This window comes from Pempheris klunzingeri, chromosome 9, assembly GCF_042242105.1.
Source record: "Pempheris klunzingeri isolate RE-2024b chromosome 9, fPemKlu1.hap1, whole genome shotgun sequence".
Taxonomy (NCBI): domain Eukaryota; kingdom Metazoa; phylum Chordata; class Actinopteri; order Acropomatiformes; family Pempheridae; genus Pempheris; species Pempheris klunzingeri.
In genome coordinates, this window is record NC_092020.1 from 3,883,298 (window position 1) to 4,005,193 (window position 121,896).

Here is a 121,896-nt window from a genome sequence, read left to right on the forward strand (position 1 = left end):
TGATCTATGATGGATGGGTAATGATGATCTTAGATAAATCAATGGGATTTATGTTGTACAATAACACAGACGGATGTGTTTGTGCCAACGTGTATATATGTATACTGTATATCAATGCACATACATGTGCTTTTGTTTCTGGTCTCTTTGGCAGCATATAGCTGAGGTCCTTATCAAGTCTGAAAGCAGCTTAGAACTCACTTCAAAGTACTTGACAGATGATATCAATCTTTTGGCCATTCAATACTAATTTTTGTTGGGCAATCAGCCAACTTGATCAATGAAACTAGAGATGCACGTTGCCCAGAAACATGCTGGGAAGGCCATTTGTTTTTGCAGGTATTTGGTCATAACCCAAAGTATTGGAAAAAGTAAAAGTTTTGACCAAATGACAGTTATTGCGGTTCATCCGGGGGGTAGGGACATAAATGTGTTCCGTTTAATACTTGTGGAGACGTTTTGCTAGAAACCAGAAATGCCAACCTCAAGGTGGCTTGAAGAAAAGTCGAGTCACCAAATCAGTAGACTTCATCCTCTGAGGGCCATGAGTGTCTACACAAAATTCAGTGGCAGCCCATCCAGTAGTTGATGAGATCTTTCAGTGTGGACCAAAGCAGTGGACCGACTGACCAGCTGTGGCTAAAAATGCGTTCCCTCTGTGTTGCATCTATTCCACCAGACAGCTCATACGACCCACTGAATTCTCAACACTTGCGAGAGATCATTCCAAAAATGCAGTACAAAATCTTTCCATGCTACCTCGCTAAAAACTAGGACCAAGAATGACGAGTGATGCCAGACAGCGACGATTTTTAACCATATTTCCGTCTTGAAATGTCGAGTGTGGCTTGAAGACTTTGTACGTGTGAACAGTGTTTTCAGATTTACCACCATTAACGTGGGCATAGCCTTAGCTTCCTCCCTGGAGGATACACAAATTGCATAAAGTGAGAGAAAGAGAGAGAGAGAGGAGAGAGTGTCATGTCCTACTTGAGTAGGTGGATTAAGGAGGAGAGTAAAGAGAACCCCACGGATGATTCCTCATGTTTATTTCATGACACGATTCTTCAGTAAATAATCTCTCTGCCAGTATTTACCACCACAGCATCCTTTCCATGCTGCCTTGTGTTTTTGTTCTAAAGATCTCATATTATTTTATTGCATCCCTGACCTCTTAAACAAGGCTAAAGGCTCTCTCTAGGATTAGATATCAATCGGTCTCTGGCTTGTTCTTACTTCTGTACGTTTCCGATATCAGTCTTCATCTCCTGTCTTTTTCCTAACTCCTGTCTAGAATTCTTCCCATCGATTTATTTCTCCTTGTTCCTCCAGCCCTCTCACTCTTGTGCCTTTTCTCTCTGTAGCTCATCGAGCCGCCTCGCGTCTTGCCCTTGGTTTGTTATGTAAGCAGCACTCTCCTCCTTTTATCTCCCTATGCACTCATTGTTTTCTATTGCCATGGCAATCTGCTACAGACATCATGGCGATGAGTTTCAGATCTCCTAACAATGTAGTTAATCTCGGGGATTGATCCGATGCTCGCAAATTGTGCAATTTGCCCCGATTGCTGACATATCACAGGGTGTTTTATCTTCATTCCTTTACTATCCAAGATACTGCTGTCTGCATCATTTTTACATTTCATACTGCCACAAGCGTTGGGTCTAAGCAGATGCTCTTGCTCAAGTGCTTTGATGTCAACTATTTGGTTAGATCTTTGCCTAAAAAACTTGTGCCTCCCCACTGCTCTTACTCTCCACTTCCTCCAACATCAATACCCGTCATGGAGCTGCGTGTAGTGAGAGGTTTAGGGTTTTGCTCTGAGCTAATCTCTCTTGGTGTTCAAAAGCTGAAGGCCCACTGACTCCAGCCTGCTGACTCTCGCTCCACTGTCTCCCAGCAGCCTGTTGCCATGGTTACCTCAGCTCAGTGGCAGGCCGATGCAGCAGCAGCCTAATGTATGATACAACCTCCTTCACTAAACACTAGTGCTTTTGTGTCGCTGTCATAAGGCACCTCCCTGACGCCTTCTGCTCGCCCCTCCAACTGTCACTGGGCTTTGTGGGCCTGCCTCGGACAGCATGGGGAAATGACAGATGTGAATTAGTTTGTGAACACATGCGGGCACATGTGTTTATTTCCAAATTGGTGAAACATTCACAGGTTACAAGAGAGAAATCGCCGTTAGTTTAGTTCCATTTGACTTCATCGAATGCGTACCCTTGGTGAAGTAAGAATGCATTTTGGCCTTTGTGTTTGGGAGCGGTCTGTATAGATATGCTTCAAATTTATGCCGGCAGGAAGAAGATAATGACCTTGTGGATGTGTCCTTGAGGGGATGAATCAAGAAACTGAGGGGAAAGGGAGGAAGGCGCTGGAGATGGGGGAGATTATGCAGGAGATAGAGCGGCAAGGAGAGAAAGAGGTGGCTTCAAAGTAAGAAGTGCTGAATGTATGAGTAGGAGAGGATACAGATGATAAAAAAAAACACAAGAAGGTACTTGGTAATGCAACAGTTGGATGTTGTAGACTCTATGGAATATTAGGCAATCAGCAATTCATCATAAGTATTCAGAGGTGTTTATGCATGGTTTTGAGAGTCTTACAGTGTGGGCTCCCCCCAGACGAAATTGAGACAAATTTCCAAATTGGCAACAGTAGAGGTATGACGAATGCGCTAATAGCAGCTTGTATTTTCAACATACTCATGGATGTGCAGACAGCTGTCGTTAAATTGCTTTGATGCTGAAGAAAAAGATTATTCTGAGGCAAGTTCTGCAGCTATAAGGAGCATCTGTTATTCTATGATTTTTAAGTGAATTTATGGATATTTATTAGTAATGGACATCAGAGATTGTGTGCTCAGATTTGACTTTAGGTAGGACTCTGAGGAGGACTGCGGTTTTTCTACACAAATCCCTGAAATTGGGAACATAGTGTTAAAACGAAAGTAGCTTAATTCCCTCCATGAGCTGTGTGTCACTGCTGCAGCTCCAGCTGCTGACCGTGTTGGTGGGATGGTCAGACTAAATGAATAACTACCTGTTAATTTTCGAGCCCCGGCCATGCAGCTGTCCCTTTCACCTCGCGCAGTATCTTTTCCTGATGTCTGCCTGCTGAGGCACTGCCCTGCAACTCTCTTTCACAGTTTGAAAACCTCTGCTTTAGGCCGACAGTATAGCAGTCTTTCCTTTCCTCTTTGATCTCTAATTTCCTCTCGGGGGAACAAAACAAAGACTCTTTTTAGATCGTGTCATTCTTTTTCACCATTTATAGGAATATGGAGGCTCAGTCTGCAAAATGGCGTCTGTGCGTTTCATGACGCACACATACATTTCATAGAAAGGCACGGGGAACACTGTGTAACGAAAAGTGTACTCTGCAACTGTCTCTCTACAATAATTTGTGTACCGGAACAAAACAGGATATGAAATGAATCGACCAAAATCAAATTAATTATATTCTACTCTGTGCTTTCCCATATTTGGATAATGAGGCCATGAGTTATTTAAAGGCACTGGGATGGATGGAGGGGCAAAAAAAAAAAAAATAGGTGAATCTTGCGGAGGGAAAAAAAAAATCTGAATGCCTCCCTCTCGCCCCAGGCTCATTGTCATCCCTAACAGTTTGATGTAATATTAACATGTCAGAGCAGAGGAGCAGAGCCTATCACGCTGCCTGTAATAATCGCCGACGGTTAGGACTACTTCCTAGCACGGGGAGGAGGAGAGCACACTGAGAATATCCCTCCTTCTCACCCAGTGGCCTACATTCACAGCCAGGTAGACCTCGGGCCTCCCAATCTCTCCCCCAGGGCTATGTCTGATTTAGTTTGTGTCACAACCGCAACAGATACAATATTTCTGTCCTCCTAGCGCACCATGGTGAGTTATCATTGCCATGGTAATACAATAAAAACATCTCATGTTGGAGAGCATTCACAGAAACACTACCATCAATGTAATTTGATCTTATGATGCAGCAAATAGTCAGTATTTTTCTGTAGGTTTGATTTAACAAACTGTGCACTGTGCAGTATGTTTTCTTTTTTTTATGTTGTTGCAACTTGTAGAGGATATTTTTCATTTGATTCTGTGCTCTGTTGGTAGGTGAGAGAAAGACACATCATATCCACCCACTGTCTGTTGCAATACAGCAACACAGCTCTGCTCATTTCCCAGCCCAGCAAGTCACGCAGTCGTCTCTAGTGTGCTTTTAAATGAATTTGTCCATGCATTAGATGAGGCTCTCTCTGTTTCTATGCCACAAGGTACACACAAACACACACACAAATAAAAAAAACATAATGAACTGGAGAAAGCTCATGTTTAATAGAATAGGTATAATGAATAAAAGTCAAAGTGAAGCCTCTCAGCTGTGATTAAAATAAACCTTTGTCCACTGAGCGATCACTGATGAGCCATGAAAAAGTGACAGATAAACTACAGGGAAATTATCAACATTCAGTGAATGCAAAAAGCAACTTCAAGCTTGGACCGAAACCAGAGCGGGGACATCGTTGTCTCTCCCAAAATCACACAGGAAGCATGTTGAACAGGCAGCTGAGATCAAAGCTGAAACAATCCCACCGTTATCTCAGTTATTCAGCTCCACCAGGTGTGAGCTGACCTCCTGGGTAATTTCCTACTTAATTACACTGCATGCCGCCATTTATGAATCATAATGACGTTATTTCCCACGACTCTGTGCTGTTGAGACATGAAGGCAAACTCATATCGATCAAATCAAAGTGTCCAACAGTGAGACGCTTGACAAAAACTTATTAGGATAAGGTCTTCTCAGCCTTTTAAAATGTACCAGAGTAAAACCATAAATGGTGCAGTTTTTGAAATGTCAAACAACTTACAAAGCAAATTGAAACCCTCTTCCATTTCACCCTGTTCAGTGAAGTAAGACTTTCCATTTGATTTCAGGCTTGTTTTTTATCTTGATTAAATTATCGTGTCTTTCACTTTAGAGTAGGGTAGCAGTAGTTTCATCTGTATCTCAACATTATTCTCAAGTAAACTAGTGCCAATGGATGAAAAAGACTTGTCTATAAAGAGCCAAAGTGAAACCCAAACTTCTGGGTTCTCTTCTAGAAAAAACAAAACCTTGTTTAAGATTTCACTGACATTTGTGTTAAGGCAAATGACTGAAAATCCAACTTTATTCAACAATATGCCATTTGATTCACTTTACACATCTAGGAAAAGATCTAATATTAATATTTCTATCATTTCTTTAAATGGTCTTTGATGAACATCATAGATTACAGCAAAAAAAGTTGGAATGCAGTAAAAGACAGTAGAAGTAGAAGAGAGCATTGGTGAATGTCATGTATATAGAAGAACCAAGTTATGAGGATGTAGGTGTGTGTGTGCGGACACAGTACATTTTTATGGAAGCTCTAGTTTTTTTTGTATGCTAACAAATTAATCATTGTGCTCTAATCAATACATCTGTTTTTTAGGAATCAAATGACTATGTAAAGTAGAATCGCTCAGCTCTGTGGTGCGTTTCAGCAGTTTATTGTTTTGGTTTTATGACCTGCAACTTTACTGTTTTGGTTCGCTCTCACCTTGTCATCAACGTCGGCTTCAGCAGGCCGCTGGTTTAGCGTTCTGATGAAGCCAAGCCAGAACTGATGAAGTTCTGATGAAGCCAAGCCAGAACTGATGAAGTTCTGATGAAGCCAATTTGCGCTACATGACCAGCAACAAAAGAACGGAAAAGTTAGCATCTACTACTAAAACTCTCATATTTCCCGCAAGAGTTGGAGACCAAAACCAGAGCTAAAAGTAGTGTATATTAGATTGAACTCGCAATCATCAGAAGAATGCTAATGTTTCTCTGTATTTGCTGAATATGTGAATAAGCAAATCCTTGCTAACAAGTTGGTCATATCAACTCTATATGATGATGATATGTCACAGTTGCGTTTACAGCTTGTTGCTGCCGCCAAATGGCCAAAAATTACTTCATACAGGTCTAACTTTGGTAAACGTTCTGTAAAAAGTTCAGTAGTGGATGCTGATTTACATTAGAATACATACAGTGAACGAAGATGCTTATTTTTTCACAAAGACAGATGAAATTATTTCCAAATGAGAGATTGCATCAATTTACAGAATCCAGTGGAACAGTGGTGAACCAGAAGGTTGCTATTACTAGCTTTTTGTACCATTTTAATCTGAGTCCAACAGACTAGAGTAACTCAGTGGACCTGGGTAAGAGATAAAAGCAGTGAAAACCCGCTGCATGTGTTTCACTGATAATTAGTGCATGCCTTAACAGGAATCCTGACCAAACCCATTACCCTATTTCTTGCACTCAGACACGAATTAGTGCAAACCAAAGTGAAGTATTACTTAATCTTGAAGTGAGGTTATTCTGAACAGCCTTCTTAGACATTGTGTAGAAAAAACTGAAAAAACGTTCCTTTGGTATCCTGGGAAATTGTCATACCCAAAGGCTAAAGCACTCTAAATTAATTACTTGAATAAATATCCATTGAATAGATTGATTAAATTGATAGCTTGACTTGATTTCAACCAGTAAACAGTGACAGTGCTTCAGCTCAGCTTCGATGCGAAGACAACTGTATTTTAGAGCTGCTAGAGGAGGCGATGTGTGCAAAATAATAATCTGATGAGTGCAGTTTGTCTCAGACCTGTGAAAAGATAAATCACAGTGGTTAGATACATGAGTGCCTTTAGAGTCGCTATCTCTACCCATTTTTCTTTCTCTCTCTCTCCCTCTATGTCTTTGGCCTGCATTCAGTAGCATAGAGGGCGCCATGACAACAGCTTTATTAATCACATCAATCATCAGTAACACCATGGCGACCAAAGGGAGCTCTAATCGCTTCTCACCGAGCTGACTATTTCTTTTCTGAGGGGCTCATTGCAGTCGGCATTAACTTGACGTGTTTGTTTGTGTGTGTGTGTGTGTGTGTGTGTGTGTGTGTGTGTGTGTGTGTGTGTGTGGGTGGAAATCTGATTGTCTGTCAGTGTATTCTCTGTTTGTACCGAGGGCACAGGGGAAAAGAAGTTGTTTCCTTGAACTTCTTTATTACGATTGCCCTCAAAACTTTATCCCTCGTTTTCTGAGGAAGAAGTAAAATGTTTCTACCACTTTTACTTGATACCATCTATACAACACAATCTACCTATACGCCTTCGCTGAATTTTCTGCCTCTTGCTGTGTGGAGTTTTCTGTATATTTTCTGACAAAAATATCCCAAATACGCCAGGATGGATTCAAGTTAGATTTAATTGAATTTCGTTAAAACATTGACAGCCCCCAAAGAATTCATCCAACAGACTTTGGCAAATATTAGCATTGAACGTGCTAAATTAAGATGTGTTAGCATTTAGCTGAAAGCATCACTGTGCCTCTAGCATGGCTATAGAAGAAGTTAATCATAGGTCTCTTTTGAGATTTGAGAAAATGTGCCGTATTTCTCTTTGATTTATTTGTTTCATTTTAAGTTTAAAAAAAAAAAAAAGAAATTCCCCCATGCTGTACTTTAGTCTGATGGCACAATTAGTGGCTTTTAGCTCAGGCTGTTGGTTCTTGAAAAAGCAGTAATGGGACAATGAACACAAGCAGTCAGCCGATTAAGCAGGTTGAAAACAAGCGTCCAGGTTAGTCAGACTAATTTAGAAGAGAATAACAGAGGTGAAAGGGTGAAATTACAACCCAAACTATCCATTATGAACATCCACCACATTTTACAGCCCGACTTTCCAGTTTAACTTCGACCCACTGTACTTGCTGCAATCAGAGAATTTTTTTTGCAATATGAAGAATGTGACTGCTTTTGGTTTTACCTTCTTATTGTATGTAGTATCAGCTAATCTGGCAAAACTATCAGGTTGTTTACAACACTTTTTGCCTCAGTGGACTTATTATTGACCAGAATGGAAACTGGCTGGCAACAAACTTTAGTAGTTAGACTGTCATGCAGTTTGTAAACAAGACATCATTTTTACCAGATTAGCTGCCAGATCTGAGATGTTATCACTTACTTTTGTTAGTAAAAAGTTATCACAATATACAGAGCTACAAAAGCTAGCTTCCTTTTAATATTAACAACCAGTTATCTCAATAAAATGTGCTACTTTTGATTGATTAGTTCACTGTGTTTGCCAGCTTCCATTCTGGACAGTTTTTTTCTGGTTTCTTGGAGCAGAGGCAGCAGTTTTCTAGCAGGTTTCTTCTTTGGTGCTGCCTTTCCATGTCATTCACTGTCATCCTTTGGCTGTATCATCAATCAAACTGTTATTTTCGTGAAATATCTCCACATAACACCTTCTCTGCTTTTTGAACACTATCTCCTCTCTGCACCTGAACATTTCATCTCAAATATGAGCCAGTCCATGAAAACCCGCCGTTCACAACAGTCCTGACGTTCCCATTTCACAGAAACGGGGAACATTTGCATAATATTATCTGTTTGAGGTGGTGCGATTCCTTGGCAAGCATACAATGCCTCATTAATTAAGCATAACATGATAGGCATCCCTCACATCATGTACAGTTTTAGCTGAGCAGGCAGATGGTTCATGATTTCTTAATGGAGAGAAATACTTAGCATGGTACGCTGGCTGCTTTGACAGATCAATAGTAGTGAGGGGGTGAAATTCAGTGTATTGCCTCTGCGTGTGCTTTGTTTTCCAAATGGGGCTGTTTGTCAGGACGCCACACCACTTCCACGGTGTGTATTAAAAAGTAAAGGCTTCACATGAGACTTGTTCAAAGTTAAGAGAGTTAGCTTTCTGTGAATAATGAGAAGAGATTGCCTTGTCAGAGTGAATGCCCAAAGGAATCTAGGTTAGTCATATGGGAATGGGAATGAAAGAAAAATTGTTATACCCATAATCAGTGGAAGACATCTCTTTGTTTCTCAGCTCAAAGGCTCTGTTCAGAGTTCTGTCGGCTGGCAGAGAGGCTGAGGGCACGCCAAGGCTGTAGGCAAATGTTCCTTGATGTGGACGCAAAATTGAAATAACATTTTGTGTGTTTTGTGAAAGGAAACCCTGTTCCCCTCGGAAGCTAAGCAAAATGCTAAGTTTGTGTGTGGCTAATCTCCCTCTCTTTGCTGCGACAGATGATCGTGTTGATGGCTGTCACCTTGGAAATTAGAGGTTGACCTTTGCAATTGCATGGTGTGAAGAAACAGTTCTCGCTGCTCTCCTGTTCCTCTCTGCACAAAAATAAAAGCAAATGAACCAAAAATATATATTCCACTACATTTCGATGTATTTGTTGCTTATTGTTATAGTATGTGTGAGTGTGTGTGCACATGTGTGTGTGTATGTACGCACAAATGAATTATTACTGGCAAGTTCATTTCATCTTTGAGTGATTGCTTTGCTGAAGGTAGCAAGGCTCATACTGTGATATTAACGTATTAATTTGTGATATTAATTTCTAGACATCCAAACATAGACTCGGACTCTAAGATCACCCTTCTAAATGGACTAAAAGCAAAAAATCTGCTTCCGGGTTTTGCAAATTAGTAGACTTTATGCAAATTGTTACATAAGGTATGCAAATGACTGTAATGAGGATGGTGCACGGTTTAGTCATGGCAAGAGTTGAATTTCTGCACATCAATACATAGACTTAGACTCTAACCCCCTTTCTAAGTTGTAAAATGTAGCCGCATTGACCAAATTGTTTGATAAATCATGCACATTATGCTAATGAGGAAATGCTGCATGACTCATGACCATAGTAACAGCTGAATTTCTGGACATCAGAAACATGGACTCTCAGACCACATCTCTGGCTTTCTTAGCTCATTGTGCTAATAATTCAAACTGTCCAATATGTGACTCTTCATCCACTGGGCCTGTAGATGATATTTCAATCATAGAGTCCAGTAAAATTCCATATCATGGTTTTCTGTTTGCTGATATACTTAATGTTTGGACACTCTTGATTTTCCAAAAGTAATAAAAGATGTGCATAGTCAAAATCAATCTCAAGGAAAATGAAAAAGAATCAAGGGACTCCTGATCCAAATGTGACAAAATGAGAGGAGGGGGGGACTCAGTGTTGGCACAACTTAGCTGTTGGATGCAACAAATAGGAATAAAACACTGCATAATAAATGGATTATACACCATTTACACCAGGCATTAACATGTGCGTGATTTCTTGTGATTGGATGACATCTAGCTTAGCCACATATAAATCCAGGTGTAAATACCCCTAATGCACAGAAAAGGCATATTAATGCAGTTGTTCCAAGTCCTTCAAAAGAGGAGTTGTTTTTCAAGTGGAAACGCATCTATTTTCTCTTGCTTGCATGTGATCTAATGCCAAGCTGCAGTTCCTCTAACCCAAAGTAATGACAGTAACATCAATAACAGTAAAATATGGACGACATCATAGGTGCTTCTGTTATTCTTATAGATTCACTACTAATATTGTCTATGTTGCGTGTAGTTCATGAATGTAGTGTTGCTGCAGATACAAGACAACAAACCACAAACATTTAAAGAGAACCAGCGCTGAAGCACTTTCGTGACCATGACATGAGATCATTTGCATTTGCTTTGCATAAACAGACATTTAAATGTATATCTGATAGCTGGGGGTGTGTACTTTGTCAGAGGTGAAACACTTTAAGTGGATGGAATTTCCTTTTGGCTCTGAAGCCCATGTTAGCACAGCCTTACAGAGCCTTTAGCATGGCTGTAGCCTCTAAGTGTTGTTAAAACCCTATCATTCAGATATAGAAATAACCGTCCAAAATAATCCCCTCCTGATTCAGATTGGTCATTGTTGTCAGCGCTTTAGTTCTAGTCTGTTCTATTGCATTACATTGCCTGCTTGGCCCGCTGTAGGGCTCACCGCTTGTGGATCTAATGAAGTTTGTGCTCTATCCACACCTCATTGCTTCATGAGAGTCTCTGGGGTCGAAGTAGTCAGACTGAGACACACACACACACACACACACACACACAGTAACACAAGCACCTTTCCTTTTATCACTGCCATGTTTGACAGTACAGAGAATGAAAGCTGTTCTCGCATTTATGTCTTTTGTAGATGTGAAGATGCCATTAAAAATGTATGTGAGACTATTTTTTGTCTCGAGCTTACATGACACACAAAACACCTATTGTTTCACTAATCCATTTCCATCACCTGCTAATGAGGCTAATGGTTGACATGTCACTGTCACATCTTTGGATGAAACGTATGCTTTCCCTGCGTTGGTGCTCCTTTCTCTCTCTCTCGCTCTTTTTCTCTTTTCCAACTTTTGATTCTAACAGCTCTAATGACAGCCTTATCTCCTTTCCTACATGCAATTTATCACCGTCTTCCCCCTGTGTGGGCAAACAGGCACTATCACACAGCACACTGCTTGACATAGCTGAGACACATTAATGAAGGTCATCGGGTCACTCCACGCTCGTGGCTGCTTCCACTGGGCTCTCAACCACCTGACACCCTCTTCACTCCTCCACCCCCAGACAGGCCTCCTTGAGGGCTCCGTGACGACTCCCTGCCTCGCATTATCCTATCAGGTTAATTTGAGCTGCAGCCAAAAAGGAAATCCTCGACTTGATGCTAATAAGCTCAGACACTCTGAAATGAATGAGGACCTTTTATTTTAGCTTTCGCTTTTCATTTCTCTGGGCGGAAATGTTGAGAGTGGACATGCGCAGCAGTGGACTATAAAATAAACATTCTTAAATGGATTTTTTGAAGATTGATTAAAGTTTTAAAATAGAGGGACCCATCTGTACATGACAGACACTGACAGAAAAAGCACGGAATTAGAAAAAGTGCACTGTTAATTTATTCAGAGCTAGAATATTGATATGAAAATGTACTTTAAGTGAAAAGTTACAAATTGCAAAAAGGAAAACCTAAAGACTAAAGCACCTTCTACCTTTTCATGAGTAACTGTTGCAAGATGTGAGGTGATCACTTCAAACAGTTGTTAAGATTAGACTGACTTTACCACAAGTTATTTTTTAAGGTTGTTTTGAGGTTGTTTGTTTCATATTACAGCATCATGAGCTCACATTTAGAAGATGCACATTAAAAAGAAAAAAAGAGATAAAATTCAGACTATAAACATAATGTATGTATGATGTCATAAAAACTTGGAACAATTCTAGCAAAGTATCATATTTCAAATCCTTAACCTGGTGCCCTGTAGAATTTAATTACTGCATCTGTGTTACACCAGAAAAAGTGTGAGACTACTGATTTTACGCTGTTGATTTTAATGCATGAAAATATAAATATGTATTTACCCCGGAAAGGTGACATGAAAACTTTACTAGTGTGGTAGGTTAAAATATTTTGATATTTCAATATTGATTTCAATAAAATACACCTAAAAGCAATAAAATAACCCACTTGTCATTGTTTTGGATGGTTGGTAGCTCCTTTTTCTTAGCGTACTATCATTATTAGCCGGAACAATGCTGAAGCACCGTCTTTCCAACGCTGACTGTCGGATTAGGCTTCCACAGCTGGTGTAGCCTTACTAATACTTGCTATTCATTTCACTGTAACCCTGACAGTATAGATTTCCACACGCTTCAGTGTAATCAGATGATCTTAATTCAGTGGTAGTGGTTTGGATATGGCAGAATCGCTTTGTTCCCTTAATTGGTATAATGCAGATGCAAGTGGAGATATGGGTATTAATGAGTTCTTATTGGATTAATGGTGTGTCACTACTACTAACTTACTTGAGGATTATTGTTACAGCGGCTGATGTCCACTGTATTTTCCCACCTCTGTCCTGATAATATGAAAAGAGCTCACAGAGAAACTCCACACATCCCTGTCGCACCTACTGCTCGACTTTATGCCACTCAAGGTTTCCAGACGGAGATTTGTAAGCTATTAACACAGGCTCGACCTTTTCCTTCCATCCCATCACCTCAGGGAGAGAGGGTTGGATGGGGTGTGTTTGATTTAGCTGCGGTGACAGCTCTGGATTCATGTACTCTTTAAGGATTTTCTAAAAGACAACAGAAAGTCTTCCAAAAGCCTCAAGCTAAGGCATGATGGGTGAGCTTACAGCACCATCTCCTCCTCAACAAAGACTGTAGCTCACTGGAGACTAAGGGAATGTGACATGGAATTTCTTGAGAGCAAACCTGATTAAACAAAACCGGGAAATGTCGATTGTTCTTTTCTTTTTTTTCCTCCTTCCTGTGCTGAAAAAATTCACCAGGAGCAGAATTTCTCATCAGACTTCACCCTAATTTCTAATTTGCACCAGTGTTTCATGTCTTTGTCGGAAGGTGTTTTCATTGCTCCCAGGTGGGGCTCCATGTGGAGATGCGCTGGCACATGGCACCTTCTTGAGATAAGAAAGATGAGAAGAGAGGGAAAAAATATATTAGCTTAACAAATCAATAAAGCACTTTAGCCTCCAGGAGGCATCCTAAAAAAGTAATACTCAGGCAGTAAGCATGCATGCACACAGCAGAAAGTCATCCGTCGCTGGTCCCACAGCAGCTGTGGAGGCTACTGGCACAGTGGATCGGATTCAGTCGGGTGTGTGCATATGTGAAATGAGGGTTATCTGTTATTGCAATGATGTGAGAAATTTTATTACAGCAGCAATAAGAGGAAGAGGAGATGGCTGCTTTGTGCTAGTTCAGTTTCCACATTTCAGTGTGGTGCGGAGAAACAGCAGGACTCAGGAGTGTGGATGAAATAAATACAGTCGGAGTCACTCTAAAGCCTCCCTGATTGCTAATCAGATATGATTTATCATGACTGTTATTTCTCAGAATCATGTCGTTTTACTCAGCTGCGCCGCGTGTCATCTTCTTTTGAGTCCTGCATGAAGTTCTTATCAATTCGATAATTCTCTCTTACAAAATGAGAAATAATCAAGCTCTGATCACATAAGCAGTACAACGTAAAGCAAGGATCCATTTAGACTATTCTATCAAGACTTCACTCTAAGTGTTACTTTAATTGGTGCTTTTGTAGCACATCGAATAACCATTTGTGTGTTGTTAACGGCACGTTTGCCTTAGAATCACTCCATGCATACTGTATGCTGCTGTTGCAATCCACTTTAATGCCTGAGCTTGCTGCCTAAGGCCATCAGAAAATCACAAGCATTACAGCATCCACACAAGATAAAGCCCCCCATATGTGATCCCCATTAGTGAACATTAGATCCCCACCAGTGAACTGTTTGTCCTCACCTGTGTGGGGATAGCTTACTGTTTCTTATGTGGTTGTTTTGTTGTCCACAATAGTCTGCTGTTTTACTTTCAATTAGGTTTTTTTTTTTTTTCATGTCCAATGTCAGTATTTTTAAAATTCTTGTGCCTCTGCATGGCAAAGTTGAGGATTATGGCAAATGAACTTTTGGTGTGGTTACAGTTAGGAAAATAAAACTCTGAATTTAGGGAAAGATGATGTTAGAGTTTAAGGTGAACATTTCCTGCAGGTATGTGACAGACTGCTGATCCAATCTACTTGCTTTTCGCATTGCTAGTCACAGTAAACGGACACTGATGCTACTTCCTGCATTGCCACTGAATCTTGGCATAAGATGTAATCTCTTGGGATTCTGACCTGGAAAGCTCAGTTTTGCAGTGTATCATAACAGCAGTGTATTGTACCTAGTCGACATGTGCAGATACTACAGTCAACTTTTTTGCCACCTTTGACTCCTTGTGTATTCAGTATGTATACAGTAATACTGTACACAGATTCTCCGTAACATACCTTCTGACTACCTCGTGCAAATTCCAAATGATAATTCCTGGTTGTTAACATTTTGTGACCCTCTAAAATGAAGCATATACCCCTTTTTTTTTGTAGTTCCAGGTTATACGATGCCCCGGGAACTAAAGTCAGAAGTTGAAAGTCCCTTTCGTGTTTGTGTTTCCACCACATCTGTAGAAGACTAAGCACGCTAGTCCTATACTTTTTAAACACTGATTAAATACAAAAGCATTTTTTTGAGATGCAAATTTCACACAGAGTCATGTGTTGTTCTTTATTGTGGAGTGTTTGAATTGATCTAAGTAATGGATGCAAAGGAGACATGCAGAGGTGGGAAGGGAAAGTGAAAACTCCAGCGTGCTTGTTTCCAAGTTTTTTGGCACTAGGAACTGAGGCTGGGGTCTAAATTTAGACCCAGCTTCCTCTGCTCAAAACACAGGTAGCAATCTTGGGTCCCTAAAACGGTTCCTGGGTTCCTGGAAAAGTACGTACTGTGGGCTAATTGAGTTGTTTTGGTAGATATCTCTGCAAGGCACCTGGATAAAAATTCAGTTTTTCGCAGTTGTTGTGTGGCTGAGCTGTAAGCATAGTGTTTCACCTCAACCTTGTTATCGAACTGAACTTTGTTATTGTATACCTGTTCATCTATCCAAAGGAAATGTGTTTACACCACCAGTACATACGCCTCGCAGTGGTTTGTTTCTCTAGCTACCGTCCTCACACAGCAGCTCTTGGTACATGTGTCTGTGGAGAGTAAAGGCTCTGAAAGTGTGCCAGTGGTGGCTGGCCTACAGTATGTAGCTGCTTTGTAGAGGTTAACTTGAAGCAAAGGATGTGTCAGACATTTTGTATCTTGTTGTGCAGCTGAGAGGAGTTTGAAGCGTGGCTGTGTCTGAGAGGTAGAGCAGATTTTCTTCTGATGACAGAGTTTGCGGTTCGATTCCCACCTCCTGTCTGCATGTCAAAGCATCACTGAGCCCCATATTGCTCCGTATGATCAGACCGGTACATCAATGTGTGTGTGAATGGGTGATTGAGTAGCAAAAATTTTGCAAAGCACTTTTTGCTACCATATTATGATGATAATAGTTATCCCCTGCAGGAATTTCACCCAACATTGGAATGAAATATACACTCTTAAACCAATATTTGTTTTTCGTCTACATATCGAGCCCCTACATGTTTTTACTGACCAAGTGTTCTGCCCTCAATACCGCCTGCATTTGTAGCGATCACACAATTACAACATTTCAACACCTTCACAACACTTTGGGTCCAACCCTGAGTGGTGTGAGACAGATACTTAATTTTCCGGGGCTGCTGCCACTCCTGATTTGTGCGCTTTGTCATTGCCTCAGCGGTCCTGTATGTCAACACTCTAATTCTCTCCTGCTCCCAGCCTCAGGTCAGCTCTGTCTTCCATTAAAAATCACATAATCCACGACCACTGAGATTCCTACTCCATGGAAGAGTGCTCTACACTTGTGTAATTACCCAAGTTTTTTTTTTGTATAGTCCACTTTCTGTCTCACGGGGTCTTCCTCTGTAGCAAAAGGAACAATTAATTTTGGGTCACTGCTGTGGGGCATTTGGAAATTAAAACAGTCTCTCTTGGATTATTCCTGCTAAAATAAAAGAGCTTGATTACTCCCTCAAGAATTTTTCACAACTAATTTCTTCAACCTCTACTAGCATTGCTAATGGATGACCAACGCGTTGGGGGGTAGTTTGGGGGGGGTGTCTCAGGTTTTTCGTCTCATCAAACATGAAGTACCTCTGTCTTTTCTTTTTTACATTCTGCCGGGGACTATAAAAGTTATCGGGTTGAACCCCACGTGTTACCTCCTCCGTGTCATGAGAAGTTGATTTGGGAAAAACTGCAAATCCTTCCCACCATTATCTTAAAAAAATTGACAGTACTGACTCTGTAAAACCTTTAAAAATGATAAAGTAAAGTGGAAAAGCATGACCAAATATTATAGCTACATGTTTGAAGCAAGGGCTGTTGACTGCTACAGTACCAGTAAATAATTTGGTAGCAAAGTGGCCTTACATGTTAAGTGAGATGTGTAAAGAAACCTTTAAGAGTCTTAGTTAAACAAGTGCTCCACTCCTTTAGCACTGCACTCGCAATCAACATTTACTGTACACGTTCTTCTTGCCTGGTAAATCCTGAGGCCTACATTTCCCAGAATGCAACTCGACTGCAGATATTTGGGTTTGTTATGCCTAGTAGTGGCCAATGTAGCCTCGAGCCACTCATAGTCTTTCTCCGCTATCTGGCAGCCCCCTATGGCAACGAAAGCCTTTAGCGGTACTCATGAAGACCTGTAAACACACTTTGATGTTTAAAAGTGGTGTAGCTCACCTTTATGGTGAAACAACTGATGATAAAGCACGTTTACACGTGGACTACTATTCTAAATTGTCAACAGTCATACAGTGCTACGTTGCTATATGATAAAGTTTGTAAAGGGGTGCTGAATTAAAGTATGAATATGGGGGAAAATACCCTCCCAAGAAGTCAAACTACCCTAAATAACCCAAAAACAAACATTACAATACTCTCTCCCTTCTCTGATGGTCCCTCCCCATGATAAGAATTTTTCATACAGTCAATAAGTTTGCAGGGAAAACAATACACATCTTATTTGTTTGTGTAAAGCTTGTTTACATGTTCTTGGAGACTTGTAGTAGTTTCATGAATTTCTGAAACACAGCCAAAGTAGAATTAACGAGTGTGAGTTTTATCGTACTGCATAAATCACTGTCAAATGCAAATCAATATTGCCTTTAATTGCCTCAGTGACAGTGATGAGTGTCTTTTGGATCATCAGTTGTATCTGGACCTCAGTGCAGTAATCTAATATGTTCAGAAACGCCTACAAAAAAATGGACACCTTTGTCCAAATGACTACTTAAAGCCATTAGTCGAGGTACTCTCATTTAACGATCTGCCCAGGGACAAGACAGCCTTAAATCTATTTTGAGCAGTTTCAGATCCTCTCTCTCATCAATTATCACGACAACCCCTCTATTTTTTTCCTCCAGTATCTATGGAAAATACGACATGAGGTAAACGGGTGCGAGCATCCCTCTCCTGATTTAATTAGACTGATCCTGATGGCAAAGACACGCTCCAAATTCTATTAACCTCGCCGGAGAGAGGGGGGAAACTCTGCACGACCCTGATGAAATATTTACTGGTGGGATGTATATGCTCTGCAGGGCATCAGGAGAAGAGGGTGATATGGGAGAAAAAAAGAGTTGCAGGATTATCCAGGAGGAGGCCCGCTGGTGTTAATCATCTCTTGTGCACTATTGAAAAATGGATAATAAATAAATGTAAAACACATTCACTCAACGAAATGCTGACTGCAGGCACAGTGGTGGGACGAGTAGGAATTGCAGCTGCATATGGAAAGTGGTAAAAACTAACATTGCTGTTACAGGATCTGATTACAGACGCATTTAAACTGGAAGTACACAACTTTATTTAGACATTTCCATTTTCAGTCCTCTTTTATTTGACTGAAATGTTAATGTTTACATAATCTGCAACGTTTTCTCCCTCTTGCTCTGAATTAAGGGTTATTTTAGGAGCTGATGTACAGTACGTAGGCCTTGGACTGCCTTCTGTACACAAAGGACATTTCTCGCCAATGGCTATGACATGTAGCTGGGCTGGTTAACACTGTAGAAAATGTCATACTCAGTGTTTTTTTCTTGTTCAATGATAAAAAACAATGCCTCTGTAGGTGCAGTTTATTTGACTGTTGCTCCAGTTTCGGCATTACAGCGAGATTCTTTGAGCATTTAATTTCCTCACATAAGCAGCAGTCAGCCTTTCTAAAGAAAGTACGGTGCTGTCGCATGAGGGGAAATCTTGATGCGTTGACAGTTCTCGAGACAAAGATAATGGAATTTGAGCTCAAAGGGGAAAATGAAAAATACCAAGATAAGTATTCCAATTTAGCTATCACACATTTAATTGAAAATCTTCCGTTTTGATCGTGCAGATGGGTTCGTGGTTTAAATGAGGGTAAGGTGCTGAACAAGGTCAGTCCCGACGTCTGAGTCCCGTCAGAAAAATCTCATTACAGAGACATTCTTATTTAGGGAGGTTGTCTCTTGCCCAAAAGAGGAACTATATGCTTCGACAGGTGATGATTACATTGTCTGTGGCTTAGTCTGTCCAGATGTGTGTGGGGATGTAATTGTACAAGCGTGAGTGCATCTGTGTGTGTGTGTGTGTGTGTGTGTGGGATACACATACTGTATTTACCGACTGAGAAGGTTATGGAAACTACAATTAAGGCTCATTCTTTTATTTACTTTACAGAATCTCTCAGAAGAGGATTCCCATATGTTTTTAAAGGGCTAGATTTCTTTCATTTGACGGACTTCCTTGTTCATACAACAGCTGCGTTTCTTGCTCAAAGAGGTTGCTCTCCCACCTCGGTTTAGAATGAAGCCTATAATATATCGCAGGTATTATAACGTGAAAATAAAGATTGTCCTTTGAGTCCTTACAGGGGAATTCCATCCGCAGTTTTCAAATTGGAATTGCCTACTCAACCATTCGCAAATAGCAATGATGTTGGTTACAGCGCTGATGCCCTGAGAAATGAGAAACAGTTGGGCTTTGGAAAACGGGGTCTTGATGCTAAAACATACATACTTTTGAATTTTCTGATTTGAATACATCTGAAACACTAATGTGCACCTACAGAATGATATAAAAACAAAAACTCAAAGAGGGAGGAAAGAATAAAGGAAACAACCAGCTTGGTTTGCTCTTTAAAAAGTATTTTTAATTTCAGCCACTTCTTATATGGATGCCCATGTGGTGAAGCTCCACAGTGGAGGAAAAAAATGAATCAAAACCATCCATAGAAACTTCTCAAACTACTTCTGCAGCATAATCCACTTTTCTGCTGTCCATCTGCATGCTCAGTATGTTCCAGAGAGTCACATTTTCACCAAAATACTTGGGAGCCTCGAGAATTGCAAAAGAATGACACAGAAGCAGTGTATTTTTGCCATATTCTGGCAAAGCTATGATTGTAGCATACGGAGCATATGGATGGACAGTGGAAAAGTGGATTATGCTGCAGCAGTTGCTCGAATCATTTCTGTGAACGTTCTATGACTTTTTTCCCCACTGAGAACTCGTCATTTTTTGGAATCTATTATAACTGACTTAATTCAAGCTAACAATGTTGCTGCTGTTCTCTCTCAAAGAGGAAACAAACTCTGACACTTTTTAAGCCTACGGGGGGTAAGACTTACTCAAAAGCTTTTGGGTGGAATATCACAAAAAGAGAGGAAAAATGAAAAGCAGAATTGAAATGTTTCTTCGTCACAATAATTTCTAAATCAATGCACACTTTGTGCCGTGGATATACTATTTCAAAGTGTGAGGAGCTACCTTACCTACCTCACTGGAGAGTCACTCCACATGACGTCACACACACACACACACACGTGGAGGGGCCATATATACTGTAAATATAGGGAAGGGTATAAATAAACAGGTAAACTGTTGGGTGCATTTTCCACTTTGTGCCCTTAGCAATAAACAGCTGTGAGCATTGACAAACACTTTGTTTACACACATTATTTATCTAAACCCAGCATGGTAAGACAGGCTCAGGAAACTGTGGCCTGTTGAAGTGTATAACATTCCAATAATAATGGCCAGTTTTTACCTACTGACTACTTATTTTGGGGGGGACAGGGTTCTCGAGGTAAACATCCAATTCAGTTTCTGGATGGACAATGTTAGGTCACTGGCAGTTGGAGCACTTCCATGGCTTCGATGGACATGAAACTCAATTATTCACAGGAAAAATTAAGAAATGCATTTTTCATCATAAAGATTTTTCATATAAAGTGAAACATGGAAATGTACATAAAAACATACACCTAACAACTCCTGAAGATTACACTTACAATTACACAGTATTTTCTGCCAATGCCATACCATATTGTGATTTTGTATCCCAATAAATCCTATAGCCAGATTTGCCGAAGGGCTGCGTGGACCCAACTACTCGGAATGCTATGACAGTACCTTTTGCCAATGACCACGGCTCATCACACCAGTCGCTAACCTCAGATGCTGCTGCTGTATTTCCTGGCATTCATCGCTCACCCTAATGATTCTTCTCCTCCCAGCAGTCACACTCCCACCTGTTCGAACTGCTACAGTCTAATTGACACGGACTGGATGTTGTCACCCAGCAAGGGAGCGTTAATGAACAAACTGCTGTTAGACCACTAACTATGCTAAGCTAGCGCGGTGCTTGGAGTGGTGGAGGGCAGGCCCCGCGAGCTGTTTCCCTCCTATTCCTCAGCCCTCCTGGGGTGGAAGCCAGGCCTTTCATCCCCACCCAGGCCTCATGCCAACTAAACAGTGAATAATTCACCACCTTCTGGATGGATCAGCTGTAACAAAGTCTCTGCTTATTCAACGCATTGATGTCAACATATAACACAACGTGTCACTATTTTTATTCCTTCACAAAAAAGAGAAGTCTCTTCAGAGAGAACTATACGAATGGATGGCAAGTGTCAACTACATTTAAAAAACAAAACAACACATGCAGCTTCACACAAAAATGAATCATCCCATTTTCTCTGTGCATCACTGCTAACCCTGATGATTTCCCTTTTGTTACATTTTCTTGCCTGGTTAATGGTTACAAGAACACGCTACAATGATGTAAATTGACAATTCAGAATTACCATTTGCGCCGCCTTTTCGCTAATTAACAAAGGGTAAATATTACCCTCATTAAAATCAATGCATGTTAGCCTTGATTAGGTTCAACCATTCCTAAAGCAATGTATGCGAAGAATATGCAAATTGTTAGTTTTAGTTTTTGACACCCACTTGCAACATGAGTATTCCTCATGGTGTATTACATAAAAGTCAACGTGTACAAAAAAAAAGGTGGGAATGAAAATAAAGGATGGGGGTGGAAATATACAATTACTATGTCAGCACATAGCCATATGCTTGTTGGCAGCACAATGAAGACGAGCCAGAGAGGGAAGGGAGAGAGAGAGTAAACACTGTGTGAGCTAGCCGTTGTTGCTGGAGGCAATGGAATAAACTTCTCTCAGTAAAGAACTCTGTGACCTTGGTTTGCTCGAGTCTTACTGACAATGGCTATAGTTTGCATTGTCGACAGCAAAATGTCAGTTAGGAACTCAAGATGTTGAAATCATAAACCAAATATAGCCCTTGTTGAAATCCCTAATGAGGTTTGATCTCAATTTCTGAAAGGAAGATTTTTTTATTGCTCCATTTCAACCATCACGTTTTCTTACAAACATTGATTTCATGACAAAGATTATGTTGTTTTACGCTATTGAATTATATTGAATTCTGTGATATGAATTTCTTTCCAGTGTTCCAATTCTCTAAACAACAAAAGTCAGTGCGACTGAGACTGAACTTACACGTGAAACTGATGTTTCTTTGGTGATCCCTTAATTTTTGAACTTCTGAAAACTATAAATTGTCCATTACTTTGGCTTATGACCAAATACCTGCCGCACTGATGATATTCCCTTAGCACTTGGTGGTTAGTGTTAATTAGCAAATGTTAGCATGCAAACACACTCAAGTAACATCAGCATGTTAGTACTGGCAGTAATGAGCATGTTAGTGTACTGACATGTACAGCCTCAGAACATGGCTGTAGACACTTAGTGTTGTTTCTCTCTCAGAACATTGTGACCTCCAACTAATCCCCTCATTGCGACCAATTTGCCTCCATAATGTAACAAAAACTAGAAAGTGGTTTAGTTTGGCATAGTGGACTATGCTACCATACCTGTGAATCTTAGCCACCATTGCTATGGAGTAGAAGACAATAAGAACCTCAGAGCTGTAAGCAAAATCAAAATGCTTATAGTGGTTGATGCAGTTGCACTCAAATCTGTGCCATAATTGCTGAGTACACCCCAAATTCACCCAGAATACGAAATCAGTTTTTTCTAAAAGTATTCTCTTTAGCTTTCTTCAGTCATTGACAAAGCACATAATATAATTTTGAGTTTGGTGTCTGAATCTCTGTCACCTAGATGCACCCAGGGAATTGTAGTTGAGTTATTCCTGTAATTTTTTCAGGTACACAGGCTTGTACCATTGACTTTCATCAAAGAACCTGATGATTCAACCAGGAGACATTAATGTCCATCTACTCCAACTATTAGTCACCTACTATTGTCTATGCAGAAAATAAATGTGGCTCTTACTTCCAGTGCCAGGGCTCTAAATAACTCCTCTTCGCAACTTTATATCTATGAATGCCATTATCATGACTGTTGGGGTTTTTGTGTTATTATGGTATCAGCCCCTCCCTGACTGGTTCATTGTTGGAGCAAAAAGAGAAACAATTTGTGTCCATTACACAGTGCTTCCTCACAATGCGAGAGGAGGAGGGGATTTGATAACATCAAACCTGCCAGTGAACAGTGGTGAAGACCTCATAAACCAGAGCCAGACTCTCAGATAAATCAGCACCGAAATGTCAATATGGCCTTTGGAACGCTGTATTTATAGCTCGACTACGTCACCAAGCCCACTCTTACTCATTCTATCTGTCCCTGGCTCTCTCACCTTAGTTTTCTCTGTGCTTCATGTCAGCATCAACATGCCAAAGTACAAGGTTTTTGTCTTTGATATGCAAACACTTAATCCAAACAAAGCTGTACCCGCAGCCTCTCGCTCTTGGTCTTTCTATTTTTTTCTTTCAGATTTAGCTGACACCTTATTTTCAAGCTGTGGGTTCTTGAAAATAACCAGATGTACTTCTCTGAATCTCAGAGTCTCTAGATTGGTTGAGTGGAAGGGGCAGAAATATACTGCTTGCTCTTCATTTCTATTTTAATAAAAAATGTAGGCCTTGAGGTGCAATGATCTTTATATCATTTCTCCAGTCTTCAGCTTGGATTAACAATTTCTTGCTTCATTTTCTGGGTCATGGTATTTGTGTATTCAGAGAAGCTTTGACCTTTGCTGCGATTTATAGGCCTTTTCACAAGTTGCTGACACTTATGGTTCTTGATATGAACTAATGCCTACAAGCCACATCCATTGATATATAGTATAGTGTGGTAAATGAGACTTTTCACAGCTGTCATATCTGTATTATTAGTGATGTGGAGCCCATTACACTGAGCTTTACATGTAATTATGAAGCAGTATGGTAGCTCCCGCTGACTTTACTCGATAACTCGTGTTGTCTACAGTACATCCTTGGCTCCTCTCAGGAGGTGAATGTGACTTTGTCAAAATGTGGATGTGCTACTGGTATTAAACAGCTGGCTTTGCACAGATCAGCCTACAGCTTTGATCCCTCACTGCAAATAGATTCAAAGGTCGATAAAGGTCGTGGCCACGAGGAGCCTCTCTGAAAACAAATTATGGCTCATTCTCAAGCCTCGTCCCCTTTTCTAGTAGTTACACTTAATGTTTAAAGAAATAATATGCTGACTCTGGTTTACCAAACTTGATCTGTACTGTTTGATCAGTAAAGGTATGTGCTAAAATTGCTTGCTTTCTGCTTATATCCCAAAATAAACATTTATTTAGATGAAAATATGAACCATGAACCGTTGCTTTTAATTATTCTAAACAATGGATTTCAAGGCATTTGAAACCATGGTTCCAATTTAGTATGTACATGTGGAAGGGAGCATGGGGTGCGGACATGTGATGTGTACACCAACGCTGTGTTTGTATCTGTGAGCTGGAGGAGCCCTGGCCGATCCAAACAGACCCCAGGGCCAACAGAAGTGTCCCCAGATGGGTCGCCCGGGGCTGGGAAAGGAAAGAGAGGCCTCCTTGGCTGAGCTGACCACAAAACCGAGTGAGGAGATTCATCATGCTTATGTGATCATCATTTTAAGTGTAGCATTACACTGCTGCCCAGAATGAAAAAAATAAAAATGAAAAAGATTTCTAAAAGCGTTACAGAGGGGAGAATGTATTATTAGTCACTGTTGGCTTGTATGGGAGTAAATCTTACTCTGATGAATGTTCACATACGTCTTTTTGGTCTAATTCAAATGTAGTAAGTCTTTAGTTTTATTATATTTCAGTAAAATATAACTATGTGGATATAAATCGCTAAAACCACTTGCTTTACACTGGCTAGAGTGTGTTCAAAAACCATCAAGGCAGAGGAAATTGTCAGTAATAGAGAGATAATATGGCCGATGAAGGGGATATTAATGAAAGCCAGAGATACAAATCAGTCCAGATCCAGATATAGTTTACTGTACGTTAGGAACTTAATAACAGATAATCAGATCCATTTCAAAAGGCTTTGGAAGGAGTACAGAGAGAAAGATACAGATTGGAAGAGAGCACAAGTTAGTGATGATGAGGGGGACAACATGAAAGACGATGGCGAGAATATTGACTAACCAACAGGACATCACAATAAAAGCATAATCGGATGGCTGAAATTGCCTGTCAGAGGCAACAGTGTGATAACATTAAAATGGGGGCATCTTTCATTTCGGTCCCTTAGCACCCTAAGTTATAGGAATAATCATTTTAATGCATGTCATCAGTATTCACTCAAGTTAAACAGGGCTCTTGTGAGAGGGCTTATTCCATGGTGGAAATATATTAATATTCATACAAGTGCAGTTCTCTGGATAGGGCCATATGTTTGCATGTGTGGGGAGCATCTGCCGACACTCTGGCTCACCAGATAAGATGCTACACAGGAAATGAGCTTTTGTTAAATAATCTCCAAAGTTTCAAACTGGAAAAAAATGAAACATATGTCAAGTGCATGCATGACTGATATGATTAGATATACTTATACTTATGTAATCTCTTGCTTACTTCACATTGCTCATTCAAAAAGTAATTATATTACATTATTTCTGTTTAAAAACAGAAAAGAGTGCATTATGGTTTAACAAGCAGTCAGCCTACATTTTGCAGTTATTTACTTACAAATAATGCTACAGTTAGTCTTAGTAACTCCACTTATCAGCACTTCTGAGGTCCCATCGTCACAGGGAAGTTGAGGGGTTCATGCACTATCCAACTAAAACAGCTAAACTTTGAATGAAGGTTTATTAGTGACTATCATTAGCAAGCTAGCTAAGATCACATTAACACGTTTCTCCTCTTTTGGTAGGGACCAGCTGCACCAAGGTGATATATACCTCAGTCTCTCAATTGAATGCAGAGAGGCCAAACTGATGTCAACCATCCATCAAAATTAAGAGTACCAGAGTGAACACGCTGACTCCCATTGTCAAAATAATGAAGTTTTACTGGGATCAGTCACTGTGACGTTATCTTTGAATTTCAAACTTTGATCCCCTAAACTTAATTCTTACTTAAGACTGAGGGGTTACACCGTACCCACAGCAACTCAGAGGTTATGCCAAAGGTTATGCCATAGCTGATGCAGATCCCTCGTTAGAAATGCCACGGCTGATGAAGAGATGGAGATACCATGTAGGGACGCAAGGCTGGACCGTAGGGACTGTGGTTGGTTGCTTCTCTTAGTAGTCTTTGATGCTGTTAGAGATTGTTGATAGTGAAGACAACGTTTAAAGAAGAAGGAAGAAAGACTGAGTAGTCTCCTGCTTTTTGCTAACACACATTTAACAAAGCCATATCCACAGCAAACCCTCTGTTCACCTCAATCATGGCTCTCTATCACAGTGAATGTAAGACCATAAACACAGTGATTGCGCTGCAGTATTGTCCTGCTCAGTAAAGAGACAAGGCAAGGTAGAATTTACCTGGATGTAATTCCAGTTTTATAGTTTGTACATAGCCCGCTCTCACGCTGTATGGCAGTATCTAGTATTGTGAGGGAGCGATCAATGGGTGAAATTTGAATTTGAAGTATAACTCAGAACCTACAGTGTGTCAGAACCCCGGTGAACCCCTCCCGTCCAGCATAGACAGGCTTTACAATACTCTGTATCAAAAAAAGGAACGGCAATACCGTACATGTTACTTATGTGAAGTAATGCCTTAGTGCCCAGCTCTGATTACTTTTAACTTTTTCTGATTTGTTCATCTATTTACGTAAAGAATTTGTATTTTGATCTCTATCTCTGTGTCCTTGCCTTTCACTGCCCTTCCCTCCTGGTATTCTTTGTTCTGCCATTTCTATCTCATGGTGTTTGCTATTTTTCTCCTGTAATCAGACACACAGATTCATCTCTGTCGCCCTCAGACACCACCTAAATCAATTTCCCAGCACTCTCCCATCATGGAGGGCTGCTGTCAGGGTTGGCACCTTGCAGCCTGGGACACACCTACTCACACACACGCACACACACATTTTCTCTCTCATTCACTCACACAGTCACTAAAGCACACAGACAGGCACATATATAACACACAAAGGTGTACACACACACACTTTCATACCGGTGATTCACCACATCACTGTTCTCTAATGTCTTACTTGCTTCATCTTTGCAACGTCCATTTGTCACCGCTGACAGGTCCTGGCAGCAGCATCTATCCATCCTACCTTTATCCTGACTGCGTCAGCCCACACTCTGTTTCGTTCAACCCCCGACCTCCTCCCCCCAGCTCTCTTTCTGAACTTCGAAGGAAAAAGTAAAGATAGTCCAAAATTTTTTGCTGTGTTGATGCAGGGCCATGTCTTCAGGTGGCGCCCGGCTTTGATACCAGCCAGCGTTTTCAATCCCAACATGGGGCTTTGGTTTGAGCAGTTTGCCAACCAGCCAGTCAGCCGTGATCAGTGGTGTCGAGGAAAGCGTGTGATGCATTAGCAAGGAGGACTCAGTTCAGGCTGGCATCTGGTGGAGAATCACTTAGACACGGTCTCATGGTTTGAGTATGGTGCGAGTGTGGCTGTTGAGGAAAAACATTTCTATAGAGCCACATTAAGTGTGTTAAATTGAAAGAAAACACATATAAAGCAGTAAAACAATAGAAGTTAGTTTTCCATTTACTCAATGAGCTCTAAATCAAAGCTGCTTTGGTTTAGACTGAAATGTCTCAACAAGTATTGGATTGATTACTGTGACATTTTAAACAGACGTATATGGGCCCCAGATGATGACTCCTACTGACTTTCGTGATCACCTGGCTTTTTCTTTAGCACCACCATCAGATTGGTGTTTGTTGTTTACCTTAAATAGGTTGACAATTACTGAATGGATTGCCATTAAACTAGGTTCACACATTCATTCCCCCCTCCAGCACATTACTTTGTCCAATACTTTGGTTTATGACTAAATACAAAACAATGCAAAGCTAGACATTCTCATCAACCTCAGTTTAGAAGTGAATGTTATGCCGAGAGGGAATCTGTAAAATGGTCATTTAGAAGGAGAGAAATAGAAAAAGAGTGGATAATAAAAGAGTTATCTACAGTCCTGACCTTAAGAGTAGTCCTGCTCTGCCAGCTCATCCATCTCTTCCTGCTTTCTCCATTGTGTGTGTGTGTGTGTGTGTGTGTGTCCACTGCACTGATCCAGCTAGCCTTCTCCTAATCAAATATTGATCTACAGATCAAAGACAGGAGGAGGTGGAGTTACAGCTCCTACTCCATAAGTCAACATCAGGGGCAAAAGATTGTTTACAGGGTTTTTTATTCTTATTGTTTATGCCCACCAACAGCACAATAGATATCCCACAATGCCTTCAAGTCTTATTCCATGTCCAGGTTCACTGTCATTTGTTGGCTTTTGGGTCTTTTCTTATCTAAAGCCTTTTGCAAAACTGTTTTATCCGCAACCATGCCAAGGTCCTGCAAAGATAATGAAAACACGGAGGCAGTGTTGTAGTTATATTTGCTGTGGCTTTGAACTGTTTCGGGTGCATGGCATCAGAAGTCGCTTCACTGAGGCTGTGAGTCATCAGTGTGCTGAATGAAATCTGTCTACTAGGCTTTTCAATTCTGCTCACCGTCATAATACTTGTCATCACTGAGGCATTTAACAAAGGAGCCTTGGCTCTTCCTGACAGCAGGAGCAAAAACAGGTTAGTATCTAGTCTTTCAGAGCACACTGCTGGCTTACGATGCAAATTTTTTGGGGGGGTTCATGCTGCCTCTTTTGAAACATATAACCTGAATTGTTGATGTTGATTTGCATCGGATTCTGTACCACAGGCGTAATTTCCCTTTACGTTATATTTCTCTCCGGGACACCAAACATAGATTTGACCTGAAGGGGGAAAAGCCACTTGCATTGCAAAGCGATGGCCAGTAATTGTGCTGACAGTGATTAATAGTGATGTGTTGTAGCAAAAAGGATCATAAATCACATGTGACAGCAGTCATGGAGCGTGGCTTGAAAACACGCAAGCGTGAAGGCATCTTACAATTTTGTTGTTGGCCAACACTCTGTTGTTTACTCCTTTTTTTTTTGCTAAATTGACCCTGAATTCGCAGAGGCTTCATGGCACCATTCTACTGGATGCTCAAATATTTTCTTCGTTTTATCGGGCAATTCTCCGGCTTAAAGGATAGATCTGTAGTTTTTAAAGTCTCAATACTCACATGGTCATCCTTCCTCCCCAGACTGGCCTTGAGGCCTTAAATCTACCTGACTATTAAAATGAAGCCTCACATTAACTTCAGCTGAACCTTGGAAACCATTTAAGGACCGAACAACAACTTTGCCTTGTGTTTCCTATTTTTTACAGTGTAAGCTGCCTCGCAAAGGCGGTGCTTCACGGTCAGTATGGAACGAGGAATGATTACATCAACCCAAAACCTACAACCTACAACCTACATGCCATGTGGGTCTTGTATTCAGATAAAGTTGAAAATAAACTGGACACGGTATGTCAAGATCAAATTCATATGTGCCTCCATGATACACATGAATCTACATGTCAGCCATGCTCTGTGAAGCAAAGTGATCCCAGTATCTCCACGCTTGGCTTGCCTCTCTGGCAAAGTGGTTGCTATTTCAAGTAAGCATATATTTGTCCATGTTGTTTATGTTTGCAAGCCTCAGATGGTTTCCAGATATATTTCTGTTGGGGGGGGGGGGGACACTTTTATCCATACTCTCAATGTAGCAAGATGAATATCAAGGATCATTGTCGCATACTTACTGTAACGCTCAGGCTAAGACAAAAACCCTAACCAAACTGTAGTCTGGCTCAGCATCCTCTCATCCTTTTGTAAAGCTGTGCTCTTGAACAGTGATCAAGATAAGTCTGGCAATTTTACACAACAACACTCCAGCAGAGCTACAGAGAATACATTGGTATATGTGGTCCAGCCAGGACTCTCCAAGGACTGAGAGCTTTGGAAGTTGTGTGAAAAACTCCTTCATTATCAGGAGTGCTTGTTTAAGCAGTTTCAAGTTTGTTGGACATTTGTTCTTTTACTCCCAAAAGAAGGACACAGCAGAAGAGAGTAGAGGATAATGGATTTATTGGTACTGTAAAGGTGTAAACCTTAAAACCAGCTTCAACTTTTGGAGCTCGTCATAAATTTCTAGAAGTGACCTTGATGTAAGACTCACGTTTCAGTATTGCAAAGGACTATGAAAGTTTTTACTGCTTTAACCTGCAACAGACTCATAAACATCTCCTCAAAACTGGATAATGTGGAAAAGCTGCCTCTTTATTTTCAGCTTCTCTATTCACGGAATGGCCCCAGTGTGCCTTATTGTATTGTGGAGCAATTGACGTTCATGGGTAATTTCACACACTCATAAAAATGTTAATCTGCAATGATAATACAGCAAATAGAGTTCAATAATTTGATCTGGCATGGTGAAACATCTTTGTCTGCTCAGCCTTCCCTTCTCTCTGCTCTGTTGCTTCTCCTGTCCGTCTTTTTCACATGTGGCATCCAGTATAAATTCAGCTGCAGAGACCACCATCGTGCATGAAATTGTATTAGTCATAGGTTTGCCTTCCTGGCTGCAGCCACGCTTCAGAGTCGTTTAATGCAAGCTTTTAGGCAGGGCGACTTTCAGATGGCCAGTTCAGGTCATGGGGTCTGTGGGGCCGACTGCTTGGTGAAGCCCCTCTCTCATCCAACTTCCATTACCATTAAGTTTACTCAGGTTGTACTGCATGCACAGGGTCTAACAAGATGGAGGGCTGGGGAGAGAGTGAATATCAAATAAATGCTAGTAAAAACCCAAGCGTAATCAAAGGTACCTCCTTGCTCACTCATGATGTACATTATTACTTAAGGTTTGTGTTTGTTTCATTGCAACTGACATTGACTCAGTACAAGGATTTTGACTGGGATAAATGAAAAAAGCTGTACTTTGATTTGATGTCCATGATATTAGAGTAATCCATACAGCTCTCAGATTAATTTCCTGCTTGTAATCGCATAGAATAAGAATGAAGATAATAGTTTACCTGGATGGTGACGGTGTGCTGGTAACCCTCTAAAATGTGTGTAATCAGCCTTAGTTGCAACAAAAACTTCTCTTTGCAGCCATTCATTGTTACTTTTACATGAAAATATCATGCTTCATTGGAAAAGTAGACATGCTTTTTTTGGCCATGGGAATGGCAAGGCAACAATGTAGGTAGTCAGTCACTCACTTTGATCTCAGTGAAATATTTCAACTATGGATGGATCACCATTAAATTGGTGCAGACATTCATGTTCCCCTCAGGATATGAACTGTGGTAACTTTGGTCATCTCCTGACTTTTCCTCTGGGGCCATCATCAGGTCAAAGGTTTCAACACTTTGGCTAAACTAATGACATTCCCAGTAATCTAAGTAATACTTTACATTATTTTTTTATAGGCATGTGGTTTTATTGAATCGTGATTTATGCCCATAGTTTACTTTTGTTGAACAGTGAGCCCAGGCTGCCGTGACCTTTGTTCGTGCCAGTGGCTGTAGGCTACTGCTATTTCTGCAGTTTAAAATGTTGCTTGTGTCTCTGGTGATCTAATTACAGCTGTGAATATTGGCATTGTAGCATGCAAGTATTTGCAATAGACCTCAGTTCTCAATCTTAACACGAAAACCATATTTTTGTGTGAGAAGGTGGACATTACTTAACAGAAATGAAAAATACAGACTTCCGACTCATTGGGGAAGTTGCTGCTGTGTAAGCTAAAGTTCACTGTTTTGGACCAAGCTAATAACATCTCTGCAGAAGGCCTTGGAGGTACCAAGTCTTGGTCAAAAGTTGTGGTACACTTACATGATGGGTTCCTGTGGTTAATTAATTGTGACTATTAGGCAAAGGCATCAAGTGCATAAAGTGAACAACTCCTGTATTGATTTAATTCAACTTGACAAAACTGAGTTACTTAAGAAAACCAGTCCTCCTACTGCTAGGTATTAGGGAACACAGTGGTTTATGTAACACAGGAACAGCACAAGGCAGCAACACATTATGCCTCCTAATAGTCATTGAATTGGATCACCAGCCACAGTCATTATCAGCCCCGTGCCTGTGTGTGTGTGTGTGGGTCAAGACATACAAAGTGCTGGAGGGAGGGAGAGTAGAGGAAGATGTCCACACAGAGCACCCAATTAACATCACATTGTTTCTAGTCGCTAAGCAGAGAAGCGGAGGTAAACAGTATTTATTTGGGTTACATGGAGGGTAGTAAACTCAGCCTTCAGCATTTATATATTTAACATATTTCTTACTTGAGCATCATCAGTGAAAAGCAGAGATTAAATCTGATGACATCTCTACCACGGTCGGCTGTTAATGTAAATCAGGGGGAGATTGCTCTGTGGTTCATACATGATTAATGGACATAAAAACATACTGTACATTCGGAACTACCCTCGAGAAAAAAAGGAACAGGGTGCATTGTGGGTAATTTTCACCAGTACATTACATCATTGACTCATATTCAGCTTGAGGAATGGCTACAGGACAATCGCATTATCTCAATGATATTTTACCAGATATATTCAATAATAAAAAGCCTAAAGTGGCTCTAGCAATTTTAGTCAGAGAGAGGAGAAAAGCAGCATGTCACCATTATGGTTTGCTACTGTGGAACATGTCTAATAGGTTGATGGGATGATGATGACACTGATGGGACACACTTGATCTGTAAATATGATTCAAGCCTGTGGTTAAATCTGTCTCACATAAGGCAAAATCCTAAACTGCCAGGCTGCAGAGATTGTGACATTCTTTAAACCCCACTGATTTGCTATTCATAGATCATATGATTCATCCTCCAGAAATGGACATGGATGAAAGTGTTGGTCTGTGATAACCTTTGGGCAAGGCAATTTCGCTCGACAAAAGGTCAGGGGGACACCCAAATAATCGGTCATCCTGTTGGAGCCATTAATGTCAACACCAAATTTCACTGAAGCCTGGCCAGCATCTGTTGAGATATCTCGACCAAGTGTTAGACAGACGAGCACACACACACACACACTCTAAGGTCCTGCCACAAAAAAAACTTTGGAGAAGCGCGGCCACAAAGAGTTGGAGGATTTGTCATGTGTTCAGACTGTCGGCTTTTCAAAGTTCTCTGCTGTACTGTGGGTGAGCCCTCACGTCTCGGAGTGACTGAACTGAAATCCTCTCCACTGGCCAAATATTGTATGACAGACTAAGATTGGATTTGAGTCACCAAGCTGTCGTTCTTCCTGAGAGGTTGCACTGTGGTCGCTTAATGAAAGCTTCTCCAGAGCTCCAGTGGTATGAGCGCCAGCGTGACTTTGAGTCATGGGTATGTGACACAGTGTGCAACAGAGTATACCAGATTAATAACTTTGGGCTTTAAATAAAAATAACTCAGCTTTATTGTCTTAAGGAAAACCAGGAGAAGTACATAGAGGGAAAGTATTAGAAATGTCATGTCCGATATGATTGATGAGGGCTGAGTGAGGACAGACTCTATGAATTTTACCTCCTCTAGCTAAACGCCAGCAGCTTGCAGAAGAGAAGTGGAGCTGCAGGGTTAAAGAGGTGAGAAGTCTCCCATCGTGACAGGAGTGCGGCCATTATCACGCAACAACCATGGGTATTAAATTGAGTTATTTCTGCCACGTCCGGCTGCCAGCTGGAGATAAGCGCTGTTTGGCTGAACCTGTGAACCTACCGGCATCTCTTGGAACCTGTCCTCACCGCGTTAATTGATGTATGCACCTTCAGCACTGTTACCCTAATATTAATGCGACAAAAATACTGTAGCTGGGATAATTGGATCGGCAGAAATAGATTTCACGTCAAACTGATTCATTGTACTGTAGGGGCAACGCTTATGATGAGGCATTGAGCACTCACCTAAAGAATACTGATACAGGAAAAGCACTGAGCTGCCAAGCCACTTGTGCAGACGTCTATTGTTGTTGGAATTCAAGATAATTGAGGGTGTTTTTGTATTCCATTGAGAAAAGGCGTGACAAATGTATATTTACTCAGGCATAAGTATGATGGGTCTCAGTTGGGAGCTCTGTCTACAGATTATGTACCGTCAGAAATAGGCTACCCAAAGAAGATGAAAAAAGAGTCTGTGTTTTTAGGTGTTGTGCATCTGTTGTGGGATTTTACCACCTCTCAAGCGGATACAATGCACTCCTGATAATGTGTGATTTACTTTAAAATTACACTCACATTACATTCAGTTAATACCAGTCAGTGACAGGACTGCTCACCATAAATACTGAGACTACAACCGTGCATTGCAGCATGGTCAGATTGAGAGACACCAAAAGTCACAGTCACGATGTCACACTGTTTAAATGTTACTTTTTTCGGACAAAACAGAGGTATTTTTGTCAAGCAAGCTCTTTCAATTAGATAAAATGTATTGTTGTATTGAATATTGTGTTGTATTGATGCTCTGTGATACTTCCAGTCCTATAAATCATTTCATAGTATAGTTTAAGTTGTTCAGCTTAGGCTGATTAAGTATAGCTTATGCCAGTGAAAAAAGAATTCACCCGCAACCCCATCCCATTTCCATTTTCTCAGCCAGGGGAATAATGACACAACATCAACAAAACGTGGGGAACTTGTAAGAAAAATCTGTCCATCTCTAAATCTTTTCATCCTGAAAGCCTTGCCTTGCCAGCTCAGTAACCCCCAGTCTGGGAACGACAGGCTTAGACTCACGAACGTTTAGCCATTCTGACAACATCAACATAGAGGTGAGTCTAACAAGCAGAGAGCCCGAAAGAACGTCAGAACTTTAAGCCACTTTAGAGAGGATAAACCCTTTTGATTTCAGTATCAACTTAGCCTTTTCTTTAACACCCGAGCGTAACATTACACTATTAGTTAAAGATGAAATATTTGTCACTCCATTTTAAATCCATTCAACAATCTTTGCTGTCTGGTGTGTAACAAGCCTTACAGTCCACACACTGCACCTGGATCTGTTAAATACAGTATGTGTTGTTTTGCAGTGTTTCCTTCCTTTAATTTCTGTCATAGCGTTATGTAACTGCCAGTCATGCTCCCAATCCGCAGGCTCAGTGACCCATAGCAAGCAATTTGGACTGACTCATACCTGACACTTAACAGACATGGATCCTCTGTAGACTCACAACACTTGGGTCACACAAGTACTCTGGGTTGCTGCTAATGCAGGCGACAGCCTCAGGCTACTAATGGGAAGGTAGGATAATATGCTGGATTCATTAATTCATAGTAATTAAGCATGTGAAAACCTGAAAATTATGAACTGCAATGACGACAGCAGTGATGATAATGATGGTGATGAGAACGATGATGAAGATTATTTCATTGATGTCTACAACATACAAATAATTCCAGTTATCTCATGGTAACAGTGAAATCACTCACCACAGACTCTGACCTCCAACTGATCAAATGCCCCATGGGCTTCTATTAATTCAAAGGCTGTGCTGCTTTTTAAAATGTAATGAGGTATTTATCCTTTCTCTCCTGATTGGTATTATATTTCCTTGAGTTATGTTGCACATGCTTTTTAAAGAGCCTCTTGTTAAAAGACTACACTCATTGGGTTTTAACCTTCACTCCCTGTTGTCAGGTTTAGAAGACAGACATCAAAGACACAGTTTTGTTTTTCATTTCCATTACACTAACCATCCTGTTGATCGGCTCTGTAAAACCAGCGATTACAGCCATGGCTGTGAATACTATTAACTGTTTCATGCTCAGCACAACCGTGTGGACCGGGAAGTAGAAATACTGTGGCTAAATAAAATGATACGGGTCTCACATAGGTATTGTGTGTTTATATGCGTTTGAACTGGATTTTTGCTTCAAGATGGTCTGAGGAATAATGATGCTTTTGATGTTTTAAGTCCAGGGCTGTAAAAACAGACAAAGCCAAGTCAAGGTTGAGGATTTTCTTGGGAGCAGGCATAGCTACAAGGTTAGCTAGCGAGGCTAGCCCGTTCTAGAACGGGGGATTAGGAGCTCAAGATTAGACTCTAATGATCCTCAGGTCTGTGTGGAGCTTTAGCACAAGGAACATTAAACTTTCTCATGATCTGTCATCAAAAACAGTACAGGGCTTAATAAGCCTCGCCTGTGAATTCTAGCCCACAGGCCTGCTTCCTCGCCTTCCTCTGCACTCGGATAATATGCCGATAAAACGCTGTAAGTGTTGCAAAGCACTCTCTTGACCTTGATAAGGCAACCAGCCATGATGAGGGGCTGGGGGGAATTTATACATCAGCTTATCTAAACAGCTGACTGCCGACACTTCATACAGAGCAAAAGAGGGAATCAAAGAAAGAAAGAAAGGGACATGAAAAGGCAGAACAAAAGGGACAGCACTTGTGTGTGTGTTGGAAGAGATGCTCAGTAACTAAACCTATATCTTTTAAAGAGGTTTTTTTTAAACAGTTCCTGTTGGTGGATGCGAATACATAACAAGTAACTGCCTCTGAAGAATCAACACGTAATTTTCCCCGGTGGAACAAATTTAAAGGGTAGTATCAGTCTTGTGAAAGCAATCACACACCAGACATTGATCATTACAAGAATAAACAGGGTATGCAGCTTTCCCCAATAGAAACTGCAGGAACAAATGTTGATTTCATATATGCTTACCAATGTACCCAAAGCTAATATTAGAGTTAGCCCTAGTTAATATGGGTTTTATTAGCTTAACCACCATAACTGGTCCATAGCAGAAAATAATTCTACATATTATAATACACATTACATCAAAATATATGTTAATCAAATCTATAGTGGTAGAAAATGACTTAATGTTATGTGAATGATAAATAATCCGCCGTATGTTTGCCTGGTTAATGCTACTCGTAATGGTTGATGAGTTTTTTGCCACAGTGACAGCAACTGGTTATTCATCATTAAATCATTTTGAAAAAATTCGAATCATCATCAAAATCCCTTGACATTGTTAAATTAACCAGTTAAGCTAGTTAGCCCAGGTGAGAGAAGCCATCAAACGGAGGAAGAGACAAATAGGCATAAAGATCCACCTCCAGGTACGAGAACAAATTCCATCCATAATGTCAGGGGTTAGTCTTTAGTTGTAGTTTTAGTAACTCGTGTCTGGACATGACTTTGGAACTTCTCATTCTGAAGGCCCAAAATGTAGAGTGCTATGAGTAAACAGAGATGATAACACTCTGCCTATTACTGTTGGCCACAGTCAACATCAGATTGCAGATATGAATGACAATTAGAGAAGCCACTTAGTTTCACCCAAATTCTCAGTCATTAAATCTATAGAATCAGACGTATTCTTTCAACCTGGCCATAATAAATTGGGCATCCAGGTGGAAGTGGGCTTTGAGTACTTTGACTGGATTGCACTGGGGAGTAGCCAAACAGTAAATTGCTCCACTTCCTCAAAAGGTAAAGAGGAGGAAACTGGCTGTGCCTGGGAACCACTGATACATGATAAAAAAGTTTTTTCAAGTGGATCTTTGTAAACTGGTCAGCCTGTAGTTGAAGCTTTCCAAAATGGAAGCATTCTGTGGGTCAAATTGAAGTATGTTTTCTTGGGAAACTATTGTTCTTGTCCTCTTATTCAGTTTCAATAATCAGCATCTTTTTTTTTTTCTTTAAAGAAATAGCAGCAACTTCCTCTTGAAAGGACACAAGGGATTCCAGAAAGCAAACACCCTGAAAACAGTAGGCAGGCAAGCAGGCAATCTACCATGGAACTGAGGCTAGTAAGCTCCCATGCTTCCTCCTCCATCATTAGCCCCAGTGGCTTCGATAAGCACAAGAGGGACTGTAAATAAATGATGCGCTCTTGTACAACGACCAATGACCCTCTTGGGCAAAATGGCCAACAGGAGGGAGAGATGCAGCAACGATTACCTTCCGCTTCTGTGATGCTGCCCATGAAGGCATGGACATGGGGCCATCGTTGGAAAAACTGCTCTTGATGGGGGAGAGAGAAACCCCCTATAGCTTTTCCTTTTCAAGCCACACTATGCACTGTGCGGAATCTGGCTGCCCTTCTGCACAAGGACTGAACACTCGGCCAATGCCATCCTGCATTTGACTGGCACTTACTGGTGGTTGACGCAGTTGAACTAGAAGTACTGAGGCAGCAAGAAAGAGTTACATGATTCCATTTCAGAAATTCATAAACCAGCGAAGCATCAGCCTCATTCTCTCTGACTAATCAATAAATGATTTTGAAAGCTATGCATTATTCATAGGGTGGAAATCTTAAGCCAGGAGATCTGCAAAGGCAGGATACAGATACTATCACTGTTTACTCAGAACCCACCAAGGATCCTGTTCACCTCTGTTGAGACCAGAACCTAGTGGAAGACCATAAGCCCTTGAAGGAAAACATCTTAGAGTCAGACGACCATTTTGTTACTATTACCACAATTTTATGCTATTGTGTATGAAATGAATGAATTTGGCAATTAGTCTCCAATACTGTATATTATTGCAATTTGTCTACCACTCCGACGTTTTACACCCCACTAGGCATATTCATTAAAAAAAATAGCTTTGGGGCTTTGGGGGAAATATTGTAATTAAACCGGCATTAGTCACTATGAATTTGTCACTTATGCAGCCAACAAGGGTAAGAGTGTTCTGTCTATGGCTTACTCAAATATGGGAAATATTTGACATTCTTGCCGCAAAGCAAGAAATAAAGCACTGTGAAGTATGCCAGTGGAAAATAAATGCTTTCTTCTGTTTTCTTCCCTTGAAAGGAAGCGCATATATATTTTTTTATCAATCATGTCCAAATTACCAATAAACATTCATCCATCACTTTAGGGGGGAGGCGGCTTGTGGTAGGAGAATGAAGGAAACACATAAAAGAATGAGCTTGCAGAGAGACGATAACACAAGAATGTGTAACATCTGCTCTTACAAACCCACTATAATAGCACCTCCTGACTATTATCACATAGCACACAATGAGGCAAACAGTTTTATTGCAGCAGTAGTGTTGTTTTGTGGCTTCAAGATATAGCCACAGAGAGATTCCTAGATCCGTACACAGCTAAAAGTCTGTTATGTGCTGAATACCAGCAGCTGAATAAAGAAGTCACTTTGTTGTCAGCCAAGGGGGCTTTGTCTCATGATTGTGACTTTGTATGTATAAGTGTGTGTTCATATCATATTCACACATGCAGTATGTGTGTATGTATGCAAGCAAGCCAATGCATATTAATTCTTTTTCCACTGTTTGCTATTGTCTCATGTGACAATGTGTTATGCATTCAGTTTTCCCATGTATACGAAATTCAACGTCTTTATCCCACTCTCTGCTATCATATCTTCTTCTGGTTTGTGATGCTTGTCCTCTGAGGCCCAGTGAGCTTATCCCTCTGCAGTGTAGAGTGATCATCCAATCCATGTAGCAGTGGCACCAACCCCCAAGAGAAAAGGTGATGAAACATCCCCCCTCAGCAGCTTAAAAGAGAACTGCAGTTTCCATAGGAACAGATCTAAAAGCAATTAGATATGATATGCAGAATGAAGCTTGATGAGCCATCATTCAGGAATGGCCCTCGAAATTCTATCTGAGACGCGTCGAAACCCTCTCCATGACTCCCTCTCCCTCTTTCATTTCCTTCTCTTCATCGCTTGTGTATCCTCCTCTCCTCCTCTCCTCTCCTCTCCTCTCCTCTCCTCGCCAGATGCTAGTTTAAAGCACACTTTCTTCAATGAATCTCATCTTTACATCATGAGGGCCCTATTCATCTTCTGATCAGCCAGCATGTCTGAGGTGGAGATCGATGATACAGTCTCGCTTTCTGAAAAGGAGAATTGGGTGATGAGGATTGGTCGGAGAGGCAAACACAAGGCTGAGGTTAGGGGCGATTAGAAGGGAAAGGAAGGCATTATGGAGAAAATTAAAAATAAGATGGGGAAGGTAAGGACACAGACACACTGAACAATGAGGAGGACAGAGAAAGAAGGGAGACACTGAGGGGGAAGAGGGAAATGTAGTAATCGGTGACCCTGCGTTGGGGCTGTAGTCCACGCTCCATTAAGGCTCATCTGCATAATGTTCCTCCTGGCTTCATTAAAGATGAGCAGAGGTGCTGGCAACATTCAGCCAGGTGGTAACGCATGTGATAGCATCTCCTCCTCCTTTCCCTCATTTTCCCCCGTCCCCTTCCATCGCCGCCTTCCATCTTCGCTTCTCAGCCTTCCCGCCCTCCTCCTGTCCGACCTTCCTTCACTCTGCGAATCAAAAACGCATAAGAGAGATAAAGGGAACATCTGACAGTCTGCAACCCTCTCCACCTCTCATCCATCATACATAAATGCTTCCCTCCCCTCCATCACTGAGCTGCCGCCCCCCTACTCATTTATTGGTATGCATTCTGCCTCCCTTTCTCTCCTCTCTGGCACATCTCTGCTTGCTCTGGGCCCATAGCGTGACTGAACGTCAGCAGCAGTTTAGCAAAGTACACATCTTTCTTGGAAGAAATGAATGAATTTCATCTCCGTTTTTGCCCTGCTCTCCTCCTTCTTCCCATTAGACTTAACAGAGAGTGGCAACAGCTCTGGTGCCGGCGTTGAAGGCCACTGGTGAATAGATAGCATATGGAATAAGTGAAACCTTTTTCCTCTTAAACTGAATATTAGCTGCCACATGTGAGCACCAACCAGCTCAGACCGATTGCCCCCAGGAGAAATTCAAAATCGCATCCATCACATCCCCCTCCTTTATTTGCTTTAGTCTCTTGACTTAAAGAATTATGCCTGCTGTGGCAATCAATAGATTTCCTCACAACTAATGTCACTCCCTGTTCTGCTCTCTCCCACACACCTCCTCACTTGTTGAGAGGCTGGATAGCTCAGCACAGATTTTTTCTCATTTTCCGCTCACACACTCCATTTGTTTTTACATCTTTGTACTTCTCTCCAGCTCTGGTCCCTTTTTGCTCTCTCCTCTTCTGTCACTCCCCCCCCCCCCCCCCTCTCTCTCTCTCTCTCTCCCCCTCTGTCTCTCTCTTTGCCTCCCTCTCTATCGCTGACAGCTGTTGTTGCTTTGCTGTGTTTGCAGCCTACGCCTTATCTGGGCATGAATTCATTTAGCTGCCATTAGATGCCTCTCCACAGACCCTGCCCAGAGCTCTTCTAAAGGAGGGAACCCATTTAAACAGCATAATTCATAACACAGAGAACAGCAGTACAGATGGAGGAGTAATGTGCTTTAATGCTGTCAACTGTGAGTAGACAAATAGCTGGTCATTAACATCCATATCAATGCATGGCAAAAACGAAGATACTCCAGTGTTGTTATCATTTACATAGAATATGTTACAGTAAGCGCTGCGTTTTTGACATCAAAGTATTCCCCCAGCAAAATGGCACATTCCATGGGATTTATGCTGAAATGTTGGGTCTTACTTTGCTCCCACTGCCTACATATGCAAATTCAATTCAACTTTTAAACCTTTTATCCAACTTCCCTGGATTCTCTGGCTCTCACACTTGCCATCAGCATATTTCAGCAGGCACCTATCTAGTTTTGTGTATCATAGGTTCCGAAATCTGCATTATCTGCCATCCTTTCTTACCCATATCCTTTTCTTCCTTCCCTAAAACATATGACTTGACAAACTGGAAGACTTGATTGGTATTTCTTTGTGTGAATCAGTAATTACAGACCTGAGCATACAAATATGACACAGTTGAGTTCCCCAAGGCTCTATACTTGGGTCTCCTCTATTTAACATCAACAACTGCAACTAGTTTAGATTTTGAAAAACAAAATATCTTACTATACTACTTATACATAAAAATATCACCAAGTGACTATGGTACCATACAAAACACAGAGTAGGTGCACTGAACACCTACAATACATTGTTTTTGGAGTCAAGGAGTGATGACTGAAAGTCAGTGCTTCAATCACTACCATTAAAAATCACAAAAAAGACGTTCGGTGTAGTCATGGACTCAGTCCTACACTTTGACAGCCACATAAAGACATTTACAAAATCAATCTACTGTCACACAACAATATATCAAGAATTAAAGGACGTATGTCTCAGCAAGACTTAGAAAAACCTTCCCATGCACTTAACTTCAGTGGGTTCTGCTACTGTAACGCTGTCTTTACAGGTCTCTCTGAAGAGTGGATCAGACAGCTGCAGCGGATTCAGAACGATGTTGCCAGTCCTCACTAAGACCAGGAAAGTGGATCACATCTGTCCATTTCTCAGATCTTTGCACTGGCTTCCTGTTTGTGTAAGAAGTTACTTAAAAATACCACAGTTGGTTTATAAGGCACTGCATGGTTTAGGGCCAAAATACATTTCTGATTTGCTGCGCCATTACAACCCATCCAGACTTTCCCTTGTCCTTGCTCTGTTAACAGTGTGGTCACTTCCTCTTTAAGCCAAGTCATCAGATAGCTTTGTCACCTCCACTCAGCTCCGATAATGTGTCTTCATATCATCTCTCTCATACAGGTCTACTCATACATATTAATTGGAAATCAAATTGAAGAACTCCACCACCCCCCCATCCCGTTTGCAGAGGTATTAATGGAAAGCCATTAACCTGTTAACGACCAGCACACTATAACGGTCAATTAACTTCTATTATACATGCATTTATTCAATTTGTGTTGTTGAGTTCAAACATCAGAGCAAAACACAAAATGAGAGGCCTCAAACATGCAAAAACTGCTGATAATGCTAATTGTTCATCTAGTCTATTTTTTCAGGCCTTATCTGAGTGTTTGTCTGTACACGAGACTGTGCGATGCATTTGTCTTGTGCTTCCCCAAACCAAACACTTTTCCTTTCTGCAGGGAGGAAGGAAATGAAGCTGTTTTCCACTGAGATTTGTCCCTCGTTGCTGTTGTCATCGCTTCAAACTGCTGGGTCATTACTGCACCACAAGCAGCTTGGCTTAATGTCTTTTGACTTAACACTAATGACTGACTCTGCATCTGTCCCTACAGGGAGGAGGGAGGACAAGAGCACTATGAAAAGTCACGCTAACTCTTATTTGCAACAATTAAGGCGGCGATTCTCATATCATCAGTTTTCTTAAAGTACTTCCACAAGGATGTCTTGGATTTTCATATGGCCGTTAACAAAGAAATGATCTCCCATTAGAGGAGAGGAGATGGAAGGGAAGGACAGGAGAGGGAAGGGAAGGGAAAAAGAGAGAAGCCAGGAGGAGAGGAGAGGGAAGGAGAGGGGAGCAGAAAGAAAAGGGAAGGAAAAGAAAGAAGAGAAAAAAGGGCTTCCCCGTATCCTCTCTCCCTTCCTTTCTTCTCCCCACCTCCCTTCCCACGGTTCCATCTTTCTCTGGCTTCTCCCTTCCTCTTTCACCTCTTTTTTCCCCGCTCTATGCACTGTGTTGGATAACCCATGCATATTTAACATGGCTGCATCTTCAAAGCTATGAACTTATTCATTAGCATTTAAAGTGCTAATGAAAGCATGCGGAGTGCTAGCACCCTCACTGTTTCCCCACACCTCCTCTCGCCTCAACTCACCCAGCCCCACACCACCCGCTGCACGTTACACCATCTACAGCACCTCTACCCCCAACCTGTCTGAGCCCCCTCTGTCTTCCTATCTCTTTCCCTTTTCATCACAGAATTCAATTACAGAAGGGCTGACTTAAAACTTAAAACAGAGAAACGTGTGGGAGAGGTAGCAGAACCCCACAGGGTTTTCTTTCTCTTCATCTGCCACCACCACCGCCTCATCCAACCAAGGTTCCTCTATTCATATTTCACCCTTTTCTTTCTTGCTCGCTTTCTTGCTGTTTTCTTTCTTCTACCGTTCCTTTTTTTTCCCTCGTTCCTTGTTCTAGTCTGACTGAAGGGGGAGGAGGAGATGCGGGGAGTTCCCAGGGGTCATGAAGGTGTGTTGATTCCTTCACATGGCCTCATTCTCCCTCTGTCTCTTTCTCGCTGTAGACGCCCTCCCTCAGCCTCTTGCTACACACTCGCAGAATAGACAGGAAGCGACTGGATGCTCGGCTAATTGGACAGGAAACAATGCTCTCCTCTCCCATTCAGTTCCACTCTGTGAATGGAGTGAAAAGTGAGCTCTTTCTCACACCGCGGCCAAACACAGTGCACGTCTTCGTCTGCTCTTCGCCTGGCCTCAGTTTCGGTCTGCCCCCTCACTGTCTCTCTCATGCTGCCCCTTTCCGAGGAGAGAAGCTTTTGAAGCCAAGGCTGCGCACTCAAAACGGGGGTGGACCGCTACACCGCCTCCACGGCCACAGACTCATCGCTCTCCCACACAAATACACGGGAGCCCATGCAGGTAGCCTGATTGACAGAGAGCAAGAGAGAGACAGAAGGTATACAGAAGCAATAAGGGAGAAACTGGAGGGAGTGATGAGGGAGGAGGAGGGGAAGGGAGAAAAGCAGCCGCCGGAGATAGTGGGTGTTTTGGAGAATAGAGGGGTCTGGAATGAGAGAGTTAATCTGCAGAGGAACAGATTGGCTTCCCATCCCTCCTTCCCTGTCCTTCAAAGCAAGGCACAAATTCAGCACACTGAGTTGCACAAGCTGCCTCACACACACACATGCACACATACGTACACACTCATAGACACCCACGTGCACGGTGAACACTCAAGCATGCAGCTCATATTGTGAATGTGCACATGCAGAATTTGCACTGACACCAATAGCAAAAGGAGCTAATTCGATTCCATCACACACATGAACAGGTATGGATGTATAGGCTACACACTGCTTTACCTCATTCAATGACCCAATCCTGCTCTCCATTTTGGGCAAGAGGACACTTGGGGTGACCAGAGAATGGGGTTGGCAACTTAAAAGATATGGGTCAATAAAACACAAGGGACGTTTTAGCTCAAAAGGAAATTGATTTCTCAGTGGCCAGAATGTGCTGTGACCTTCACAGACCCTTTTCTCGTGACTTTATGAGGATTGAGCTACATTTCGTCCATTGTTTGTTCCAAACAAGTCCCACTGCTGCTGCAGCGGCCCCTCAGCATTTCACAGTACATTAGTCAATATTCTGGACTCATCACCTCATGGAAGAGCTCTGTTGGCTTCACTGTAGTTTAAACCATGGCAATCTATCTTTGTAGCCACAGATAGTCAAGGACTCACTTTATTTTTTCCCTTTTCACAACAATTATTATTACATTACGAAGAAATACATCAGCAAACCCATGATTATATGTTAGAAGATTTTGTGCTATTTTAAAAGAATAATTTTTGGGGTTTATTCACTTCAGTGCCATTCTAATATATTTATTAAAAGTTAAAGTTATAACTCTCAAGAATTTCATTAACTCCAAATTTAATATTTATGGAAGAAGAGGGAGCAGCTATTATTTTTGACTTCTTTATCAAAACATTGTTTGGCTGCACTGGAAACGGACACATGTTGTGCCTCCGGTAGAATAACTGCATAAGGATGGTTTTCCATGGTATTAAACCACACTTGCTGTTACCACCAGTGCACACAAATTTAAATATGAAAGTCAGCACCCAGTTAGCTTAGCGTAGCATACAATTGGTATCGGAGGGAAAAGCTAGTTGGCTGGCTCTGTCCAAAGGTAACAAAATACACCTACCAGCCCCTCACTAGCTCATTACATCAATGTGAAGATGTATTATTATTTTTTTTGAGTTATGTCTGTGTGCATGAATTTCCTTGCAGCTGTCGTATGTTGGGCTCTTGCGCAGATCTACTATAAATGTAGTACTACACTAACAGTACGCTACCGTAATATGAATTCCATAGTTGTGACAAGCAGAAGAAAGTGGACATCCCAGCGTGTTTGGCTTTGTGTTTTCAGTATGTGTATGTGTGTGTGTGACCTGGTTTGCTGACCCAGTAACGGTGGGCATGTTCACCTGTATTACTCACACTTCTCTGCTCTGCTCAGCGCGAGCAGCCCTACAGCAGACCGCTATCTATCAGGCTCACTACTGAATCATAACTCCATCCAAACCACAGGACACCTGGGGGGGAATGCTGTTTGAGAGTGTTGCTGTAAACAGTTCTGCTATGTGATCAAAGCGCAAAGATGTGTGCTGCAGAAGAGAGGCTTGGATGTTTAACAGGCAACCAGCAAGTGTGATTTTTCCTTATGCTTTGACTCGGAGTCATGTTTCGGGGGATGATGAAGCGTTTACTCTGCTTACTACAGATTTTTGTTGCGAATGGGCTAGAGTGTTAAGAGTATGTGAGAGAGCTCGGACTTCCTAATGGCCGAAATCTGAAGTTTTTGTATTGACTCAGCTCACTGTCCTTTTGTCTGTCTTTCATGACTTCTCATTGACCTTTTCCACCTCTGCTTCTCTCTCCCACTTTCTAAGGCTTCTTCTGCAAGTAAGTCAGTCAGACTGCATCAGGCGGAGATTGAGATCATTAGAGCTGCTGATTTAACGAGCTCATAGCACCCCGTGCAGCTGCGGCGGTAAAGGTTTGCGCTGCTGGCACAAACACACACACACACACACACACACACACACACACACACTAACACACACACACACATTCATGTTCAAATTGATTGGACCAGCGCTGATTTCCCTGGGCAGATATGCGATGCGTGGTTGCTTTCATGGGAAGGAGCTGTCAGCTACATTGTCTGCAATGTATACTGCAACACATGAGCCATGATATTGAACCCTGTGTACGTGTGCGGGTGAATGTCTGTGTGTGTGTGTGTGTGTAGAATAAAGAGGTAGAGAGTAGTTATTCAAAACCAGCCTCAAAGGTTTCAGAGGGATTCCATGATTAGAAAATTAATTACTTTGCATCCAAATTTTTCTTTTTCTTTTAATGAAGATTTCTAAGGCCTGAGTGTTCGCTTCTCTGTCTCCACTCTCAGGCCACTGATACCAGCTGTGTGTAATAATTAGAGTCCACTGTCTAAAATAATAATGTTAACAATTTCAACACTATATTTTCAATCTCCCTTTCCATCCCTCTGGCTAAATGGCCAAGACTACCATTATCATGTGCTGCCGCTTCCACTTTTTTGCCCGAAATGGTTCTAATGAAAGCAGTTCACTAGTAAACACAGGCTAGTAAGATTGACAGCTCAAGACCCCGTTAATCATTTATTTTACTTTGACCGTCCCTGTAAGCGTGGCTGATCTCATTTGGCCTGACCCTGTTAACTGCGCAGAGCGATAATTTGTTTGGATTGATCCTAAATGCTCGTTAGCGGAGGCAGAGCATTCATATAGATACGACAGGCTTGATTTTCAAAATTATTAGATAGTGAGACAGTTAGGTAACAAATCAATTTGCGCTCATCAAATTTACGACTGTTATAGCGCACTCACCTGAAATGTATCCCTATCATTATTAGGTAATGTGCAACAGACAAATCTAAAGAGTACTTAAGCAAATGATATAATTAATTCTTCTATGTTTCTTGCAATAGCAAATAATGGAGGGCCTAAAAGGTTTAATGTTCATTACAAGACATGTTTATACTCTTTAGGAAAGCAATTAAGGAAAAAACAAGCAGTGTAATTTGTTTTGTCTAATTAAACCAAGGTGTCATAATTAATTCTGCTGTACAGATAACTTGGTTGCCAAACATAGTCTGATATAGGTGTGAGTTCACCAGGTCACACAACCTCAGACTCAAGCTGCTGTCCAAACTTCAATCCAATTGAAATTTGGAGCACATGGACGATAAATACGGTGAAAAGATTGTCACAAATGTCACAAAGCATTTAATCAGAATATAACTTTTTTGACATGCGCAAAGTGGTTCCACCTGCTCTGGAGTATCTAATCCATGGATGTCTGAGAAGCTGATTATGCTGACCTCCAGTTTAGCTCTCCGCTAACTTAAACAGGGATTAAATGATTTAATCGTGTCGCTCTTGTAGAGTTTCCCAATGTTATCAGTCTGAATATTCTATTTTTCTCATGATTGTGTGCAGGAAAAGTGCTTTTTGGTCCTGTCAGACCTGGAAGTCGTAATTACACGGTTTGGTTTGGCCATTATGTCAAATTGACTTCAAAGCTGGACACGTGTCCCGGGGGCCTGGTCTAATCTGCCGGAAATATAACAGAAGAAAAAAAAGACATCACGGTTGCCTCCACGTGAGGCAAACACGCACAGAAGAAATGAATTTATTCCACTAGGGAAATGATTGGAGTAAGTGTTTACATGATTATTAGGCGCTAATATTTTCCTATTCTACAGATTATGAAAGGTTTACACTGCCCCTCTCACCCTGGTTGACAGTTACTTCCAACTGGGTCGGATCAGGCCAGTCTCCTCCAATTGAAGCGGTTACGTGAGGCATTTTTATTCTGATTAGATTATTGATCTGATTATTATTGGTAGTGGCAGTAGGAAAAGCATGATGGTAAATAATAATAATTGGAATATTAATGATTTCCATTTAAACTCCATTTAGCTGCCTCAGGGTCAGAGTAGGTACAATGCATGCTGGCTCACTGTCACACTGTTGTGACTCACTGCGATACTTGAGTAGAAAGGAGCCATTGTTAATGATATTTACGACACCTGTGCTCCTCCTATGACAAGTCAAAATGTCTGCTGTCTGCTGTGAAAATGGGTTTTCTCAGTTACAGTTTGATGTTCCTTTTTATATATGACATAAGCAAATGGGGTGATCAGTAACAAGAATGACTTGGGTAGATTTCCTAGATATATTTCCATTGACCACAAAAAACCGTAATATTATTATTATAAGACCTTTACTTAAGTGCTAATGAAGTACTGGCTTTTTACTTTTCTAATCAGCAAGTTCTCATTTGAGTAGTAACTCAATTTCTTTGCAGAGAAAATGATTTTACTGTGTGGGTATAAAACATGAAACCAAATAAACTTTTTATTTTTATAGATTAAAATACACAAAAGTTTTAGAAACCCAAAACTAGTTATTAGAGCTGGTACTGCTTATAGCTACAACATTAAAATCACTCGCTTACACACACTAATAAATTCATGATTTATCACTTTGAAGCGGGGCGGATAGTCCTGCAGTAGTACTGGGTCCTAGTTCCTCACAGGCGTTTTAACAAAACATTACTCTTGGCTTTAACTCCAGTTGTTTGACCTAATCGGCCTGATTAGGATAATTTAATTTCATCAAACCACATAATCAATCACTCATGGTTATATTTTCTGACAGTATATATGGTTTCAAAGGGTTTTGAGTTATTAGCATGACACATATAAATGCATGTAACGGCCTGTTAACCTAAAACAGCATTTGAGTCACTCTGTTTCTCATTTAAGCTCCTTCACAAGTAACAAATCAGTAACCATTACATCAAGAAGTCACTCCCTATATGGGTTTCTAAAGCCTGATGTATTACACATTATTGTGTTAGTATTGCACAGTCAGGTCAGTGAGCCATGATGACAGGAAATTGTCAGGCTGTAAGCTGACAGGTTACACATACTTGGGTTTCAACACACCTTCTTTACACTGAATTACTGTCATGACAACCACATGAATATTCCTCCACAGTTAGGGACTATTAATCAAGAAGAGGATGGTGACAATAATTCCTATGAATCTAGTGACGGTGGGATTCCCAATCATGTCACACACAAAAAAATCTACATTTGAAATTTGGCTGATTCACCATTCACTTGCCTTTCACACATCGTTAGACAGACCTGGCTATGAACTTTCTCTTCATCATCCTTCCCTTGTGTTTGCACAGCTAGACAATGGATACAAAAGCCCCCTGAGTCTGGTCCTTTTGTGCGGCTCTGTGTCCTCCATGAGTTTATAGGTATTCACAATATTTCCATTTCCCCAGAGGGTATTAATCAGGCCATTATAATTTGTTCCCTGAAATTTGTCATGTCTGTGTGCGGCGATGCTCGATGTTCTGGAACCACACAAGTATCGACTCCATCAATCAGTATTAGCACAGTAACGTTGGGAGAGCTCCACTTCCCCCGCGGCCAGTGGAGGGGAAAGGCAATTATGCAGGTAGCGTATGAGAGTGAGGGAGCTCGAGACAGAGCCAGAGAGAGAGAGAGAACACCTGAATAGCAATAAAAGGATAGACAGGAAGAGAGTGTGTTTATTCCCCACACTACTTTGTCTTTCTGTTTGTACTGTATGCCTGTTTGATCACTGGCATTATCTGATTGACTGTGCTCTCCGTGCATAAACGTCCTCTCTGGGTATGTGAGGCAGATGGACACAAATATTTTAAGTGTGAGTGTCTTCAAAGCCTTTCTGTCATTTTGATTACTTAAAACTGCACTAAGGTAGAAAGTGACTGAAAACTGTGCTAGTGTATTTCCATGGTGACTACAATGGACTACAGTGCAGCACTGCTGCAGTGCATTTTTGAATGTTTTCCTCCTCCTACAGACAATGATTAAATACCAACATTGAAGTGATATTACTAAGATATTCAAGTAGCTGAAGCCTGTTAGCTTATTCCCTCTCCTGCCTTAGAGCTCCACTGTTGTCCCAAAACTGCATGATGACATGCTCCTTCTTCACAATGAACGTGGGCAATGTCGTTTATTTTAAGTCAGTCCCACGCACCCTGTGGCTGAGAACACACTCCAATGAATGCACTGCTTATTCTATTTTTTTTCTTTTTTTTACTTCAAAGTACGTATTTGTGACCCTTTTTAAAAGATTTATGTCTTCAAGCAATGGGCTCGGGGCAGAGAGCCAAATGGAGGCTGGAGAAGCCAGAAAGGACAGAGAAATGGACCAACGCTAAGTAAGAAAACGTAGAATAACCGCAGCATTATCCTCTAGTAAAACTAATAAAATACTGTATGTCACATTTGAAATATGACTTTTAATAAGTGAAACTGTGACTATAAGTGAATTTATCAAATGCGAAATGATTAACAATGTGCTATCCATGTAAATGAATGTGATGGTAATAATGTAAAACATTATTGCATTTACATTGTTCAGAGTTTAGCTCCTGCCTCTGCAGCCATATTTGCACACATTTACTGTATGTTGAGTGTATCCTTGACAGCGCATTGTCTTTTTCCTAAGCACATGACATGTGGTTCACACAACTGCAAGACTGTCAGTATTTTCCAAAGCGCCAATCCTCTCCTACCTCTAAAAAGGCACGATTCCTCTCAGAGCAGACCTGCTAAATCAATTATGGGGGCGACTAATTAAGCCACATATCAATAACTCATCCCAATTAAGGTACAGCGCAGAAATCAAGCATGCAGAGTCCGGGCCAGTCTGCTTCTTATTGATTCCATGCTAATGCCAGACATTTGTCCGAGGCTGGCAGACTTCCACGGTCTCTGTCAGTCAGTCAGCGAGTGCTGTAATCAAGTGCACAGATCAAAGCGAGTAACAAGCCAAAACCATCAGAATCCATTACTGATTTCGGTGTGTGATACGAAGATGGAGCACTGCTGCACAACTGGGGGAGCATATTAAGAGAGACGGGAGGACAATTGTCACACTATCACTTAATGAATTGTGTTCTCTCTTCTTTTGTTAATGAAGGACAGGAAACAGTAGCACACTCGATTGGTCTGCTCTGCCTTTTCTGTCACAGTTTAATGTTCCCTGAGACAAATGGAGTGGAAAATCTCATAGGATTGGCAAAATTTCAGGGAGCGTCTCATTTTATCTTTCTTTCCTTACACGGTGTTTGTGAAAAAGAACATGCCACACTTTTTACTGCTGAAACATTTACACTGTAAAATGTAACTGATAACGTGACTTAAAAAGAATTAGTGACCTTCAAGCTAAGCTTAAATTTAAACTAAGGTAAGACAACTTCCTGGCGAGTGAAGTAATGAAACTCATCAGCTTCAAAGTATGATTGAGGAGGAGCCATCTGCAAAACCCAGCAGAGCTTCCCCCGAGTGCTCTGAAACAATGTGTTTATGGACAAAAGTTGAAGTTAAATTGTGTTCTAAATCATCACAGATGGGATTTGGTACATGGTCATTAGTGTTACTGTTTCTACAATCTTTCTAGTAGTTTACAGTTTGCTGTTGTGAAAGAATGCATTTTGTATGAGGTTTAAGAGGCTATTTTGCTCAAGCTACTCCTGGCTAAATTATCTCTCTGCTTAGTGTTCTTGTGTCTGCAATTCCCCAGTCATGAGAAATGAGCTTAATAAATGTCGGTCCTGGGCCTCTGATTGAGGTCCAGAGGCCTCAAGAGCCCAGAGAGCGCCCTGGTCTGCCAGGCCTTAGTAAGGATAGCTTCATTTAATGCTTAATATTTAATAGGGCAACATTTTGATAGTGGTACTGCTATACTGCTCACTTAACATAACTTTTCAATTATCCTAAATAAGTATGCTGAGTTAAGTATATTCAAGTTCACTGCCGTGACTTGAGTTGCCCAAACACATTTGTTTTCAGCTTTAGAATTAATTACCTACTCTACTAGGAAGAATACTTGAAGCAAACTCATTACATTTTACAGTGCACAGTATATATTGTAAACTTCTGTCACACGTCAGTTACTATAAGTGACTCAAAATAGGGACAACACTGAGAATCTGTACTTTTAACTTTCTGATTTTGAAGCATTCTAAGTTTAAGACAAAAATTAAAAACAAATGTTTTTGGCTGACTCATTTTCCCGATGAGTAATGTTTCGTGGCCCTTGTGCCTACAGTGTTACGTTCTCGTCAGGTAGCCAAAAGCTCTGATCAGATTTTCATCCTTCCATATCATCCAGCCATATCCAACACCACAATATCACCAATATTTTTGCTCTTTCTGTCAGCAGCTCCTGTGGGTCCTGGAGAGCTCTCTTTGGCAGGCTGACATTATTTTGTTATTCCACATCTACTCCTTGGCCTGTTTGACATATTTTGTGCCTTTGTCACCTCTGCAACAACATACTTTTTTTTTTTTTTTTTTTTTTTACTTTTGCCTCCAGCAGCATGACGTACACAAGTACTTGACAGCACAAGTGTGGTGGCTCAATTATAGGAATAACACGCTGGGGAGTTTGTCTTTTTTACCCCCCTCCTCTCTCAAACTGGAGTGGAACCAGCAGATTTTGACGGATTAGCCTCATTATACTCTTCACATTGACTTCTATTAAAAACCCCTTAGACAGTCTCTCACATTATGATCTATGATGAAGACATCTTTAGTAACAAAAAGACAGCGCATTTCCTTCTTTCTCTTACATAGTGTCTGTGTGATCCTGATGATATTTTTAACCAAGTGTAGAACAACAAGCTCTGTGATTGTTCCTGTGATTATTCCTCTACTTATTATTCCTCTACTTAGCGCCATAGAATATTTAGCCATCGTTACTTATGCTATTCTAAGATCTATTTGCATTAATCAGGATTTTAAAAAAGATTGCATGGCACTCATTACACATGGGGCACTGCAGGCAAACACACACAAAGCACACCCAAACACTGAAACAGGCCAGAAAAATATGCATTAATCAAACGTGGTCTTGCACACATAGGGTAAAATGCCAAAAGATGTGTTAAAAAAATTGAAGCATTGTAATGAAAAGCCTGCCCGACCATTTATGTTTGAGCTGAGCCCTCATCATTTTGAACAAAGGCAGGGGAAATTGGCCATTCCGCCTGTATTTATGTGACATCCATCATTCATAAATTAGATAACCTTTTACTTGCAGCATTTCTATTGCTCAAGTGTGTAAAGTGCTGCGGCAAGAGTGGTAGTTTTTATCAGCAATGTTTCTGCTCAACTGGAAACACAGCAAATCTAATTCAGCACAAGCTTCTAATCTTCCAAATTTCATTTTCTGGAAGAAATGTGTTAATGCCTGCCTTCTTGTTGTGGAAACAATAAGTAGAGGGAGTGATTGTAACTAAAAAAAAAAAAAAAAGTACCCTGCCTTGGTCAGATAAGTGAGCTCATCCCTAATCCTAATTGTGTCAAAGGCAGGATTTACCACTTAATTTTCTAAACAAGCACAGGGGCATCGCACCGTAGTGAGGTTCACAATCAATCTCATGTGAATATCGCCAGTGTTGGTTAATTTCCCAGTGTATACAAAAGCACGGGGCCATGCACCTTTTCTTCAGACAATAATTGGCTGTAGCAGTCTGTAAATACATGGTTTAAATCATAACCCCCCTTATCAGCTGCCTGACAGTCCTGCACTGTACGAGAAGGGGGGGGGGGCACACGAAGCACAAGTCCTCTTTCACAATCAGGATCCTAAAATTTGATATTAAACCAAGCCAGTTTAAAGGATAAACCCTGGCAACATTAAGTCCACCTTTCACAGTGTACTTACACCATTCTAAAAGTTGTAAAACTCAAAAAATTTCACTTTGCATTTCAAATGGTCTCAAGCTTTCAGCTCCCAGTGAAATCAAAACCACTTTTCTCAGGTGGCAAACAAAGTGCGGTAATCCCCGGTGGAGATCTTGCCATCCATTTATTGTTTTTATTTTCTAATCCTGTATTACCCACCAAACAAATGCAAGAATGGCCCATTCTGCTTTAAGACCTCTAATTGTTCTCTCAACCAGCCTAAAACAGGAGGACTTGGAACCAAGTGCAGATTTTAAAAACAAGAAAATTGTATTTGGTCTGTGTACTACCGACTGCATCATCTGCTTTGTCATTTGGATATAAATAATTATTCACAGAGTAAAGCCTCCTTCATGCTAAAAATGCCCAGTTAATGTTGTCCTATAGAAAATGAGGCAGAGAACAATGTTGGCATTTTGTGTTTTTATAGAATAGGAAGCGCAAACAAAACCATTTGTATAATTTCAAGTGTTTTCCAATGCAATAATGCATAACAATGGTGACTCCAGGGATTAGACTTGCAATGGGAGGTAATACTGAGACTCAAAGTTCACTCTTGATTTTAAAAACAGCATCACCGATGGGTCCATTTTACTGTAGTAGCACTTCTGGAGCTTTCGGTCATGTCACACACTCTTCTTCAGCAGAGGGAGTCCATGTTCAAATGTCCATTTTTTTCTCAGAACAGATTTTTCGTCCACATCAGCTTAAAAAAAAACTGATGTTCAATGCTCTTTCTTTTTTGTGAGCATCCAAAAAGTTGGCAAATTGCCTTTAATGGCCTTAGAGCGTCTACTGTAATGTGAAAATGTACAGAGTTGGATGATATCAATTTTACAATTGTTTGAACATCAGCATGTTTCCACTATATGTATATAAAAGCCCATAATCACCCGTGTTTGCTCCCCACATCCTTTAAATCACTTCTGGGTGAATACTGTTTGCTGCAAAGTGAACGGACATCTATGAAACCCCGTGCGTCTCCTCAGGGACCTGTGGGTGCGCTCTGAGACTGCACACTGCAAAAAATACTCACCCCGCAAGCCTTTTAGTCAAGTCAGGAGTGTAAAAATGTCCTTTTTTTCTCTCTTTAGATGTGAACACCTCCTTCAAAAAGGTGGCTCATGCCACTTATTTTCTGCGCAAAACAGCCTTTTTATCGATATTTGCCATTTGTCGATATTTAATTTCCTTTATGGACGATCTGCTCTATTCTACCTGGTTGCAAAGACACTTATTTACACACATTTACTCCCAGATATATATATCTTTTATTCACAGAAGCAGCATTTCCCCGCAAACAAGCCACAAGTGAAATCATCTCGTCGCTTTGTGAGAAAAATAATTTTTTTAAGAGGAGAGAAGAAAAAAAAAAAATAAATAAATAAATAAATTGACACTGAGGCTCAACAGCGTTTTCAAGACTGGCACATTTTTTGCAGTGCGGCTAATGCTGAAGTCATTCTCCGTCTCATACAACAGCAGCCAAGGACACGAGAGCATCAGCAGAGAGAGGGAAAAGAGGAGAGAGGAAGGTGCCTCCTCTCGCCATTGCGATAATTGTCTCGCTGTTGCATCGATGCTGGTGTGAGTGCTGCTCTGACGGGAGCGGAGGAGAAGCGGGGAATTTAACTTCACACACGGACAAACCTATGCTTGGATTTCGGCTCTTTTTCCCTTCGCCAATGCAAAAGGAAATATGCAGCGAAGCTTCACCATCCTCTACACCAGTTTACTGGGGATGTGCTTGGGTTCAAGCTCAAGTTTCCCAAGTAACATCAATATAGGTGAGAATGGCGCACACGCACCAGACCTCCTGTTTCAACTTTGCCTCGTGTGTCTTTTTCTTTCTTTATGTGTGTGAGTGTGTGTTGTTTCCCCCCCCCTGGTTTGCTCCCCCCTGCATCCCGCATTAACTCCCGATTCTTTGCTGCTCAACAGGAGGATTGTTCCCAACCGAATCGCACGAATATGAGGTTTTTCGTTTCGCCCTCTCTCACCACCAGGACATCCCCAAACTGGTGCCGCAGGTGGATATGGTCAAGATGGGGAATAGCTTCTCCATGACATATGCCTGTGAGTATCATCTCGCTGGAAGCAGATTATATTTGCTGGCATTTTCCATATCTGTCTGTGCAGCATGTTGTACTGTGCTCCTCCACTGTGTTGCTCATCCACTTCGTAAAGACCGAAGAACTCCGTGGGTATAAAACCTGCGCAGGCTATAACCGCATTTATTATAGACCGACTGCAAAGAATCGCGCGTTAGTCGGTTATCTTAACTGTTGCGTGGGAAAGCAGAGAACAGAACTCTTTCCTCTGCATGATTGCTGCGTGATTTTGCGCTCCGGGGAAGCTGCGGGGATCTCAAATCAGCCTCTGCAGCAGCAGAACAGATCACACAGTCATATAGCATCAGGTTTTACAGCTACATGAATCCTAAAACACTCATTCCTGCGCGCCTTTTCCTTCTTTAAGCCGAGGTGGGAAACAATGAGCCAGAGCCTAGATCGGGGCTCTCAGGCGGTGTGAACAAAGAGGAGAGACGACTCTAAATGCATTTCTAATTAGCCACGGATGACAATCCGATTATCTTTTTGTGGCAGAACACACACTATTAAACCCTCCCTATCCCCAAACCTTTTCAAAGACATGCGCACACGCATGCATGCACGCACAATACATATTTCAACTTTAAGGACTTTACCTGCCAGATCTTCCTGATCTGATCAGAGCAGACGCAGAGTGTGTTTAATTAATTGATGTAAGGAATAATTGCCACATTTTGAATTAAGATAACAGCATGTTGGCATTGGAATGCAAGATGTATGATCACAAGGAAGTTAAAAAATCATTTTTCCTTCTCCTTGGGCAGAGCGTTGGGGACTCCATTCTGCTATGGGTGATAATGTGTGCCATTGTGCAAGCCAAACAATTATTCCATGTCTGAGCCTTACAATAGAAATGCCACTCTAAATTGTTTCTTCATTGTTAACCCTGCATTTATCCCTCGTTTGTATTCTGATGAGATTTTGTCGCCCGTAAGACTTTTCAGTCGTGTTTTTCTCGTTCCATCATCGTCTCCTCTGAATGTGCCTGTGGCTCACTCACATTCACCATAGTGAAGTCGCACACATCCAAGAGATAGCCTTTGACAACTGTACCTTCCTGTCTCCCTGCCAGGTGTCTGACATTGCCACAGTGACAGACATTTGATTACTTCTTTCAGACGATGAATGTTGCATTTCCACTTTGAAACCTGCCTAGAATTCAAAAACTGGTCTTTATTCGATTTCCACTGGCTTGCAGTCGCAAATATCAATCGTAGCTCGCAGAATAGATAAATCAATTGAAAAAAAATGTGGTGCGGTTTTATTAAGACACAAAATTCAAGAATAATGACATTCTCACTGACAGTAAAAGAAAATCTTAGGAACTGACCTCAGTGTAAATTTTCTGCTTTGATATGTTCGGAAGTCATGGACATCTGGACAGAGACAAGGCATTTATTTTTTCTAGGGTATTTATTGAATTTTGTCACCATACCAGTGAACACACTCCATTTTTCCTATTGTTGATTAGTATATGATTCTTTGCAAAAGAACAGATAAGCAAAGCTATAATCCAGGCATCTTAAACATAAACTAAACCAGCCCTTATAATAAGCAAATCTTCATTTCTACACAATGGATAGATGGAAATCAGTTGCAAATTAATTCACATACAAAGTTTTAGCTTGAGAATATATAACAGGCTCTATCACTTGCTCTTATTTGCAGCAATGGAAAGTATGAAAACTTAAAAAAGAATAAATGCTGCATTTACACTTAAGAGATCACTGATCTTATTTAAAGTACTATACTAAACTGGAAGGAACAGCATACTAACATTGTTAGTCACTGACTAATCTTGCTGTTGCATCCAGGAGTTCACACCATATTTGGTGTCTGCCGACATCTGCAAGGAAGCATACAGACCTTGCTGGTCACTCCTCAGGTGGAGACTAAAGAGAAACTGAGGTCCTAGCTGTCACCTACTTGGAGTTGACAGCTCAGGAGGTGTCTTGTTGCAAGTGAAATCATAGACAGGTTTGTTTCCATACACATAGAGCCGGTCCTTGTGATTCGCAAGCTCGTGGATTTATGCCACCCGGGAGCCAATGAACACCCTTTAGTGGCACGATTCTGACTGAAGTGAAATTACGATGGTCAGGCTGCAGCTTAACCTGGCAGATGAGAAGACTGAGGTCTGTCTTGAGTACCTAAACTAACTGGGTGCTGTTCTATCCGTGGAAGTGACTGATGCTTTTTTGTTGTAACCCAAGTAATACGATTTCATACCATCCATCAGAGCGCTCAATGACCAGGTAAGCAACTGAGCCTCTCACACTCTCTGATGCATCGCAAAAGGCATGACTGTGGGACAGTGTTTGTAAAGTAACATGTCCATTGGACAATGCTAATGCAGAGATAAATGTGGACAAGTAGGAGTTTGGTCAGCCATAATCGATCCAAAAGGCACTTCTGGTAGGCACAAATTTACCGTTGCAGTGTTTATGTCGCACGACATGGACTACAAGTGGTAGTCTGGATCGATGTTACCTCTGGAGATCTGTCCTTAAGAACTGAAAATGTGGCTTAAGCTATGGGAAAGGTCTGACCTGGCGGAACATGGCCTTTTTGTTAATGAAGATGGCCAACTTAAGTTCACAAAGTTGAAGAAGCACTGCAGGCAGGGATGGGTTCAGGTTGTTTCTCTGTTACTGCAGTTAGCAGTTGAACACTACACTGTTCTTGTTCTTATGTTGCACCATGTGGTGCAGGGTATACTAGGCCTCTATAGACTGCTCCATCTCTATAGGCTGCATATTAACGATGCAATCAGAGTGTTCCAGGGCAATGACATCCTTGGTGCTGCAACAGTGAAGTTTGTCAAGCTGCCAAAACTTCTTGACATGGTTATATACCTCTGCTGAGGGAGAGTGAAATGAGGTGAAAGAACGCTGCTGGACATTGCAGGACTTATTTTCACACCCTGGGCAGGGCCTTGCCCAGCCTTGAAGGGCCTTCATGGGGAACTAGGCGGACAGACTTTGTGGGTATGAAAATAAAGAAAGCCAATCAGCAGAACAAGCACCATGTCCAGCTGCTGCAGTGGTCTGTCTCGTAGGTCTTTGTACCATCTTTACAGAGCTTTGATGGGCTGTATATGCTCTGCCAGACACAGAGCTCTAGCAGTGAATGCTTTCTCAATCCAGAATGTTCTTGTGGGCTGAGAAGTAGGAAAAATGGCAAATGGCACCGTAGCCCCTTGAGTGATTGGTGTGTCTTTCCTGATACTGTAGGTCGAAACATTTGGACAACTTTAACATAATTTCTGCTAATATCGGATCAATCCATGCCTGTCCATGTTGTTTGTGCAGAACCTCAGCTAATTACAGTTTGGACTCCATTCTAGCTTTAGATGGTCTTTGAGGACCTATAACTAAAAGTTTTTGGAGACTATGAGCTGGCAGATTTTTCGAGAGCGACTCTGAGCCAACAAAACTCTCTTCTCTGGGTCAGTGATGAGTGCTACAGCGTGTAGGTGCCCTCAACAAGCAATGAGGGATGTGATCTTTCCTGCCTCACTGCGCTGTGATGACCATCCCTCGGCTTGAAGCTGGACGGATAAGTGGCTCTGACTAGCTGGTCATTATCCGCTTTTGTGTCTTCACTACATGTATATGTATTTGCATAGTCTTCCCTCCTGGACCTCACACTTAATGACCACCTAGGTGAGAGAACTAGAGATTGGATGTGACTCAGTGGCACCTCATTAGGTTTCATGTTGAATGCACGTCTATTGATTTCCTCTTCCCATATTCTAGCCCTATGCAGTTTCTGGAGTCACAGCTTTGAGACTAGAGCCTGAGTTGTGTTTCACTCCTGGCCTGTCCATGTTGAAACCCTCAGCAGCCTTTCTCACCATGAATTGCTCCAACTTTTGTTACATTTCTCTGAATGCTATAAGAACTGTGTGCAGCTGCTCTGCTTTATGATGCAGTTCCATAATCTATTTTATCTCATCTTTGGCCCTACAACTGAATAGCCTGCTGTCGGATGGCATGACAATGATGACGTCATAGAGGCTCATTTTCTCTTTGAACGTCCTTGATTGGATCCCACCGATACACCACTGTCCAGTGTGATGTGCTTGAATTCTGGCTGATGGGTACACTGGAAACTCAAGGGTCCTCATCATCTGATCCACTAGCTTCACAATGGGGTGGTGTCACCAAACGAGTCAGCGCACACGTGTCCACTTGTTAGTTAGTGCATGGTTCTAAACAAAAGAACAGATAAGAAAAGTCATATACGGAGCACGCATAGCCTAAAGCAAATAAACAAATATAGACATATAAGCAAATCTCCATATCTACCTCAGAGATTTTATGTAATGTGGTTGTAGATGTCTTTACAAGATGAAGTTATGAGCTAAGGAATGGCTCTGAAATAAACCATTATGTACAACAGCCCTCGTGCAGATTTATAGACATTCACTGCTGGCTGCTGCCGAACGTTGAGCACTATCACTAAAAGAAAATTTACTCCTGTCTGTCAGACCATAGTGCAGATATCCCTGTTCTATCCCTGTATAATTCTCCTACCTTTTCGTAAAAACACAGACTTTATGAAGTTAATCCTGTCCAGAGGTGGTTTTATAGTGTCTTTCAGAGTTTTCAGAGATGTCTTTAAAAACACAGTTAGAGCTGCAGGAAATAGTTGGAAACCTGGACAGTCCCCAGGCGATCCCCCTCCTTCTCCCCACCCCCAAGCCATTTAGGCCAGGGAGCCAAGCAGAGCTGTGTAATGAAATGTAAACACACCCAAGATGCCCTCATTAATGAGATGGTCCTATGCTCTGGAGGGAATGTGATGTGAATATGAGGGTCAGGCTACTGCTGAACAATTCCAGGGATGTTGCTAGTGGTGCCTATAGCAGCAGAGAGGGATGGGGGAATGAAAAGGAGGCACAATAATGTCACAGTTTACACCCTACTATAGGCTGTTAGAGACCATTGTTGTGATTTTGAATTAAATGACTAACATGCAGCATAGTGTACTGTGCCTTCTGTTAACTGGTTTTCCTGGCCGTTTTACCATTTCAGTTCACCATCTCAGTTGCTTCCAAAATCCATTAAAAAAGTAAAAGTGTAAAAATAGAACTTTTGCCAAAGAAATACTTCATAGATATCCACGAAGATCAAATATCCTAGTCTGAAAGATTTCAGGAATATACTTGAAACAGATTATTTGATCAAGGATCACCACCAATATTCAGGTTTTACTAGAGCTTAACTAGATCCAGTCACTGTCAGCACTACAGGATATCCACAGATTTTCCTTCCATCCTGTCACGCCTCCTCAGTGCGGCGCCATCAAATATGACATCTTTTCTCATTGTGTCACGCGTATCATGGCAGTCCATGGATGTGATGGTGGGCTGAGGTGCAAGCATGTCAGAAAGATTCACAGTGGAGGGAGATGGCAAAAATGAAAGTGACACCTCTTCCTGCTTTGTGTCACTTGTTCTAAAAGAGTATTTGGATGTGGAGGCTATAGAGACGTGTTTGTAAGGAAAAAGAAGGGCTCCGGGGCCTGTTGATAATGAGTCAGATGAGAAAAGCAGCCTATTCCTGGGTTTCTATTTAGCACGCCTGTGTGGAGGAGTGTGTATGTGTATGTGTATGTGTATGTGCGTGTCTGCATCTGCATGCCTATTTTGGCATATGTGTAGGACGTCTTGAGTGAGTGGCAGTTCACCTCTGTAAGCGTGTGTGAGTGTGGGAACATGCCCAGGTCTTTTGGGGTCCACAAGTGAGAAAAGCAGTGGGTGAATGGGCCCTTGTGCACAGGGATGAATGGAGCACCGGATAAGGGTGATACTCATCAGCTGGCTCTTATAACTAGCCACTTCCTCCAGAAGCAAGCCCTCTCACCACACACACACACACGCACACGCACACACACACACACACACACACACGCTCGCACACTCTTGCTGGGGCACCTGCCAAAAGAGCAGGAGAAAAGGGGCAGGGGGTTGGGCGGTTGAGTGGACTAGGGCAAAGGTGAAAGACAAAACAAAGAGGAGAGAGTAGAAAAAAACATAAAAGACAGAAACATTGAACGTTGATGGTGAAGTGATTCATTTTATTTCCCGCCTGTGGAGTCATCAGGGTAGTAATGATGATGGCAACGCTGTCAGCATAATGTGAGACCGGATACCTGGAGCCAATTTGCATTTTTCTGTTTTCTCTTTTACTTTTGCAGACTCAAAACAAGTCGTAAAATTGTAGAAGACCTTTATTTTCCCATTCATTATCATGGAGCATGGCTCTCGTGCCTTTGTTTTCACATTTTAAGTCAAAGCACTTACTGGACCGACTCATTTTACACTTTTCCTGTGGTTAAAAATAACTTCCAGGGAAGCTGCGTATACATGAAGAATATTAGTCACTGTACCCCTCAGTTAGATATCACATTACCATAATCTGCTATTGACTTGGTTTATAATAAGGATGTTACTGAATCGCTAGCTTCATGTCAAATCCCCTGCAGGCTCACGCCTATATTATCTACTTTTCTCTTTGATATCGTACATGTGTGTGGTGAAGCTAAGCTTTGGCTATTTTTGGTCGAAAATCTGTCTGCAGAATATTGCACCTAGCAACAAAATGTAGGCTAACATTTCAGACTGTGGAACTTTGAATTAGATGCCCATTTAACTTTACGAGTCCCATTTGATTTTGTGTCCAGTTCAGACATGCTGGTAATAAACCTTTCATTAAGACTAATTAGTGTTCATGGAAAAGACGATTTGTGTTGTCACTGTGATGTAGGCAGCTGCATTTCCCCAGGTCTCTGAAGGTCAGTTAAAGAGGACTGGAAGAGGATCTATACGGCAACCATGATCAATACACTGAGTAGCGCACAGAGGCTTGCCCGGCCAATCAATACGGCCCAGATGAGAGGAAGGGAGGGGGCTGCCTCCCTCCGGGCATACATGGCTGGAGGCCAGATATGAATTACTGTTGGCTGATGGGATGCATGTAGGTCTATGTCACGGAGATGGTGTACAGCTAGAGGTGGTCAAACGTTGGTTGTCAATCAAGTTCTGCATGGTTGGAAATAGACTATAATATCAATGTCAGTGATGAATATAAACATTACAGTCGTAACTATATTTTCAAGTATTTTTCAAGTTGATAAAATATGATAGTGGTAGAATCAGTCACTGATCAAAAACAAACAGAAAGCTGGATGTTTGCAATTGAAATAAGTGTCTGGAGGTTTCGATTTCTTTTTTATGTACCATCCATGCCAAGTCGCAAGTCAAAGTTTATGAAGCACCTTGTTGAACTTATTGCTAGTAGTGGTTTTAGGGGAAGAGTGAATATCCACAGACTTACTGTAGTCGTACAGGAGGTTAATTCTACATTAAAACATATTTCTGGGCTATTACAACTTATCTTTAGAAAACATACTCAAAAATAATTGTGTTAATGCTCACCCGTAGTGTCTCCTGTTATATTCAGTTTTACCTCAAAGTATTTTAAATCAGTGGTTTCCAGTCTTTCGGCTTGTGACTCCTTAATATAAAGCAGTGTCTGCTTGTGACCTGTGTGTGTGTGTGTGCGTGTGCGTGCGTGCGCGTGTCACATGTCCGTTGCAGTGTTCCTCATCAGTGTACCTCCTCGCTCTGACTGCCAAACAGAAAGGCTGCTTTGTGTAGGTCTGTGCTCACACACTTGCACACGCACAATAGCTAACGAGAGACAGAGCTTGAGCAGATGCATTTAATGTATTATTCAATGCAACACATCCAAAACTATCACTCCATGGAGTTACAAGCATAAATATGTAATTATAACCCAGCAGAAAAAAGACAATTCAACTGTATCCGTTAAGCACTGCAATCTGCAATGTTTAAAACTACTCAGCTCTCTATAGGAGGTGCCTTTAAAAAGAAAATCTATATTTCTTATATACACCACTCTTGGTCCACTTTTCGCCCTTCCAGGGGCAAATAACACCCCAGAAAGGAGAGTCTCAGCTGGGACGTATGTGTCAAGAAGAAGAGGGCAGGGGGGTGGAGGTTAAGTCACGTTTTCAGATCCAGTGGCTGGTGTCTGAGAGGCTCGGGGGTGTTGTATTTCATTGTGTAGATACTATATCAGCCATTGAGGTACATCTGTGGCAACTGTCTTCTGTCGTGCACGCATGTTCAGAGGGATTATCGAGTGTTCAATATTTTATTAAAAAAGACGGACGGATTGCAGCTCACTGCTCCCCGCTGACTGTTTGGGACATGACAGTTATTTGTCGAGGAGAAAACAAAGAGAATGGGGGGAGGAAAAAACGAAAAGGAACTGATGGTTGTTCTCTTGGGCTAGAATCTGGCAGGTGCTGGTTTGATGAATGAGAAGGCTTGGGTTTTTTTTTGCTCCGGAGCATCAGGGACAGAGAATGGCCCATAGCAATCAATGTAGATCAGCCAAAACTGCTCCCCAAGCAGCCGAGTGATAGAGTGTGGAGCAGAGGAGAGACAGAGATTGTTTGTGTGTGTTGTGTATGCCTGTGTGTCTTTGCAAAAGAAAGGAAGAGGGCATATACACCTGGGGCAGGGGTGAAGGAAGAGGGAAATGGTTAGGAGGGAAAAAAATAAGCAACCTGTCATTTAGTCATTTAATCTCCTCACCCTGTGTAGGACCATTTTCAGAGAACCACTCGCCACATGGATATTGCTCCAATGGCCACCAAGTATCTTGATGTTTGAGGGTTCTGTCCAGTCTTAATCACACATCCGCTACTAATGGCTTTGTCCACTGGTCCTATTTGTTCCCCTCATTGTATTTCTAAGCCTGATCCGAGTCCTTTTCTGTATTCATACAAGCTCACCAAGTATTTAAAACAAATCTGTCGTCTCTGGAGGTAATGGCAGCTGGGACGTGGAGGTCTGAGCTGAGACGTGTGGGGCTGGCAATTAGAAAACAATGTGTTTGGGGATGACGAGCAGGATTTGTGCTGCGGGGTGGAGGGACGAGTGCCGGATGATGGCAGCTGTCATGGGTTTGCAGCAAAGACAGAAGCGGAGTCCCTCTTTTGTCATACGGCACATCTCAGGAGCTCCTGCGTACTTTAATGAGGAACAAAGCCTACAAGAAGCTGAAACAGTGCGACATAGTGTAACTGCTACTACAGTGACAGAACAAGACTGCTGCTGTCATGTGCACAGGCGCGCAGATGCTCGTAGTACTAAACGACTGCCTTGCCATGACACCAGACCAGCAGTTGCTGAAGGTTAGGGAAGCAAATAAGACAAAAACACACACACACACACACACACACAAATAGATTGAACCCCATATATCTGTGGGTGTAGACTTTTGTGGCTATTGTGATATTGGATTTATAGTGTATGTAATTGACTGTTGGCTCAGCCCTGTCCCCCACAGTTATTGTTGCTGCGTCTGGCAAGCTGTCTGTCGGGAGATATATAGCTTACAGTGATAACATGGCAGGCAAACATTTGACCGCTCAATTCTAGCTGGTGACCATTGTTTTTGCAGGCGAAAATGAAACTAGCATATTTTGTTGTGGATGTCTGAAACTAGCTAATTATGTCCATGAGAGTTGGCCAAAGCTTAAATCATGAAGGGGGCTTTTTCTTTCATAATGACACGCGGCTTGTCTTTGGAAGTGACGCCACATTAGCGTCACTAGGTAACATGTAGGCTGTCGTTTGCAGCTTAAGCTACAGCAGAGGAACATGTTTAGTTATTTCCTCACACTTTTGCTCCTGTGTTCTTGGTTTTGGAAAATCTAAATGGCATCACCCATGTTTTAGTTACTGCTGTACCTTTAAGCCTGAAGCACAATTGTTTCAGCAGTCTCTGTTGGGGGAAGGGTTCAGATAACTGTCAATTTTATGTTTAAATCTATGTGATGACATACCTTTAAACATACCTTTAATTGTGAAATATTTAATTCAATGCATCTGTTAACATTTTCTCAAGTGATTTTCCTAAGACATTATCATATCACTATCAAGTATATGTTGCCCAACCCTTTGAGGCGCAACATACTGTATTGCTGCAGATTTGCGTTCAAACTGCCATCAGTTGTAGTACTGAAACAGTCAAGTCGATTAGTCATCTGGCAGAAAATTAATTCACACCAATAACTGATTATTGCCAAATGTTTGTTTCACAAATAAAAAAATCTGCTGCTTTTAGTTGAATGTATTTTTGTCACCCTGGTGGATTGTCTGGGGAATTATGAAAGTAATTTTCAGTATTCTATTACACTTCATAGATTTTCATATTAATTGATCAATCAGACAAACAGTCAGATATACAGATTATCAGCAATAACCATAATTGATACTCCTAGCTCTCTAATTGGTGGTTGTAAGAAAATGAAAGCACCGTTTCTGGCTGTACTGGCTGAGATTCTGCTCAGGCCTGTTATAAACACTTAATTTCCCAGTGGCTCAGCTGGAATTTGTTGAGGACAATTGTTAATTTATACAGCAGTTCCTAATGAATTAGCATGCAGGTAGTGTGATCGCCTACTCTTGCTCCACATATCCACCCCCATCAGAAATGACAGTGTAAGCGGGGCCGTCCCTTTGCACCTGTCGACACTGATACGCAGATGGGGAGATAATTGCGAAGGGATGATTGTTAAGGAGATAATTGGAGTTTCCATACCCCCTGACAGGAGTTGGTCTGGGCTGGGTTTCTGACCCACTGCCCAGGTAAGCATTTATTCAGCAAGCGGCAGGGCTCCGCAGCAAACCAGATTGGAAACGTGGCGAGAAACAGCAAGGAGGAGAGACAATGGCCTAGTGTGAGAGGGTTAGAGAGTGAGACACAGGAAGAGAGAGATATGTTCGGAGCCGAGGGGAGTGCTCTCACACCCTCGATTACCCATTTAATGAGGCGATGCGGTGCCATTGTTTTATTACTTAGAGGAAATAGGAGAAATCTAGATTTCGCCGTGTGGTCCCTGTGTTTCCCACTGCTAGGCTGGCATCTGTTCTCTTTGTTCGCAGCAGTCTTCCTATCATCTCCTCTCACAGACACTAATGCTTCTGTTTCTTCTCCTCTCCAACAGCCAGCTTTGCCTTCTGTCCGCCCCCCCCCCCCTTACATTTTCAAGACACACTTGCTTTTTAACTCATCCTTATTAACCTTCCATTACCCCCCTTTCAACTAATGTAATCTCTCATGAGTATCCAATGCGCCCCGACATTAATCTAAGATCTGTTTGGCTGGTCAGCTGCTCTGATCACTGCTATTCCCAGCGGTGGAAGCTCAGGAGTTTAGTGTCTTCCTGTCCACACTCTTTCTCAGTTTTATTTATTTTTTTCCCCTCTTTCTATCCTCACCTCAACTCCTCATCTCTCTTTTCCCCCCTTTCCTTTTCCCCCCTTTTTTGCCGCACACACACCAGTAACAGCAGTGGCATAAACACAATTTTATTGCTCTTGCGCAGGTAGTAAATCTCCCTTAAGCTTGAGGAGCTAAAGCTGTTTACCAGGGAACAGTGAGCGCTCCTCTCTGGAGTGCAACACTCCATGGGGCATACGGGTGCTCCAGAGAGGGAGAAAGCCAGTGAGGCAAAGCCCACCCACTCCTGAAAAATCTCTAAAAACCTGTTTTGCATTTCTTGACTTGGTATTACAGAATATGTGTGGATGAAATAATCTCTTTGCAGTACATTGACACATTATCACTGAATGAATCATCTTTTCCAGAATAGATCTCGTTTGCAGGAGATCCCACAGAAAACCACAATAAAATCCTCCTACTCAGTAATTTCTGGAGACATTCATGCAGATCCATGTTGGTGCTGCGTTTCGGTCCCCTGGGTCCCTGTCCTCTGTATAGTAGGAGATTGATTGCACTGTGTGAGTCATGCTGTGTTGGAGGGCGCATGGAGAAGGCCACCCCCACCCATCACCTGAGGGATTCTTCACAAGCGCAGGCTGTGTGTGAGATGCTCTCTTGTCAAAACCAGTGAGACATTTTATTTTTTTTCATTGAGAGTGCTGTTGAGGGGGCTGCAGGGAGCGTGTGCACCCTCACCAGGCCCTGAATGCATGTGTTTGTGCCCATGTGTGAATAGGATATTGACTTCTTCTGCACTGCCTCTCATTAATGTAGCTGATAAGCTCTCCGGAAGATGGATGGGGCCAGAGGGACCACAACATGCTCTCTGTTTTTATTACACACATCATCTGACAGTTATTAGCCATGGGTGGCTGAGTGGAGGATGATTGTGTGCGTCTTCCAGTGTCTGGTGTCAGATGTGTTTATCTCCCCTCAAAAGGGCTCTGTGGTTGATTGAGTGACCCTTCACCCTTGTTGAGGTGGTGTATATTACTGGCTGATCTGACAGCAACCTCCGTGCTCCTGTCATCCCTCTCATCTTTCAAAGGCACACCTTTAACTAAAAATGGAAAAGGTACTACAGCATACCTTGAGTCTGAGCCACCTAAGTGAAGGAACTGCATGCCAGCCAAAATGAATACCTGTTTCCCTGTTTCCCAAGCTGTAGTGTTTTTATATATATATATATATATATATATATGGGGGGGGGTTACCTTTATGAGAAAGCCACACTGTAGAGATCACAGGAAATGAGGGGAGAGACAGAAGGGGAATGACAGCAAAGGTTCCCGACCAGACACCATCTAGTGAGTTTCATGTTGAAATCCTTTTCTGCTGTGAAAAACCATTTTACACCACCGTGCACTTTACTGGAATATTCTTAATGTAGAGCAAACCGAACATGTTGATATTAAACAGGTTCAATGTTTACCATGGTCACCATTTTAGATGAGCATGTTAGCACCCTAAAATCTGCTAATTAGAACAAAACATACAGTACAACTGACTCTAATAGAAATGTCTTTAGACTTGCAGTATTTGGTCAGGATACGTGAAAATGTATACCTAATGGTGGCCCTCCAGAAAAAGTCGGCAATGCATCTGTACAAATTTAAAGGGCAATCCCTCTAATAGCTGTTGAGGTACTTTAGTCTTGACCAAAAGTCTGGACCGACCTACAGACCAGCATTTCCATCCACAGACCATGACACTAGCGTGACTCAACAACAAAATGATGTACATCCTCCAATTACGGCTTCTTAAGTATGAAGATTTATCATTTCCTCTCTTTTACTTCATGATGATTATATATCTGGGTTTTAAACTGGTGGTCGAAAAACAAGAAAGGCATTTTTCAATAAATTCTGACATTTTATTAACTAAATGATTCATTGACTAATCAATAAAAACAAGATAAACTGATAATAATAGCTAGTTGCAGCCCTATAATATAGTGTCTTCAGTTTTCCATTCCTAATTTTGACTGAAAAAGAAAACAGATTTGACCTCCCCAGCCATCAGTCTGAAATCTGTGGTCCTGTGGTGTTAAGGTGACATTGGATGGACAACATAAACCCGGGTGTAGTAGTAGGATTGAGGCTGACTGTATGAAGGTGGTGTGTGACTCTGGGAATCAATCTGGCAGGGTTATGCTGAGGTGGAGGAAAGCTGGGCTGGATTTAGCTGCTCGCTGTTCCATTCCACGGCCTTTGTTCGTCCGTGCCCAAAGGAAAAAGAAAACATGGTATCACACCTTTTAGAAAATTTCTTTTCCCCGAGTTTTACAGAAAACAGTACACAGAATGGTACATAGTTGATCAGCGGATGAGATGAGCAACTTAATGGAATGTCCTGTTTGGTGGAGTCACCTGACATGTCAGTCCTCAGTAGTAGGGCTCTATTAAAAAGGGACCTTTATGGATGGCTGAACAAGAACCCTCCAATCAGTACGCTCCCTCCAGCTGAACCCAGCTTCCTGCTGCTGTGAAATTCCCTCTGTACTGCTGACCTTAATGTTTCACAGGATAATGGCATGCAAGTCCCAGGGGAGGAAAATAGTAGAAACCCCGTGTTTCTTTTCTCTGTCTGTGTGTGTGTGTGTTTGTAGAGATATAATGTATATAATATCCTTAAAGCAATCTGTGGTTTGCATACAGTCACAGTACCAGTCCAGAGTACATGTGCTTACCGAGCCGACTCGCTCAAAATACATTTCTTCTATTGATTCTTGCAAAGCTGGTTGCGGCTCCCCCCAAAATACATCTAAAAAAACGTCTCGTGACTGCACTCGGTGCAATTCAGTTCAAAACAGGGCTGTGATTTCTCTGAGATGCAATGCAGAGCTATTGAAAAAAGAATCACACACCAACATGAAGGAGCTGCTCTGTGTCGCTGGTTAGTGAGCGGCTCCAGTGGAGCAGCTGGTAGTCAGGTACCAATGGGCACAAGGGCACCTTGAAACCTTTGACTGGTGCAGTTGGTCAAAATATCTGGCCAAAAATTACCTGTGTTCACAAATATTGCCCAGTCAGATGGTTTCCAGTTGATATCAGAATACTATTTGACGGAACAAAATAAAATCCTTCATGTTTTGTTATTTTTTACAGCTCCATTAGTGATGTAGTCAGCTAGTCTAATGCAGGCTTCTTTTTTAACAGTGAACCAGAAATGTTCCAGTAGCATTGTGTGATTTTGTACTTGGCTGAAAACATTCATAGGCAGTATACAGAATGCAGCATTGCCTACCACCCTCTAGTAGCCCTCCCATCATCCACAATTTCAGATGCAGGAACAACTGTCACAAACACGCCCTCTTTGTGCAGCCGGCACAGACACGTCTGTCATTTGATATTTGGCTCATGCTAAGCAGAGGAACAGCTGCAGGGCACAGGAAACAGAGAGCAGGGAAGACAGTAGCTGCGTGAGTTGTTTCTGACAGCTCCTCCTGTTGTGCGGGTATCAGTCCCTTTAGGATTTGAGTTTCTCTCTCTTTTCCTGTGGCCCAAAACTCTTTGGCCACACCAAATGCAAATCAAGTTGTTGTTCATTCATAGCAAGAGCTTCGAAAGGGGGAACATTTTAAGTCAGAAGCAGTTCGGCTGAGCTTTCCCGCATCATTTGTATGCACATGCTGGAGAATTTTGTTGACTTTTGTAAATCATCCTGGATTGTTTTGAGGGGTAAAGAAAGGAAGATGTAAAGTGGTGGAAATGTGCTGCAAATCTTCCATTATTTTAGAAGTTATCCAAGCCAAGTCAGTTTGCAAATTTGCTAATTCCTTGAGGGGAAACCTAATTATGACAAAATGTCCAAACACTCACAATTCCCACTTCATCTTCCAAAAGTCCTTTAGCAGCTCTGAGCTACTGTAATCCCTGCCAGAGAAACAGACTGTTGCCCGGGCAACCTCAGTCCTGCCGCCATGGCAGCTGTAACTGTGGTGAGGAGACACGGAGTGCCAGGGTGGACAGGTGTTGCTGGGGTCTTCAGGATCACTTTAGGTCTCTCAGCCCTGCCTCCAACGTCACTGCACATGTGGAGCAGCGCTAACAAGCTGCTCACACACAAACACACTCAATACGCCGCTCCTCTATACTGCTATCTGAACAAGACCCTTGACTGCTGAGCTACACTAATGTCCTGTGTCATGCTCATGTCGAATTAGACGAGCACATGGTTCTCTTGCCAGCTCGAAGCAGGAGGTCCATGCCACATGGCTGCATGTTTGTTTTTTTTTGTCTTTTTTTTTTTTTTTTCATGTTGGACGGACATACTGTAGGTATGAGAAATGACTCATATTCAGTGAAACATGGTAACCTGCCATAGGGCTGAGTAATGGGACACTGCACAAAAAGTCAAACAAGCTCTCATTACCTTTTATCCAGGCAGAACATGGAGGCCACCGCCGAAATTGGTCCTAGAAAATTGTAAGGGGAAATATAATGTGTGCTAGTGGAAAGCAATAGCTGAGAGAGTGTCGATTTAATAGCAAGAGCGTGTGCAGACCATGAAGGAAAGATAGTTCTGTTACTGAGTCAGTGTGGCGAGGCTCAAAATGTCTATTTCAGGGCTCGCTTTAAGTAGGGTGAGTCACCAGGCTTTTGGAGCTGTAGAGACTGCATATGTGTGTGTGCGCATTCATGTGTGTGCACATGTATTTTTATGTGATACCGCTGAATTTCTCTCTCTCTCTCTGTTTTCTCACTCTCCCTCTATCTCTGTCACACACACGCAAACACACACACACACGCTATCCTGCCTAGAGGGTGCAGGTCTGTGACAGGTTAGGCGTTTTGGGTGTGGGCCATCCTCTCTCTGTCTTTCCCACAGCTCATAGCGGCGAGCTGGCCCTCGCGCGGGGACAGGCAGCGACTTCAATCTGTTTGGTAAATACTGAGATAAGTAAGGCCCACCCATCGCTGTGGTGGAAAATAGCCCAGGCCAGACCTGCGAGTGCAAAGATAGCATGCTATTCTGAAAGAGGATATACCTTCCAGAGAGAGGACTGGGAACATAAATGAGGTATTTTAAGATATTAGAAGGTGTGAAGGAAGTCAGAGTGATGGACAGACAATGGGAGGAAGAGAAATTGAGAGACTGGGGGAGAAAAGCAAATGAGAGATGGAAACCGCCTCCCGCTGCCAGTAAAATGTCAATGGAACCCCGGGGATGCATTGATTAACCTCTCTACTCCTAATCTGTCTTCACCTCCTCCACCTCTCACTGAAGGCAAATACACAGACTGGTGGTACACAGATGGACAAACTGGCCTTTGCATAAACATGCCACCGAGTCAGTGAATGGACAATGCTATTAGAGCTATTTCCAGCTGAACATTTACCAGCGCTGTGTCATGACTCAGGCTTAAATCGAATTGGTTAACAAATGCGACAAATGACAGCTGTCTCTCTTTTCAGATTGGTGTGCCTTTTTTTTTTTTTTTAAACACCAGAGATGGTTTCTTGGTATACATTTGCTCGTCTGGGCGATAGACGAGACTGAAAATGAAAGCATGATGAAAACTTCCACACTATCTGGAATTCAATTTAGTTCAGTTTAATTCAATATCGGGCTGCAACCAACAGCCCATCATTGATTCATCTGATGTTTATTTTCTCAATTCATTGATTAGTTGTTTGATCTATAAAGCGTCAAAAATTGTGAAATTGAAGATCATAAAATCCCAGAGCCCAAGGGGATATCTTCAGAAAGCCGTCTTCTTCTAAAGCGCAAACATATTCAATTTACTCTAATGTAAGAGGGATAAAAGCAGAAAAACTTTCACAGTGGAGAAGCCGGAATCAAGCGTCCGATCGATTATTTGACTGATGTTTAAGCTTTAATTCAATACATCTTTGTCTCTCCTACACGAGGAAACATATAGGGCATCATTTCAAGCACAGTCAGTGCAAACCTACGTACACTGTAGGTGTCATGTAACAATAAGAGAGATCAGATTAACCAATTTGTATTTTCACTGCAGTGTGTAAAATTGGTTAATGCTGTGGGAACTCCTACAATAATTATTATACGTTATAGGTTCTTCGAAAAAAAAACTTGGTGTGAATATATTGGATTCATTTAATCCTGGCTCACTATAACTTTACTTTCAATTGTGCAGTTTTTCTTAGTTGAAAACAAATATACTACAATCCTCTAATTAGTCAAGAGATTCATTTTCTCCATCTTCACTCTTCCTGTTTTCTCTTTTTTCTCTGACAGTTTGCTCCCAGTTCTCCAAAGGTGTGTATGCCATCATCGGCCTGTATGACAGGAAGACGGTCAACATGCTCATGTCCTTCTGCGGAGCGCTGCACGTGTGCTTCGTCACGCCATCCTTCCCCATCGAGACGGCCAACCAGTTTGTCATCCAGCTGAGGCCTGAGCTCCAGGACGCTCTGGTGGGAGTGATTGACCACTACGGATGGACCAAGTTTGTCTACATGTACAGTTCTGACTCAGGTAGGAAACTAAGATCTTACTCACCCTTTATTTCATTTCACATTATGTTACATATTTGGCAAAATCGTTTTTACATAAACAAATCCTTTAAACTTTGCTACATCATAATAAAAATATGTGACTGTGAAGTTGGCAAAGACACTTGGAGTATATAGTGCATGTAGATTATTCTGTAAAATATTTTAAATGAACGTTTTCAATTGATTATTCAATATAAACAGATATTTGTCTTAAATGCATTATCACCCTCATTCATCACCATGGGAACGACTTTCCACTACACTACATGTACACGAAGACAGTCAGAGGCAGAACCAGTCGTTAAAACCGACCACCATTAGCCGTCTTCATATTGCCATGGCGACAGCAATGGGGTCAATCGTAGTCATTGTGCAGCAATGAGCAGCCATCAGAACATTTATTTTAGACCATGGTTTTGTACAGACAAAGAAACATTGACCTGCAGTAACTAGCAGATAAATCACACAGTGGAACAAAAGATTCAGCTTTTCATTGAGCAGTCCTCAGCAGTAACCCGTGTCACAACAGTCCCTTTGTCAGTGGCATGACGAAAAAAGAAAAAAGCAACGCAAAAGCTGCTGTAGCGTTCAATTTAAACATCTTAATGACAGAGGCAGACAGAAATAAAGCAGCACACCTGTCAGCCTCTTCCTCTCCTCTCTAGCCAATCAGCTATACCCTTCCCATAATGCCATGCCATCTGTCCCAGGTGTTGTGGTTTTTGGAGCATGACTATGAAGGGTGTGATTTTTTTTTTTTGTGTGCAAAAATGTGCACGCTACATGTGTACGCGTGCACATTTTGCACATGCCAATTTGCATGCAAGCTGTATGAGGGCTCATTGCAACTTTTATCCGCTCATGTTTTTGACTTGTGTGAGAGTCGTGAAGCAGGCTTACGTCAGCTTTAAAAGACAGATGCCATCATGTCACCCTGCAAAGCGCGCCATCGAGCAGTGACAGGAGATTTCACAGTGGCCCTATTGATGCATGATGGCCGTAGCGCCACACATGGCCCACAGATTTTTTTTATCTTCTGTGATCCCTTCATTATCCACTCACAAACTGTTGTGTGTAGTGTGTGTGCGTGTGTGCGTGCGTGTGTGTGTAGGGTAACCCCTGTGTGATTGAGTGGTGGGATGGAGCCAGTGGAATCTTTATCAGTTGTCCTCTGTTGCTTGGATACTACGCTGCAGTCACCCTTCCTACAGGGTTATTTTGAGCCTTTAAGAAAAATCATATTTACTCATGAGGAATTGGTCTGGTATGTTAGTGTGTGTGCGTGTGCATGTGTGTGTGCGTGTGTGCCTGCTTCTTCCAAATATTTTATGAAAGTGTCTTATGCTAATCTTATCTCGTTCTTTTTTAACACACTTCTAGATAACATTGCCTATGAAAATGCCAAATGTTCTCTGATCTCAAGTCTAATATATTCATAATAGATTAGTATTTATATTTCAAATGTTTCCTGTATTTCAATCATCTAAAGTGGTCAAGGACATACAAATACACCATATGCATTGTTACTTTCCCAACGCTTCAGGAGCTTTGATATTTTCCACCCCCTTTCTTTTGTTTTTTTTTTTTATTAAATTCTGTCTTGCTGCCTTACTGCGCAGTATCCGCTAATAAAAGTGCTTCTCATTTTTATTTTCAAAAGCCAAGAACGGGAAAACAAATTTGATAGCCCATTAAACCTATCATAAACAATATTCAGGAAATGGTTTTTCCAAAGTGTTATTTTCTCTACTCTTGATTGCCTGGTGCCCAGGTCTCCATGTATTGCTTCTGGCCAGAGGGATCCTTATGACAGCCAGATTCCATTATGATATTATTCTCTTCCAAGATGCCTTTGGAGGACCAGACCATTTTTACATTGGCCAGTCCTACGAACCTCCCTGTCAGGCTGACTCTGATTTATAGTGGTGCATCAGCCACACAGATACGTTTAAAAAGGCTAGAGGATATTCAGGGAAAACACAGTGGGACAAAAAAGGGAAGAAATCAGAGAAGGAACAAGAAATAGATGAAAGATATGAAAAGATAAGAAATGTAATAGTTCAGCCGACTGATGACATTGAAGGAAAGTTGACTCCAGGTGTCTCTGTGATATATTGCAGTGCAGAACACTCTCAACACTGAGCGTTAATGAGACTGAAGCAGTAGTTTTATCCCAGCTTGACTGCTGATGCTGCTAAGTGTTGTAATAATGTACATAATGCAGAACAAGATTAACAAACATATGAGAAATGAAAGAATAAATGTTTGGAAAGGAGTAAGATCATTTTTTGGAAAAAAAAAAAAAGGAAGGAGGAAAGATGAAAGGAAGTGAAGTCCTTTAGTGGGACAGAGTCTGCTCTTCAAACTGCTGGCTCTGATTGCGTCGTATGGTGCTGTCCATGGTGCTGAAACCTTCACCGTCACCAGGGCTCCTTTCATAGACAGTTGTCCATTCTCTTCAGGATCAACGGGCCCTGTTCACCGCCATGATTAACTGCTCCCTGTGTTCCCCCTGCCTATCACCAGTTTCACAGCTACTATTAAATCTGCCAGCACCAAGGACTACAATTATTCACTCGTGAGCAACCGTCAATGCAAAGCGACACCATGAGAGGTGCCGTGCCTCCCCATGTATCTTTCCAGTAATGCTTTACCAACTTTACAGTTTTTCTGTGTGTCTAATTTATTCAGATATACTACACCGTGGTCATACGTGGAGGTGAAACACCATCCATCTTTTTATTTCTTAATGACCTGGTGTCAAATAGGCAGCATGAACTGCCTGGAGAGCAGCTGGTGTGCATTGTAATAAGGCCAGGCAATCATCTTTCAAAGGCTGTGACGGCATCTCTAAGTCATCTTTTGACAGCGTCTGTGTTGTTGTGGTGGATAAGCCATTTTTACATTTGCCCAATATGCATAAAATGCCTGTATGAACACGAGCAAACAAACATGGAGGATATGCAGAGCACACCATGTATATAGGCCCACGGTGGCTTTAACAGTGTTTGCCAGCTTAGTGGAAGAAAAACCAATACAGCTACATCATGTATTAGTTTACATTTCTAAATGTTGTAATTGCTATAATTCATTTGGGTAATGGCTACCAGTCTGCTGCGGGTGAAATTACTTTATTTACTCTGTGGAACAACTGTGGCTGCCAGCTCAAGAGGAATCTGATTGGTCTGCTGCCAGCAGCAAAGGAGTACAACAGTGAGTCAGACTGTAAATCAGAGCTCAAGATCAATGTGTTCTCTAATCGCCTTTTATTTCCTGTCTTAGCATGAGCCCTCAGCTCATTGGCCGCTCTACCTCTTTCTCTGTGATGCTCAAGTGTCTCAGCAGCGTATCGGTGGCATTGTAATTGAGTAGCCCTACCTCTAATTGGTGCTTGGAGGATGTAAAACTGTGCGTGTCGTCTTTGATGATGCACGGGCTGATTATTTGTTAGTGGTGATTATTTAGCCCGGCGCTGCACGAGCTGGAAAAGCACACCTGTACGTGTCAGTGCTTAATGGACTGTCCCACTTGTTGTACTTTATCACCGAAGCTACAGGGGAGATTCTGATGGATGAGCTTATCAAGAGCAGTTTGGATTTCTGCACCGCATCTGTTTTGTTCTAAAGTTGTTTTAATTCGTGTTTCAGCTCATAATATAACCACACACAATTTATGTCTCATGCTGCCTGCCGACATATAGACTCTTATGGCTCTCAGCAGAATAGCAACTAGTCATTCAACATCTCATTCATCTCAGACTTCTTTACAGAACTTTTGTTGTAAATGTCCACACAGTTAGTTGTTTCTCTCTCCACCCCTCTGTCCAGGCCTGTCAGTGCTGCAGAAGGTTCTCGACACAGCAGCAGAGAGGAACTGGCTGGTGACCTCAGTCAATGTCGAGACCATGACGGAGGCGTCCTTCTTGAAAGTGTTCCAGGATTTGGACAAGAGGAAGGAGGGCCAGATTATCATCGACTGTGAGACTGAGAGGCTCACTGGCATCCTTAAAAAGGTAAAGAGCTTTTGTTTGTTCTTGCAATAATGGGCCATTACGTAATTATGCTGTAATATATAATGCAATTTCAGCTTAAAGGCTGCAATCTCATAACATAATAAAAACATACTGTTATGTCCAAGTTTTGCAGAATCTGTGAATATTCCTTTTGGAATCAGATCAGTGTGAGTATGAAGTGAGTAATTAGCCTGCGTGTTCACTTTAAAGGACTTCTTCAGAAAAATAGATTTTAGAATTTAAATAAAACACACAGACTTCAGAGCAAGGTTGTGCACATTTTTAATAGGATGAACAAAGCAGAGAAGCAGAAAGTGAAAGGAGGGGGTATAACTGGAGAGCGGGGTTTGGCTCTTAGTCTGCTGTGGTGTTTAGTCTCCTGGAGCATCAAGGACAGGATAGATAACTAACGTTGCTTTGGCATTTGGAGTCGGCAGCCCTTCTATGATAGGATCATCACTTACTCTGTATTGTTAAAAGGTAAATGATCTTGGCATCACAATTGACTGTTCACTCAGCCCCTCACTGAAACAGAGATTGCCCAGTCACAGCTTAGCAACCATGACTTGGCATGGCAGGTGTTTTTGAGCTTTGTCTGGTCTAGCTGCTAATGCAGTCTCCTCTGTCTGTCTCAAACCAGGACACTGTTCTTTCTAAAAAAATAAAAAAATGAAATGAGTGGTAGATCTGCCACCATTAGTGGTTTTTCACTACAGATATTTTGGCATGTCATGGCAGGTAAAGCACAGGTGTAATTATTAACTTTAGTATCAAGTGTATTCTATTTAGGTGAACTAGTTTCATCGTCCTGGTGTTGTGTATGCTGGCTTGGGAACACTTGATGGAACAGAATTAGTTTCACCTGTGCTTTTCCTGCCAAAATATCTGCTATGAAAATGGTCTTATAAACTGCTTATGTGCTGTGCAATAACAGAAACAACACTAACTAACTAATGACATTCACACATATACGCACCTGCAACCAGTTTAACTCATACAGGAATCTGTATCACCAAAAATACACACACATTTGTTACTTGTATTGCTTTGCTTGTTGATGTCACTTATATGATTTACGAGTTTTCTGTCAGATTTTTATAGTTTCAGTACATTGTTGTTAAAAAAAAAGCGCACACACACGCTTCAGTATGATAGTCATAACACACACACACACACACACACACACACACACACACACACAGCCCCCATCTGTATGTGTAGGATGTGGCTCCGCTGTGTGAATGTTATTGATGGCCTGGTGTCTTCAGTTAAGGTTATTGCATCAGTTCTCACCAGTTTACAGGAGCTGAGCCTGAGAAGTTCTCCATCCAGACGGCCACAATCAATCACCCACATCTGCTTCCTGCCTGTGCACCTGAACAATGGCGAACACACACAAATATACACACACACACACACGCACGCGCATACACACACCACCTCTGCCACTTTTGCCCTTTAAACTGACTCCTGTGTTCATCTCATTCATCGCGTACAGTACACAGATTCTGTTACGATAACGTCAGACAGTATCCTGAGGGTGACTTCTCGTCTTAGCTGAATGTAGTCTACTTGGAGAACAGTCATTGTGACAGAGGAGCTACCTCAAAAACATTTCAGATTGTGTTTTCCAACACGGAGACAAAAAGTGACCTGTTCTCTTGGGGCTGAACTCTGAATGACTCTTCAAATTTGCATGTATAATTCAACAGCTACTTACATCCAAAACATTTCCATTTGACGGTCCGCTGTGGCAGTAATGTGTGTTTTCCCCCATGTGTCGGGTGTATTGGTGTCAGCGCTGGTGTGTGTTCCGCCTCCTTCCCTCTAGTTTTTCCTCGCCCGGGGCTCGGCTGCAGGGCCTGCCTTGTGCTGGGGTCACCATTAATAACAAATGCCACCTTCTGTCATGACCTACAGCATCATTAGACACACACTCAACACATAAACAAATGAGTACACTCCCCGAAGTATGCACAAGGGAAAATGCTCACAGAGAGGAGGAGGGGTGAAAAATGTGTGAGGTCATGCGTAGTGCCTGAACAGACAGTGGAGTGAGGTGCTATTAGGGCTATTAATTGGATGGTGCATGGCTTTGAATAAGCACAACCCGCTGTACCTGATTTTATGTGACTGCCCAGTATGCTGTGATGACGCATATACACACACACATGTATTTACTGTACGGTACAGTAACCCAGACAGTAGCCTTGAGTGCCACCAACTAGACAGGGGGTTTATTTATTTATTTATTTTTCATCTTACGCTGCAGCTGCATTCAAATGTCAGTTAAAGTGGTGTCCAATGTGTCCATTTGATTTATAAATAAACCAGCTCTGGCACTACAGCACACTTCTCACTGTGATGCTCAAAGTGCCCTGTCCCTGAGTGCTTGGCTGGCCTGTGACGCGTGCAGTTAGAGAATAACAGCAGCGCAGGCAGGAGAGAGATGCAGTGTAGGCGTGTGAGAGGGGCTTGTGCACGGTTTAGCACTGACAGACTTCTGTGTTTGATGATATCGTTAGACCACGACGGAGCATCGGGGAGGTAGAATATTGTAAGCTATTAAAATAGATCAAAGATCAAATCAGAGGTCTCAGGGGAACAATATTGAAAACGGAGCAAAGATAAGGGGGAGGAGGGAAGCAAATATAGTACAGTATACAATCAAACTGTACTAATTAATGATGGATTTAAAGTGCAATATGTAGAGTGTGGTTGTGAGTTAAATATTAATTTATTTATCCATTCATCTGCTACATTTATTGAATCGTCTGCCTGTACTTTCATTTAATTGTTGTTGTAATAACTATATAACCATAAGTGTAATTTCTTGCCTTTTAATGGTCAGCTCAGATTGTTGTGAAATTAATTATGTAATATTAATTTAGTCGCTCTTCTTCTACATCCGAAGAGCATCAGTGAATAGTATCAATCATTTTTAAGTCATGACTTTTGTTATATGCAGTTGGTAATCTGTTGATATGCTTACTTTTTACTTTCTAGTCTTTGTAAACTTAACCATCTTTATTATACTCAATGTTCAACGTTTAGTCCTTTTCCCTTTCAGTCTCCCTGTCTATCCAGCACAAGGTCAAGTACTGTACTCTGTAGCAGGTGTACCGCTGAGACACTGTCAAAACCTTTCTCTCAGTTGTACACACACACACACACACACACACACAAACGCACACACACACTGTTTTTGTATCACAGGCGTTTTAGTCTCTGTCTCTCCTCTGTCCTTCTCTTCTAGATTGTTGAACAAGGCAAGAATGCAAAGAGCTACCACTACATCCTGGCTAACCTGGTAAGGAATCTGCATTATATCACTGTATTTTCATCCTATTACATTTCTTCATCAAAAGATTTCCACACACTTGTCAACATACTTTCATACCCTGGGTGAATTTGCATATCCATTAAACGCAGCCTTTGAGTTCCTCACTTTCAGTTCTTTATTGCCAGTTTAACAGACTTGCATGTGCCAAACAATTTAACCTAAATCTGATTTTATGCCTTTTATGTTCACTCATTCAGTTTTCATAATTTCTCTGTTCACCATACTGTCTAACCTGCAGACATAATAGCTGCACACTAGACTTATGTAAAGCACAAACAGGAATCCTGTGACAGCCAGAGACAGAAATCTATGCAGACTCATAGTGACAGAAAAAGGTCAGACAGCCAATGCAAGCTTATATCCATTAGCTCTCTTTGTCTGCTGCCATTTTCTCAGTGCAAATGGGATGTAGACCCCTACAGCACTCTTCAGACTTGCTAAACGCAACCAAATGAAGAGAAAATTGACATTAGCAGAAGCTGTAGTAATAACAGCATTAATATGCAGCTGGTAGCTTGAACAATTTCTCACTGCTGGGCTTTTAGATTGGCTCAATCTCTCTTGTCTGGCTAGTTTGCCAGATTTAATTTTAAATGATAAGGCTCGGACGTTAATAACAGCTGATACGCAAAGTGGCCACAGTCATTTATAATGTTCCCATTAAAGGTTTGAGCAACAAAAAAAAAAACAACCTTTTTCTGTGTCCTTGCACCTTTTAAGAACGTCCTCCTAATGTACTCGTGTGTACGTCTGCAGCTGTGTGTGTGTGTGTGTGTGTGTGTGTGTGTGAGAATCTCAAAAACAGAGCACGGTGTGATTTTTGAGATGAAGAAGAGAAAAAAGAATTTGCTCTAATACTCAAATGTGGTTGAAATATCTGTCGGAAATGCCCCCCACCATGTTCAGTGTTAGCAAAGGCTAGTTTCTATAGTAACCTCTTCAGCTCACTGCACTGCATTAGCTCATACATGGAGCAGAAAAAAGACACAACTCTGTCTGCTCAGCTGAGAAATATGGACACCTGGCAACACACACAGGTATATTAGGGAGAGATGGTGAGAGGGGGTGGGGGGTGATATAAGGGGGGGTGCATTTGTCTCCTGAAGCTTTAGCTAGCCTTCATTTTGTACCTGTCACCATGTCAACCGTCCGCAAAACCAGGGGGGCATGAAACAATCTGAACTTTATGCTAGTTTTTGTTTCATTTATCTTTACTGTGTGGACACGAAGAGAGTAAACAAGAAAGGATTTGAGACAGACATGTGGCCAAGAAGGGGCCACAGCTTCAAATGCCATGAAACAAACATCAGAGGGAAGAAAGGAAAAGGAGAGGAAAGTGCGTCTTGTCAGACAGATGCCTGCTGAGCAGGAGATGATCCGGAGAGGCACCTTTTTCTGTCATCAGTCAAAAGTTTGCTCTTAAATCTTCGACAAATCACAGACAAATCTTCTCTCCTACTCTGTCTCTGCTCCCACCCATTCCCTCTTGTCTGCCTCTTCTTCTCCCCACGCTGACAGGGAGCCTGCTGAGAGACAGAATCTGCCTTTCCTACTCTCTGCCTTTCTCCCTCTCTGACAAACAGCCTTCTCCGTATAATAGTCAGGGGAAAAAAAATACAAGTAGGAGATACCATTACAGTAAATCACTTCTTTCTCCATTCTACTCTGCCGGAGGCATCCCTTGCCTCGTTCACAGTAGCCTATAAGGTTTTGATCCTGCCATTGTTAACAGTAGCCTATGAGGACTCAGTCTATCAGAGATTAGCTCTGGACCACTCCAGCCATGAAATTAAGTTTTTTTTTATTTCTTTCTCAACACTGTCAGCCTTCAAGAAAGACAGGGATGAAGTCTGCTCAAAGGAATAACCTCTCAAAGTGAAAAATATGGATTTGTCATTTTTGTCCTTATTGTAAACCTTTGCACTTTTAATGATAGAGTAATAACAGTGGAGTGCATTCTGCAGAATTACCCTTTAATGTCAGGTGCCCAGTGGACCACTGGTTCCCAACCTTTTGGGCTTGTGACCCGCTGAAACAAACAATCTGAGGGGTCACAAGATGATTAAATAGATGAGACAGAAAATAAAGCGAAGGTCTGTCACACAGAATTCTGCCCATTTTTTCTGTTGTTTTTCACATTTCTGAAAATCAATGGACTTCCAAAATGCTCTCAGCTGAAGTTCTCTCTGTGACGAAGAGTCGTGAGCAGGTAATGATTTTTTTGAAGGGCTCACAAGCCAAAGAACTTTGGAACCACTGATCCAGCGACTTCTTATTGTGGTCCCACCCCTGAGGTCATCGGCTGCTGCACTTGACAACCAAATCACCTGTCACAGATGAGTTTTCCAAATCTGCATGTAGGTATAGTTTTTTGTTTTTCTACCTGTATTTCTCAGTTCTCTTCTCTGCCTGTGCTCTACTCGTCTCAGGGTTTCCTAGACATCGACCTGACAGACCTGAGGAAAGGTGGGGCGAACATCACCGGCTTCCAGCTCGTCAACAACTCTGAGCCCAGCGTCAGCCGTGTCGTCCAGCAGTGGTTGGAGTTTGACAACAAAGACTCCAAAGTGCCTAAGAGTGGACTCAAAGTACTGCTCCTTTGTCTTTTATTTTCCCTCTTCCCTCCTGTTTGTATCATTATAACAAAAAGTTGCATTGCAGCAGAGGGTATGTTTAATGTAACATAACCTCAATCATGATTTTCCTCAGATGTGACAGCTGATTTTTACTTGTGTGAGGTTATGGTTACCATTGCCAAGAAGGCTGTAATTTCCCCTGTCAGTTAGCTTGTTTGTGGCTGTCACTAGCATATTGCAAAAAGTTATGAAAAGGCTTCTATTAAATCTGGGGGCCAGATAACCCCCGGTCCTGTCTGAGATTGGTGATTCAGATGTGGGATTACTGCTCTTAAATGATTATTGATTTTTAGCGATGACAACTGTCAAACCAGCTGAGATAGAGGATTGATTCCAAGCCCAAACATTTGTGTGTCTTTAAATTAACTAGAAATATAAGTAATAGAAATTACAACCTTGGTTGTAAAAGCAAAGCTGGAGGATTCTTCAAAGATAACAGTGTTTGTTGTCTCTTAAAATTCATAGAAACCTTTTCATTGCCTCTCCTCAGCCCAGACCTTTATCAATTTTTATTACTGTGTTTGCTTCTGTTTGAACTGTCTGCTCTCTCCTCTCAGTACACAGGCGCTCTAACGTATGACGGGGTGAAAGTCATGTCCACGGCCTTTCAGAATCTGAGGAGACAGAGGATAGACATCTCTCGCAGGGGCAACGCTGGAGAGTGTCTTGCCAACCCGCCAGCTCCCTGGGGACAGGGCATAGACATCCAGAGAGCCCTGCAGCAGGTCTGTGCGCATAACAGGAATGCGCTAATATAGATCCGCACACAGATGAGCGCAAATTCTTGAGTGGCACATCGGCTAACAGCTCCTGAGTTGGGTCTGGCTGAACAAATTAGGTCTCATTCTGTCGTGTAAAGTTCACATTAAGTCGTGGGAGAGCTCTCCAGTATCAAATGTGACATCGTGGCTAGTAAACAAAACCTGCCGGCAATAACACTCAGCCGTGATCATCATGGAATATGACATCAGCAATTGAATTCAGAAATGTAATATTTGGCAATGGGAATGGAAATAGAAACAGTGGACTGGCTGTGGAACTTCTTCATCTCATGGAGACACACTGACATGCATGCATGTGAAGCCGTGTATATCGAGGAAAAAGAAAAACAGTCATTTTATTATATTTAAAATTCCATTTTTTAAAAAGCAGAAATACAGTTGCCAATTTAAACACGTCTTTCAAATTCAATTCAATTCAATCAAATAGACCATGTATTTACTGTGGAACCCCATTTACATAAAGTATGGAGGTATAATAAATACTATACTATATGTTTGTGAGGGCATAGGTGTAATTGCATGTGTGTGTGTGTGTGTGTGTGTGTGTGTGTGTGTGTGTGTGTGTGTGTGCACAGCCCGAGGCTCTGTCTGCAGAGTGGCTGTGCAGAGGCCTGCTCAGAGTCAATCTAGCCATCTGCCTGCGGATAGACTGGAGATTGAAGCCGCATTCGCTCAATTAACTCCATCACACAGCCAAGACAAACACACTGCACTGTACATATACACGCACACCGTCTGTCATTCATTTCCGTAGGGACTCAAACACTGTGGACTTTCACAAATGAGTACTATGCAAACACATGCAAGCTATGCTTAACATGCATCGCGTGAAAGCATGACATGCAAATGCTTGCCGGCAGCGCAGACATGGAAGAAAATAGCCTGTATGAATATCATGCTTCACGGGCAGCCATTATTTACCCATCTGTCGGGCCAGTCGGAGGCTGTGAGTTACTTATTCAATGTCTGTGTCTCCATTACAGGTCCGTATAGATGGATTGACTGGTCACATTCAGTTCAATGAGAAAGGTCGCAGAACCAACTACACTGTTAGCGTCATGGAACTGGCCCCATCTGGACCCAAAAAGGTAAGATTATAGCCTGGAATAAACCTGTAGCTTATATTTGGTCCTTACTCTGTATTCGATAAGACCAAGAAAGGTCTGGCCCTGTTTTTATCAAACTTCAACTCCAGTCAGAGAAAAGGATTTATCCTACTGCCTCATTGTTTATCTCTTAAGCATTTATTTTACTTAGTAATGGTTTGCGGCAAAGGTTCATTGTATTTGTGTGAAATCCTGAATATCTCCAGTAGCAATAAATGTGTGAAATTTAGCGACGATGTCATATTTTTTAGAATATATTGTACCATGTCAATAGTAGGGATGAAATATTTAGAAAATGTCTAAAATGGAAACAAATGAACAAATGGAAAAACGTGTGATGTCGGTGGACAAGTTATATCAGAAGTCTTATAAGGAGAAGAATTGTGCAGACGTGATGCACAGAAGCTGACTGCTATGTCTTTACTTGTGTTATTGCACCCCTGATTAGTGAAATATGGTTTGCATTATCTATCCTATCAAATGGTGAAATCAAATGCAAGCAGTGGCTAAAACAGCCATATTCTGAACTAATACTGCATCAGCTAATGTAGTATTCGCTCCAATCAAGTCTCAGAAGGTGTCACTTTTACCAGAACGGTAAATACAGGCTGTGGTTTGTGACGCGTTCCCCTCGTCTTAGGTTGGCTACTGGAATGAAGATGAAAAGTACGTGACTACGGCCAGCTTCATGAGAGGCAGCAACGAGACTTACGGCCTGCAGAACAGAACTTACATAGTCACCACTATCTTGGTAAGTCAGTGTTGGTTGGGGGATTTGGGCAGGGCGGAAAAATGGGAAAGAGCAGGGTAACATTTTTCATTTTCGTTTATGATAGAGTTCCTAAAAGTTCAGCCCCCTGAAAAGAATTCAGCAGACATTGTAGAGCAATGATTGTATCTCATCCCTTCTTTCCCTTCCTAACTCTATTCTGCTAAATTCTCACTGTCTGACTTGTGCCTGTCCAAAAACAGGATGACTTCATTTAGCAAGTATAGCACAAGTACAGAATTTTGTCTTTGGGGGGGGGATTGGCTTACTGACTCACACTGTACTGCACTCCATTATACATATTTACAAAGCATTTAAAAGACACAAGGGCAACAAAACCTCAGGTTAATGCAGACAAGGAGATGCAAACAAATGAAAAACAGTGCGTAAGTATCCAGCAGTGCCCTCAACAGTAAGGTAGTAGTTATACAATACTAAATAGCCCTGGAGAAGACTCATTTCTGAGGCTGTGTGACAATGTGTCCTTCATCTCTCTGTCCTCCCACGTTCTTTATTTGGCTCAGATGTCATCAGGCTGTTCAACACAACGACATGGCCAGGTTGTGTTAAGCGTCCTGGCCTACATAACAGAGATGAGCTGCAGGGGTCTGTGAATAAGGTTGGGTTTGAGAAGAGGGCAGCAAAGATTCAATCTGTCTGGCTTACATGACGGCTAGGTTATCATGACTTTTTCCCAAAAGAAAGGAACATAGCGGGCAATACCTGGCTAATATACAGTAGTGGATAATAAAGACAGCAGTTTATCTTTGCAGGTACAGGATGTTCTCGGTGTCCTGTTGAAAATTTAATATCAGAGAATACTCCATGCCTGCAGATGCCTGGAGCCCAACACTTTTTGTACTCCTGGTATATTTTTCAAGTGGGAATGCCTTTTATCTCTGGGAATCACTGCACCCGAGTAATTCTGTTGGACTTACAGCAGATATAGCTATTCTATAAATGGATGAAAAAAACAAAACATTAGCAGATTTTTGAAATTCTGCAGCACACTTCAGGTCTAGCAGGGCAATGTGTACACAGGCGATCTCCACCGTGAGGGTTAATGGGGTAACGGATTTCAACTCTGTACTTCCCTTAAGAGAAACTCACCGGATAAAGGCTTGGTGGAGGTGATGGTGCTGAGAGACAGAGAATAATAGCAAAAAAGCATCGGCACACTCTTATCTGTGCAATCTTTTTAAAGAGACAGGCTTTCAGTCAGGGACCTTGTAGCATGAGCAGGAAATAGCTGACCACAGCAGTATATACAGCAATATATAGTAACACTACCAATGTAAATCATCTTTTATGGCTACTTTCATGTCGTGTCATACAGACCTTAAATGTGAGCACCTGAGGGGATAACACAGTCCACATCAACCATATTTCCCACCTGGAAGAAAGAATTGCATTAAAAGTGTCAACAGATTGGTGCTTGATGATGATTGATGAACTAGTTGACCAATTATGGATTGTTAAAGGCCGATATAATAACGAGCAGGAAAAAGCCACTAGCTGAAATCACCCCCACCCTCCGTCCACACCGACACTGGGATGCATCCTGACAAGCACACACACTACTACACACAGACAGCGCCTAAAAATTACCACCCATTAACATATACAAGAAGGTACATAAGAATATGTAGTAGTAGTGTAAGAGTTTATACAAAACTTGGCCAACGAAAACAAAACTAAGTAATGTCTGTTGTGACCCAAACACACACTTTGCGAAGCTCCAAAGTTGCGTCCATAATCCGGCTGGTGTGCTGCAGGCGAAGCCTGGGGATGGACGACCTGGGAGCCAGATGGTTTGATGGATTTCTGGAGTCGGGATGAAGTTGTTGGAGGGTAAAGCTACAAATGACTGACTTTTTGGCTCATTACCAGGGGGTAGAAAGCTAGGCTTCCTCTCTCCATGCAAAACGGTAAATTTTCGTCCCCATGTGACAGCCATCAGCCACCACTGGAGCCAAGTTCTGCTGATAATGATAGTTTGTAAAACATCCTGTTGGCCAAACCAATTAGAGTAATCAGTTGACCTCTAGTGAGTGGTCCAAACTAGATAAATCCCAGCATTAAAGCTGATGAATGCAATTCAGTTAACCAAAAAGCAAACAAGTAGAGAGGTTGAAATAGTTGATTGAATGATTGAAATACAGTACATAGCGGAAAATACAAACTCACCTCTGCACCTCAAAGTGGTAGTAATTCCTATTTAAAATGAGAGGACCACATTTGGAAAACATCAGGTGATGTTGATGGTAGGGGCACTTCACCGGACTGTAGAGGTACATTAGAGAAGGTACATTAGACAAATAAGGTTGGGAGCTGATGCAGAGCATTGAGCATAGCATGTCCATGACTAACTTAACGTGAAGACTATTGGTGTCTAATTAAAAGAACATGCAAGTCCTCATTTAAGCCCAAAGGTTGCAGTCTCCCAAGAGTGCCGACCTAAAATAACTCTCTCTGACATAATCTTCTATCAGTGTCCCCTTTTCTAGGAAGATAAATTGGTTCTCTGTCTTGGAACCTAAGAGAAGAGATAAGGTGTGAACAGTTATTAGGCTGTGGGGTAGCACTAGAGTTTTTACACCATATAACTTTTGTGCTCACTGATTGGTTGCTGGAGGGAGTGTGTTGTTTTGCCAACGTGAAGGCATCGCTTCATGCTTTTCTACAATCCCTGCTGTCCCAGTCTGTGCACACAGACCAGGCCTGTGTTAACAGGAGATCTGAAGGAGTGAAGCAGAACATGTTAAATATAGCGCTCGATCTCGGTGTCTTCACCATCGTGGCTTTACACCAAAACCAGGCTGGAATCTTGAGATTTAGTTTCAGCCTGCAAGGAGGTGGTTATTAATGGCACGCTTGTTGTTTGCAACTATTAAAATAAGTACAGTTATTTTTGCTTTCAGTATGAAATCATTGCATGCAAAAGCAAATTATAGAATTTTCCAAACTCCCTTAAGGTCTGTTTAAATTGGTCTCAGAGAAATATAATAGGTTCTTTTTTAAATTTTAACAATGGTAAATCTAAAAAAGACACTCATTTCCATGCATTTTATTTTTTATTCTTTTTTGCACACACTTGTCACTGGATTATATTTAACATAGCTGAGTGACTGCGGATCTCAGTGGAAATGTTTGAGGTCAATGAGACTGAGTCCTGGAGGACCTTCTGTATGCCATGCCACGTCTCTATGTGCACGCGTGTGAGTGCGTCTGTGTGCGTGTGAGGGCAAAGATACAGACGGATACACACATGTGCGCATTCTCACACGTGTGTGTAACTGTCTTTGTCTGCGAGTGCAAGTGCACACCCTGTCGATGCGCTGCACGCCAGACCTTTCTCACCACTGTCTCCCTGGGGTGCCGTTTCTCTAGCAGTGAGCCTCGGGTTTCCATGTGTAACAATGATTACCTTCACCTCAACTATAAAGAGCAGGAGAACCCAGATAACTGTAACACACAGAGGAACCCCACCCGCCGACCCCCACCCCATCTGTAGACCCTGATGAAATATGATGGCAGGATTTGCTCAGCTCAGCTCAGCCTTAGCTGAAAGCGGGCACGTGTAACAACTTGTGGGAATTGAGGCCCTTCAAGTGCTGGTGGACAATTCAGACTGGGTTGGCTGGAATCCCATATAGAACACATTTATCTAAAGGTAAAGCGGGGCCCCAGGTGTCATGTCAGCCGTAATTTCTCAGGACACCCAATCAGTGTAGTGTGAGATGTACAAATGTCGGTATGATATAACAAGAAGAACAGCCCGACCCTGGAGCAGAGGTCAGTGATGTCTGCTTCGTCAGCTACATGGCTCAAACGTAGACACGCACACACACACACACACACACACACTCGCACACCCACGGATATTTCCTCACCTGAGATCCAATGTCTTCGTAGCTTTAATAATGTTATCAAAACTCCTTTCAATGTGGCAATGCTTTCATAATGATCATACTTATGCTCCTTTTGTGTTTGAATTACACACCATACCTTCAAGGGACAAAGCCAAAATAATACGTCGTAATTTCATATAATTATCTTTTCCTTTGAACCTTTCACAGCAACAATTATGTTTTGAGCCCCGTAAGATTTTTTTTTCCCAAAGCCTTACCTATCAACAAAGGATAAAAAGATAGGTGATGAATTGCACTGAAGCGTACAATGCATCTGTAACATCCCTTCCCAAAGTTTTAAATAGTAATATAAAACCTAACTACATGCTAAAGCTTTATCATCAGCCATAACACTGCCTGTGACTTAATTAGCTTAACAAAGCGTTCTGCTGTAAAAGCTATGGTACTCACAGTCGCAACAGCTTGTATCAAGAAATGATGTGTATCTGTGTACATTTTGTTTCCATTATGTTATGTTCTCAGTGAAACTCATAATTATTTCAGACATCGTCGAGTGATTTCCTACACCTGATGTAACTGAAATAAAACAGATAATTGCGGAGTAAAATCTGTTGCCCTCCATCTGATAGGAGTCTCCATATGTGATGCTGAAGAAGAACCATGAGCAGCTTGTGGGAAATGACAAGTACGAAGGCTATATTGTCGAGCTGGCTGCAGAGATAGCCAAACATGTGGGCTACCAGTACAAACTGAAGATTGTTTCGGATGGCAAATATGGAGCCAGAGATCCTGAAACCAAGATGTGGAACGGCATGGTGGGAGAGCTGGTGTATGGGGTGAGTTAGCAGAGTTTAGTGTTGGATTGTTCCCTCTGTAAAGCTGGAAAATAGCCTTAAACTCTTAAAAGTCCAATGTGAATGCCGTTTTGCATGTGCACATGTACCAAAAACACTTCACATCACTGACTTCACTTTAGTATTGATCTATTCAAAGTAAAGGCACAATGTGCAGAGTTTAAACATTTCCAACTGTGTCACCTGTACAGCAGTAGTGTCACAAGTGGGACACTGAAAATGGTTGTGATTGTTTTTGTTGATACTTACCGTATCCATGAGAATAATTTCAAAGACTGACTTGTTACGTAATTGCAGAATCACTGCAGTAAACACAAAGGCTGACTGACTGACATTGTCATTCTTAGAGCTAGCAAGGCAAGAAAGTCTTTAATTGTATATTTGAAGAATCCTGTTTTGCTCCTCCCATTAACAAACCGATATGCTGCAGAACATAAATAATGCTCTGTTCTACATGCCTGCCTGCGCTTGTGTCTCTCAGAAAGCAGATGTGGCTGTGGCTCCTCTGACCATCACCCTGGTCCGTGAAGAAGTGATCGACTTCTCCAAGCCCTTCATGTCTCTGGGTATCTCCATTATGATAAAGAAGCCCACCAAATCCAAACCTGGCGTGTTTTCATTCCTGGACCCGCTGGCTTACGAGATCTGGATGTGCATTGTGTTTGCCTACATTGGCGTCAGTGTCGTCCTGTTCCTTGTCAGTCGATTCAGCCCGTATGAGTGGCACGCTGAGGACTACGAGGAGGGAGGTGAGCCGCAGACTCCCACCCAAGCATCAGCCTCCAACGGGGTGCAGCAGGGCCAGACACCGACGCAGCAGAACACCAATCAGCAGAGCCCCGAGCAGACCAATGAGTTCGGCATCTTCAACTCCCTTTGGTTCTCACTGGGGGCCTTCATGCAGCAGGGCTGTGATATCTCACCACGGTAAGGCCACAACTTTTGATGCGTTTTATCCTCAGTGCTGTTGTTTTGTTGTTACGCTAAGAGACAGTCAGCGCCACCTGCGTACGATATACTTCTGTCTGCCACAGCAACACTTCAACATGCTGTGTTGCGTTCTTGTTCAACTCAGTTGGGCTTTGTTTGTTGAGATTTTGTTCTTTGCCACTTGTCAGATGGAGCAACTATAAAAGTTTGATGAAGAGCAGCAGCGGGAGTTTATCATGTGGTCATGGTTGCATTGTCATTCTCCTGTCTCCAAATACTTCCCACATGCCATGAACTTCTAGGACTATAAAAACTTGTTGGTAGCTCCCTCCAATGTCGCAAAATTTCAAATGCAAGTCTTTCTATCAGTCAGCCAATGGGTAAAGGTAAAGACCCTTGACAGACTGCTATGAAGGATCCCGGTGTGAGTATTGAGTGGTATGTGTTGGCTCCCCTCAAGTGCTCTCATGAGCCGTGGTATGAAACCATTCTCTAAAGGTCACCAATTAAAAATCTCATTAAGTGTCTGAAATTAGAGACACCGAGGTCGACTTTCTGAGCTTTCCAGGGGGACTAGCAGGAGGAGATGAGAAGATAATGTCAGAATTATCACTGTATGTTCTGAACCAGCAGACACAGGTTAGGTCATGGATAGACACACAGCTTGTTGTATACAGTATGTAGAGGTGAGGTGTGGTGCTGCATACTGTAGTAACCGCTGTGAGGATGGAGAGGCTGATCCTGTTGCTTCAAAGCACATTGAGTGGTTTTGATCTTCTCATCAAAGTCCTCTCGGTGTCAAACTATGCCTTTAAAACTGCCTTGTCTCTAGTGGTATCTGTTGCCTTGCTGATATTGTCTTGTTATTTAATTGCCGGGTATTTCTGCCTCCACCCCAACACAACTGAGGCAAATGCATTTTTGTTTGTGGTGCTCACAGAATTGGACATGATGTTTAATAAGAATTCAGCAGCCACATGTCTGGTTACTCTGGATTATTGACAGAACACACGGTTACCTGAATTTCACAAGGTTTGTAATTTTTCTAAAGAAGTAGTCCTCGTGAAGAAAGTTGAAAAGTAGTTCGAATGAAAATGACTCTCAGGAACATCTGAGGCACATCCAGAGTATTTAGGGCACTGTGTAACTCGACTGTTGAATTTTTTATGTAATTTTTCAACGCTCCCAGCACCACAAATGAAGTTTTATTTACCTCCATTGTGTTGGAGAATATCTCAGGGATGGATATCTCGAAGCCAAAACCAAAACCAAAACTATCAGCATGGCTGGATCCCACTGCAGGTCGGTTAGAAAACATGTTTTCTAGTGGACCTCTGCATTATCTGAGCTGCTCAGTGGCCATCAGTAGGAGGCATGTTATGTTTCAAGGCTCCCAGGTCTGAATGTGATTGTTGCTGAGAAATAGCAGCAGTGCTCAGTCAGTCGTCCCTGATTGAGTTGCTGAAGGTTAAGGAAATTACAACAATGTGCAACACTCCATTTTTATCTCGGCTTCCATCTTGTGACATTTACAAAATGCATTTTCACTTTGCTCTTACCTTACACAAATATCAGAAGGGAGAAAATCTCTGCACCCACAGGCCTGCATGCTGCACGCAGGTGCTCAGCAGTACATGATGTAGGTACCGAATCCCTACTCCCACGGGCCCTCACCTGACATTTACCATTTTCTGCCTGGAGACTCCACTGTGCTCCATGCAGGATGAAGCCTCTTGTCTGAGTGTTCCTCTCTTACAGCCAGAAAATGCATCTGCAATAACTATTGATCTGGCGTACAGAGAGAATGTCACCATGCATCCGCAAATCGTTCGTTCCCTCGGCTTTCTCTTTGTGTGCACATGGAGGGTTTTTTTTGTTTTTTTTTTCATTTGTGTGTGTGTGTGTGTGTGTGTGTGTGTGCATTTGTGTGTACGTCTGTGTGTGCTTGACCACACATGGGCTCATGCATATTTGCACGGTATTTGCATTTGTTTTGCTTCGGGGAAGCAATCTCTGCTGATGCAAGACCTTCCACTGACAGTTTAAGAGGACAAAACAGATTGTTCCTTTACTTGCAGCAGTTCTGTTGATGCCATCTTTGGACTGCAAATTAAACCGTTCTGGGCATGTGGACATATTGTATTTCATCATCAGCTGTATAAACTGTAACAAGGCTGTTGGCCTGCAATACCATTAACCTGCCCATAAAGAGAGATGTGCCACAGTAGTGTTTTTTTCTTTTCTGTTTTGCCCGGTAACAGGAACAACTTTCACTCAAAATACTTTTGGATACGTAACCCACATTGAACAAGATTTCCTTAGTGTCATCAGTGAGGGTGGCAGCTTTAGGCCCCCTATCCTCCAAGGACTTGAGTCAAATATCTTCCTTTTCTTACAAGGTCCTTCCAAGGTGACTTTCACTATCCCTTTTTGTGTCTTTGGTGAAACACGTTTTGGGAGTCAGTGTGGCAGCATTGTAAAAACACTACAAGGCTGTTAGCGAGTGCAGCAGTCGGCACGGCAGAGTGTGCTCGGCGTCTTGAAAACCAACACAGTGAATGTTTCACCCCATTGAATGCTGCCCTAAAGGAAACATCTTCCCCTTGAAAATTTGGGTGACCTAGTTGCTGTAGTCAGTGCAGTGCGTATTCACACGCACGGAGGTACATGTCGATGCATCTCCTAAAGCGCTATGAGCTGCTGTGCTAGATTTGAAAGGACATGTAATGATATTGCTTGTGTTATGTCTGAAAGCAATACTAGTTATAATCACTCCCTCGCATACTCTGTTGTCGGGAGTTTCTCATGAACACAGTGTACCACTGTGATACTGGGATTTGAGTGAAAGATTTTCTTTTTTATCAGGAAGGATCTTTTGTGCGAATGTTTTTGTTCTTCTATGCATGAGTGTGTTCTCATTTTTTTCATTTTTCTGGCCCATGCTCATGTACAACCTGAATTTATGCCCTCTTTTTTAACCCATTTCCAAGGATGTACCTCTACTACTACTACTACTACAACTACTACTACTACTACTGCTAATACTACTACTTCTACTTCTTTTCATCTTTATGCCTCCATGAGTGCCATGAGTGGAGGCGTTCATTCAGTACCATTCTCATGAACACGATACTAGAAGAACTCCTGTATGGAATTTGGCACAAACATCCAATTGGACTCAAGAAAGAACTGATTAAATTTCCGTGGTCAAAGTCAAAGGTCACTGTGATCTCACAATGCACATATTTGGCCATAACTCATAAGAATTCATGCGCAAATTGTGAATTTCCCACAAATGTCTAATAGGAGAAAATGATGAAGTGATGACATTTAATAACCAAAAGGTTAAAGGTCATCCTCACTTTGACATCATAATATCCTGGCAAACATCTGTCCTGCCATTATTCAACACCGTAACTCAGGAACAGGGGAGATGGGGTGATTGCGACCATATTTCACATCTGGTCAGATGCTGAATTGGTGACACTATCTTGGGTGCTCACCTTGAAACTGTGGTGATTATATAGATCTTCTGTGCTGCCGGTTTTAGGATGTGTGTGAAGTGTTCCTGTTTTATATTTTGTACCTTCATTCCAGCAACATCCATATTTGAAGCGTTATCCGCTGTCATATGTTTTAACGTGGTAGAACAATTGTTTGCTAAATCTAAACCGTGCATATGATTGTATAAAGGATCTGGGATCAGGGCAGCACAGTGGTGCGGTGTTTTGGACTGTCACCTCACAGCAACAAGGTTCGGGGTTTAAACCCAGCTGGGGAGCTTTTCTGTGTGGAGGTTTGCATGTTACATGGGTTCTCTCCAGGTGCACTGGAGACTTCCTCCCACAGTCCAAAGAACTGCAAGTTAGATTAATTGGTGGCTCTAAGTTGCCTGTTGGTGTGAATATGAGTGTAGTAGAAAAGTAGATATTCAAGTATTAGTACCTCAGTAGCAACTACAGCCTTAGTTATTGTGTCTGTGAACTGTGGTTATTTACAGCAGCAGCTAGTTAGTTTGATGTTGTTGATCCTCTAGCTGGCAAGAGCTAATTTGGAAGTAGTTACTAATATAGGCATAGGTATAGTATGTTGTCATATGATGTTGACATAAAAGGTGAAATTCAATAAAAGTGTCATTGGGGAAAATGCCTTCATTTAAAAAACAGACTTTCTGATTTCTAAAAATCTAAAAGCTCCATTTGAGCTTATTGTTATTATGAAAGTAAGAATGATGAAATAACACTTTGCAATAATCAGTTGAATTAATAATTAGTTTAATTGATAGTGAATACTTTACAAAATGCTATTTGTTCATTGATCCCATGTTTAGTTATGTGGTTATTTATTTCATATCCTTAATCTAACCTTGAGCACTTTGTGGCTCCATGCTTTCAGCCACTGATTCATCATTGCCTTATCGCTGCAAAACATTGGAGAAGAAAAACATGTAAAAGACATCCTGTGCCTGAATGTGGCGACATTTCTGAGCAGGTGTTTGTGAAGCGCCCGTCACTGTGCTTTTACAGCTAATAGGTGAGAACAAACTGTTCCAGAGGTGCATTCATCTCTGAGGTAAGCTGCTGAAAGCCCTCACTCTTTATGCTTCTCCATTTAATCAGAGACAAAGGCCAAGGAACACTGACGATCCACTCTGTCCTGGCTTAATCAGTAGGCATGTTTAATTCCCCTGTCTGCCTGTATCTGTGTGTGTGTGTGTGTGTGTGTGGGGGGGGCTATTAAAAGCAAACACTTATTACAATTTTCTTCATCTGCTGTATCTCTGGCAGCTCTCCTTGTGTGTGCATGTGTTCATATAGTGTGTGTATACACACATGTCAGCATATATTCATACATTGGTGTGATGCATTAATATGTACAATACTTGTGTAAGTGTGTGTGTATGTGTGTATTAGCCAACCCGCTCCCCCTGCTATTTATTCACTGTGAGACCTTGTTTACTGTGCTCTTTCTAAATGTCAGCACTGTCAGTCAGGCCCTCCCATAAGCCCCAGTCCGTGCTGCTGGGCCCTCCCTGTGTTTATCTCTGCAGACAGGTGGACTTTGAGAGTGATTCCCCCCTCCACCACCACCACCACCACCCCCCACTCAATCCATCCATCCACCCATTTACTTCCTCCCCAATCACTTCTTTTCACTCTTCCTCTCCTCTCATCTGCTCTGCTTCCCATCCTTTACAGATCTCTCCGCCACTTCCACCGGTTGTGTTTGGTTAAGAATTTTTCATGTGTGGCATATCCCCTCTCATCTCATGGCTTCACTGGTGCTTCCTGTTCCACCTGGCACACCTCCCTGTGCCAAGCAGCTGCACGCACAAAAACACACACTGCGGGAGATGTGATTCTGTGTGTGATTTTATCTTTTACACAGTAACAAAAATATGTGCTTTTGTTTGGCTCTGGTAAGCTGCACGCTAGTTGTTTCATGCAGCAGCCGTGTTCAGATGGCAAGAATTACTGGACCTTGGGCTTGGATTTGATGAGCATGTGCACTATTTAAAAGACAATGTGCTTTCATCCCAATCAGCTCACTTGGATCTGTATTTTCCTCTTAATATTCCAAAAATATAATGGGGACCATTGCTGGCAGAAGCACTGGTGGAATGCTTTTAATGTGAAGCAGCTGCAGAACAAAAGGATGTGTAAATCTAGGTTTGAATGAATATTTCACATTGCAAGTGAGGAATTTACTTCCATACAGCACCACCATGACAAAAGAAAAGGGAGAAAAACAGAAAACCACCTCCAGTCTGTTAGCTGAGGGTAAAAAAAAAGAAGCATATAAGTATAGAAAAGCAGCAGCATGTACAGTACATTCAGCAGGACTTCACACTTGACCTTGTGGTTCTAACTTGGCTCTCAATTTCCATGTGAAGCTGGCCGGGCGGGAGCTCTTGGCAGGACGAGAAACTGAATATAAGGGCGTGGGTTCATGATGTTCCTCCAGTGAGTGTGTTTTGTGATGTTTATGTCTGTGTCTGATGTCTTCGTGTGTGTGTGTGTGTGTGTGTGTGTGTGTGTGTGTGTGTGTGTCTAGGTGTGTGTTTGTGCGTCTGATGGCCCGGTGGAGTTGTCTCCTCTCCTGTGTGCCCGTGTTCCTCGCGTTACATGATTGTAGACTGAAATAAATCAGCCCTGCCACTCACACCCTGCCCGCCACTACAGCAATTTCTCAGCCTGGCGGTCAGAATCATTCAATAATGACACCAGTATGTGGTGTATTATAGTATCCCGGGGAGGGTCAGTATTTCTCAAACTGAGTTTTTTTGTCATGCACTGATGCTTGTTTTCCTTTTTTAAGCTCTAAACAAGGGAGGGCACAGCACTGTAGGCAACACGTACACACATTGAGTTTACGGGAGGAATTTCTGGCAAGACTTTAACCGTAACAACAATTGTCCACGTGTTAAAGCGGGATGCATGGGACCTAAGCTGCAATCGTTAGCTAACTAGCTTACTACTTACCACAGTAACTGAGCACCACTTCCAAGGCCAAGCACGTCATTAGCGTCAAAGGTTTTAAATGGTGTGTGTTGTCAGGGTTTAGGCTAATCTTAGTGGCTGCCATTGTCACTATCATTGTATACTGCATTATGTGCTCTGCAAAGCTTAGCAACAGTAACTAAGGAAGGAAGAGCTTAGTGACTGGTCAATTAACACACAAGATACAGTATGAAATTGTTTAAACAGAACTTAAAGTTAAGCACAGAAAACATGTACTTTGCATACTATATTATCGCTGGCCGTTTTAAACGGTTTTAGACTTTAGATTTTTCCTCACATTTATTTTGATAATTACAGTGTGGGCTACTCTCACAGAGGCTGTGTCCTGAAACACCCCACCATGGAGAGCTTTCAAAATGGTCGCTGCTTGCAACTGCATTAGCATAATGGTACACTTACAAATATAGAAAAACAACAAAATGTTCACTGTGGGAGAGTATCTGTCACAACCATGTTCTTGAATCTCTTCAATTTGATATTCAATGACGTACTCAAATGCCGTGGAAACCTCTGGCTGTCTAAATCTAAAACTGACACATGTTGGCTTGTTGCAGTCGAGCATACATGATATGTAGTTATGGGCAAAAATGTATGAATATCTGCATGTTGTCTGATAAGACTTGACTCGGCACAGCCTTTGCTGGTTCTATTTACAGGTCATTTTTGTCCTTTTTCATTTTCTTTTTGTCCAGTTTTCACACATCACACTGCTTTTTGCATATCTTTAGAAAATCCATTATGAAGTTTATAAAATCCTAAATGTAATGTTGCCTGGTATGTCATATGATCAAATGTAAGCAGATGTTCGGTTGCTAATCAAGTCCTCGTGGAGGAGCCATGTGAATATTTTTGATCAGGGGAATCATTGATCTTGCATGGGAATCAATTATGTATCACTTTGTGTCATTATTATCATTAACAACAAGAAATTAGATTGTGTTACACACCACCGAGTTACATAATTGTGATGTTGGTGAGTTGTTGTCAAAGCAGTTGGGGAAGACTTAGAAGGAAAGAATGATTTATTCATAAAGAGACGGTTCAGTTTAGTTCACAGCATCGCTTATGTTTTATTTATCTGGAAATTGCATGAAGGCAACTTTTGATCATACATGCATGCACGCTCACTAACAGAAACTACTGAGACACGCAAACACACACACACACACACAGAGGATCTCACTGGGGTATCACACTTTGTACACAGACAAAGACACCATCCCCTCAGAGGCGTATACTCTGTCAAATCTGCATTTAAAACACAGTCACACAGAGGCACACATATGTTTCCAGCAGCGAGAGGCTTTTCTGCTGTAATCCAGCTGTGACTTCATATGAATGTCTTTCCTGCAACCATGAATTATACACCAGGCCCAAGGCCACATGGGAAATCTACCTGGACCAAAGTAAACATTGCCATTAGATTGACCGGAAAGATGTGCAGTGCAATGCTTAGAGCCTTATCAGTCAGTCCCATGTCTGCAGGCCTGTGAGCTGAAAGAAGCCCTAATGGGAGTTTTCACTCTCTAATGGCAATTCTATCCTACTATAGGGGTGCTTGCCCTTATAGAGAGAAAGACAGAGCGAGGGAGAGGAGGAGGAGATGACTAAAGTCTCTCTCAGCTCAGCTGTACTGTTTGGAGTGCAGAGTGTGCTACCATGGCAACCGTAAAGAGACACAGATTTTTCTGTCGGAGCGTTGCAGCTTCACATCAAGTGTCTCTGGTCTGTGAAACTGCGTGTGAGTGCACATGCTTGTCATCTCTTTGTGTTATTATATATCCAGATTGAATGCACTAAGAAGTCCATTTGTAGCACAATGTGTTGATGGTATTGATTTTCAGTGAGCAGTTGTGATGCATCTGTCTTTGGATTCCTGTTCTCTTGCTGGAGTGACTAAGAGGCTGTGCGTACGTGTGTGGGCGCGTAGAAAGTGCTCTCACAGCTCGCCAGCACTGACTTATCTCAGGTTACATGAGGCTAAGACAGCATCCATGATATCATTCAGTTGAACCTGTGTACAGCCCCAGATGCGGTGATTACAGTCATATCTCAATCACATCGATTCCTCTGCTCCAGCGCCCCAAAATGGCCAGGGGCTAAATTGTTGTTGTGTTTTTCATGCAACGCCACTCAAAAGGAGCCATATGATGTAAAGCAGTCACTTAACTCGGCTGCTTTTAAAGGAAACAAACGTGTATTAAATACCGTCGCACTGTTTTGAATCATAATGCTTTTTGTCAAATTTTTCCATAGCATACTTGAATGAGTGTAATTACCAGCCTTTGGTGTGGTTGCTGCAGGCAGGGACCAACATTATCGTAATGTTCTCTTTTCAACTCAATGGCATGGTAATAGTGACCTTTAGAGGGAGAGCCAGGGAGGGAGAGGAAGAGAGGTGTTTTAATAAATCATTATTTTTTTTTGCTCCCTGCTTAAAGCTTGCATGTTATTTTGGCCTTGAAGATGAAAGCGCTCCGAAAATATACAGTCTTAACAATCGTGATCCCATCAAAACAAAAGCACAAGCAACCAAGCAAACAAAATCAGAAGTAAACCCACCACTTTGCAGCAATATTGCCCAGAACACATTCTCATCCCCCAGAGCCTCATTTAGCAATATCGAGACAGAGAGAGACAGAACAGAGTGGTGGAAAGCCACAAACACACTGTAAGCGTCAGATAAGTGCATTTTCAAAAAGTGTCTGTTGTTTTCTGTGGCCAGGTGTGCACTAAAAGCATTGTGTGTTGCACATCAAACCAATTTGGTGTGTCTGCTCAGAGCTTAGTTCAATTTGGAAGCCACAGTGGAGGACCAAAATTGCCCTTTTTTTGTGTGCGGTTTCAGGACCCACAGTGACCTATATGGCAGAATTACATAAAAAGGTAATCACACTTATAAATACTTTATTCTGGTTAATTATCCCGACATGCCCACATTAATATGCATGTTTTTAACAGGCTGTTTTTTTCGCTGAGGAGGCTATAGGGAATCAAGAGCTTAATAAAACTTTTATCAACTCATAACATTTACAAGCAGCTAAGGCGTAGTTGAGGAAAGGGTAATTAACGAGAGCCCAGTGATATAAGCAGTGAAACCAGTAGAATGCAGCTGAGATGTATGGGCAAAATATGAGTACAATAATTAAGATTATGTTGATAAACATGAATAAACTATGACACATTTTTGCTGTAATTTCGATCAAACTTGATAAAGCGGCAGCCCAAACATTCTCTGCATGTACTGTGCCACAAATCAGGCAACTCAAATGGTTTGCCTCAATTATTTCAGCATGTTTTTAGACCTTTAGATGACCTAAGAGTGAACACAAACACTGTGCACACACTGCTCAGAATAGAGCTCTGTGTGGTATATCCTACCAGACATAACTAGTGGAGTAGTGCTTGACATGGCTGTCACTGTATTTTAGAAAAATACTTTTATTTCACGACTTTTACTTCCGAGAAATAACAGATGTGCCCACCAGTAGAGGACACAGATACCTTGGCGTGTATTTATTTGGTTGAACCTCCAGAGAAGGTCTTCGTGTGAGGGCACATAAAGATACACACAGTTTCACTTTATCTTCTTGTGTTGTCTTGTGGATGCTTTCCGATGTGGTCCTGATATAAATAATGCTCTACTCTTATGCTTTTTTTTTTTTTCTTCACAGATCTGTCATTGTCACTTCTACTGAGGTGTGGTTACTAAGGACGTTTCCTGCAGTTTGACACAGCAGCAGCCAATTAGTCAGCACATTCTCACTAACACATAAGACTCTGTTATTATAGAGTCTGTGTATATACCTCTCTCTCTGCTGTATCTGTAGGCTTTTCTGCTTCTATGCAAGCTTTTTTTTTTTTTTTTTTGGCCAGCCCACACTCACTCCAGTTTTGTCTTCTCTATTGACATGCACAAAACAAGTCTTGTCCGTCCAGTCATATTCGGAGTGGCTGTGCTCAGTCATTAAAGACATACAGCTGTCTCGCTCATTTTTAGGAAGCGCAAAAAATAAAAGCAGTGTAGCGGAAAACTCCTTTTCCATCCCTGATTTGTCTTAGAATCACACCATAATTAGAGACCATTTTCTTTCTCATTTAAACCTCTGTAATTCCTAATCCATTGTAATGTGGCCATTACTGGCTCATTTTTTACACTTGCTAAAGTCATTAGTCATTGCTAATTACCATATCGAATAGAGGAGGCCAGCCAGGGGAATTCTAATGAGAGTTTAGTGCTACAGCAGATTCTCAGGGAGCTGTGGGTGGAGATCATACAGCAAAGGAGGAAGATCTGGATCTGACATACTGTAGAGAGATGGTCCAATTCGTTTTGCTGTCCATCAAAAGCGTGTTGGTCTCTGCTATGTGAGAGCACTCAAGAATGGAATACCTCAAATGCTTATATACAGTTTACTGTACATACACCACATGCGCACACACTCTTAGTTTCCAAATACCTGGATTAATTAAAGATGCTTTTATAGATATCTTTATATTAACAGCAGATCAAATGGCGATGTGTGTGCGAAAGCACTCTTGTTTTGACAAATCTACAGAAAGAATATCATAATCCCTGAGCTCTGCAAAGTTTTTCAGCTCATTGTTTTGTTTTTTCAGTCTGCAGCTGTCAAGGTGAATTGCAGGAGATGGACTCAGATACAAGAGGCAACAGGAACTGATTTGCAAGTAATCAGGAACAACAGACTCAATAACCAAAACATACAACTGAAACGCTCTCGTCAGCCATTGAAAATGAATCATATGCAAGAAACGTCCAGAAATTAGTTTCCAAACGTTTCTTGATTATTATTCATTTTCAGTGTTTCACTATTGGATATGCCCCCTCATTGTGAGATGTCTCACTCATGCCACTCAGAGAACCAGGGTTACACAAGTAATCTAAAGTTACGCAAGTAATCTAAAGTTACGCAAGTAATGTAAAGTTTACAGCAAAAACTGCAATAACCCCACTGTAGACCACCTGCCCACCCACAGGCACAGTAATGACGAGCTGGTGAACATAGTGGAGTACTTAGTATTAAGTGAGCCTGTTTCCTTTGTATATGCTCGAAGTGTAAATACGCAGATGTTTGCTTTCACTGAAGCATTTTAACTTTATGACATGATGATATGTCAATGTTGCTTGTTGTCCCCAAACATAAATGCAAACAGGTTCGAGGTCTGCAATCTTGATCTCTTGCTTTCTCCTAACAAAGACAGTTTTCAAAACATTTAGACTGTCACTCTCCTACGTCTTAAACATTAAGCAATTTCTAACTTGTGTTACCTTACATTGTTAATAGACAACCCTAAATGGATTGAAACTGAAAGCTTAAGTTGATGAGCGGATTTGATAATGGATTCAAAATTTGAGAGAATGCTATCAAACCCTATCCTCACTATAAAGGTCTTTTTCATAATCCATTAAAACAACGGATTATTCATGCATTAATCACTTAAATATTTATTCCATAAAATGCCCTATTACATGTTCCCAGAGTGATGTTTTATCACATTTTATTCAGACAGAAAAGGAGAACAATAGGCAGACCTTGAGTTTTAGAAGCTTTAGCTGGTTATTTGTTAATGACTTAAACGATGACTTATCAGAAATCATTTCAGCTCTAATAATATGCATTCAGTTGTGTCTTATTCCTGTTTACAAACCTGCTGTTGAGCTAGTGCTTTTACTGCTCCCATTACCATTCCTTCTCTTCGTAATGCAATAAAAGAACCAGAGTGAATAATTGATTAATCATTGCCTTAACAAGACTATGAAATTACAGTGCTACTTGGAAGACTTCCCTTACTGTAATAAGACAGCTTAGTTAATGTTTTACCGAGGCACCAAGGTTGGCTGCTGTGCAATAATGTATGAGGAGCGGAAAGGAGGCTCAAAGGAAGCGAGTTCAAAAGGAAACAAACAGAGACAAACAGGTCTGTGTTTGCCAGTCGCTCTGTTCAACTGGGGAGGACTGCTGCAGGAGAACCAACACACACCCACACACCCATACAAACATCTGTCTGTCACACACACACAGCTCCTTTCTTTTCTCCTGATCCCAGTCACACAGCAAATGGTGACCCGGTTGTTCTCTTGCGCAGACAAACTCGCACACATTGTCCCTGGGAAGAAAAAGTATGCGTGTGCGTGTTTTTTGCGTGTGCGCGCATACTTGAATGCGTCAGTGTCTGTGCCAAGGTGTAGGCCATTGTTGTCTTGGCTGAACAACAAGCCCCTGTCAGCCCCCCAAGCACATGAAGAGACAGGCAGGGAGCACAGTGGAGACATAGGGTGGATGGAGGGGAAAAGGAAAAAGAAAGGAGAGGGAGAGAGACAGAGAGAGCGGAAAAAAAAGAAGGAATGACGGAGAAGGATTAGACAGCTGTTTACTGCCATCTCTTGAGGCCAGCAGCAGTCAAAGCTAAGGAGTTTGTCAGCCTCTGGTGGTACTATCCAGTTTACTCTTCATCTCTTCATCTCTCTATTTCTCTCCCTCGCTCTTACTTGTATTGCTTTTTCAACCTAACATTAACACACTTTCCCTCAATTTCGGTTTCATTCTTTGTTTGTCACGTTGTTCCTCTTTTCACAGAGCTCTAAACAAGAGCACTGATAAGTAATAAGATGCTATTTAATCAGTAAAGCATTGTAGTAGTTATTGCGCAGCTAACAGTTACTGCAAAGTTCTTTCACCCAGAAAGGTGATCATAAACTCTGACTGTGACAGACAACAATTTGGTTTTAGACTGCAGTACTCCACAGAAACTGCAAATTGTTGTCTCGTAGAAAAAGCCCTCCTTGGATGGCGGCAATGGCAAACCATGGCGTTCTCCTTGGTTATTTACGTTGAATTTTTCCAAGTAAGGAGCTGATTAGTTGGAGTCATATCTTCAGGCTAGGGAGCATTGTGTGAAAGTTGACCAAGAAAATTCATCCCTTTTAAATAACGGAATGGGCATTCCCAAAAGTGGTTTGCTGATTTTCAGTATGTTTATAAATTACCTGCCTACAAGCTGCCCAAAGGTCAGCTGTAGCTTTATGCAGATGATGTGGTCATATGTGTACCAGGTAAGTCACCTAGTAAGGCAGCAAAGATGTCCATCAGTGGCTGAAACATAACCAACTTGTATTAAATAAAAAAAAACAGTTTCAGTGTGTTTCTCTATTGGAAAAGAGGGCTGGAAAACTTTTAAATCAAGATAAGGAACGAAGGAATGGAAGAAAAAGAGGAGGTCAGTAATTTCAAGTTGTTAGGAATAGTCTAAGATCCACCACTTAAGTTTGATAAACACATAAAGAAGCTTTCAAAAACTGCAAAGATTATTCAAATTGTTTCATATTAATCGGGCACTACATAGACGCTCAGACAGCCCAGTTATTTATCCACTCTAAATTTTCTCTCACTTGTCATATTGTATGACAGTATGAGCCAAAGACCACCATCTACGATCAGACACCTCACATCTTCATACAATCTTCATACATCTGCAACTAGGTGAATGGCCATTGTAAAGTACCACATAGTAGAGCTGAATTTGGACAGTCGGCTTTTTCCATAACGGGCTGCCAACTCTGAAACACACAGAGCTCAACATATAGATATAGAGCTCACTGACCTTTGTTTGGATGCTGGAAGATGCTGCTGGCTAGTGTGATTATATAAATATATATGATGCCAGTGCTCTTTGCCTGATGAACTTTACCTGACGAGGGTCTAGGGAGCAGTATGTCGTAATGTTGTGAGTACAAGTGGTCGACGGCGTGCAATCTTTTTTAGTTCTGTAACAGCACAGAGCTAAAATGGAGAGCTTGACACAGGAGAATCAACCGCTTGCTGGAAAATTGTTTGCTGCAAAACACTAAATATGCACTGAGGTGTTTAGAACGGAACATGTTGCTTTTCTCACTGCACAGAAAAAGCTTAACCTTACCCACACCCCTTTTGAACAGTGATCAGTGAACAAGTGAGAAAACACACACGCACCCTGCAGACAGTTCTGCATTCTCCAAACTGATTTTCAAAGGCTCGGCATCCATTCTGTGCCTGCTCTCCACTCATTCCCCGGCTGCTCTTTCATCATCCACACGTCATCTGAAAAGCATCTTAAATGATTATGTTTTAGCTTCTCCCTCTTTTTTTTCTCCTACTTAATCTTGCCTTCATGTTCACGCTCAGTTTGGCTTGATGGCACAAAGGTGAATCATGAAAGCCTTTTTTTGTTTCAGATTTGTGTCATTTTCATTGCGTAAGCTCTGCCGCTCTGTGCTACCGCGCTTGTCGGGGACCTGATATGTAACGCAACATGATTTCTGCTGTTGCTGTTCAAGCTGGCTTCTCTTGAGGTGAAGAGACGTGCAGAGAGAGGGAGGAAAGGCAGGGATTTGACTCGGGGGATTTTGCTCACAAATCACCAGTTGTTTTTTTGTGTCGTTTTTTTTTTTTGAAAGTGCAATTAGACCAGTGGCTAAGTGTTCTCCTCTGCCTATTAATCCCCAACAATTAATGTGCATGATTCCATGAAACATATTGGCAACTTTCTTAAAGTGAGATTAATTTGGCAGGCAGGAAGCTGAGTGGGCTTTTGTGGAACTGGTTATCTTTCCTTAGCACATTGGGCTAAGCTTTCCAAGCCTGGTGGAACGAAGAGTGTGCTAGTGCAGAGGCAGTGTGATGCAATGTAGGTCATTTGGATGGTGTGAACATCACAATATTTTTAGATTGCTGTTCTTGATTGTGTGCAAAATTAGCCAGGATGAAAAAGAATTATGCTATTTATTCCCAAGTCACAACATTATCATAGAATTGATTGGTTTGCAAAAAGGAAACATGGAGTCAACATTTATGAACGGAAGGTTTACATGAACATTTAAGCAGACTATATTATCTGTATATCTACTTTTGACCAACCAAAGATCCTGCCCCTCTTTTTTTTTTTAGCTCTCTGTCTGGCCGAATTGTTGGAGGTGTCTGGTGGTTCTTCACCCTCATCATCATATCATCCTATACTGCCAACTTGGCTGCCTTCCTGACAGTGGAGAGGATGGTGTCTCCTATAGAGAGTGCTGAGGATCTGGCCAAGCAGACGGAGATCGCCTATGGAACACTGGATGCCGGCTCCACCAAAGAATTCTTCAGGGTGAGAAACCAAGATTAAACATGTAACATTAAGGCTAATCTCTGTGACGAATACAAAGCATTTCCTGCATCTGCTTCACAATACAATCCCAGTGTTTCACCGTTTGAACGCTGTTAATGTGAAGCAGCAGCAGGAGAGAATGTTGGGTTTGCATTATCAGTTACTTAATACAGCTCTTCTACAGTGTGAACAGGAACTAGTGAGGCTGATATCAATAAGATAGAATTACAAACAGTAATGCCCGACCACGTGCATGCATTACTTCCTGCACTGAATCCAGCATGAGAATGGCGGACTCCGCCACTAAAAACTACTATATATAGAGGTAACTACAAAATATAAATACATTTTATTGTATTGTTGTTAATGGAAAAGGGACAATCAGAAATAGTACTAAAACGGGGTTTCATTCATGAAGGATTATAACTTTAACACAGCATCATACAGCATAGCGATAGATGATAAAGTATTCACACTAACGCTGTTTCTTTCTCTCTCTCGTTAACGATTCTGGCTGTCAGAGGTCTAAGATCGCTGTGTTTGAGAAGATGTGGTCCTACATGAAGGCGGCTGACCCGTCCGTGTTTGTCAAGACCACAGACGAGGGCGTAATGAGAGTCAGGAAGTCCAAGGGCAAGTATGCCTACCTGCTGGAGTCCACAATGAACGAGTACATAGAGCAAAGGAAACCGTGCGATACTATGAAGGTGGGAGGAAACCTGGACTCTAAAGGTTATGGCATCGCCACACCCAAGGGCTCCCCTCTCAGGTAAACCCCGGCCACTGCAGCCTAGCTGGATAAAAGCCTCCAAGGGCTTTTATTGGAGTTCGTGCATGAACATCATCTGTCACCTTTTGATTTGTCCATCAAGTTCAGTTCTTACAGCATTTCCTCATGTTTGAACATATACATAAACATGAGCTTCTAATTTCTGTGAAATTTCATGCATTTTGATTTATTTATGCATGGTTCACTATAATAACACAACATGTCAGTATTAGGATTCTGTTCAGCATACTTTGAATGCATTCTAATCATGCACTGAAGGCATGCCATTACTTTTGAAGCACTCGATTTTGTCCCATGGGTCACAGTTTGCACAATGTCACATAAACATTTACAACTCAATCATGCCCATCTTCACCACTGAAGGCCATTTTTGTTTGTTTTTGCATATGTATGTATGCAGCTAACCTATTCATAGCTGACTGGTGAGCACTAGCAGAGTTGTAAAGTAGGACTATGAGATTTCCCATCTTCTTTAGGCAACACTTGTTTACCTGCTGCCCTCTAATTACATTCCCCTCCCCCTCCCTCACGGTGGCTGGTGTCACGCAGTCTGCTTTGAAACTGAAGCATCCCCTCAACCACACAGAAGCACATAGCAAATGTAAATGTGCCTGCCACAAACCAAATGGGCCCTTGAAGCAGGATTGCAGTTTAAAGGACCAAACCCATATGGCTACTTTTCCACTTGTGCCAGTGCTCACACCTTGAATGTGAAGTCACCAGAGTTGAATTTAAATTTGCCACATTCAATGTGATAACTGACGTAATGAATGATAATTCATACTGGATGTACTTTACTGCCATCAATGTCCAAAAGGAGCAGCTGTCTTTTCACATTACATTAACACTTAACCAACTTCCCATTTATATTTCTTTTGCAACTACAGAGAGAGCACAGGAGCTAGTGGCATCTGAAGCTTTTAATCTATCTCTAATAGCCTCATTCATTTTAATGAAAGGAGCCATATGGGGAGATTTCATTCAAACTCGCTGAGGATTTTTTAAGGGTTCCACCTTGGTTGACAGCCAAAGGTCAGGACACGATGACAAGAAATGTTCCCTATATCTTACTTGGAGGCTCCATTTAAATGTCATATGAATTACATTTCACACAGCAAGTACCAGTGACAAGACAAGTGATGAAATTAATCTGCTCCCAAGTACTATAGTCCAATTGGTCCAAACCTACAACGCAGCAATGGGATGCATTGCTGAACTGCCGAGGATGGCCCTATCATCTCGCTCTCTTTGTGTTGATTATTAGCAGAATGATGTATATTATTCTCAGATTGCCACTCTGGCCATTCACAGATGTCTGATACTGAATCTCATCAACAGATAATGAACATTAATGACTGGTGTTGTATTAAAGGGTGGGAATTTGAAATGATCCAGCTAATTTTATGACTTAAATGGAAATTGAGTGATTGTGCTGCTGACCTGGAATCAGACATGAGTGAATGTTCAGTGAAATCAAAGAGTTGCCTTCAATCATACCTGCAATGCATTTTCAGTGCACAGAGTACTGAATATTAGGGATGCAATGATTCCACTTTTCCTCTCTTTATTCCAAACTTGATACCTAAACTCAGTGTATCTGCTCATAACAAGTAAAGATACTAGCGCTCTCTTTTTCCAAATGTAAAATGTATTCTAGCTGCTTATGCTGCTTTATCCATTCAATATTTCGAAATCACTTCCCAAAAAAGTGCTGAAAATACACTTTAAGAAAACTACAGATCTAACTACATCTAACTAACTACATCATTTTTTGGTTACATCTGTGGTTTCACAGTAAAAACAGTTGTCTTCATATTAAAATTCATATATCGTGCTTCACAAGTGGAGAGCAACATCATCGGAATGAGCAGAATAGAAATTATTATTATTTAATGTCACACCAGATCACTTATTAAGGCCAGTAATCAGTGCCAATACCAATTGGGCAGATCTGCACATCCCTATATGTACATATGCATGTATGCATTTATTTATTTATTTATTCACTTTGCAGGCCTTATTGGAAGCAGCGCTTTGAAAGAAAAGATACTAACATGGCACCGCTCTTCATTTTACAGGATGTACTGACAGCCTGACTTCAATCTACACTGTTCAGTCTGAAAATGTTCTGTGCATATTCTGTACTCCCTGCTTCATTTCTTACATGTATGATGTCCAGCCACCCCCATGCCTGCCTGACTATTTACCCCATCCCACCTAACATTCAGCGCAGTAGCCTCCCTGACATCCGCTCACCTCAACTGACCAAACTAACCAGTGACCTGCAGGCTTGCGGACCATCCGTGTCCACTCACTTTGACTTCTTTCTTTCTGCTCGAGTCCACTGGGCTGAGAAAGAATTCAGAGGTTTTACCAGCTCCGAGGATACCTGTGTTCCCTACAGCTGTGTTGTGCACTCAAGGCTGGGGATAAAGACTCTTCTGCATTTGCTGGCAAGAAAGGCAGAATCACCAAACTAAATTGTTGCTGCGCAGAAGAATTGACACTGATTTAAGCGAAGAGACAATCTGGCAAAAGCTGTAATTTTTACTCCTTTTATGCAAATCCTGATTGCAGATTCTGCCTTTCTGTGATCTGTGGATGGTGAGAGTCTTTGTCCACGGCCAGTCAGCTATAGGAAATACACACACACACTCACCAGAGAGAGAGAGCAAGCCATGGGGAGATACTTTGGATGAGGTGGTTCATATAGATTCACATTCAGGACTCTATCTATAGTTGGTCGCCCAGTTTCCTTTCAGCCTAGCTCACTCTTCAGAAATAAACCTGCTGTTGAAGTGAACCTGACAGTTAAAACATTCAAAGCCTCTGTCTCAATTTGTCGCTGCTGATAGTTACAAATTTATCAACACAGGCTTCTCTTCACCAGGATGCCGTTATGAGTTGAATATTGATAGGTTAGTTACCATAGCAATCGATATGCAGGTGCCATTGAAAGGAAATTACCATCTGTAGACAGACTTCCGCATCCAAGGCATCTCCATTTATAGCGTCTGCTCTGCCTCCCTCTGAGGCCCCTGCTTGGTAAAACCTGACGCTGCTACTGTATGGGCGCTCAGCATTTCAGCCCATTGCAGATATACAACTAACATGTGCATCTAAAGCCAGCACTCCTGCTTCATATCAGTAGTTAAATGCAGGAGTTTGTAATCATAAGTCAGTGTTGTCATAATCACCACCACCATGCGACCAATCTCTTTATATCTGTACCATAGAGTGTCTCCTAATGGCTATCGTTTTATATTATTTTCAAGAAACCCAGTAAACCTGGCAGTGTTAAAACTGAACGAGCAGGGCCTCTTGGACAAATTGAAAAACAAGTGGTGGTACGACAAGGGAGAGTGCGGCAGCGGGGGCGGGGACTCCAAGGTCAGAGCCAGTTTGATAAACCCTGCGGGTAACCCACCACCACTGGGAGTGGGGGGCTGTGTGGGGTGGGGGGGTAACCGGCAGGCCCACGCTGCACTACCGCTCTCACAACCAGTGCCAGTAGGGTGCGTTTATTTTGCCTGTGCTGGCTGAATTAAAAAAAAACACAGATTTTGTACAAAAAGAGCAACACTGGTTTAAAATTGATCAATGTGTAGTAAGTAAACAAGCTCAATATTTAAGACTACATCCATGTAGTGGCTATGCAATTTGTGCAGCCTTAGTTGTTAACTTTGGTCATTTACACCTTTATTTTTGACATGAGATACAACTGAGATCTCTGAGTTAGGGTCAGCAGTGTGCCGGTTACCCGAAGTGATATAGTAATACACATCTAGTGCGTCAGGGTGTTGGCCAACCAAGATAGATGGAGTATTAATGCATATCACTTTGACTCTGATGTTTCTTATGATGTTTATGATACATTTACATATATGTATATATATATATGTATATATATATATATTTATATGTATATGTATGTAAGTATGTGTATATGTGTGTGTGTGTGTGCGTGCGTGTAGTGTGTGTGTGTGTGTGTGTGAACTTTTAAATTTTTTTTCTTTGCCTATAAGCAAGCTCAAGCATTAACGTTTGTATGTATTTGCTGCTCTATGTTTCTGAACTAATAACATAAAATAACATGGTATAATATGTTATTTATGTTATTTCCTTATGGTTGGAAGAATCCCAGTAAACCTAGCGGTGTTGAAACTCAATGAGCAAGCCGTCTTAGACAAACTGAAAAACAAATGGTGGTACGATAAAGGGGAGTGTGGCAGCAAGGACTCCGGAAGAAAGGTCAGTCTCCAACCCAAACCTGTCACCTCACAGCACCTCCCAGCACAACCCTGCCCTGATCCCAGTCCAGCCCCAAGTCCAGTCCTCAGCCTCTATTACACTGAGCAATGCTCCCCATCGGCTCTAGCAGTACGACTGTACTGGCCTGAACATAAGACAACTCCCCTCCATTTGCAACAGGTGTTTGTGAATAAAGACTTTTAAAGATGAGAAACACTAAGTGTAATGATGAAGGTGTGTAACAAATTTAAATGTATTGGAAGAGTTGAATAAAGATGCTATAAATTATTAATAAACAAATAACAGAAGCAGCCATCTTTTTAATAACTTAGTTATTTAAGAACAATGGAGTAAAATACAGTTTGATTCATTCTTCAAAATGTATGCAAAGTTAATGCATCAATCTGCAAAAAACAAAGAATCTGATTTGATCACTTTAGTCTCAGCCTTAGTCGATGAAGAATATTTTGAAATGCTGCGTATCATAGGGCAACCGAACACCTTGGTAGGTTAAAGTGAGCCTCTGTGACTCTTGCTGAGTGTCACTTAGGAGACCACGGAAGATGCTAGAGCATAATGAAAGAGTAGTGCAGATAGAGACGGGTCATTTAGTGATGTCAGTTACGGTCTTCTAACCTGCTGCAACCTTTTTGAACCATTTGCAATTTCCAGAAGAAAATCTTGTCTTATATTCGGGTCAGTACTGTGGTGGTACTCTGGTGGCGTCTATTTGTTCCCACTGATGAGTTTGTGTTGTCAGAGATTTAATGTTCATTAATAGCGTGTACATAAATATTGTGTGGTGGATTAGTTAGCATTGATGCAATGGTTTGATATATACATACAGTATAATGACTACAGTTAACGTCTAGGTGGGATAAACGCTCTTAAGATAGGTTGTCCACAGACACACACGCCCAGACTCATACACACAGATCAAGTGTGATGATAACCTTGTTGTTACTGTAGATTAAATATGAATCACTCTGAAAGCAATTTGTTGCAAAACAACTCCTTCCCAAGGAGAAAGAGTAGGAAAAAGAAATGCAGAAGGACAGATGATGACAGTAGGACGTTGGACTTTGCCAAACCCTTCGAACACGCTGAGGCCTTTGTAACCTTTGCATTCTGGCCCTCATGATAACCCTGCCCCAGCTCTTTCACCGTAGAGTGTGCATGTATGGATGCAAACCCTGTCAGTGTGCTAGATCGACCTCAAGTCACACCCAGTCTGCCACGCTGCTTGCATGCAGTTGCACTTTACGTTATCTTCTGTTTCATGAAGTAGTTCTCCCTGACAGAGAAGCTTTTGCTCTTTAGCTCAGGTACCTCTGTATGTGTTTAAAATGTCAGCTGGCCTTTTGATCCTGTCACAACTGTCAAGATTTATTTTTTTTTTTCTTCCTTTCCCTTGCTCATGCTTTGGCACTTTAGTACAGAAGTGTCAAACCATGTGGCATGACGGGCTCAGTGTCCAGGGAACACGTAGCAAACAGACAAACTGAGAATACTTTCTAAAGGCTCTTGAAGTGATACTTTGCAGATTTTCAACTTTGTATCATTACAATGTCGATACTATATGCAAATGAGCAATATTTACCTTCGCTCCACGTCGCCTGCACCGAGAACTCTACGCTCGATGCTTCATCTGGCAACTGACATTTAGCAGCTCCAGGGCTGTTGTTTGATTGACTAAATGACTTAACAGTGAAATACCAGCAATATTTTACTGTGAGGTCAGTTGTTCAATAGAACAACAGCCCTAGAGCCGGGAAATGTCGCATCATCCGGTGGAGGAGCTCTCGGTGCAGGCGACATGTGCTACCAACACTGTAATCACACACAGCCGGTTGAAAATCAGCAAAGAATCCCATAAACTCATACTAGCTAATTATCACAGCAACTGTTACAGTGTTACAGTGAAGTAGGCATTTAGTCGAAAACATTAATTGTTCAATTTAGTGATACATTTTAAATCCCTGTATTTGGAAGTTTATAATGATTATTTTAGATCATAACTTGATTTTAAGGTAATAATTTGACAGTTCACTGTCTTGACGAATGTTTAATGCAAAAATTGACTCATATCTATATCCTAACTAGCTAGTATTAGCAGCCAGCATAGCATAAAGGCTACGACAGGGAAACTGATACAATCCACCTACCAGCACCTTTGTAGCTCAGTAATTAGCACATCATAGCTCATTTATTTTATTCATACACCAACACTATAGATGTCAAAGAAATACCAAAGTGGCCAAAAAGTCCAAAAGTGCTGTCGATGTGCTCCCTCTTACCCCTGATAAAAAAGAGAATAAACCATACTTATTTTTAGCAGGACTCTCAACCTGAATGTTTTTTTTATTTCAAGCAAATTTCTCCTCTGTTTAAAAAAATCCTTTTCTCTCTAAGACAACTCAAACTCACCGAACAGTTGTCAGCTGTGTAAGACAGCCCATTAGTAGCTTTTTTCCTTGGTTAGGTTTAATTGTATTTTTAAGTAGAAAGTTTTGACACAGACATTTATTCTAAAGCATTTCTAAGGATTTGGCCACTAGGACCAACTGTAGGAAGCTTTGTGAATACAGCTCCAGCTGATACACATAAATATCAGTGGGGAGAAGGAACTGGTCTTTGAAAACACCTGGTGTTGTCTGTGTTTGGAGCAAAAACCTGCAAACTCTGAGCTCTCCACGGCACACAGTTTGACACACATGCCCTGGTATAAACATCCACTGCATAATACTACCAAATCCAAGGGTATATCTAAAGTAGATCAAATGCAGACTAAATGTATTCCAATGCAAATTCACCCTTGTGGTATTTATTTAAAGGAATAGAACAAATAAAAGCCTCAATGTCAATAGTGGCTAAAGATAACTGGGGCTGTAAGCTCAAATTCAAGTAGAGGCACAATAAACTGTAAACTGTCCTTACAGAATTACAGCCCTCCATGTGGCACTAATCTTTTTAAGGTATTCCCCAAACGGATTTACATGAAATAACATCCTTGTTAGACCCCACTGTTCCATGAGAGTCCTTTAGGTTGACTGGTTTAATGATTCCATTTCATCACAGACTTTAAATAGGTATAAATGTAAGTAGGTGCCACTACGATAGAGAATAACAACCTATTATATGGAGCAATATTTAATTAAAGACTTGTTTGTGCTGTTGCTGCATGAATGCATGTTGTTTGAAGTGTTTATGCATTCTACCTGTTCCTCCTCCCTCACAAAATATAATTTTGGGAAAATGTATATTTTAATTTTAAAGGTCAACATAGACATTGTGTAGGATGTTTAGAATTGCATAAATTAGTCATAAAAATTCTAGATCGCTATCTATTTTTATTATCTGGGGCCTGTCTCACGAAAAGAGCTCAATATAGCCAGGCAGTCTTTGAATTAGTGTCTGGCTTTACCAGTCTAATTAGTGATTCTGAATAACTGGTCCCCGAAAGCTGGAAACCAACTGACTTTCAACACAACTACAAGCGGGCACAAGTAAAAGCGGTGGGGCATCAAACAAACAGCAAATTACATAAAAGCACTGAATTTAAGAGATTAAACTGCTGATCCATGCTGGGATATTTGTCATCACGCCAGCAAAAAGTAGTATGAAGTGAAATTAAAAATACACAATATAAATACACAGCTAGAATATAAAAAGCTACAAGCATCCTTGATAATATGGCTGACATTTCAATGTGCCGAGTAGGCTGGGATAGGCATGGAAATAGGTAGTAGGTTTATCTTTTTCTCCAGCAAAGACAAAAACTACACAATGAATAAATATGAGAAAAAACAGAACATTGAAATATTTCATTAATGTTGCTTCTGTTGATGCAGGGACGGGCACTGGAGGAGTATGATTTGTTAAATTAAAAAAGACTTGATAAAGGCCTGTGACCAAAACGTAGCTTGAATAAATCACAGAGAGCTAATTTTCGGCATGCAGGCATTCTTCCGTTTTTAAATTAAAAAGTCTGATCAGTGCTCGTCGTTAGGGCGCAGCCGGAATACGTCTTATTTATATGACAGTGTCATCATGAAGGCGCCTCATATTCTCTGTTCCTGCAGTGAGGGAATATGAGTCCAACAGTCTGCATTTAACACTGACAAAAACCCAGCGCAATTAATATGCAGCAGTAGATTGTTTAAATGGCTTTTCCGAGTACCCACCGTTCTTTTGTTTTGTGGGAAGTGGCTGGTTTATTGTCAGAAAAGAACATTAGCTGTACTACAAGGTTTTAGTATATTTCTGATACAATAAAGAATCAAAGCAAAGTCAGCTGAACAGTTTGTGCAGAGTTACTTTGTACTCTTCAGTATGTGTCATTTCAACATGAACATGACAGCTGAAATGTTTTCAACCTGGAGAAAAGAAGAATCCAGAGTCAGATCCCAAATTATCCAGCTAACATTGAATCCTTGTTTTGTGAGACAGGCCCCTAAAATATGTTTTTAATGTTTTGTTTTTGTGTGTGTGTGTGTGTGTGTCTGACTGAGTGAGTGAGTGAGTGTTGTCCTCTTCTTCTCTGTACTTTACTTGACTCTACTTTGTCTCTCTGTGTGCCTAATTACTCAGGCTCATCGGTATGCTGTATATGTGTGTGTGTGTGTGTGTGTGTGTGGGTTTGAGCGTGTGTGTCTTTTAACTATAATGTATTTGGGTCCTTGCCCTTGTGATTCCTGTTTGTCTGAAAGTGTGTGTGTGTGTGTGTGTGTGTGTGTGTGTGTGTGTGTGTGTGTGTGTGTGTGTGTGTGTGAGTCAGTGTGTCTGTGTCCATATACATATATATACAGACCCTTTCCAAAAAATTAGAATATCATGGAAAAGTTTATTTATTTCCATAATTCCATTCAAAAAGTTAAACTTTCATAGATTATAGATTCAGGGCCCACAATTTAAACGATTTCACGTATTCATTTGTTTATTTTTACATAATTTGGGCTTCCAGGTCATGAAACCCACGAAAACAGGAATTCAAAAAATTTCCACTCTTTCTGGATCTCTGCCAGATTCTTGAATCTTCTCTGTTTGATGATCCGCTGAAGCCCACGGTCATCTCTTTTGCTGGTGCATCTTCTCCTGCCACATTTTGCCCTTCCACTAGACTTTCCATTGATATGCTTGGACACAACACTCTGTGAACAGCCAGCCTCCTTAGCTATGAACGTTTGTGGCTTACCCATCCTATGGAGGGTATCAATGATGGTCTTCTGGCTAGTTGTCAAGTCTGCAGTCTTCCCCATATTGAACCGCACTGAGACAATTGAACCAAACTGAAGCAATTTAATGACACCTGGGGAAACCTGTGCAGGTGCTTTGAGTTTAGTAGATGATTAGTGTGTGACACTCAGTTTAAAACATCCATGCCCCGCAAAATTTGGGCTGATTTCTCCACAGTATTCTAATTTTTTGAATTCCTGTTTTCGTGGGTTTCACGAGCTGGAAGCCCAAATTATGTAAAATAAACAAATAAACAAATAAATACTTGGAATCGTTTAAATTGTGGGCCCTGAATCTATAATCTATGAAAGTTTAACTTTTTGAATGGAATTATGGAAATAAATAAACTTTTCCATGATATTCTAATTTTTTGGAAAGGGTCTGTATATATTTATGTAAAGCACTAGAGTTTTGCTGTGTTGCCACTGTTTCTCCTGACCACTCGGCCCTGCCCCCCTGTCCCTTCGCCCCACCCCCACCCCCCCACCCTCCCTCCAGGACAAGACGAGCGCCCTGAGCCTCAGCAATGTGGCGGGTGTCTTCTACATCCTGATCGGCGGCCTGGGCCTGGCCATGCTGGTGGCGCTGGTGGAGTTCTGCTACAAGTCCAGGACCGAGTCGCGCCGAATGAAGGTGTCCACCGCGCGAGCCGCTGCCGCCTCAGCCGCTCAGGCCTTTCACTGCTCAGCCTTAGACAGTGGTGCTAGCGCCCCCTACACAGAGCTGCAGAGCTACGGCCTGTACGCCAACAACACTGTTAAGATATAAGGGCAGAGCACAGCCACGGGGTAGGAAACGCTGTGATCAAGCCATGATGATGATGATGATGATGATGATGATGATGATGATGATGATGATGATGATGACATCCGCCTCCTCACCCCCCGCCCATCTAACCGTGATCACAGTAGGGCCTCTTACGGCTTCCACCGCAGTGCAAACGCTCTCCTGTACCTCTCTCTGCCTCTGCCACTCAGTCTTTACATCACTGATCTCCTGCAGTGTTGTTGAATCACTTGATTTTAAAATTGCCCTTATGCCTGTTTCATCATTCGTTCAAATGTTTGCATTTTTAGTGGCTGAAAAAAAAATAGATTATTTTTAGCAAATAGCATTTACCATGATTTTGTCTTTAAAGTTCCCTTTGAACGTCACTTAAAGTATCTCTCCTTTACACAGTATTATACTGACTATGTGTTGATATAACTGTGTAATTTACTATCAGGTCAATGACAGATAGTGTAGAATATAAATTTGCCTCAGTAGTTAAGTGCATTTTTTATATTTTTTTCATTTCAGCTCACAAAAATATTCATTTCAGACTTCTATTTAAATCCCATTAGTATAATCATTACAATAATCTCATTGCACACTTCCACAAATGACCAAATTTCCCTTTGCAGCACAGGTATAAAGGCAATTTGAATCATAGTGGTCCATCTATCTACGTCTGTCGCTCTGAGCAAATCTCTCTCCCCTGCTCCTTCCTCTCTGTTTGCTGACTGTCTCGCAAATGCAGGGCCCATTGTGGTGAACATCCTTTATATGTATACCATAAGGCAGGCCTGGTGAGGCTCACATGTGTTCCATCACTGCTTTAACCTAGAAAAGTTTAACTAGAATTGTTGTATGTTCAGAAATCTGAAAGCAAGGAAAGTGTTGCTTATTCACGGATTCACGGGAGAATATGTGAGGTTTCTCCTCCGTCAGCAATGATATTGTAGCTGTTAGTCATCTGCTTTGTGGATCAATATACAACAAACAGCCTTTGATTCATCCTTCCAACATCAAAGCCCCTCGCTGATAGTACTCTTCATGTAAACAGAAAAAAAGGCAAGGCAGGGCCAAGACGAGGAGTGATCTTCTACATGGATCTCTTATGTTTTAATCAGCCCACGAAGAGGCACCTGATCAGTATGCTGATGAGATTGGCGAGGAGCCTATTAGTCCAGCGGTGCCTTTATGCTGTTTGGCTTGAAAGAAACAACAACACCGTTCCAATTAGAGGCCGGTGTAATTCTGCATTCCCCATGCAGCACTCACCGGTCGCTCCAGATCGCGCTCGCTTTGCCCAATTTAATCGGCTATAGAAAAGAGGATGCATGCACACAACCAAAGAGGCACACACACACACACACACACACACACACACGAAACACACGAGTGCATCACACGCCATTAGGCCAGCTTTTGAGCCCAGTGGCTTTTATTGCGCTAGACTGGAGAATGGAGCTATTAAAGCAATGAGTGAAGCCTCAGCTCCCTTCTTACTGCCCACACTTCGCTCTGCTCCTCCTGTTGCAAATTAGGACATTGATGCACGTCAGCCAGCACCACAGTATACCACCCACAAACATCACTCAGGCCCCGATAAAGAGGGTGAAAACCAACACCCTATGACTCTTAAACAGCTCTTTCTGCTCCTGAATTTCTTGGCGTGCCAGCACCACAGTCAGATAGCGACAGAGACAGCTGCTTATGTGCATACATTCATGTAATAAAGGCCGTTGCATAACTTTCTGCAGACTAGTCTTCTATAGCTGAAAGACCTCTTAAAGTACATAAGCCTGTGCGCTGCTAGCTCTAACTGTTGCATAAGCTTTCCCTGTCCTGATCAGGATATAATACATGCATGTGCGTAAGACTGAGATCTGCCGTGTATACTAACTGCAGCCCGTTTGTTGGTCTCCCACAGCAATCCATCAACGACGCCATGCGCTGCTCCACCCTGACCAGGATGAGCGGCAACGGGAGCGGCGGCGAGAACGGACGAATCCTCACCCACGACTTCCCCAAGACCGTTCAGACGCTGCCCTGCATGAGCCACACCGCCAGCATGGGACTGGGTGCCTCCGGCATGTGATCACCACGTGACTGTGCTGGCGGCGAGGAGTAGGCAGGGTGGGGCAGAAGAAGAGCACAAGACTCTGATGACCTCAAAAATCATGGCTGTCAGGTTTGACCCATCCTGGCTGTCAACGCGCCCAACTTGAACAAGACTTACCTTACTGCCAAAATGCACTCTCAAACCGCTCCTTGCAAACTACAAACAGGAACTTGCGACATTTTTTTAAAAATAAATGGATGTTTGAAAAAGAGATATCGAAAAAAAAGAAGGAAAATGTGCTGCAATAAAGAAGCCGTCAACGGGGCGTGTTTTTGAATTTTTTACAGTGTTCATTTATGTGGAAAAAAAAAAAAAAGAACTTTGCTCTTCAGTGTGACGCCTGCGCTGTGCCATTTCGATGGAGCTGTTGACGTTAGTCTGCGTGTGCAATATCTTCGCCTCCACTGCTGACCTTGTACTACCTAGATGCTTTCTGACGGCCGATGGAACGTGTCTTTGCACAGACGTGG

The 121,896-nt window shown here is 41.7% G+C and overlaps 1 protein-coding gene across 1 annotated transcript; it reads left to right on the forward strand.

Moving 5' to 3' along the window:
* Nucleotides 1-56,070: 56,070 nt before the first annotated feature.
* gria1a (glutamate receptor, ionotropic, AMPA 1a) lies at nucleotides 56,071-121,402 on the forward strand. Its single transcript, XM_070837384.1, has 16 exons — nucleotides 56,071-56,158; nucleotides 56,313-56,447; nucleotides 74,035-74,274; nucleotides 78,122-78,306; nucleotides 81,563-81,616; nucleotides 84,079-84,237; nucleotides 84,843-85,010; nucleotides 86,051-86,155; nucleotides 86,814-86,924; nucleotides 91,444-91,650; nucleotides 92,150-92,595; nucleotides 108,065-108,263; nucleotides 108,785-109,032; nucleotides 112,329-112,443; nucleotides 119,038-119,172; nucleotides 121,235-121,402. Exons 1-16 carry the CDS (start codon nucleotides 56,071-56,073, stop codon nucleotides 121,400-121,402), a joined length of 2,763 nt encoding a protein of 920 aa, XP_070693485.1.
* Nucleotides 121,403-121,896: the final 494 nt, after the last annotated feature.

Bases quoted from the DNA above. Each gene is read 5' to 3' on its own strand.
- gria1a (XM_070837384.1), top strand. From the start codon at position 56,071: ATGCAGCGAAGCTTCACCATCCTCTACACCAGTTTACTGGGGATGTGC. The intron at 56,159-56,312 runs GTGAGAATGGCG...GCTGCTCAACAG, and splicing joins CCCAAGTAACATCAATATAG to GAGGATTGTTCCCAACCGAA. The intron at 74,275-78,121 runs GTAGGAAACTAA...CCCTCTGTCCAG, and splicing joins CATGTACAGTTCTGACTCAG to GCCTGTCAGTGCTGCAGAAG.